At 36.3% G+C, this 139,855-nt stretch overlaps 3 protein-coding genes across 4 annotated transcripts; 1 reads left to right on the plus strand and 2 right to left on the minus strand.

Moving 5' to 3' along the window:
* Positions 1-4,981: 4,981 nt before the first annotated feature.
* On the minus strand, positions 4,982-10,491 carry LOC129276344 (octopamine receptor beta-3R-like). Its single transcript, XM_064109418.1, has one exon. It carries the CDS (start codon positions 10,142-10,144, stop codon positions 9,005-9,007), a length of 1,140 nt encoding a protein of 379 aa, XP_063965488.1. The 5' UTR covers positions 10,145-10,491; the 3' UTR covers positions 4,982-9,004.
* A 15,138-nt stretch (positions 10,492-25,629) lies between these two features.
* LOC129276768 (uncharacterized) lies at positions 25,630-60,902 on the minus strand. The gene is made up of 14 exons (XM_064109819.1): positions 60,498-60,902; positions 59,265-59,351; positions 52,783-52,984; positions 52,307-52,389; positions 51,188-51,457; positions 48,865-48,924; positions 41,070-41,226; positions 39,884-39,984; positions 38,984-39,154; positions 38,327-38,385; positions 36,892-37,089; positions 35,552-35,664; positions 30,264-30,442; positions 25,630-29,411 (listed from the first exon to the last, which is right to left on the minus strand). Exons 1-14 carry the CDS (start codon positions 60,762-60,764, stop codon positions 29,199-29,201), a joined length of 2,160 nt encoding a protein of 719 aa, XP_063965889.1. The 5' UTR covers positions 60,765-60,902; the 3' UTR covers positions 25,630-29,198.
* Positions 60,903-66,614: 5,712 nt separating this feature from the next.
* LOC129276767 (ankyrin-2-like) lies at positions 66,615-102,995 on the plus strand. Of its 2 annotated transcripts, XM_064109618.1 has the most exons (29): positions 66,615-66,755; positions 71,119-71,364; positions 72,498-72,675; positions 74,190-74,293; positions 76,387-76,575; positions 76,854-76,966; positions 77,553-77,663; positions 78,947-79,054; positions 79,628-79,799; positions 81,884-81,996; positions 82,489-82,637; positions 85,485-85,641; positions 85,966-86,120; positions 87,252-87,381; positions 87,781-87,993; positions 88,579-88,757; positions 88,943-89,133; positions 91,035-91,156; positions 91,504-91,652; positions 92,003-92,159; positions 92,463-92,617; positions 93,809-93,938; positions 94,883-95,098; positions 95,701-95,879; positions 96,552-96,733; positions 97,574-97,751; positions 98,069-98,201; positions 99,482-99,595; positions 100,481-102,995. In XM_064109618.1, the coding sequence occupies exons 2-29, from the start codon at positions 71,139-71,141 to the stop codon at positions 100,883-100,885; spliced, it is 4,608 nt and encodes a 1,535-aa protein (XP_063965688.1). In that variant the 5' UTR covers positions 66,615-66,755; positions 71,119-71,138; the 3' UTR covers positions 100,886-102,995. The 2 variants fall into 2 exon arrangements, with proteins under 2 accessions (XP_063965688.1, XP_063965689.1); XM_064109619.1 differs by lacking the exon at positions 76,854-76,966 and having other exon boundaries at positions 66,677-66,755.
* Positions 102,996-139,855: the final 36,860 nt, after the last annotated feature.

A 139,855-nucleotide genomic window follows, 5' to 3' on the forward strand; every position in this document is an offset into this window, starting at 1 on the left:
TCTCTTTTTTCTCTTCTTTCCCCTTTTCTTCTCCCATTTTCTTTGTCTTTCCTTTCCCCTTTTTCTTCTCTTTTTTTCTTCTTTTCCTTTCTCCTTCTTACTCTCTTTCCTATTCTCTTATTTTCCCATCTTCCTCTTTCTTTTTTATTCTCTCCCTTTTCCCCTCTTCCCCCCTCTTTTTTTTGAGCTGGGGGTTGGGGGGTGAGGCAGTTCTTCCTCGCCCCCCCCCCCCCCATGGATCTGCACCTGATATAACCCCATGGCCTTGTATCATTTGACCTTTGGACCTCTCGATGACATTTGATATATCTGATCATAATTTTACACACACTGCGGACTATCGGACCCGCGGTCTATCGGACCCGCGGACTATCGGACCCGCGGTCTATCGGACCCGCGGTCTATCGGACCCGCGGACTATCGGACCCGCGGTCTATCGGACCCGCGGTCTATCGGGATGTCCCCTTAAAAAGAAGAGCGTTCCCAATATCTAACCGAGAAAGTACAAATGAGGCTCGTGTATAAAAAAATCAACAGACTAATGGTCAAGGACTTTTTTAATACATGTACTGTTGACATTATAAATATACATTATAGTATTAATACTGATTAACATGTTTTCTTTACATGTGCATCCATGGACATGATTTCGTCAAATACAACACCGAGTTTTCGAACAGATGACAAAGCCTTAATCAATGTGTCCCCAACCTGACTTTGTGATTGAGAACTAAACATTAACAACTCTGTTTAACATCCATGACTGCATATCATCCAGGGGCCGCGGAAGCGAGGGGGGGGGGGGGCTTCAGCCCCCCACTTTAAAAAAAAACCATGTAAAAAAACGTAAAAATTACCATACGATTGTGATTTTTTGCATGGTCAGCCCCCCCCCCCCACTTTGAAAACCGTTCCGCGGCCCCTGTCAACTACTGTATTTTGTAAACGAAGCCTGGCAGACATCTTACTAGCAGGGATACTCGGCTCAAACGAAACTCCAGAGCTTGAAAATCAATTTGTATCATTTTATATTATTAATTTTACAAGTTGTCATACTTATTGGCGCCAAATCGATATCCTTACACCAATATTTTCATCAGGGTTTAAAAACCACCCCACTCCTGCCCCCTCCTAACCGATGCGTCTGCTGACGGACAGCACAATGAGCTATTACCTCCCCGCCTCCCTTCATTTTATCTCTTCTTTTAGAAAAAAAGGATTCATCTTACACGGACGCCTCCCTTCATTTCATCTCTTCTTTTAGAAAAAAAGGATTCATCTTACACGGATTTCTTGAAATTTGTTTTGAAAATTGTCTCTGCTGCTATATTAAATTAAATTAAATTCAGGACCTTGATGTAAAACAGTGTTCTTATACTGATCTTGTGTTTTTCCTGAATAAATATATTTCAATAAAATAAGGCACGCGAGACTGCAAGACATGCAAGAGATGTTTAACTTGTATAATATATATATTCTCAAACAAACCAATTTAATGAACGGCTAGAAGCGCCATTAGAAATATGCTCTTTACATGTATATTGACGCAAAAAAAGCGACGTTCTAAGCGTGGTTTAATCATCTTGTACAGAATATGTATTTCGGTCATTAAACAGGCAATACCTTTGGGCAATACGAACGCGAAGTGCGAGCGAGCATTTTATTTATTCTAAAATAACATGATTTTTCCTCCGTATCTTCCCCTCGCCTTCATTATTCTTCGTCTTATCTTTCGTTCTCTTTTTCATTTTTCTCCTTCCTCACCCCTTTTTTTTATCAAGCAGGTGACTTGAATCAAGGGGGTGAAATAGCAAGTCAGTTTTCCCCGTAAATCGGTTTTGGTGGCTAGTTTGGCGTGTAATAATATTTAGCGTTTCATATTTAGGATATAGAATTATAGATATTTAGATGCATTATGCGGCATTTAGAACGATTTCTTTTGGGGTCGTTTTACTGATTCATTAATCGACGATGACGGTAGATCGTAGGGCCCTCTGAAACGGATTGCTAAAGGGGGCGGGGACGTGGCTTCAGACCCACCTATAAACATAAGCGTAAACCATTAGTGCCCCGTTACACAAGGCTTAGCGATTAATCTTTGCGATTGATCATACACAGAAATCAATGTAATCATGCAATAAATCAGCCTCACGATCAATCACAAAGTCTTATGTAAGTTTCCTCCATTAAGACAGGGTTGCGTATCTTCAACCCTAGGCCCCGTAGCGTGCAGCTTAGCAATCATAGATATCAACCGCCGGGTCAATCGCTAGTGTTATGATACAGTGCCCTGGGCGCCGTATATAACTCAAATCTTTATGGTTAGCGATTAATCGCTAATTTGAAAGAGCAATTCTGATTGGTTCCTAGTCAGTATACTGAGCAAAATGCGCAACTATGATCTTGATAGGCCATTTCATATTGCGATGTCAATAATCGTCAACCTATGTGTTTACTGGATTGGTTGTGATTTTCTATATGTAATGGTCAGTACTCATTATTAATTTTAAAAACCGTTTTACGACCCCTGGGATGAATGAATGGTGGTTCATCTTATATTTAAGGCTTGCCCCAGATTTTTTTTATTTGTTTGTCTTGTTTAGCCTCCGAAGAAAAAGACAAACAAATAAAAATAAATAAATAAATATATATATATATGTATATGAAAAAAAAGTACATATACACAATTTGCTGGTTTTCATTAGGGCTTTTGGGACACAAAATAAAACAAAAAATGATAATAGGCAGATCATAAAGAAAATAAGGAAGACATGCAACAGAAACATAAACAAAAGAACACAGCTCTGTTACATATAATAAAAAACGTAAATTAAAAAGAAACGGTCATTTCAGCTAAAAGATGTATAACGGAAAGTGAAAAAAATATTTGAAAGTTACCTGGAATACGCAGGAGGAGGGGGGTGATTTTGGTGTGTGGAGGAAGTGGTATATATTATGTGCAGTGTAGCAAATGTTGAAAGGTTTGGGAGGTGGTGAAGGCAGTAAACTAAATTGTACCTATATTTTGGCATTGGGGCGTGGAGATGCTTTTGAAGAAAGGGGGGGGGGGGTGTTGTTTTAGGTGTGGTTCGTGAGATACTGGGAAGAGTAAGTGGACATTTAAGGTCTTCAGTGTATAGTATAGACCCTAAGTGACTAAAGATGAACGTAAATGTATACGTACTTAAATAATAGCATTGGGGAACCTTGATTTAAGCTACGCCTACCATTGTTCTCTTCATTCATTTGTTTCATAACATGTTTAAATACATGAGTTGCAAAAGCTGTTGTACATGTATAATTTCTCACATTCATATAGCATATATATATATAGTTATATATATATATATATATATATATATATATGTGTGTGTGTGTGTGTGTGTGAGTGTGTGTTTGGGTATATGGGTGTGCGTGTTTGTGTATAGTCCATATAGTGCAAAACATCATGTTAAGAGTGCTTATGTTGAGGGTGCTTTACTTTGTACCTAAAGAACCTGAAGAGTGGGAGCAGCGTTTTTGAATTCCTATACGAAACAGATCTGTAGTGCATGAAGCTACACTTATTTCCATATATATATATATACGTGATATATATGATGACCTCATCAGTGATGATCCTATTAATCAAGAAGTTTAAAATATTTTTTCAGGAAGATCTCGTCTCCGTATCCCTTTGTCAAGTAGTCTTAAGGAAGCTAATTTCACTGTGCTGCATCAAATTACAAGTGGTTGATTGATACTGTTCTTCTATTCATAGTTTTGTATCTCATATAGAAACCACTTATCATTGATCACTGGTCTCTATATATACATGCACTGACTTACAGAGTGGGCCTAGAGAAGGAAGAGAAGATAAACAATGCCACAAAATGCGTCTGACATCATGTAAAATATTTCAAAGAAATCATTCACTTTCTAAATCTTACCGTTATTTTTAACCCAGAGCAGATCCATGAAAATTTGGTAAAACGGGATAACACATATATCTAAAAACTTAAGAAAGCAAAGAAAAAAGGGTAAACGAAGTTCAGGGGGTTTTAATGGGTCAGATGCATAAAAAGTAGCAATGGCTGACAAGCAGTTGCTTCAACACAAGCAACAGCTAACCAAGCAAAAGATCACGCTTCAGCAATTGCATTATTTCATATGCATAACCCTTTGCTAGTGCTTGAACGGGACTTGAACCCTTTCAGAACCCCTTCAGATAGCGGTTTGAACAATAGCGACATCACGCTGGTGCGAACACGACTCACAGAAAAGGCAGGATTCGAAAGCAAAGGTGTGGCAGTGCAAATTACCGCTGCTTTCATATAACATCTTTTCCTCAGACGTGGTATCAAACTAACTTGTTTTCTTTTCTTATAAATATATGTATTTGGCATTAGGTTTGTACTTACTAGGATGAAAACATGTACACGAAGGCTACTGTACACATTGGGTGGGTTCTCTCTCAGGTGCATTAAACAAAACCGCGAACGTCCTCATCAAGCAAACGCTCAAGCTGCTCTGACGGAGCTTGAAAAAAAAAACACAAGCAAGTGCTTAAACGCACAAGCAAAATGTTCGCTTTATGCATACGCTTTTTTGCAATAGCTTAATCATCAAGAAAATGCCAGAAGTCAAACTAAGAAGCAAAAGCATTTGCTCGCTCATTTTTATGCGTACGGAATAAAGCAGCAGCCAAGCAAAAGCAATTGCTACTTTTTATATGCATCTGACCCATTGTGTGTATATTATGCACTGCAACTATTGGCTGTGGCTTGGTTCAACTGGTTTTCACTCAACTTGTTATCAATATTCTCAGAACCATTTTCTGTCTCGCTTAATAATAAATTAATGACACATACACATCATGGTCTGTCCCAACTCATTCAAACACATAAATAAAACAAACACCAATGCGTATTTCCTATTACCAATTATCTCTACTTTTAATAAACCAAATGAACTTCATTTCTTTTTTTTTATAGCTAGATAAATTATCCTCACAACTATCATAACCCGATATGAAAAAATTATCAAACACAATTAAAATGAATAGACAAACATTACATCCCCGACAAACTTGAACGTCACATTTAAAGCACACTGCCGGTATCCTTTCTTACTTCTTGTAAATCAATGAATACTACTTTCTTGAAAAAAGGCTTAATCTGAACCGATTCAAATTATAGCAAGCACAAAGCTAGACTGAATGCTTAAGACGTTGTTTTGTTGGTTATTCTACTAGAATACGTCTGACTTCATTACACCTCCTTCCATACATGTGAACGAGGAAGTAAATTAAGAGTAAAAGAGAAGGTGTTTTTTTTTAAGAAAAACCTCCTTTAACCAGACATATTTAGCCATCTACATCAACAAGAATGATTTAAGTACCTTGGGACAAAAGTCTGTATGCCTTTAAATGGACTATTAATGAGTGTGCTCGCCGAGACAAATGTAAACGATGCATGAAATTTGCATTAATTACTCCATGGCATTACAAGAGGCAGAGGCATCGATCCTAGTTATCCATTCAAATAAACCAATTATCATTATCTTTGTATGTATTCAGTAATGATGTGGTGCAATTGTAAACTTTGGCCAACAGTTTCAGTGCAACAAAATGTTGAGCAGCACAAACTGTTTCCATGTTGTACGATTTCTATAATTATGAAACAAAAACCTGTACTTCAAAATTCAATCGAAAGTGCGATATATGTTAGGTGTGTGGCGTGGGAGGGGGAATCCCCACCTGTCACATGGCATCATCTATATACATCAACTTTCACTTCTGATGTTTAGGTAGAGCATAGAAATGATAAGTGTGTCACATGTTACCAGTGTATACCTTACTTCATATCTGATTACTATACTGTTAGACCAGACTAAAATAAGGTGGGTGTCGGCTAGAAAAGTATCATTAGGATTCACCAAGGCACTTAATCTTCGCAGACCCAACACACTCACTTTATTTAAAACTGACCTTGATAAATGGACAGAAACCTTTGATCTTTAAACTTTTGGTTGACCGGGGGGGGGGGGTTAAGGTTTAAGGTATCATTAGGAATAAGAAAGGTTTAGGACTGTTATTGCGTAATTGTGTCTAATTATTATTATTTTCAGTTGTTTACCACTTGCTTTTGTGTAGTATTTATTATTATTTATTTTTTCAATTAATAATATTTTAAATACGTGTTATCATCAATGTGTCATTATATATATATATATGTCATATTATTTCTCATGTTACTTTGACTGGGCCTCTAGGAAGAACAGAGCCATTATATTAATGGCTCTGAATAGAGTGATCCATCCGTATATTTTTATGTGCATGTTTATATATTTATATTTAATACAATATCTTGTGAAATGTATTTTATTGTGATTTTTATACGGTAAATAAAACCAAACCAAACCAAAGTTATAATGCTGAACAAGTATATCTCAGATAAAAATCACATTTGTTTTCCTGAAGATTGGGCCTTATGGGGTGGAAGGGTCCAGATATATAGCCATAACACGTGCCTCTTAAAAACCAATGACAGATCTTGCAGCATCGCAAGTAAAAGCTCAACAAAAATAGTCATTTCCCCCTGATTTAAAAATAAAATGTTTGCTCTCATTCAGCCAACGCCTTTTACATTGAGATCTAAATTAAAATATTTGATTGGTTTTTTGCATTGTTGCAAAGGGGCCAACATCACTTTTCGACAAAAAACTACTTACTTCAGACCTCCAATTTAAAAAGCATTAGTTGCAAATAATTACGTAACTGCCATTCATAAGAAATTATGAAAGTAAAACCCCAAAATTCTTTCACAATATCTATTTCAGTTTGGTTAATCATCATGATATGCAAGGATGCATTGATTTGATTTTAATATCAAATTATAAATCCTTGCATTCTTTTTGTGGAGCATAATTTGTCAGTTTCTGGGAACCATCCATATGGTATTTTACCAAAGAGAAGCATTTTATTTTTAGGGTCCGATGTACTGTACCTAATTGAATTCAATATTTTGATACCAGGATAATAAATATCCAAAGCAAATAGCGAAACATTGTATAGACTGAAATCTTTTATACCATTAACATTCAAAATTCAAGTTCAATATCAGGATTTCCTTCCTTCTAAATTTTTAATTGACTTCAGACATTTAGTCTTGGGACACTTCATGAATACAGTGGAAACTTGATTCCTGGATATTTGTTTATACATATTTCGATGCACAAACTATTGAAATATTTAAATTGATTTATAAGAAGTTTTATTTCAATAATCAGCATTAGATGCTTTTAGTTCCATTTTACTCTATTTTTCTTTTCTTGATTGTGTTCATGATTTGGGATATCCAATATGTTATAATAAAATTCATACTCTTAGCAAATGAGCTTCCAATACTTTGCTTGGCGATATTTTTTTGTAAATTTTCTACTTAAGTCTAGTATATAATATGCTCAATAATATATTCCTAATTTCCTTTATACATTTTGTTGAATTATTTATTATGTCAATGATATTATACACCTTAGTTTATATTTTACTGTTATTGTGTTGTCTACAGGATAACTATTCTCATTTCATCGATTTTCTCAAAATTAAATTTGTCATCTTTGAACAATTTTTGTATTAGCATGGAGGTTCTACCTCCATGGTATTAGTGATAATTCTGATTCCAATGTTATTGAATGAATTCATTCATTACTTGTATAGAACCTAAGTTACACTTTTATCTTTTATGTATATATTGTTACTTTATGTTAACAGGACCATGCTGAAAAACAGTCAATCTGAGCTTGTTATCTTGTATAAAGATATTTTAATTGATAAGTTAAAATAAAAAAAATTATATGTTGCAATCCACTACGTCATTATGGAAAGTGGTACTCAAAAGTAGTGAACCCCACCGGAAAATCAACATATTTAAACGTTCTGCCATTTAAAAAGTTCTACCATGTTTTAGATACTTAATTGTGAATTCAGTAGATAATATATTACACACAATCAAGTTTGTTTTTCTGGTCTCACCGAACATATTGTAGTCTACATTCACCACTTAGCCTGAAGGAGTGCATCTTGTGTTGGGGTTCATTAACAACAGTTTTAAGCACGAATGTTAGTTTGAAAGCCTACTATACAACAATCCTCCTTGTGACCCTTTATTTTCACAAAAATCACTGAAAGAGACATTATTTCAGAGGCAAATGTTTGGTTAGTGAAGAGAATCAATCACATAATTTGTGCATATGTTTTGGGGTTTATTGTGCATTAAAATAATACAAATAAATGTCAAGCATTCTGGATCAGTGATTAATAGTGAAGAATACATGGTGTTAGGTACTTCACCAAAAGACACATATTTTAGCATGAATCGTCTTATCAAAGGAGAACGCAAGTTCCGAACCATGGGGGAGTAATATGCCTATTCACTTATACATAATCTATCCATTTTGCGAGTATTGTCAGACTAATGGGATGAAAAAGCCTGAAAAAGCATGAATTTGACCGATTCGGGATCGTCACTTAATTTGGGTTGCCAAAGTCATCAACAATTCTGCGTCCTAGAATCTTAACAGGTTTTATAATAGTTTATCCAAATACACATCCTGTATCACGCTTTTAAGTTCAAAGTGAAAATTTAGTTTGCTTCTTTCTTCCATGCAGGCCCTTCCGATTACATAGCACCTCTTAGGCTTGTATGGGAGTCGCTAAAAAGATAATACTGCCATGTGCGTAAAAATGTTCAAAGGCCGGAAGGTAAAAATACAAACACCACAAGACAAAGAATTATACATGTAGAAAAGTTTATCGTGTCACTTAGAATAACATATCAAATCAAATGTGTAACTTTAGATCCTACAAATACATTTGGCACATATTAAAAAGGGATTCAATCGGAAAAGCTTGTGGCTTGGTGGGGATGACACAGTTCAAAGTTAATTTATTGAGCCAGCCATTACCGCCTACTCCGTTTGCAAGGTGACAAATGTAAGGATAATTTCCTTGGTTTTAAACCTTTCAGCATTCTGTATTATCTATCAAGTCCAATGAAGTCAGAACAAGAGAATTGTAATTCACATCGACATCTACTCCTGAAGAATGTGGGCTATGTCTCACACTCAGCTTAAGGTTGGCTGATTGTCTGGATCCAGGCATAGCAGAACTGCCTGATCTTTGAAGCCGTTTGCACAAAAATGCTTGTCTGAATTCCCTATCCCTGTAGCAATAGATGCAGGGATTTACGGCTGAACTGAGGACTACTGACAGGAGACTCACCACAGCAAGGACATCCCGGAAGATGATACCACCAACATCAGCCAGCTGGACCAAGAAGTAAGCATAGACTGGTATCCAACTAACGAGAAAAGCGCCGACGATCATTATCGTTGTCTTAACCGCTTTAAGTCGACCACTGCGTAAACTCGGTTGTCCAAGATGTTCAAAGGTATCTCTTTGGCCACGAATGGCACTAGACTGCTTCATGGCAATGTACATGATTCTGATGTTAAACACAATCAGCAAGGGAGTTAAGACGGATATGAAAGCAAGGATGGACCATGCTTGGATTCGAGCTATTGGAGTTTTGAATTCATCCGCTTCACAGATGATCGATCCGCCTTCGCTGATGTTCTTTACGACAGAAAAGGTGGTACGAACTGCGAAGCCGGCAACACAGAGAACCCATGTAAGCACTATCCCAAGACCGACGCGCTTATGCGTCACTAATGTAGCATAACGCAGCGGTCTCGTTATGGCGATGTGACGGTCGATCGTCACACCTACAATATGGATAAAAGCTATTCCGCTGAACACAACATATGGAAGAGTCAAAATAACTGATGTCGTTGCCTGAGGGGTGAAAATTTTGTAGAGAGCAAAACTCTGCAAAGGACAGGCTACCAGGCCAGTTAGAAGATCAGCTACAGCTAGGCTGGTGAGGATTAGGTTGGTTGGAGTTCGTAGAGCACGTTTCCTGTAGACGGCAGCAATAACTAGTGAATTACCAATAACCACAAAAACTGCAAGAGGTATCATCGGTATCGTATATGCTTGGAATATCGCCAGGTTCATTATGCCATTATCCTCAGTTTGGTTGAATTCATGTGGACATCTTTGGTAAGTGACTTTATGAAGGCTCTCTTCTCGTGTAGCTTCCATCCTGAAATGATTCCTCTTTGCTAATGAAGATCTTAATTCTTTCTTCTATTTTATAACTTTGTAAACTTTTGGTTATTTCGTCACAAAAGAGATCAATTATGTCGATGGTCATAAACTATCCCGCGATAGTTTTAGAAGGTTTCATCACAAGTGAAATAATGACCTCATAGATGATGATGATCCTATTAATCACGAAGTTGACGATCTTTTTCTGAATGATCTCGTCACCGTAGCTCATTCGCACGTGGCTTTGATTTACATCCTTGTAGTCTCCAGGGAGCTCATTTTACTGTGCTGCATCAAATTACAAGTGGGTGATTGATTATATCCTTCTTCTCTTGGTTGTGTATCTCAAATAGAAACGACTTGTCAATGATAAGTGGTTTCTATATATACACAGGTAATGCAGGCCAAGAGTTACAGAAGGGGGTGAGGAGGATGGTGCCCCTATTTAAAATGCCTCCACTTCATGAGGCACTGATTAGTAGACTTGTTAACTGCAAAAAACGCTGCATTTTTTAGTACAAATGTGCCTCTTGGCATGTTTATTCCTTGAACCCATTGGAAAATTTCATCCAAAGAGACACCCTGCATCTATGCAAATTAACCCTAATTAGCATAAATTATGTAAATTAGCCTCTAAAATGAGTAATTTACTAAAAACACTGGTAAAAATGTAAAGCTACTTCATAGAAATGTCAAATTTGATGCAAAGCGTTTGTGGAAGTAGCAAAAGAAAACTAAGGAAAAAAATGCAGTAACCATACATTTCATTACCTAATTTGCATAAATTATACACACTTTCAATCAAAAGTGCCCCTTTTTCAAATGATTCTGGATAATCTGAATTGAATAAAAGTATCAATAAATGTGGTATATATGTAAATAATGAATGGTAGAAATGTGTCTTAGGGTCTGGGAAAGACATTGGACAAACTAACCTTTTTAAAATATGCAAATAATCCCTAATTACCATAATTTATGCATAAAACTGCAAAATGCTCTGAACATTAAAAAAACCGCTTTAATAGTAAAACATGTCTTACTCGTGATAATCTAATGATGATGAAAGGAAAAGAAACTATACATGAGAAAACTATATCTTTGTTATTTTCAATATTTGCGTTAAATTCATTTGTTTGTGATATTCAGTGCATAATTTGCATAAATTATGCAAATTAGTACTATATTAAGCTTTTGTGTGATTTTGAATGATCTAAACTTAATAAATAATTATATATGTGTTAAATAGGGTTATTATAAAGTATTCGGGCACAAAGAATTCACTACATCTATGCAAATGACCACTTATTACCATAGATACATATAAATGAGTTTACCTATACTAATTCCATGAGTAGTGTAAAAAATGAGGCATTTTAATCAGTACTAACGTTCTATGGATGGAGGAAAAGAAAACATTTACCAACGAGCCGTTTCTCCATCCATATCATCGTCTAATTTGCATAAATTATGTATAAATTATGCATAAATTATCATACATTATGCAAATTATGCAAACATAAAATGGCTAATTTTCGCAGTTTATACCCGATTCCCAATCAAAATTCTGGCACAATTAAAACTAAAGTTCAATATGACATGAAGAGACAAGTAAATACAGATAGAAATAGTTTGTTGTGTGTAGAACTACACAACTTTTCATATCATGCTAATTACAATTGGTATAATTATATAGTTCCAGACAGTGTTATTTAATTGTTTGTATCAACTATATTGATTCTCTTCTAACATATACATGGCATTATATTTACAAAAATTGGTCCCACAGTTAAAGAAAATTGTAGAGTTTTAGAGTTCATAGTCTGAAACTTTTATATATTCCTAAATGCTGCGATGCCACAATTAGCAAAACAACTTTTATATATATGAAACCTCCTCTGCTCTTGGTAAAATTAGAAAAAAAGACGGAAAAGGGTATTATTGTAGTTTTAGTATTTAATTAATTTTTGTTCTGGTTTCTGTGAATGCGTATTTTGAGCCATGTTTAGTCAAATGAATTACTTACATACGATGTTATTTAAGGAACTCTGCACTTCAAACATTTTCTTGTTTATGCTTTAATAGTTCCTACTTTGTTTTATATGTAACATTATATTCAGTTCATAGTCAGAAACTTTTATTTTTTCCTAAATGCTGCGATGCCACAATTAGCAAAACAACTTTTATATTTATGAAACCTCCTCTGCTCTTGGTAAAATTAGAAAAAGACGGAAAAGGGTATTATTGTAGTTTTAGTATTGAATTAAATTTTTTTCTGGTTTCTGTGAATGCGTATTTTGAGCCATTGTTAGTCAAATGAATTACTTACATACGATGTTATTTAATAGTAGAGCGGATTAGCTCCAAAAATCACAACAATTGTGCAAATTTTGACTAAAGCATAAAACTTTCACAAGTATTAGTATATGCCATAAGATTTATTTTAAAGATGGGAGGTAAATTTATAAATGCCGAAAATGGCATTTATAAATTTACCTCCCATCTTTAAAATAAATCTTACGGCATATACTAATACTTGTGAAAGTTTCATGCTTTAGTCATAATTTGCACAATTAATCGGCTAATCCGCTCTACTATAATGAACTCTGCACTTCAAACATTTTCTTGTTTATGCTTTAATAGTTCCTACTCTGTATTATATGTAACATTATATTCAGTCAATTTATTTCTTGTTATGCATGGAGAAAAATAAAAAATTGCAATGCATTTTAAATGCAATAACATTCTGGTAACGAAAGCCTAACCCCATTGGGAGCCTGTCGAAGGTACTCCACACCCCTTTCTCAATATCAAGAGTTATATAATTTTTTATTTGAAATTATAGCTATAATTTCCACCGATCTTTTGAAAAAGACAGAGGATACATTGTTCTAAAGGTTGCATTAAAAGACGTCCTGGTACGTTGAAGCCTATACCCTTTACTATTTTACGTTGCTTGTCAAAGTAGCCCCATCACTTTCCTTAGACTATATTATTCTATTTAAAATATCCTTTTGATAACGCCCCTTCTGTAAAAGGGGCGCTTTTGCTGAAAATTAAACCAGCTTCTATTTTCATTAACGTTCTAAGATAAAGGAGGCATAAGGATTAAGTGAAGAAAAATCCTGACAAATTAAATCCTCTCCCCATCGAAACCTATAAGAAGTTGCACGACTAATTATCTTATTAATTACACTTCTGCAAATTCTGCTACACTGTAAAACCACTTCAATACTTAATGTTCTCTTGGATAAGAAATAGAAGACCCTACTCTACTGGTTAGTAACCAGTAGAGCATGTAACCAGTGGTTACATTAGCATTTGGAACATCAAAGCCTTTCCCAATGGGAGCCCCCATGGCATTTCTAGTATACGAGCGCGCATCAAAATATATTATTGTTCGTAACATGTATTATTTCATTTAGATGGGTATTAATACATTTTCCACTATCTTCTTGTAATGTAATACAAAATATGAAGATTTTCCATTGGAAAAGGTGCCTTTACTATAATTAGCTAGCCGTGGAAAATATTAAAAAGTAAGAGGAATGTTTTTTGATTGGTTTTTTGCCCCAAAGGGGGTTAAAAAGTGCAGTATGGAAAGGAGTGGGGAACCATGAAGGTACGCTCTGTACCATGAATTTTCTACATGCAACCTGTGAAATGATGCTTCCTATATTTACCTAAAATAATATGTAGAATTGTGGGGAGGGGGTACTTCGACAGGCACACAATGTTGGATATGCTTCAATGTGCCGGATTTTCTCTACCTGTAACTTGGCAGACAGGCAGAGGGTCCCCTCTATGTTAAAAAAAAATCAATAAAAAAAATGGAAGTGGCTTTTCCATGTAGAAAAAAATGACGTTTTGTCCCGATTGAGAGTTCCAAAAGGACGCTAGTTCAAACATAGAGTCAATGCGGAATGAGATGTGATACTATCGACAGGCAGGCTCCTTTGTGGAATAGGATATAATGAACTTAATAACATGAAATCGACAGAGCAACGTCTCCTCTATCTAATAAACAGAGGTTCCATAAAACTAAACTTTGCTTTATTAGGTGTTAAAGACGCCTTTTTGCCACCGTGGGGGCTACAAACACATGAAATATTTCAATATTGTCAAAATATGGAAAGGGATGGGGAAATAGCCCCCTTAGAAGTAGGCTTTAATTTGCCTGAATTTCTTATTCATATAGCTTGTGCACTAGAACAATGCCTCCTCCTGGGCACTGTGAACGATTTTTACAGGGGGTGCTGATGTAAATTTGAAAAGCAAAAAAGGTTCAATATAATATGAAGGTCATTTTGGTCCCAAGAAATTTAACAAGCATAGAAACAAAAAGGATTGCACTACAAAATGAAGGTTATTTTGGTAACTTTTTGTTTTCGTTTTGTCACATCTGCCGGAATTCCAGGGGGTGCTGTCTATGAAGAATAATACACGCAGCACCCCCCCCCCCCGAAAATCTTGTGGGCGCTTCAGCCCACGCTTCCCAGTGCCAGGGCCTCCTCTATATAATGTAGATGCTGCTGTTAATAAGTGCCCTTTTCCAGATGAGGGCTTCATTTAGACGATATTTTCAATATATATTGTCAAAACAAAATAAAGGGTGGGGCAACTTCGACAGGCCCCGTCATGTATATACAGGGACTTATTTCCATGCGATATAAAACAACGCCTTCTCTGTTGTTGTTTTTTTTCCAAGAGGAGAATGTAAAGCGGCTTTACTTTGTAGTAGAAATGCATCTTTCTTCCGATGGGACACTAAAAATATTTTATTTCAACATAGAGTGGAATCAATAAAGAGGTTTGGGTAGTTTAGAGCTTACGTGTGGATGTTCTTCAATGTACCACAGTTCCTCTACATGTTACTTGTAGAGTATTTTCTCCTCAATCTATTCCAAGATATCAATACAAACAAAAGTAATCTTTTTGGAGTTCTAAAGACAATAAATTATTTTAAATACATAAAACCAAATAGTCCAGGAAAAATAAGGTTTGACCTCAAACAAATTGCAACAGAATTTTTTTCACCGCAATGCATTTCCATGAAGTCCCCAAAATGACATACTAAAAGTCCAGAAAAATCCAAGTGGTGGAAAGACGTCTAATTTGCATAAATCCAAAATGGCGGCCATCGTGAGAACTTTTCATAATTATTATTAGTAGTACAAACACTCATCTGATCATAGCACTTTTAAAAATTATAATTAAAGCATTAAAAGTTCTCCAGTGTTATATCTTACCATAGGCTTCATTTTAAAATTATGATGGAAGTCAGATTTGACCTCTGCTGACCTCTAGAGGTCAATGACCTTTAGGTCAATGACCTCAAAATATCAGAAAATTGATGTTTTGCATCATTAGTTCATGATAAATATGGTTATAATGCTAAAAAATATTCAATATTGATTTCAGGGTATCCTGATATTCTAGAATGAAGTTTGTGTATTATAAGTTTTGACCTCTGACCCCGGAGCACTGGCAAAGGTCAATGACCTTAACATATTGACACTTAGCATCAGTGGTTTATGAGAAATAGGCCTCTTGTGTAAAATTGCAATACAATTTATTTCAGCATGAAAATATTGTAATGCATTTCCATGAAGTCTAAAAAATGACATACTAAAAGTCCATGTCGTGGAAAGACGTCTAATTTGCATAAATCCAAAATGGAGGCCATCATGAGTATATTTCATATCTATTAATAGTAGTACGTATAGTGATCTGATCATAGTTCTTTCAAAAATTATTATTAAAGCATTAAACTTTCACCAACTGGTATTATATCTCACCATGTATGCTTAATTCCAAAATTGGGATGCAAGTCAGATTTGACCTATGCTGACCTCTAGAGGTCACTGACCTTCAGTTCAATAACCTCAAAATATCAGAAAATTGATGCTTTGCATCATTAGCTCATGATAAAAATGGTTTTAATGCAAACAAAATCATTCAATATTGACTTTCAAAGTAACCTGATATTCTATAAAGAATTTGATGGTTTATAAGATTTGAACTTTGACCCTGCAGAGCTAGAAAAGGTCAATGTCCTTAATATATTGGAGTATTGACGCTTAGTGCTCATTGTTTTATGATAGGCTTAAATAGGCCTCTCTGTACAAAAAATTGCAATACTATTTATTTCAACACAATGCATATCCATGAAGTCGCTAAAATGACATACACGTACCAAAAGTCCAGAAAAACCCAAGTGGTGGAAAGGCGTCTAATTTGCATATATCCAAACAGATACAAAATGATTAATCGTAGTAGTACAAACACTGGTCTAATTATAACACTAAAATTATGATTAAGGCAATGAACTTTCACCAGTGGTATATTTTATCATAGGTTTCATTTAAAAATTCATTTCATATGAAAGTCAGATTTGACGTCTGCTGGACTCTGGAGGCAATGACCTAAATGATCATTGACGTCGAAATATCATAAAAATTGATGTTTTGCATCATAAGTTCGTTATAAACATTGTTAGTTTGTGAGAATAGTTAGTCTTAACTTGTAAGGTCCTTTGATTTTCATGAGAAAATAGGTGAGTATTAAAAGTTGTGACCTTTAACCTTGAGGGCTTCAAAGGTCACTGGATTTAAAATATGAAACTTAAATAGTTTACTAACCAGCTTCTGCTGAATAGAGCAACTCGGTACAAGCCACAGCAAAGTGAATATCTTCCATGTTACCAATCGCTTTGCAGCATGCTTTGCTATACAGTCCCATCTTCCAGAAATTTGGTGGAATTAAGGGTAGAGTAATTGCTATCCTCAAACCTGGGCAAGATCCAAATGTGCCTAAAAGCTACAGGCCGATCCCCCTACTCTGATATCTCTACAAGCTACTTGAGCATCTCACCCTGAACAAAAGATCGTCCCATTATAGAACAGCATCCTTTTCCTAACCAGGCTGGTTTTTAACTTGGGAAATAATATACAGGCTAGGTTCTCAACCAGACTCAGTTAACTAACTAACGGGTGTAGAACATTTTGTTGAATTAACAACTGCATCTGACACTGGTCTACTCATATAATGGTACAACACATTGAAGACATTCATCTGACCCAACTCATCAAACTTCTACTAGAAAACAAACATCTCTTTATGGTGCTCAACAGGAAGACCAGCTGTGAAGAATTGAAAAGAAATGACTCTTTCAAGGTAGTGTTCTCGCTCGAGTCCCATGTTCTTCAAACCCAACCAAACCAATGTTAGCTTGTTTCATCCCCGCAATCCTCATGCTTGGAGGAAACTCAAAACAACCTATGGTTGGAATTGTAGGGCCTTCATGTAAATGATGGGCAAAAAAATAACTTTTAAATAATCAGAATAATTAAGAGAGTGTTACTGAGTATGGCAGGTTTTTACCCTTGACATCGGAGGGCCTTCAGAGATCATTTTCAGAGGTCAATGACCTCAAATTGTGATAATGTTGGTACTTAGCATCATTGGTTCATAAAAAATTATACAAATGATATACAAATGATACAGTTTTTTTTTTTTCAACAGATCATTTGGGTAAAGATCGCAGACCTCAGCATTTGACTGCTGAGAAAAGTGAAAGGTCAAATATCTCAAAATATCATATCAACCAGTGATGCCGAGTACCAATATTTTTACATTATTTTTAAGGACAATTATCTTTAGAGGTCCTCAAATTTTAAAACTAAAAGCCTGTAGCAATTATCTCTGGAATTTTCAGGCACATAAGCGTTGATATGACAAATATTTTAACATGCTAATCAAGAACTATCGATGCAAAACATCAATATTCTGATATTTTAAAGTCGTTGACCTTGAGGCCATTGACCCGTAGAGGTTAGCAAAGGTCAAATTTGACTTATACGCTAATTCTAAAAGGAAGTTTATGACAGGATATAACCACAGAGCTACTGAGGCTTTTATTTTTAAAAGGGTTATGATAAGACCAGTGTTTATACTATACCTGGAATGGGATAATCATGTAAAATTGTAATGATGACAGCCATTTTTGGATTTAGGCAAATTGGCATCTTTCCACCTCTTGGATTTTACTGGACTTCAAGTATATCATCTTGGAAACTTGTATCGCAATATTCTTAAATGAAAGTCTTGTATATCACTAATCAGTCAGTGTCAATATTCTAAAACTTATAGCTCATTGACCTTTGTCATCTCTCCAGACAGTGTCAGAGGTCAGAACTTCCAATTCACAAAATTCTCTCTAGAATATCAGGATCGATAAATTGAAAGTCAATAAAACATATTTATTTTTCATTTTATCATTGTTTTATGAAATATTGATGCCTTATGAAAAACATCAATTGTCTGATATTTCAAAGTCATTGAATTATGATCAGACCAGTGTTGCAATGGAACTGCTAATATAGTAATCATGAACAATTCTAACGACGGCCTCCATTTTTTTATTTATGTAAATTAGATGTCTTTCCACTACATTGATTTTTCTGGACTTTTAGTATGTCATTTTGCAGACTTCATGAAAATGCATTGTGCTGAAATAAATCGTATTGTAATTTTTACACGAGAGGCCCGTTTATCATATACTACTGAAGCTAAGTATCAATATTCTAACATGTTAAGGTTATTGACCTTTGCCAGTGCTCCGGGGTCAAAGGTCAGAAGTTATAGTACACAAAATTCTTTCTAGTATACCTTGAAAATCAATATCGAATAATTCTGTTTGCTTTATAACTATTATAATATTCATCATGAACTAAAAATGTGAAACATCAATTATCTGATATTTTGAGGTCGTTGACCTTAAGGTCATTGACCTCTAGAGGTCAGCAGAGGTTAAATCTGATTTTAATATGAAGCCTATGGTAAGATATAACACTGATGACCGTTAAATGCTTAAATCGTAATTTTTTTAAAGTGCTATGATCATACCAGTGTTTGTACTAATCATGAAAAATTTTCATAATGGCCGCCATTTTGAATGTATGCAAATTAGACGTCTTTCCACTACGTGGATTTTTCTGGACTTGTAGTGTGTCATCTTGGGGACTTAAGGGAAATGCATTGCGGTGAAAATTTTTTGTTGCAATTTGTTTGCAGTTCACCCCCCAAATCAGTTATTTTTCCTGGACTATAAAGCTAACACAATTTTTACAAATTTGAAATGAAATGGGGTTGCGTTTATTTTGATACACACTGTACAACATGATATAGCCAGGGGCGTGACTTCGACAGCCCCCCCCCCCCCGCACGAGAGGGCTAGGCCTTGATGTGCCAGGACTTTTTATGTAGCTAACAGAGAAACAGCTAATCTTATCTCTCCAAGTGGTTAAAAAGGAGTATATAAATACATACAAGTTGTAACTATACACTATACATTATACATATAGTCTTCGAAAATGCATACAAAAGCGACATTTGTGAAATTTGAGTAGTCAACTTTGATACCTTGTAAATTTATTAAAAAGAAAGAGACCAAGTGAGAATTTCATACACATGCTAATAGTATATCAATAAAGTTTTCTGGAACATTTCAAGGTAATTGCTTTATTTTTCTTAGATTTATGTAAAATCATGTATTTCCAAAATTTTCAATTTTTGGTAAGAATGACAAAAAATTTTGTTTTCCACTGAAAATATCATCCAAATGACCTATTAATCCCCTATAAATAGTACCAAATTGTAGGAAATTTAATTTTCTTTCATATGACACCAATTTTGTGGCAATTAGATGTTCATGTCAAAATCTATGTACAAAATATCAATTTTTTTGAAAATTTGGCGGCCATTTTGGATTTATGCAAATTATGCGACTTTCCACCGCTGGGATTTTTCTGGACTTTTAGTATGTCATTTTGGGGACTTCAGGGAAATGCATTGTGGTGAAAAAAATTATGTTGCAATTTGTTTGAGGTTGACCCCACAAATCGGCTATTTTTCCTGGACTAAAAAGGGGAAAGGGTACCCTAGGCATGCTCCTGTTGGGTTATAGCATCTTGTGCTAGAGCATTATTACAAACTGCAGAACAATATTCCCTCTAAATAAAAGAGGTTCCCTAAATATAAAAGTTGCTTTACCAAAAACACAATTTGCCTTGCCTTTGGCTTTAAAACACGATATCTTTATATAGTGTCGAAATACGGAGAGGGGTGGGAGTAGATTCGGTGGGCTGCCGTGGGCGCGCGTAGGCTTAAATAAACCAAAAACTTTCTTCAGGAAACATGTTGACTGATGTCTCATACATCTGTCTTGTCCAAGTCGATAATACATCTCAAACTGACTTTGTAAAGTAGTGGGAATGCAGATTTGCCACTTCGGGGTCTCCAAAAGATAGATATTTTAATAAAGCTAAAATATGGATTGAGGTGGGGTACATTCGTCATGACTCATGTGTTTATATTTTTGATGTGCCAGAGCTTCATTAAAGTAACCTACAAAGCAAGGTCTCCTCTAAATTTTCCAAGAGAAACAAACTAGAAACAAATAAAAAAAATTGTGTTTTACCGATACCGGAATGCATTTTGCCCGTATATACTATTTATATTACGTTGTGGCAGACACACCAACAAAAGCGATACGAGAAGCCGAAGGAAGCTGTTGTATTCGGATTGTGTTATCTCGAATGACATACCATTGATCGCTTTATAGCTGATTCGTTGAGTGTGACTGTAGAATGTTGACATTGTGCATTAATTGCTGTTATTTAAAAAACATTTCAGGATTCATGAAACAAATACTCTGTTTTTAATTATAATTCATGTAAATTAGGCAATAGTAAACAAGGATATCCCAATCATTTTATGACGATTTTCTTCCCTTTCTTACCCTAAGTCTTTGTTTCCAATTTTGGAGCAGTTCTGGTTAAATATATACTCTTAAATACTTGTTTTCACTATATCGACATAATATGCAAATTACTTGCTTATTTGCATAGAGACAGCGTGTCTCTTTGGATGAATCTTTTTTTTTTACTCAAGGAACATTTGTGCCAAGTGGGACACTTGTACTAAAAAATGCAGCGTTCAACCTCTTAACAAGTCTACTAGATCTATGCCCATCAAAAGCAAGGTCATGCCATTCATATTTTTGTTTCTCTTTCTGTCCAATTCACCTCTAACAAAATACATTTGTTTTTAAATGTTATCATACGGTGCATTAGCTGCAAAAGAGAAAGTGCATAAGTTATTTTTAACCCGGAGCAGATCCATGATCGTTTTAAACGAACGGGTTTACACAAATCTCTGAAAATAGAAAAAGAAGAGTGAAAGAAGTTCAAAGGCATCTTCATAGTGTGTATTTTATGAATTGCAAATATTGGTTGTGGCTTGGTTCAACCATGGACCTCCATGGTTCAACTGGTTCTCACTCAACTTGTTATCAATATTCTCAGGACCGTTTCCTGTCTCGCTTATCTCTGATAATAAGTTAATGTCCCAACTAATTCAAACACATAAATAAAACAAACACCAATGCTTATTTCCTATGGCCGAGTATCTCTACGTATTTATTATCCAATTGAACTTCATTTCCTTTTTTAAAATCATAAGATGAATTATGCCCACAAACTATAACGTGACATGAATGGATTATCAAAACAACTTAAATAGGCAAACATTTCAGGGTTCCAAGAGAAATTTGAAAACAGAATTCCATGACTATTACATGAGTAAATTGCTACTTTCCATGACTTCCCGTGACGTTCCGGGAGTAAGGTAGAATTTGGTATGTCAAAAAACTTGAAAAAATGGAAATCATGAACACCAATTATAATAGTAGAGTATGATCACAGAGTATGAGAGTTGCGAGACACGACAAACTGGAAAACTGCCATTTTGCCAAGAGGTATGCAATTCAATGACTTTTCACACATTTTCCGAATTCCCGGACTTTCCATGACCACAATTTTTTTCCAGGAGTTTCCATGACTGTGGGAAACCCTGCATTTCATCCAATTTACTCACCCTTTTTTGACAAACTTTGAATATCACATTTAAAGCACACTGTTGTTATCCCTGTTCATTTCTTGAAAAATTAATGAATACCACTTTCTTGGAATATCTTAATTCAAAGTGATTTAAATAAAGCTTCAAACTTTTTTTGTTGGATGTTTCACTGGACTATGCCTTCCTTCACTACACCTCTTCCATCCATAGGCAGAATGAAAAAAAAAGGTTAAAAAAAGAAAGAGGAAAGGTGTATTTAAAAATGCCCCAAGACAGACAGATTTAGCCACCTAGCATCAAACATGAATTAATTGCCCTGGGACAAAAGTCTGCATGACTTTTGGCCTGTTTCTCACTGCTCACCCGAGACAAGCATAAATGATGTATGAAGTTTGCATAAATCACTCCATGGCTTTAAAGCCACCTTTGTAAATTTTTACCAAAGAGTTTCTATTACAAAAATGTTGTGTAGCACAAACTGTTTCCATACTGTATGTGATCTATAATTATGGAACAGGAATATTTATTTCAAAATTCAATTCCAAGTGCCATGATGTAGGAGTGGAAAGGAAAATCCCCACCTGTCACATGCCATCATACATCATCAACGTCAACCTTCACTTCTGATGATCAGATAGGGCATATAGGTAAGTTTGTCACATGCTAAAATGCATTAGTCACAAATATACAGATATAACTGCCATTCGTAAGAATTGAAAGTAAAACCCTTAAAATTATTTCACAATTTCTGTTTCAGTTTGGTACATTATCATGGTATGCAAGGATCCTTGCATTCTTTTTATGAAGCATAATTTTTAGTTTTCAAGACCCATCCACAGAGTATTTAAGCAAAGAGAATCATTCCTTTTTAGGGTTCAATGTACTGTTCTTATTTGAATTCAATATTTTCATACCATGATAATAAAATATCCAAGGAAATTAGCACAACCTTTAAAGACATAAATCTTTGATATCATTGATATTCAAAGTCCAAGTTCAATACCAGGATTTTTTTTCCTTTAAACATTTATATTGATTTCAGACTTTTGGGCTTGGGATACTTCTGAAAACACTGGCAAAATTGTTCTAGGACATTAACTTGTACCAGTCCACTTTAAATGTAAATCTGAAAGCCAAATACACAAAAATCTTCATTGCAGTCCTTTAATTTCAGAAAAAAATTACCGCAGGAGAAATTGTTTCAGAGGCAAATGTTTGACTGGTGAAGTGGAGCAATTACAATTTTTTTTGCATGTGTTTGGAATTCATCATACATAAAAAAGAAATAAAAATAAATTGAAAGGGGAACTCAAGTTCCGAACCATGGGGGAGTTACATTGTGCGCAATTTGCAATATATTGCACTACACATAATAATCAGTCCATTTTGCGGATTCGTTGGACTAAAGATTTAAAGAAAAATAGGAAAGCACAAATTCGACCGAACCGGGGATCATCGCTTATTTTGGGTTGCCAAAGTCCTCAACAATCCCAAGACCTAGACTCTTACTTCAGAGGCCTAAAAGTTAACATTTACTTTGCATCCTTATTCCAGACAATTCTAGACATACCAGCACTGATTATGTAACACTCCTTTAGGCTTGACTAGAAATCCTCTTGTAATTGCTTTATCCTATCAAACTATTTGATTGACTTTTTGTAGCGCAAAATTTGAAATGCAGGGCAATTAATCATTTCACTTTAGCATACACGGAGATTATTCTTGAATCAAACACAATTAGGTCTTATCCGAATGAGACTTGGTTCCCCCATGGTTTGGGACACGTGTTCCCAAGCATCTTTCATAGTAGTTATCCTGCATTCACCAACATATTTTTCTATGAGACCATGATGAAACACAAACTTCTACCCAAGTTCCTTAAGCCCAGCACACACAATGCAACGCAGTTGCACCGAGATCTGATTGCAACAAGTTTCCAATTACATCTCAGTGAAATTGCATCACAGGCCAATGCACACATTGCAACAGCTCTGCAACGCACTGTATCTCATGGCTCCTCTTCTTTTCCATGTATGCAGTCTGCGTGGCAGAAGCCCAGCAAATCAGCCATGACATCATCATCAAGGACAAATCTCATTGGCTGAAATTAGCAAAATTGCAGAAAAATCGCAGAAAGATTTGACGAGTCAAATCTCTGAGATTTGGGCTGTGCTCCTACTGCAACAAAGCGGGACACATTTGCAGCTGTTGTAGACTGGCGCACACTCTGTGATTTTGTTGCAATTGGATCTTTGTGCAATCGCATCCAAAGTGTGCACTGGGATTTACATAGATCTATCAACTTACATGTAAATAGTTTTTTATTACATAAAAAGTAATTGTATAAAGCTGCTGGGGCAACAGACACTTGCATCATAAAATAAATCAGTGTTCAGTAGAGCGATAGCGGGGGTATTTTTCAGAGAAAGCATCAATTGTCGTAGCCATCTGTAGGCCTGTTGTCTCACCACTTAGCATGTTTTCTGTCACATTTTCCTAGCACAATAACAGGAACGGATGGCCAATGCAATGCACCTGTACTGGGTGGTTAGTTATGCTTAGATCTTGAATATGCACATGACATTAAGATCAGCATCCAAAAAATTAACATTCACAGTGCAATCACTTCTAATCCATGTCTTTTTTAAAATAATTAACTCAGATCCGGGATCTGCCGGCAGAGCAGTACAAATTCAGTGTGCAGTATTTATGTGTATTGCTGTCTTAATAGGTGTGGTGGGGCTGTTGGCCAAAGATGGGAGACTTTCAGAATGGTAATGGCCCTCTTCCCTTTGATGTAGCAATGATGCTTTATAATTAGAAGATACAGGGGATTGATTTGAACAAGTTATCACTTAGTTCTAGGCATCCAGAGTGATGTTATTTTACATTTAAAATGCAAGATATTTTTGCCCAAATCCAATACATGTCTACAGTTAAAAATATAACACAATACGTACAACTAGTCACATCAATACATTACATCATGAAGAATACATCTTAATCAAATGAAATCTTATGAAAATGAAATTGATCAAATTAATCACATGGTAAATAATACAGAGATCAAATGGAAATACATGACAATGAAATAGATCAAATCAAATCACATGGCAAAACACAGAGATCAAATGAGAAGACATCACAAATTACAAAGTGATCAAATGGGGAAATCAGAGTTCTATACAATATCAAACGATAAAATGAATTGAGCAGAATAAATGTGATGAAAACTTCTAGCAGGAGTACATTTGAAGAATGAAATCATACTGACAGAAAAATTGGTTTAACTTAAGATTTTCCTTTTCCTTTCAGAATAAGGGCCAAAACCAAAATTACTGGGCAATTCAAGAAAATAGGTTCATCCAACCCCTTATAAGTGGAACCTTCCTGAAATTATATGTCTGTTTTTTTTTTTTTTTTTTTAATGAAAATTTGTAATGTGCCCAAATGATTGCCTAGACTTTTCATGGAGTGTAGTTAAAATGGGGAAACCAGTGTCGCATCTATGAAAATGATGATTACATAACGCAGGGGTGGATCCAGCCTTCGCCAATAAAGGGGGGGGGGGGGGGGCTCAGAATATTTTTCAGCCACATTTCCCCTGATCGGCCGCTCGAAGTTGATTTTTGTTCGTTTCTTTGAAGGGGTAGTCCTAAAAGTCACTTTTCAGCTTTATTCTTATAAATCAACATAAATATATAATAATCTCATAAGCCATAAGTTCGAGCACGAAGCGCGAGCTATTTCATGTATTTTGTCCTAAAATTTAAACATTCTAAACAAGATGTGTATCCAACTAAATAATTACTGTGAGGGCGAGCAGACATTTTCAATATACGTTTTGATCTGATAAAAAAGGGATCAGTTAACGGCTGCTTGAAGTTAGCTGTGTTTTTAAGATTTTACATATTTCAACCATCAAATGATGCGAGCGCAAAGCGCAAGCTGAAATTTTTGACATTTCTACCTGCAGAATGGAAATTCTAAACACTGTTTGTGATCGTGTATATAAAAAAAAAAATTACAGAGCACATTTTAAAAATCAATTTGTAAATCAAACAAAATAATGGAAGTTCGAATTCCGAGCTGAAATGTTTTGTATATTGACCTCAAAACTTGATATTTTAGGCTCCATATTTACTTTGTAGCAAGATATGTAAATCACTTGAAAGGCAATGAGAGCAAAAATTGTATACTAGTATAGTGACACGAAAGATTTTTTTATTATTTTCCAAGTCTTCCCCTAATCTATTTTATTCACTCGTCTTCCTCCTCTCATGTTTCCCTTCATTTCTTTTTCTTTCTTTCCCCCTTTGTTTCTTTCTTTTTTGCTCCTCCAATAGGGGAGGCCCAGACCCCATCGTCCCCCCCTGGATCCGCCTATGTAATGGAATGGCCCTAATAAAAAATGGAAGATCAAAGTCAAATCAAACAAAATAACAAAACATAATTATGAGAAATCAATGCAGGTCGTGTGAAAACAATACATACATGTACAACCATAACATAAATAATAAATTTGTAAGGATCACACAAAAAAGTATGACTAATTTCAAAAAATCTCCTAAAAGGCACCTTACCAAAAGTAATAGCATGAATCCCAATTAAAAAGACAAAAAGACTATTAAGGGCATTTTCACACAAGAATCTTGAATCATCATTGTAATGATCATTGCAATGTGTCTTTAGAATCATCGTACCATTCACACGTTCACTCGAAAACTGTGATTTGACTTGGAATTCCTGAGCGAAGGCGGTATTGTGTCCTTGGTGACTTGTCAATCAAAGCACTGCATCGCAAATACAAACTACAATGAGTGTATGACAATTGTATCATCAATGGAAGTGCTTGAAAGGTCACGTGAGCTCCGCCCCCCAAAAGATGATTTGGAGGTCAACCCCTTCAGATGTAAAAATCGTACCATCATTTGAGTGAAACTTAACTAGAATTCAACTTCGGAGTAGAATTTGAATTTGTGATTGTGATAAGCGTTCGTGATTCTAGTTTTGTTTCACACATGCTAAAGATTCGTCATTAGAATTATTTTTTCACTGGAATCATCATTCAAATTATGATTTTGGTACCGTGTGAAAGGGCGGCAAGTAACTCTAACAGTCATTCCTAATGTTTTGTCTCTGGTAAAAATGAGAGGATTCACATAATGAACAGGTGCTTCAGGATTCCAGCAGGAAAGACTTAGCTCTCACTTTTGATAAAGTGCCCATCCAAGAGCAAATATTCCATATCAATGTACCACATTACAACAAATTCAAACAAAATTCCTTTGAAGACAAATTATATAATGACAACGAATTACAATTAATCATTTACAAACACAGTAGGTGATTCATGAAACTGATACAGTTACGCTTGGTTTGATGAGTAACTGAATAATGAAGTGGCAAAGAGGGCTCAAAATACTTGATATTTAAACATACAAAGTGTGCCAGCATTCACCAATTGATAAACCCAGTAGAAAGAATACTCTGCACTTAACATTCAATAATCAAAATAAAATAAATGTTTGCTCATTGTAAATGTAAACTAACAAGATTAAAATGATTGAGATGCTTCATTGGCCTGCAACATTCAACATATCTGTTAGTACTTTACAGATAATGGCACTGATAATATTCAACAATGTGAGCAATGATTTGTCTACCAGTTTTCAAGACATGGCTCTGGCCTTGATTAAGATGACCAATCAGATACCATATCTATGAAAATTCATTGGGTAAATTTTCATCTGGAAGGGATAAAAAACAAATACATGGGGCATTTCTTTCAAAAGTGTAGTGGAAATATTTTATCTTCGGTTGGCCCGGCAATGTTACTATTTTCCCAGATGAGTTACCAGAGTAATCTCATGTACATTCTATTTGGTTTGGATGAAGATTCAACAAGACCTTCTAAAGACCATCTCCAAACCTGAATGTGAAGATCGCTTGAGTTTTGTCTGCTATGGACAAAGTTTGGTTTCATAAACACTCCTGCATTGCCAGAGTGATCTCATGTCGATTCATTTTGGTTTGGATGAGAAGTTTCGGAGTTTTGTCTGCTATAGACAAAGTTTGGTTTCAAAAACACTCCTTCGTTGCCAGAGTGATCTCATGTCCATTCATTTTGGTTTGGATGAAAATTCAAGCACACCTTCGAAGTTCCTTTGAGTTTTGTCTGCTATGGACAAAGTTTGGTTTCATAGACACTTCTGCTTGCCAGAGTAATGTTGCCAAGCTTCCGCTTGGTTGGATGAAAATTGAACCAGACCTTTGAAGTTTCTGGAAATTTGTCTGGTATGGACAGTTTGGTTTCATAAATATTTCAGTGTTACCAGAGTAATCCTATGTTGATAAGTTTAGTTTGGATGAAAATTCAAGCAAGCCTTCTGGGGATCATTTCCTACTGTCAGTTGCAGTACCTCAGAGTTCTCTTTGCTTTGGACAAAGTTCAGCATTACCAGAGTGATCTCATGTACATCACTAGTGTTCGGATTAAAAAGCTGACCTTGTATGATGATCTCCAAACTTTGAATAAAGTACCTTAGGGTTTTGTCTGCTGTGGACAAAACTTGAGTTTTAAAAAGTTACCAGAGTCATCTTGTGTAGATCAGTTTGGTGAAGATGAAATTTCAACCTGACCCTCTAAAGGCCATCTCAATAATCTTCGGTTGCAGTACATTGGAGTTCTCCCTGCTTTGGATAAAGCTTTTGTTTATGAAGAATTCAGTGTTTCAGCAGAATGATATCATGCAGATCAATTTGGTTTGGATGGAAATTCAACCCGATCTGAAGAACACCATTTCAACTGTAGTGAAGTGCAGTGGTTTTGTTTGCTATGAAAGTTCAAAATGGCGACTTAGTTCTGCCAACTTTGGACAAAGTTTTTTTTTATTTTTTTAACACAGATTCTAGTGTTATCAGACAGTTGACATTTCCTCTGAATGGTTGTTCTCTTCAAGACCGCTATAACATTATAGTTCCGCCTACTTTGGCTCAATGATAGCTCCTTGCAATTTTCAGATTTGTGCACCTTGTCTTGGATGATCACCTGCCTTCTAATAGTTCCATACTTGAAGTTTCCCATCTTCGAAGCAGTTCCTTACACAAAACACTACACGTGGGCCTACAACTAATCACTCTCGGAGCTTTCAATCCTAGTTTTCACAAACTCTTGGCAATTAACCTTGTGAAATTTATCCCATGCTTTAAGTTGACAGTCCCTGGAGCAATAGAGTCCTGTGCACCTGGCACAACGCTTTAGCTTCTTGCCTATCCCCAAACCACACATGTCACAAGATGGGATTGGTTCCAAACCATGCATATCACGGTATTGAAGCAATACCTGAAACAGAAAGCAACATTATATTACCTCATGAAGAAAGAAATTATGAATCATAGCAATATACACATGTATGAAAGTATAAAATTCAAGTATATATTGTTGAAGCAAATACTAAAACAAAGTAACACAAGTCATCATGGTAACATAGTGATGTCTAAAACAGAGCATCATGCTTTGCATAGAAATATAAAACACATATTATGGTACTGAAGCAATAATTGAAACAAAAACCTATAAAGTCATTATCATAGTAATAAAGCAATGCTTAAAACAAAGAAACATGTACAGTGCATGAATACACAAATATATGCATAACATGGTAATAAAGCAGTGCCTAAGATGAAGTAGACAATTAAATTTACCATGCTTTCATATGTTCATCATCTATTGGTACAGTAATCATTTTTCTTTGCAAAGACCCAATCTTACATATTTCCGTGCTGATACAAAGTACTTAAGAAGATTAATCTTCAAACTTACTTCCACACTTATGTAGTCCTTGCAAATTGATTTTACACAAATGGGGGGGGGGGGGGGGGAATGCAGCAAATGATCACAACTTGGGTCCTGTGTGAGCTGATTATTTGTTACCTAAGTCTCCTAATGGCCAAATAGGGAGTTACCTCCTCCTACCTCTCAACCCTCAGACAGACCAGTCAAAAAATTATCTTTTTATTTTGGGGGGGGCTACTTTTCACAACCTACTACCTACTGCTTAAATCTGCAACATTGAATGAGCTTCAACATTGCAGTGAATGGGGATTTCCCAGGGTTCTGAGAGTTTCAGGGGCAAAATCCCCCCACATCCCCCGCCAAGTCCGAGTGTATTTTTTTTCACTGGCTCATACTTACCTTATCTTTGTGTGATATGAAATATTCTGCTTTTTCATCCCCAATAAGACAAAGTGTGATGTCACACAGAGCTCGATGATAATCTTTTATGAAGAATAGTCCCCTGGAACGACGGTAAAGGGCTTTCCGCATTAATGTGTTGTTCCTAACGTTGCCAATTCGGTTGGTAGGGTCTGCCGCTATGTGTTGAAAAGAGGAGAAAAGCATAAAGATAGAAAAGGGGGGAGGGAGAAAAAAGAATACAGAAACGGAGGGGGGGAGAGGGAGAAATAGAATACAGAAACAGAGAGGTAGATAAATGTAAGAACAGGAAATGGATAAACATACAAATATGCAGCTCAAATGATAATATGATATAATTATATTACAATGGATGGTCCAGCATAGTGTTATGTCGTATGTATTTAACTTCCTGTTATCCTTTCAGTCATTCACCTTCACTTGTTTACAAACTCCCCCAATGTCATCTAAGAATCCCCAACCCCCAAGACCATTTAACTCCTAAACCTTGACCATAAAAAGACCAACCCTCAGTGACGTCAGGTTACTTCATGGAAGAAGTATGACTCACTCTCCCAGCCCCAGTCACTTGCACAGAGCATCACCACACCCCTTATACCAGAGAAAGTTTGATAGACAGTTACCTGTAGACCAATCAGATCAAGTTTAGATCACTCCCACCTTAAATTGTTACACCCCCAAAACTAATGATATAAATAAGACTTCTTGATTATTAGAAGATACAAGAGAGAATATCAACGATAGAATACTAGACCCACACTGATCCTGCCTGACTGACTTCAAGACTTAGATGTCCATCCAGTATTAATTTATCTTCACGTCGAATCTCAATCTGATACTTCTAAATTATTTTATATTCATCACCTGATATACTCTGGATCTTCATGTACTCCGAACTGTAGCTGAATATTGATGAATAAATACTTTGTGATATTGAACTGCTTAAGTTTCTTCAAGTTTCCTCATTACGCTTCCCATCAATAATCACCGAACCGATCCCAACACGACATGGCGGAGAACCCGGGTCTCTAATTGAGAAACACTTAATTTTTATCATGGATATGTGCTTCGAGAAAAGACTGAGAATTGCTCTCATGAAAAGAAAGTTAAGTTAAGATATTATCTATCCTACGAGTGTCAGCACTGGCCCTGTTAGAACCTGAGCTACATTGGATGACAAAAATCAACGACTACAATTACCGCACTACAGAAACATGAGAAACACACAGACGGATGAACAGACGGAAGAGCAGACGGACGATATAGACGGAGGGACAATAGGACAAGGACATCGATGACAACACAGATGACAATGACACTAACTGGAAACATGACAAGACGCTATCGTCAACGTCAACGACGCAGACCACCACTGAGACAACAAATTCCCAACTATATGTAATGAATGACTTAGACTCTTCCCTGAATATACATGTATAATAACACTGGAGATTACTTTAATTGTGCTATTCATTATACTCTATCTTAATCATTTTTAATATCTTCTTCATCTCTGATCGGTAAGTGAAACCATTTTCTTTATTGTTCCACTGGCATGAGAGAGTGCGAGAGGCTACATTTAATTTAGTGTCCGTAACATGTACATGTGTATATGTATTTTCAGTGTACACAGTTTCATTAATTTGTTATAATACCACCATCTTTAACCTTTTGATTTGACCTTTGTATTAACAACATTCCAAAATTTTACAAACACTGTCTCTAGCCAGATTATTAAAATTTACCATGATGAAAATTAAACCACCTTTTTGACTTGAGACGAAGTCATTGACATTGACAATTCCAAAGAATACCGAGCTAGATAAGGATTAACCAAGTTAATGTAATATGTGATATTTCATTATTTCTCAAACAACATTTGGATGTGATGTAATCAAGGGAGATGATATTACGAAGCGAGAATGTTTTATGTTTCCATCAAAATCATGATGGTGTTGTAGTTGGTTAACATTAACATGTAAAGCAAAGAATTTTCCAGTGATGAATGATACTGGACTACACATAGGCCAGATGTGTCAAGAAATACGATTTTATTTTGGTTTTTATTATTTTCTTTTAGTATTTCGCCGCTTTGTGTATAGCATGAGTTCAAATCAAGTTTGAATGTACTTGAAATTAACCATTAAAATATTATCGGAGCAAATTAGGAGTGAAACTCATATAGAAGATTTGGTGCGTAATTCTATGACATAAATATACTTCGGAAATAGAAGTGAAAATAGAAGCACATTTCCCTATGATGAGGACGCCCACCGCTCACAAATTGATTGATTTATATAATATTGTTGTGGAATGTATAGAAACTACTTTGGTAACATCACTATTGTCTGAAATCTTACAAGTGTGAACAGACCCTTAGAAAAACCAATCCTCAACACGAGGCAAGTTGTGCCCCATCCACCTGTTTTATTACAATATCGAGACTATTTGACAAGTACAATGACATTAATGACATAAATGACCATTACAAAGAATTGCCCTGTGACCTCTAAACCCCATCGAGACCACTAAAGTTTACTGCGGCCTACTGACCAAATGATCTGACTCAGATTTTTCAGACGATTTTATTTGATGTAAATAAGTGATTGTTTAATGTTTTGCTTAATGTTTAATGTATGTGATTGAATTAGAACTTGATTGTCATTGTTGACAATGCTTAATTAAGTTTAGCATAGTATACATTTACTGAACAAATATTTATCATCGCAAGGTTGATTACCAAGATAAGTTTAAATTTATACTTGTCATAATGATGATATCTATCAAGTTTGAAAGTACTTGTTTATTTTGTTCTTTTATAACATGAATAAGGAAATATATTCTCCAACAGGATAGGAGTGATAGTAATAATTGAGTTCTATGTTGATTGCTTCATTTGAAGTACATATTGGCTGGCCTTCCTAACATAGAGAAACTGTCATTTCTAGAGCGCACCTGTTAACTTTCCACTAATTATCATGTTGATCAGATGCTAACATTTATATAGCATACACATTTTTTCTTGTTATTGCTGTTATTGCTTGAACTAATTTAGTGCTATAGTTAGAGAGAAATTAATCTGTATTCTTCGTTTAATTAGAAGGAGTTTGTATTATGTAATTAATGAACATTGATTTAATAATATTTGTTTCAAAGTGCATAAGTCTGCACGAGTTAATGTATATAGTATCATTATTGGTTGATCAGTTGATTAATTTACTTGTGTGTTACTTTATTTCAATATATTTTGTTTTTTTAAGTTCTGTGAATGTACCAGTATTCGATGTGTTAGTTATATCTTTAGTTTAAGTTGAAATTAGTTAAGATGTAGAATAAGTTTAATCCTCTTAGTATAGATAGTACGCGAGAGAGAGAGTGAAAGTACAGTGGACAATTGAGATACACTATTCTGGTTTCACTCACTTTTCAAAATAACTTTGGTAACCTATTTGTATACATTTTTCCCAAATGAGGAGAGAGCCTCATTTTCTAAAGAAAGGGGATGTTATGTCGTATGTATTTAACTTCCTGTTATCCTTTCAGTCATTCACCTTCACTTGTTTACAAACTCCCCCAATGTCATCTAAGAATCCCCAACCCCCAAGACCATTTAACTCCTAAACCTTGACCATAAAAAGACCAACCCTCAGTGACGTCAGGTTACTTCATGGAAGAAGTATGACTCACTCTCCCAGCCCCAGTCACTTGCACAGAGCATCACCACACCCCTTATACCAGAGAAAGTTTGATAGACAGTTACCTGTAGACCAATCAGATCAAGTTTAGATCACTCCCACCTTAAATTGTTACACCCCCAAAACTAATGATATAAATAAGACTTCTTGATTATTAGAAGATACAAGAGAGAATATCAACGATAGAATACTAGACCCACACTGATCCTGCCTGACTGACTTCAAGACTTAGATGTCCATCCAGTATTAATTTATCTTCACGTCGAATCTCAATCTGATACTTCTAAATTATTTTATATTCATCACCTGATATACTCTGGATCTTCATGTACTCCGAACTGTAGCTGAATATTGATGAATAAATACTTTGTGATATTGAACTGCTTAAGTTTCTTCAAGTTTCCTCATTACGCTTCCCATCAATAATCACCGAACCGATCCCAACACGACAATAGAACACCAGAAATATTCACGAGTAAGGGCCAGAAATACAAGATGAGTTCAATATCAGCCCTAAAGAATGGAATATTTCTGGTTTCCCATGAAGAAAGAGCAATTCAATATAAAATAAAACATTGAGTGCCCTGGGAGGGATACATGTACATACAAGCTTAAAAAATGTTGGATAAGTCATCATGGTAGATATTTCATTTCAATGCTAGTCAGTTATCGCCGGCAAAATATCGCAGAGTCTGAATTTTCATTATATACGTCCATTACGAGCTGCAATTTCAAGAGAGCGGGAAGGGGGAAATGAAAATTAAAGGTTATCAGTGCTATTCCATGAAAAGTGGGCATTTGGGTAGCAACTTACAAAGTTATGAGTTGCTTATAAAACAATACAGAGCAGCTTTTCTGGTCAATAAATAGTCATTATCTTTTCATAATACCGGGTTTGAGAAATATTTTTATCCGAGGTTGGTTCGGCAATTTATATTTTTCCCTGAGGGGCGCGAGCCTTGAGGGAAAAAAAGTAACATAGCCGGGCCAACCAAGGATAAAATATTTCCACTACACTTTCGAAAGAAACGCCCGGTATATTTGTTTTATATCCCTTCCATATGAAAATTTGAACAAAAAATATTGGTAATCTAGAGATCGGCTTAGCTCTAATTTAAGCAAAATTGGCTTATCATTCTAAGCTAGCTGGTTCTTTAATAGACTGTCGGCTCCCAGGCATCGCTCAGGGTGGTTTGGTGTCGCGCGGCAGGGTGGCTGTACAAGTGACATTGATCTTCTAATAATTTCACTTACTGATTGGTCACCTGAAGGGCTCTAGACCAATCAAATACCAACAGATTTTCAGTAAGGGATATAAATGACAATATTATTGGCATGTCGTGTTACCGCGATTTAAAAAACAAAATCTCAAAACCATTTTGAATAATCAATATTTCTTCAATATCACACAATTTCGATAATATCGAAATTTCGCCCAGTACTAGTCACCACAATGGATAGATATTTTTCACTGAAAATGTATTTCTCAACTACAGCACATCCATGTACACATCTCACATTAACACTGAGTGCCCTTCCGTGCCCCTCCCCTTACCCTCGGATAATACTTACCTCCAATGCACCTCGCTATGGCTTTATCACAGTCTCTGATAGCTTGGTTGTATTGCTTGACACTAAGATGACATTGAGCTCGGTTACAGTACAGGGTGATGGGTAAGTCATACCTGATGCAAAGACCATAGTGAAAGCATCACAACAATTCAACATGGGAAATGTAATTTTGTGAACCAACATTATTTGCCTATTCAACACCCAATTTCACTTCAAATTTTCATTTTTTTTTTTCCAGATGTCATCTTTGTAATCTCATTTAAAGGTTTCCACAAAGAAAAATTGTGACAGCCAAATTTTTCCTTATGTATTTCTTTGATTTACATTTCTTATGTACTTCTATGTTTTTCATTCTTTTGTTTTTCATTGTTTTTTTTCTTCAATGTAAATCATTACATACCATCTAACAACTAAATCAAACCCAAAATGAATTAAAGCAGACCTAGAATAAGAAGCAATCACTTATAAATATCATCTCCCATAGACTTTGTACACAAAGTGTAAAAATAAGCCAATTTCAGCATTACATTGTCTTATAAAAAGTCCTGTAGCGTTTCTATACTATACCCATACGTCACAAATATGGTCTCAAATGTTGCGCAATTTCATCAAGTCACCGTGCGAAATTTTTGGACTGTGCCACTTGGTGAATTTTTACTTTCGTCTTGCACATCTCTTGAGACAAAATATGCGGTGCCTGGGTACGCAGTTCCAAAATTTTGTAAGTGCATTTCAGACCCAAAAATTGCTCAAAAACGTGATTCCATGTACAAAGACTATGCAAACTGTGTTTTAAACCAAACGATCATAAATAAATGATAATTTCTACTTTTGTGGGTTTAAATGGATTTATTTTATGCTATTTATTATCCCAAAAGGGTCCCCAACAGGTTCATCGGAAAAAACCATAGAAAACAAAGGTTCGAAAAAGAACAAGAAATACACAAGAGTAAACAAAAACAGATAATATACACAGGAAATAAATTATGCTTTAGCAATTTTTATTGTAGATATTTGTTAGAAATGTAATAATTCATATTTTCAGCAAAAAATTAGTATTATGCTAGCTATATAAAGTGAGTTAAAGGCAAAATACCATATTTACTGCAAATTTCATGTGCTTATTTGCATAAGCCTTAATACATTGATTAAAAAATATGAACAATTTTTTGGAAATTTTACTGTACTTTCTTATAGTTTACATCCAACTATACGCGGCAATCGCTCAATCAGCAGCCAAGATCTGAAGGGGGGGGGGATCGTTAATTTGATCCCCCCCTCCCCCAGTATATCGTGGTCTGACTGAACTAGCTCAGTCAAATTAGGGTTAAGTGGCTTACCATGATTTTAGTTGTTTCTCTTTCCTGAGGGGTGGACAAATAACAAGGGCATCAGTGTATTTAGATATGGCTAATCTGTAATCATTGTCTACAAATGCCTTGTTCCCCTCTAGTTTGAACCTTTCAGCTTTTTCTTGGTCTAGTCCGATGTGTGTTTTCTTCCATTCCCTAAACTGACTTTCCGCATGGAGGTATGCACTGGAAAGGTGGTTGGAGATACAAATAAAAAAAAGAAATAATGATAGTAATAATAATTGATCCAATTATATATGTATAGTGCAGCTACTAAATGTACAGGACTCTTCAGCCATTTATGCTAATATCATTCCAGCTGTAGCATTTGCTGCTATATATATATGTAGGTGCGGAAGCATAAATGAAGAAATCCCACAAGGTATTCACTTACCTTGCCTGGCTCAGGTGCAGCATAATGTGGATAATATAAAATCACATCTCCTTGGACCACTGAAATCTCTTAAGAAATTCATGGTGAGGTGATGAATATAATGTGAGATGATGAATATTATGTGGTTTGAATATGCAAGGTCAGCTGAAAAAATTGCTCCATATTTATTCCACTTATGGCAAGCTGCATTGAGTAGACTGTACTGCCAATTATTCCAGTGATGTTTGGTGAAAAACCATCAAATAACGATACAAACCTACAATAGATATATATGTAGGGGCATCATGGTCTAGTGGTTATGACTCTTTTCTTTCACTCAGAGGGACGTGGGTTCGAATATCAGCCATGGCGTGATTTCCTTCAGCAGGAAATTTACCCACATTGTGCTGCACTTGACCCAGGTGAGGTGAATGGGTACCCGGTAGGATTTATTCCTTGAATGCTTTTGCACCTACATTGTAAATGACGGCTCAGCTACAGCCGGGTTACGAATTCGACACCTCGTATCAAGCGCATAAGAGAATAGTAACTGCACTATACAAAAGGACCATACTGTTATCATTATATGTTCAGATTTTAAAATATTTTCAGTACTTTAAGTATATGTTGCTAGATTTTAAGCACTGCTTTATTTTCATAATATGCATGGCCGTTCGTTGTTTAGATTTACATATTGCTTTATGATTGTGATAGTGTTTTTAAAACATTTCAGGTGTAATGTTTGGAACTGATCCAATCCTGAGACGTGTGGTTTGGGAGGAGGAAAAAAAGAGTTGTGCAAGCTGAACAGGAATCTATTGCCCCAGGGACTGTCAAGATTCATAAGATTTACAAACTTTTCCATAACTATGTAAACAACAGGCAAAACATGCAAAAATATCATCATATTACAATACAAACATGAAGAATATGAAATATGCAAAGAGCCAAGGAAAAGTTCAAATGCATGTGAGAAGAACCCCCCAAAAAAGGGGGCTAGATTGTGCATTAGGATCAATGATTGAAAATAGTGATAATATATCAACTCACCTTTCGGCATAGTATTTGTAACCCTTCAAAAGGTCTGTAACATTCATGTCTATTTGTCTCTGGAGGAAAAAAGAAGGAAACCAAACACAGTTGAAGGCAATCTTTCTTGAGAGAGGTTTCAATTGTTTTGTATTTTACAAAATATGGAATGTGTACTTATGTAATGTAATGCAATGTAAAACTATAAAACAGGCATAATTCAGCATTTCTCAAACAAAATTCAACATTTTGCACTGAAACCAACATTTAAAAAAATGAATCTAACAAAACACAACTTCCAAAGATTACTCTTACAGATCAAACTATGACATGATGAATTTTCAGATCTAAAGGTACAAAAAAAAAGTGAAATTCAAGCCACTTTTTTCACACTTTTATAACTATTTTTTACAGGAGCATATTTATGTACAAAAGACATGTCAGCCTGGGGGTTTTGAGGAGCATATTTTTGCACATTTTGCACTATTTTTGCTTCTGAAATGCTGTGAAAATGTTTGGTACATCTTCTGATCGCGAATTCAACAACTCAGGAAAATGTCGGGACCCCCGCAATTTGCGAAAATTCTGTACGCGAAAATAACATCTTATACAGTATTCTATTAAACAGTAAAGAAATGGCACAAAGGAAGACTTTGAATAAAAAGAGGATGTACTTACTGCTTCATTGAAGTAGTATGATGGGTAGTGGTGAATGTGATGAGGACCAAAGTATTTGATCATGTGATGAACGCCTTCGGTCTCTACGATGTATGTAAGATAGGTTAGCACATAGAGACGTAGCTCATGAACGTGACTGTACATATGTACTGTCGCTGAACGGGCAATGCTCTGCGTGAAGAAGAGGAATGATAAGAGTACTCATCGATACATACAATGCATACAAGAAACCTCTGGAGGCGGCTGTTTTCAACAGACTTTTGTGAACACTGTATGACCAGTGGGGACAAAAAATTGCATGGGGGCTCTGGGTGATTTTGACCAAGGAATGCCCTAAAAAGCCCTGGAAAATATTTTAAAAATGGCCCGGAAATCCAGATTCACTGCAATGTTAAAGCTCAATCAATGCTGCAGATTTAGTTAGTACATGTACACGTAGGATGTGATAAGTAGCCCCCGAAAGTGAAAAACTGATTTATGGCCGAATGACGAGGTGGCTGTTGCATAAAGCAAGATACATATATTCAACAGTATCATTATCTCACACTTAACTTAACAAAATCCTCACTGTAAGACAAAACTGTCATCCCAAATGTATCCATATGCAGGAAATATAAAATATATATATAAGCATTATTTTCTGCAGTTGTGCGGTAAATGGGTTATTATCAACGCTGAATAATAACAAGCTATATCAATTCAATGTCGGGTTACACTATTTTGTTGAATGTCTTTACCATCATTTCTACTTCATCTTAAACCTGCCTGATCAGTCTCAAATAAAGACTGTCAGTTTCAGGTCAATGACCAACATGACTATAAGCAGTAAAGTCTGATATATCAGAATAGTCACAAATTTTTACAGGGAAAGTCAAGGATGATTTATGGTGTAAACCTTACCTCGACTGCGCCAATTTTGGATCGGAGCATGCCTTCGTGGGATGCGATTTTTGTTGTGAGATGAAAAATATTGCTGACATGTTCAAAGGTTCCATAATACACTGTAAAGAAAACAAAAGGAATTTGCATATAAATGCCATGAAGTACCTCACTGAGTGTGGTATTTTTTGTACAATCTTCTCCAGCGAAAACCCCCCAAACACAACATTACACATGCGTGATGACGTAAATCTATTTATCATTCATAAAGACTAGCTGCTGAAAATCAGTTCACAGAGATTACATTTTTTTTGTATAGTTGTATACAAGATTAGTGCTGGGTGATATTTCAATATCATACAAATTATGCAATATTAAAAAAAAAAATTAAATATACAATGAACTGTTTATGATTGTGTTGATATTCCGCGGTAACACAATATTTTTAAAATATTGTCGATTATAAAAAGTTAATAACTACATGTTGTATTTATTGACCACAAATACTGCTCTGGATTTTACACCTAATCAAAAATTTGTAAGTTGGAACCCAAAATTTCCTCTTTTCATGGACAAGCACTGATTATATCCTTACTTTTATTTCCCCCTTTCCCTGCTCTCACAGAATTGCAGCTCATAATGAACGTATCCAATGAATTTTTCAGACTGTGCGATATATGTGACCTACCACCCAAAACCACCAATAAGTTGCCAGGTAAGGTTCTCTGTAAATAACCAAAATAGTAATTTAGTCTCCAAAAGCCCAAAATTTAAAAAACTGCTCATCTGAAAGACCAATTCTTCTTCTTCATACTGTGAAAATTTGAAGTCATGAAGTTGAATGAATAAAAAGATACAAGAGTTTATTGGACACTTTTTTTTCGGACTGCTTGGAAGTCTCACTGAGATTACACAGCATGCACATCTCATGCTTGAGTGAACCCCAACTTCCAACCTTGATTTCTCCTTATTTTTTAAGCACTTGCTGAATTTCCTCTGCATTCAATCAAGTACTTGTAATGGTCATTGTTGGTCGATTTTAACATATCATATATCATTTCAAAGCTTTAGTTAATTTTCAAGCTCAATGAAAATCTCAATATTCAGTTTGGTCGACTTATTGTTGGTTTTGGGGTGGCAGGTCACATATTGTTATTTGCATCGACTAACATTGAAATCAAATATTAACAAGAACTAATGAACTCACCTGCTCTTTCCATGAGTTGAATAAGGTTGTGCGTAGAGATAAGTTTGTGACAGATAGCCTCACTGTTACATAACCCAGTGAGCATGAGCAGGGTCTCGTTGAGTGCAGCCGATGAAAACTTGCTTGTGACAGGTGATTCTAACCAACGGATACAAGGCTGGCAAACAAAATCAGATTTGATTTAATGTTTCTATTATGCAATCATTTAGTTAACAATGACATTAATTAATAATAATATTCTGCATTTATATAGCTCTTAATACATCAGAACGATGTCTCTACATTATAAGCGCTTTACAAACATATTATTACCCTTCATCGGATCCTTGCATGCCCGCATACAATGCACCTTCTCCACTCCAAGGGGAGCATTCCAACAAGAGTTCCAAGACTCAATTGCTAGGCATACTACATACCGGTAGGCTTTCACATCCTACCGGGTACCCATTTAACACCTGGGTGGAGAGTGGCAAAGTGTGCCATTACATAATTATGTACACAACAACCCAAAATACAGCTAGAACATTTCTGACAACATATATGTGTACCGGTAACAGTTCTCATTCCCGACAAAAGAAAAAAAAAAAAAAAATTACAATAAAACTGGGAAATAATGTTCTGAAGACTGGGCAAGTCCAAGAATTCGCACGCGTTACGTATGGGACATTTCAGAGGCTTTAATGACCTGAAAAATAGTGTTAAATGACTTTGATAAGATTGAATACCCTCATAATGGCAGACATTTAGGAGAAGAATAATCATGCAAAAAATTGTGTCATATGGCCTTGACCTTGACCTTTTAGAGAGAAAAGATGTGCCGTTACGTATGGGACGCAGAAAAAAGACAATTTCTAAAACCTTTTTTTCAAGTTGAGAATTCTCTGAAAGTATTTCATTTGACAACTTGTAACTTCGTGTGATAGAAGTCACAACACTCTAGTATATCTATGGCAAGTTTCATGTCATAAGCCCAAACCCTCTAATTACAGACTCTAATTAAACAAATTAATGACATGTTACGTATGGGACATTTTGTCCCCATAGAGAACGTACATAATTTTCCCCATAATTTCAAAAATCCAAATAATTTAAAATATGGAAATAACAAAAGAGTTTTTTTCTTTTAAAATGTTCTATTGAGACATATTTGATATGACTGAAAAGAAAATTAGCCATTTCAACAATTTTTTTTCTTGTTTTTCATGGTTTCATGAATTTCTAATGTATTTCTATTGTTTTTTATTTTTTTTCATATTGTTCCATTTTCACAGTTTTTTCACTTTGATTGTTTTCATCAATCAGTATTCATAACAAATCAGTCTTTAAACACTAAAGAAAAGGTAAATAATCACTTTTTAGAGCACTCTTGATATTGGTTTTTCTCCATTCACTTTGTACATAAATCTCCCCATTGACATTGTGTGTAAATGTCCCATACGTAACATGTTGTCCCATGCGTAACAATTTTTTAACTAAGTTTTAATTCAATTTAATCCCTCTTGGCTTGAGGTCTTTTACTGGCCTTACTTACACTAACCTTCCTTTGTGTCTGCCTACTCCTTTTCTTTCATCCCCTTCACTAACCTGATTGGTCTTCTCTACTCACTAATGCCCCTTTTGTCTCCTTGTTTCTAGTGTTGCTGTAGCTTGTTTGTGGTTTATATTATGGTTGTTCCACTTTATATGTTTGTCATTTTGCCTCTGATGAAGATTCTGCTAGGATCGAAAGCTTAGGCCCCTTTTTGACTTTCTAATTTACTCCATTGGCTCTCTTTTATTAGATAAGCAGTTTTCAGCAGCTTCTTTTTGCCATTGATCTCCTATTCTGCTGTTGTATCACTCCCATGTGATCCTCCTTATCTAATTTGTCTTGTTTTATCCATATATGTTTGATTTTCTGTATTTGTATTTTAGTGTTTTCTTGTTTACTTTCCTTCCATAGTTAAACTTGCATAACTTTTTTTTTTTTTTTTCTGGTATCTTTGTCTGGTCGATTTTACTTTTCAGCTTGATTTAATTAACTTTGTGTATTCTTATCATCATTCTGTTTTAGGTCCAGTTCAAATCTACTCGACTTTTCTCATTCTTTATATTTGATTTGTTTTGAATTTCCATTTTCTTTGTTTTACACCTTTTTTATTTTTTTATTCTAGGTCTCTTTCAGCTTGATTTAATTAACTTTGTGTATTCTTATTATCATTCTGTTTTAGGTCCAGTTCAAATCTACTCGACTTTTCTCCTTCTTTATATTTTGATTTGTTATGAATATCCATTTTCTTTGTTTTACACTTTTTTTTATTCTAGGTCTCTTTTCTACCATGACTAACCATCTATCTTTATTTCACCAGCTCAGGAAGATCAAGCTGAAGGCCCTCAAGACCTCTGTTCACCAGGACAATTACAGATTTTATTCCCTCAATCGCATTATACCCACAGGCCTCCAACTTCATTGCACTCCCGGTCTCGGTACGCTCACACCTGAACTTCGCAAACGATGGAACCAGACCTTACATGGAGCTTCAGTTCGATTAATTAACATCCTCTCTGAACAGTGTATTGCTTCTCTTGATTCTTTTTCAGCTGACATCAGTAGCCTGGAAGACGAACTACGTTCTTGCTGTACCCAAACCTAATGGCTTCAGTATAATGATGAAATTGAATCTGATCTCTCTAAACACAGGTCTCTCCTCACTGAACGCAGGAACAAGAAAATAGGCAACCTCACAAAGAAGCGACAACGGTCAAACAGATTTAGACGACATACCAACAACAATGATGTATCCCCCCACTTGGTTGTTAATCTCTCATCCTCCCCTCTCTCCCAAGCAGAAACCTCTCTTCTCTCTAAAGGTCTCAAGTTTTGCCCCACGCCACCAGAAGTTGAACAGATAGCTCTCAGCCAAGACCTCTCTACATTCTATCGCAGGATACGTCTCAAAGAGTTCTTTTTAGATGCACCCCCTTCTGATCCCGAGCCCTTCTACAAGAAAAGCACATGGATTCCACCTAAGAATAGAGTTCCTTCCCTTGAAACTTACATCCAAGCTGTCTCATCCCAAGTTCGCTCCACAGATACCCTCGACACCAGAGCACATGACAACCTTCCTCGAGAAGAACGCCAGGCTCTCTCATCACTCAAAAACAGGTCCGACATCATCATCAAGCCTGCAGACAAAGGATCAGCCGTCGTTGATATGGACCGCCAGCAGTACATCGATGAAGCCATGAAACATCTCAATAATCGATCTCACTATGCACTCCTCGATTCTGACCCTACTTGTAATTTCTCCCTACAGATCCAATCGACACTGAATGACATGAAAGAACACGAGCATCTCTCTGAGAAGGCCCACAAATTTCTCTCCCCTACTAATGCTAAACCTGCCCGCTTCTATCTCCTCCCGAAGATCCACAAACCTGGCAACCCCGGTCGACCCATCCTCTCAGGAAATGGTTCCTCAACAGAGAACATCTCCCTTTTTGTTGATTACCACATTAAGCCCCTTGTCTCACGTGCACCCTCTTACATCTACGACACTCCAGACTTTCTCAGGAAACTAAATGACATCAAGGACCAGATACCCGAGACTGCGATCATCGGCACTTTTGATGTTTCTTCACTGTACACCAGCATTCCCCACGACGAAGGTATCCAAGCATCATGTGAAGCCTTGGCCGCCAGTGGCCATTCCAGTCCCCCCATATCCGATATCAAATCTCTGATGTCTCATGTACTAACAAAAAACAACTTCACATTCATGGGCAAGCACTACCTACAGATATTCGGTACAGCAATGGGCACCCGGATGGCTCCTTCATTCGCCTGTCTCTTCATGACGAAGCTGGAACAGCAGATGTTAGATTCAGCCCCCTGTCGCCCATGGATTTGGTGGCGTTACATAGACAACATTTTCTTCATCTGGACCAGGGATGAAGACAGCCTCCATACATTCATTGACCACATAAATTCCTTCCACAGGACCATCCAATTCACTTCTGATTTCTCCCAACAGGAAACCCACTTCCTTGATGTTACAGTCCAGAAAAAGTCTAATGGTATCACCACTACCCTATACTCTAAATCCACAGATACCCACCAGTACCTCCACTCATCCAGCTGCCACCCCCGTCACTGCAAAACCGGCATCGCTTACAGTCAAGCCCTCAGGCTTCGCCGTATCTGCTCCGAGGACCCTGATTTTTCCTTCCATGCCAGGAATTTGCAGAAACATCTCTGTGCCAGGGGCCACGGGGCCAGGGCAGTCCAACTGGCAATTAACAAAGTTTGTTCTCTCCCCAGATCTGAAGTTCTCAAACCAAAAAGTGACAAGGAGACCACCGACAGAATACCGCTTATGACCACCTTCCATCCCAATCTACCCCCTCTCCGCAAAATCCTGTTTGATAACCACCACATTTTACACACTTCTGATCGTCTCCAACAGGCCGTTCCCGATACTCCCCTTCTAGCATACCGACGCCCACCGAATCTCAGGGACCTCATTGTTCGTGCTGAAGTGCCCTCCCTCACTAACCATTCTTCTCCCATACAGCATGGCACCTTCAAATGCACCAGCAACAGGTGCATCATATGTGAAATACACCTTCACGAGGGCGATACTTTCACCAGCAACTCTACCAGCCTGTCTCACCAAATCAAGGGCAACATCACATGCACTACCACTAATGTTGTATATCTCATCACTTGCAGAGTTTGTAGGGTACAATACATAGGGGAAACCAAGACCACACTCAAGAAACGATTCTACGGGCACAGATCCACCGTCAACACAGCAAAGCTGGACACTCCAGTTGGCCGCCATTTTAACCTTCCCAACCACTCCATCACTGACATGATGCTACAGGGCATCGAATCTTTAGGTACCCGTCCTGACTCAGTCCGTAGTAGCAGGGAGAAGCTCTGGATGAGACGACTTCGCACCACCCAACCTCATGGCCTGAACATCCAAGAGGGGAACGACTGATTTTTCTTTCCTATCCACTTTCAATTTATATATACATATAATTTTTCCCCTCAGCTCTTTTGAATAGTTACATTATAGTTTCTTACTCTACTTTCCTCCCATATCTCATACAAGCTCAGCTCCAATTTTTCCTTCCTTATTCAGGCGATATATTAATTATTATATATATATATATATATTTGTTTTTTCTCCACTCACCTCTTTTAGATTTACCACATTTGCTTATTTACATGTATACTATGGTTTCTTCATAATTAATACACCCCCTCTCTTCTATATTTGCTTTTACCTTTTTAGGCAATTTGCTTCCTCTTTTTCACATATTTTTTTTTTTTTCCTACTATATAGTCTTATGTTTTTTTCCCGTCACACCTAGCGGATTACAATATCAGTTACACCATATGTGTAGTTATATATTTTTTCATATACATTTCTTTTTTGGATATATTTATATACATATCACTTATAGATACATATTTACACTTACCTTCTTCTCTTAGTTTGTTTAATGCTTTATCATATATACTTATATGTCTTTTGCACATTATCAGTTGTTCCCCATTCTTTTTCTTTTTTTCCCCCACTCTTATGCACCAGTTTATTAAGCCTTTCTTTGTAACCTGTTTGACCCACCTCTCACTAATTCTCTTGTTTTTCATCCCATTATCACTGTTTTGTTCCAGATACTGTTTGATGTTGCCTGCCTCATTATTTTAATCCCTCTTGGCTTGAGGTCTTTTACTGGCCTTACTTACACTAACTTCCCTTTGTGTCTGCCTACTCCTTTTCTTTCATCCCCATCACTAACCTGATTGGTCTTCTCTACTCACTAATGCCCCTTTTGTCTCCTTGTTTCTAGCGTTGCTGTAGCTTGTTTGTGGTCTATATTATGGTTATTCCACTTTATATGTTTGTCATTTTGCCTCCGACGAAGATTCTGCTAGGATTGAAAGCTTAGGCCCCTTTTTGACTTTCTAAGTTTTAATTAAGAAGTAAAGTATATTTTTGAAACTTTTTGTGGTATAACAACTTCATACTTAATGAATTAGAACTTCCCAGAGAAACAACAATACAAGTATTGTATTATGAGAAATAACTTAAAAAACATCCTCAAAATGTTCCGTATGGGACATTCCATCCTTGGACAAGACCTAATTTGCATATTTAATTAGATGACACCACTTTTTCCCCCCAAAAGTAATAAGATGTTGTGGGGTCCATGTCCCACCTATGACTAAATCTCACAAGTTTTGTTTTGATTTTCTATGAGTTTTTATAATTGTCCCATACGTAACGCCCATTTTACCAATTATGCAAATTAGGTGCCCCAAATTAGCATAAATATGCATATTATCAAATTTTTCTTTATGAAATTTTAAAATTCAACATTTGGGCTTTCTTACCCCACCAAAGATAACTTCTTAAATTAAAGATGAAATTTTGCCTTCTAGGGTGACCTTTTCTTGGACTTGCCCGACTGTCAATACACAGAATACTTACAAAACATGTAGAAGTATTATATGATATCCCTTAACTAAAAATCCCATAAGTTAGATCCACAGATTCATAAAGCAGAATAGGTCGATAAAATAACAAAATTTTGATGACTACCACCATACCAGGGGATATGGTATCTTCAATAAATACAGCAGATTTGTGAGCAATCCCACACTTGGCTGCTTTATGTGTACTAAGCATGTGATTCTCATATTTCAATGAATGTACCATGATTTTGGTAATTTCAATGCATTAAAATGGCAAACATTAAAATCTCTTAATATTTCTTATTTGTATTATTTCTCTATTGCTCTACTTGGTTTTCTTTATTTTCACAATACATTATCTCTTAACGTCCATGAAATGTTTACTCTCAATCGCCAAATTTACCATCACAATACCCATTTTAAAGATTTGATTCACTTATGGCCTGATAAAACTAATGATGTAATGAAATCCGTTCGACACAATTTCCCTGTAATTTGGAACTCGACCCCTAAATATATAATTGAATGTAAGTCAGTTAATTCCTTCAAAAAACTATTGAAGAAGTCTCTTTATCTGAAGTATGCGTAGTCATTTATTTACTGTAAATTGTCATTTTTTGTTGTTTTGTATCAGTTTACTTTTTTCATATCATGTACATTTATCTTGTCTTTTCTTTACAATCTACATTTTGGGAACTGCGCATGTACAAGGCCTCTTGGCTTTTTTTTTGCAGTTCACTGTTTCATTTATACTTTTGCTTGTTAATAATTTTGCATATTTTATATTATGTATATTTTTTTACCGAAAATGAAATAAATGTGAATTGAATTGAACATCAAATCTCATGTGTACCTTCTAACAATCACTTTCAGACAATGTACAATACAAGGGTCACCCTACATAGAGATAAGCGACTGAATCTGAATGTATGATTGATTTCAACAATCGATGCATTATTGCATTATTTGTAGTCAATTGATTCTTGAAAAAAAAAATTCTACCTCCAATCATCATGCTTTGTGTTGAGGAACCCAGAACTAAACTTTATCCTCAAAAGATTTGGGATCTGCCTAATTTGTTGGGTATAAAACAATGGTCCAAATGTTTTGAAGAATACATGACAAGCCAGGATCAAATTACATGGGGGATAGGGCGATTACACCCCGAAGTGCTCAAAAGAGTACCAGAAATTAAAAGAGAGCCTCAGAAAAAACCCCAGTCACTGCAATGTTCAAGCTTATCCTATGCAGCAGATTTAAGCAATAGGTTGTCGAAAAGTAGCGCCCCCGCCCTGAAAAAAAAAAAAAAAAAAATGGAACACTCACCTTGAGTAAAGAAGGATCTTTAACTACAGTTTCCCTTGAAGTGTCATCTGCAATACTCAACTACAGAGAAAAATAAAAAGTGTGTCAAATAATGAAAACACATCAAATCATTCTGAGAATTATTGACTAATATTTACTCAAGACCAAACTTCTCAAAATTACCTTACATTTAAAGCCGTATAGAAATTACAAGTTGTCTGTAAGTTCCCTTTAGGTAATGGAGGCAGTGATCTAAATAATGGCTATGCAATTGTAATGCACATTGTTACTACGCATTTGAACCTAAAGCACATAGTGAAACTAATGCCACCCTCACTTTTTATTACATATCATCACATGATCGCAGTATGCATTATTTTGCTGTTGTCTGTTTTGGGGGATTTGAGATTTTTGCAGAAATAGAATGAATGCAGAAAGATTTAAGGAATGTATCCACTTGTGTATATTTCTCAAAATCAAGGGAAGAGTTAGTTCTCTAAATAGGCCCTAACAATCTTTGTGTAATATGTTTGATTCAAGAATGCCTGCTGCAAAATAATACGTTGATACCCTATCTAGGCGCCATCACGTACAGCTAGTGATGCGATGAATCGATGAATTTGAACCTAAAGCACATAGTGAAACTAATGCCACCCTCACTTTTTATTACATATCATCACATGATCGCAGTATGCATTATTTTGCTGTTGTCTGTTTTTGGGGATTTGAGATTTTTGCAGAAATAGAATGAATGCAGAAAGATTTAAGGAATGTATCCACTTGTGTATATTTCTCAAAATCAAGGGAAGAGTTAGTTCTCTAAATAGGCCCTAACAATCTTTGTGTAATATGTTTGATTCAAGAATGCCTGCTGCAAAATAATACGTTGATACCCTATCTAGGCGCCATCACGTACAGCTAGTGATGCGATGAATCGCAAAAAGGGAAAGCCTGGATGCAGGCAAGAAAGACACAAGTTGCCAACTCCTATTTCGTATTAGGGGTCATGTGTGCATCTGGCTCTCATTGGCAAATTAAATGCTAATGATAATAAAGCAATATTGACTGGCCTCGGGGTGATACAATATATATCGCCCAAACTAGATTTATATCAATTTAGTGGAGGAGATATATGTCCTTTCACCCCCAGGCCAGTCAATATTGCTATTATTAACCAAATCAGACATCTAGAGCAAAAATCGTTCAAATTTAGATATTTTAGAGTTTAAGAATGTGAATCTATTTTGTCATGTTGAGCAGACTGGGCCTGGGGACGCAGTATCCAGCGTTGTCTCAACTTGATTAACATTGTGACGTATAGCACTGGGCGGTTCAAGGACGCATAGAATACCCGGCTGTTAGCTCTGCCTTATTGCTCGCTACATTTCCATGCATTTTCTCATTGACTTTCCAGAGGCAATAGATTGGGTCCATGAATAAACAATTGAAAACTTATTGACCGACCATTTTGATCAGTCATAAGCAAGCAATAATGTAATCAAGTAATTTCCTTCAGCAAGAAATTTATCCACACTGTGCTGCACTCAACCCAGGTGAGGTGAATGGGTACCCGGTAGGAAGAAATTCCTTGAATGGTTTGAGCGCCTAGGCAGCCCAGCTAAAGCCGAGGTAATAATAATAGCAGGGCCCGCTGGGAGAACAGTTTTCAGAACTGAAGCGGCTTCCCTGGGTAAATATACCTATATTATTATTATAAGTTGCCCTGCTCAGATGTCTGATACGGTTAGTAATATGAAATAGTTTGATTTATTACGCATATCAAAAATCTGAACAGGTAATTTACAAAACCGTATTGCCCTAGATATCATATTGGGAAGGGATAGGTTTATTACCTGCATTTTCCTCTGTCTTTCTGCGCGTATCGACTTTGCATGCAGAGACGACGGAAAACGTACCTTTGTATTTTTCCTGGTCTGACATCCGGGCATCTGAGATTCGCTTCATATCGATCCGCGCAGCAACAATACACATAATAATGTCAATCAAAATGAGACAACGCTGCTTACTGTGTCCTCAGGCCAGGGACGCAACATTTCAATTACGTCACAATGGTAAAGCTCAACTGTAGCCCTGCTAAAACATGAAAAAAAAATTAAATTCATAACAGGTAAAATATCTAAATTTTCACGATTTTGCTCTAGATGTCTGATTTGGGTTATAATAAAAACATAGACTGGCTCTTCTTTCAGGAACATTTGATTTATTGCCCTTAAAAGAACCAAATTGCCCTTGTCTAAAGACTTGTGTCAATTGGATTCTATTGTGGGCAACATATTTGATGTTCCCCTAAAGGCCAGTCGATATGATATACAGGGTCACTTACTATGGCCATAAGCTTGAGACTATAGAGATGCATACTGTAAGCAAACGTCATGACGCTCTGTCTCTGTTCGTCCTTAGTCATCTCCTCCACGGAATGCTCCTTGAAGGCTTCCTGGAAGTATACAGGTATAAGAACCTGAGGCCTGTCCCCCATCATATCAAACTCATACTGCTCTACCCCTCCCTTGAACCAGTCCGATATCAACTTCGTAGCAAAGTTCTTATGGACGTACTCGCAGAGTCTCGGAAACAATTCTTTCTTCCTGCCGACCTACAAGATGAATACAATCACGGAAAGAAAATAAGAAATGTCTTATCTTCATGTACTATACCCATGAGAAATTTCACTGCAGCTATCCAGATTGCCATGATTGTCTTATGACTTTCGTCTATAACGAGAAACTGGAGGATTGGGAGGATATGCTGTACATGTATTAAAAGATGGATTCCTGCCAAAAGCTAAAGCTTATGAAGGCATATGCTTTTTGTTAGGTATCTTTATACCATTGGTCCATGGGCATCAGCACAGAGGATTATCCTTTGTTCATGGGAGGGGGGGATCTATTGTTGCGTTCCCTAAAACACGAAAGATAATCTCTGCTCTGACGTTAGCACATTGGTCCTCACCTTTCTTTTATATTTTTTTTTCTTAAAATTTTGATGCTTTTCTGTTCTTTAAATCAAGGATGCTGATAGCAGCTGCTTTGACTCTTGGGACTCTGTATAATTTCAACAGCCAAAATATCTATGTATCCTGACCTTAGTTTCAAAGGAATGGAGGATCATTAGCAAAGGTTTGTCCTTAATTAAACATGCAAATGATTTCACACAGTTGAGAGTTTGAGAAACACATCTCTAATTTCCAAAGTATAGTGAAATAGAAGTATTGACAAAAAATAATCACTTTTAAAAGGACCGACATCAAAATTTTCTAATTACAAAGGAAATTTAAGTAAACACTTTCATATAATATAGCAATAAAAATGCTGACATTTTCCAATTTGATCTATTGATGAGCCAAGTCTGAAGATCTTGAAGTGAAACTTTTTGTTGTTTTAATGTTGTTAGGTCACAAATTTTTCATCTTTAACAGACCTACTAGCTGTTGTTCTTTACTCACTTTCTTAGCGGTTGGGATATATTTGTTGCAACAGAATGCAAGAATTTGTAGGGCGTGGCAGGTCATTATTGGCCGAGATGTATCTGAAAGAGAAATAAAACATTAATCATTAAACAATGTTAATCTCCATAACTACAGGTAAGTCTTGTAGACTTATCAATCATGTTTCAATTCCGCTTATTCTAAGATATGTGAATGTATAAATAGCATTCTCCTTATAAATCATTCTTTAACAGATGGATTAATTTTGGCCATAATCTAATTCAAGATCATAAAAAATGTAACATTGTTCTACTTTGCTGAAACACTGAACATCGTAAATTTTGATGTCAGGCTATTACATGTAGGTAATTCATAAATAATACACTGTACATAAACTCTACAAAAGCTTCACCAACATGTGCCTACAGTTCTGTACAAAGCCTATGGAATCAGAAGTCAACGGGTGAAATATTTTCACGAACTCTCAACCTTACCCATGGCAAATGTGATGATGACATCCAAGAATGACCTGTGCTTGACAACTTCATCTAAGAATGGTTTGGTGATGCTTTCTGTATGGCAGATGTAACCACTGGATATGATGTTACTGGTGATCTCCAGGCTGTGGAAGTATACAGACTCCCAGGAGTCTCCGAAGCTGCTGCCAGCATCGTCCTCGGTCACAGACTGTGGAATCTTTGATTTAAAGAAAAGAAATATAGTGTTAAGCTTTGAAGAAAAACATATAAAAAAGAAAAGAAAATGGCATCGTAAAGGAACTTTAACACAATTCGAAACCATGTTTAGACATAGCAGGAGATAATTTTGCTTTACAAATTTGAATAGCATTTTTGGTCATAAGAGAAAAGCTCTGAACTAAGTAATGTACAGTCCTATGTAAAAATATGCTACACAAAAGACTTTATGCATAGCAGTCTCAAATTGCGATGCGATACCAGGAAAATTATTCCCTGCATAGTTGTCGTGGGAATCATCTTTCTACCTGTTTCCTCCAGATCCTCAAATTTCTACAGATGAAAAAAAAAGAGAGATCAGGAAAACTGTGCTGTCGCATAGTGGATGAAGTTACTTTTGTTATCGAAGGTACATGTACTTAAGTTCTGCCTATGCCCATTCCATCCAAAGGTGGTCACTGGATATGAGAGTACTAGGGATCTCCGAGCTCCGGAAGCACATGGATTCTTAGCCCGAGTCACCCAACCACTTCAAGCATCATGATTGGTCAAAGATTGTGGAATCTACAATTTTATAAACAACTGGTCACTATATTTTCAGCACATTTCACAATGTGTTATCTCCAACAGGCACTACAGAAATCTGTCTGAGACCAGGTGGGTGTTTATAAAGCAGTTAAGAGCAACTTTATGAATGACTGGTGATGGTCAGTATCATTTACCACAAGAAAGGATCACCAGGCGTTCTTTAAGTCGCTCTTAACTTACGATCAGCTTTAAGAAACAGCCCCCAGTGCTTCTCAGCCAATCAAATCAGGGATTTCACTGAAATTGTCTCAATTTTCTGTAATTTTGGGGTTTCACATTTAAATCAATAATCAATTCTGATTGGTAAAGCAATGCTTAATGATTGCAACCCACCCCCCCCCCAACAAATAAAGGAGACATGTAATAACTTTGGTCCTAGAATGACAGATATAATATATATTGTCAATTTTTGAGATATTTAAAGCACTGTGTTTCTCTTCTATTGTCTTCTAACTATGCCATATAAATCAAGGTACTAATGGCTAATTTGTTTTTCCGTTCCAATCACGAAGAAGCGAAAACGGAAATCAGCCACGTGGTTCGGTTTTTGAAAACACAAAAACAAAATCATGAGAACAACGTGTTGTGATTTCGTTATTTTAGATCAAAAACAGAAAATTGAAATCAGAAATACTTTTGGGCTTTTTGCCTTTTTCTGATTTCTCATTCTAAGTTTGTGTTTTTATACATCAAAAACAAAATCAGAACAGGCTTTCCGCTCCATGATTCTGTTTTCTGACAATCGCACAGCGAACATCAAAATTGCCGTCGGCTCTCTGATTTCTGATAGCTTTCCGTTCATCAATATTAAAGAGCGCCATCTACGTCAACAAATTGTTAAAAGCACAATATTTCATAATTATCTTGATAGAATTCAAAGTAACCCACCGTTCTAGCATATATACCGGCAAGCTATGGGTGTCGATCTGTATTTATGGTTGGGGGCTGTTTTGTTATCTTGTGAAGGATCTTTTATTTTTTCTTAATTTTTTATAGCTTTTATTTGATTATTTTTTTTAGTTTGGGCGGAGGTCATTGGCGTAATGAGACTAGAGTTTTGGGGGCAAGACATGACATAGAGGGCTAAATTAATTTCAAAATACTGTAAGCGAGGGAAGCAACCAAGCCAAAAATAGCCTTTTAAATAGATAAATCAAATTTTTGCAACTGATTTTGATATGACAAATGTTTTAAACATCATAACATTTTTGGCTGGCTCGCTCGCTTCCCTCACTCAATTAATTCAAAATTGATTTTGCCCTCTTGTCGTACGTGTCTTGCCCCAAAAACTTTAGACCCATTACGCCACTGACTTCCGCCCAAACTATAAGAATAATAAAATAAAAGCGATAAAAAAAAAAAAAAAAAAGTTCCCTCACAAGAGAACAAAACAGCCCCCAACCATGAATACAGATCGACACCCATAGCTTGCTAATATATGCTAGAACGGTGGTTTACTTTGAATTCTATCAAGATAATTATGAAATATGGCGCTTTAAACATTTTGATGACGCTCTTTAATATCAACGAAAAGCAAATCAGAAATCAGAGAGCCGACGGCAATTTTGATGTTCGCTGTGTGATTGTCAGAAAACAGAATCATGGAGCGTAAAGGGTGTTCTGATTTTGTTTTTGAAATGTAAAAACACAAACCTAGAAAGAGAAATCAGAAAAAGCCCAAAAGTATTTCTGATTTCAATTTTCTGTTTTTGATCTACAAAAATGAAATCACAACACGTTTTTCTCGTTGTGATTTTGTTTGTGTGTTTTCAAGAACCAAACCACGAGGCTGATTTCCGTTTTCGCTTCTTAATGATCGGAACGGAAAAACGAATTATCCATTAGTACCTTGATTCATATAGCTAGCCATTGTACATGTACAGTAGATGTGAGATTATAGCACACATTCTTGTTACAATATATAATGCACTGCAGCCAAGGTCTCTTCTTATTAAATAATTACACCTTATGCTCTCTTTGACCTCTCTCTTTACTCTGATATTTACATTGCAAGTGAGTGTTTACATAAGGCAGGACACAGTGGTGCTCAAAAATTAGTGAACCCCCACAGTAAATGAACCCACAAGCTCTCCAAGAGTTCAAGTTCTGCAATGTTTTAGATATTCAATTGTGAAATCAGGTGATAAAGTATACATTCAAGCAGGGGCTCTCTTTTATTTGAAGGGGAGTGAGAGTGATCACTCCCTACTGCTCGCCTTAAACCATTTCAGGCAGAGTGATTTATCGCTCGCCTCAGCGAATTGTATTTTATTTTTTGTGATCTGACATGATAAATGCAGAAAAATTAGAAAACAGGCAACATCATACGTGTATACATGTACATACATTAAATTGTTCGTACATTTTATTTCCATGTACATGTTCTGACAACACTTAACCTGAATGTAGAACAAGAGTGTCAGTCAATGACTGAACTGTTAGAGCCAACCAGAAAAACCTCATTCTCAGTCAAATAAGAAGACCAAAAAAAAAGCAACAACACACATTGCAAGAATGTAAATAAAAAGTTCATCAAGATAAACGTTGCATATACTGTACATCTGATTGTTTGTCCCCAATAGTTGAATCATTAAGTAAGTCCCTAAAAAAAATTTTTTCGTTCTAGGCAACTGCCTTCATTTTATGTATGTCATTCTGTATTTGTTTTTGTATGAAAATAGGTAAACTGAAATTGTATTAAGCACTTTGGGCCATTTGGGGAAAAGCATGTTTTAAATATTGGGTATTGTCATTATTATTATCATTATTATCATTATTATCATCATTATTATTATCATTATCATTGCTGTTGTTTACGTGGTAGTAGACTATTTGATAAGGAGACCACCTGAATATAAACGATAGTTAACAGGTTTAGAGTTCAAGTGAGGCTATAGTCTGCAGACTGAGACCCCAATTAACAAGTCAACCTGGAAAGAAATATGGTCATGTTGCTTATTAAAGTTCCTACTTCCCACTTGCATGCAACACAAACTCCGATTTAGAGAAGCTACAGTTAACAATTCTGATTAATATATTTGGCGGTCTGAAAAATCATACTACTTTTGCATGCTCTAAGAGTACAAGATCGGGAGTAACATAATGTATTACTGAAAACTGGGGAGTCTCTCGCCAAATGCTAGATGGTGTTTCATTCCTATTTCGTTATCGTATTATTAAAAGGTAAAACAGAAACTTCTGAAAATCATTCTGATTCTGTCAGGCACAGTAGCAGCTAACAATGAAAATACTTTTGAGGAAAAAGATTTGTGACAAGCATCCAGAAAGTTTTTCAACAAAGGACTTGACCAGTGTTTTATCCACAAATACCATTGTAAAATTTACCCCATGCTTTCACCCCACAATTTACATGTACAGTACATGATGTATTCATTCAATCTCTGACTCACTACATTGTTGTAGGGACATGGAGCAGCAGATTCGGTTCACTGAATCTGTTGTTCCTTGCCTCTGTAGGCGTCACGCACGTAAAACATTCCCCATAGACTTGTGTGTTAAAATGGCACTTTGGAAAATTTCATAAAAAATTAACCTGAAATTAGAGGGTCGAATGTTTACTACCATTGGATAGGATAAGTAACGGTGTATTTACCGCACCTTTTTCTTGGCGGGATATAAGCAAAAGTGGGGGGTGCGGTTTATCCACGGTGACGGGTCTGAGCCCGCCCGCGTAACCCCTCCCGAACATGTAAGAAGTCTGCCAGTTCACAACACATCGAGTGGCCGGGCGTAGCCGCCCAGGGCAATGTCGTTTAGAGGGGTATGAGCCGCGGGTAATGGGAAGCGATTATTACGTAACAAATGCACCCACCTTCATGACACTACATGTAATTTCGACTTTATTCTCGATTCAAAGCAGCGAAGTTCCCTGGCTAAGTTCAAAGAGACGCCAAGCATTTTCGGTAATAATTTGTCACAGCTGAGCAAGAGCGCGGCCGAGAGCTAGCTTGCGTTGTATTGTGGTTTTAGTGCGACTTAAGCTGGCGCTATTCATTTTAACCCCTCAAAGTCCCATTTCGCGCCAGCTTATTTTTTTCTTTCCTGTTTGCTTTTCATAAGATACCATGTACACCGTGCACCACGTATGAGAGAGACGGCACGAAGCCGTAAAACAACTGGAAAAAATGCAAATTTCTTTGTTTCTTGAACATTCCTGTAATCCCGTATCCAAAATTCATGCTAAGCCATCGAATGCTATACAAATTCTGAAAGTGATTGTGAGGTTGTGATGCAAGAAATGTGAAAGACACAGTTCACAATTTGATAAGATGTACTGGTAGTGGTACCGTATCGAAGTTTGCAATGTACATGTACAAGAACGGCAGTGCTGTGTGTGTGTACACTGTGACTGTGAGGTGAGTGAGTGTGTAAGTGGCCAATATTGTCGGGACCTTTCTTTCTTGCTAACATTTGTAGATGAATTGATCAAGAACAGCAGATTTCCGCATACCGGTAATCTCTTTGAATACTTTGAAATCTTTAACTTAGTTTTGTTTCTTCGTACCTCAAATATGCATGTAAATGTGAAAAGGATTTTTTTTTTTTTTTTAGTCCAAAGTTGGGGGTGCGGTTAATACACGGGTGCGGTTAATACACCGTTACTTACAGTATATATCTGACATTCCATATCTGTCCAAAGAAGGGTATCATAGCCAGCTCATTTTAAAAATCAATCGCCATTTATGAAGATAACTATGATGGGATCAAATTTATCAACTGAAACAGTAAGATAGCCCTAATTCTTCCGCCAGTCAAAAAATAGTTCCAAAGTCATTTTATATCTTCCCAATGTGGGCAAAGGAAGTTCAGTAGTTACCATTTCTAGAATCAGTGTTAGATTTTAAATTATATTCATACACTTTTGTCAATCAGCAATATTGAATTTTAAAAAATTCGGAAGGGTTGGGTCGAACGAATATCTTTAGCCATCCTGTTGTAATTAGGCTCATGGAACCTGTAGTGGTGTAGTATGCTAGAGACTGCTGAATATGGAAAATGGATGATCAGTATATATGCTGATTTTTTTATGTTGGTCATTTTTATGTTTTATCTGATATGTTGAATATATTTGTTTTGTTTTTCCTTCTACGATTGTGTAACGTTAACTTAGTGGTAGTGGAGGCCAAATTAATGAGTTTTGGAAGAAAAATATTTTGAATCTGATAGTGAATGGTGCTCCTCAGCCAATCAAAATCAAGTAAAGTTGCCAGATCTCAAAAATTTTCATACAACAAATGTGATAAAACGATCTCCAGCATTGATGATCATCATTTGTCAAAATTTGATTAGGGTTGTAAGAAATTAAAACCCACTCTCTTGGCAACCCTGGAAAAATTTGGGGTATCTCATTCAGCTCAACAGTTGTGCATAATGTCACATACAGTTTACAAAAATACTTTATGAAGCACCCCTAAGTCTAGGTCTAGTACCATAAAGCCTAGAGACTGATCTAAGGGGCTGATTTTCGTGATTGATCATAGATAATAATCAATGCAATCAACCATAAAAATCATCTCCACTATCAATTACAAAGCAATATGAAAGACTCCTCTGATTTAGATGTTGGTCTCACCCAAGGCAAAATTTTTTATTTTTTTTCTGGGGCTACTTTTTAGGGCATTTTGGCGGCAAATTTGCCCGAGCCTCCATGTAAATTTTTTCCCTGGTCTCACCTTGATGCGCAAAAGAAGGTTGACAACATCAAAAAGACGACAGCTGATAAGAAGCTCAACCAACTCGGTCCATTCCATCTCACTGAACTGTGGAAGAAACAAAGAACAATTTTCAATGATTCTGAAAATTCTGTTTTCACACTAAATTTATGAAAATATAATATTGTAAAATCACCACAGAGCTCTTAGGAAAGGACAGGACAGGAGGGGACATGGCTGTTTGCAGAACTTTTTTTGGGGGGAGGAGGGGGGGGGGGGGGGAAGGGGGCAACATGTATGTTTCAAAGAAACTCAAAAGCGAGTGAGTGAAGTGACCAAGCATGTCACAGGAGCGTTGTTGATTTTTCTAGTCTGAAGGATTTTGTGCACACTGTCTTTAATGGTTAATTTTGTAAAAATTACCATATTAACCAAAATAACAAAATTTTTCAAAATTAAAGGAGAAAGGGGGTTGGGGAATTGCGTTTTTATAACGATACTCATTTTCATTGTTTCCAAAATGCATGGATCAATAAAGGTAAATACAGATCTGATAATGTACCATACAATTCATGTACACAAACCTAGACTCAAATCCGATGTTTTGACATTATTAACAAAATTTTCTCAGGGGGGCGGGCGCTTTCATAAAAATTAAAGGGGAAAGCAATTGGGAGATACTGTAGAATGCGCACCACTCATCGCGCATGCAGTTTTTATGGCAAATGCACACTCTGTGTGTGGAACTGTGACTGCAGAGTCGAGTGACGAACGATTCCTATTCAATTTTCTACAGGGGCTGCACTGCACTATTAAAATGCAGAGAAAATCAACAACGGTTTGGAATTTTGGAGTTATATTCACTTTAATTTCATTTTATCAATAATTTGAATATATTTTAGAAATGGAGGCACAGGAAATAGTCAAATACTATTTTTTGCATGTTAAATTGATTGAGTGCGCGTGCGTGGCTTGCCTTTAGGACCCGTCGTCGGGCGGCGAAATCAAGAGGTGTTCGGAAAACACGGCGGGATTTTTGTATTAACAGTTAGTGAGTTTTGCGATATTTTCTTCTTGATTAATGATCTTTAACGTTAGAATGTTTGGCACAAATCTAATAGTGAAACTGAAAGTGAAAGATAATTTGTTGAAATATTAAAATTGGGATAGGCCTAGTTTTTATTGTTTGAAAACAAAGTGCGTAGCTTTATTAGGTCTCCCCATCATATATCATTATATGATGTGTATTCTTACCGTCGTCCCCTCTGTTATCATCATGAGGCGGATAATTTTTGACACAGCCTTCATAACTTTAACCTGATGTATCCTCCATTCGTGATCTCTCCCCAAAAGCAACTGCACAGCTTCGGCATCTTCGGGGTCCGAGTTCCGTGTCACGCCACGAAATAATTTCCTGACACATTTTGCTCGCGATTTATCTTGATTTGCCAGCGAATCAATCAAGATTTTCATCTGATCCCCGAACTTTGTAGTTCCTCGCTTTTTGTCCTTTCCATTCATGTTTACGTCGTAATTCCTGTCTATCACAACAAGCAATTTCCAATTCCATGAGACATGATACCTCGCTCTACCAGAATTTTGGTTAACAGGAAGATATATCTAAACGTGGATCTCGCCCATACTTGGCGACTCCCAAGAGATCGTGAATGGCATGCGGTAATAATTTAGTTGGCAGGAAATTCTTTTCGGGAAGCAGGAGAAAAGTAAAGGTAAATATCAATTAATTAATCATGTCTTGATTTTAGTTAAATATCTTATTTACAAAAACCGAGAATTAAAAAAACCTCCTTAATTGAATGAAATAAAAAATAGTATTAGGGGGGATCAAAGAGAAGAAAAGAATTTAGCAACAAAGAGGGGGACTCTTACAATCCATGGGCCGATTGCACGAAAGGGTCTTTGCAAGAACCGTCTTTCGTGTCGCCCATTTATTATGATGCGCCATGTGAAACGCATTTTAAATAAATTACCTGCAAAAATATTTTATTCATCCGTTAAAGTAAACAAAATCTTTGTTTATGAAATGATGTGATATATCATGAAATTGTATACAAATTGGTTTTAATGCTAGCTAACAAATTTTATTTGTTTATCATACATTTCAGAAATATCCCGCATACAGCGCATCATAAAAGATGGGCGACACGAAAGACGGTCCTTGGAAAGACCCTTTCGTGCAATCGGCCCCATTTCTCTAAATGGGAAAACTAAACTATTAGACCATTTATTGGAGCCCAGAGCCAGTTCTCCACCGGATAGGGGATGGGGGTGTTTTTGGGAGGGTCGGGGGGGGGGGGGGTGGGGTCCAGGGCTGAGTTTGTTGTTGAGATTGATTTTATTTGAGTGAAGAGGCCGAGGCGATGGGTTAAAAAAAAAAATATGCTGATGGCTTCAATTCGGTTTTATTAATGATTTATTTTTGTGTATTTGGAAAATCTCTTAATTTTTTATGTTTTTATTTGACACCGAAAAAAAAATTCAATACGTTTAATTTATTGTAGAAGTTTATTCTTAATGCATATTATTATTATCAATGTTATTTATAATTATGTATAGAAGATGTCTGACATTGTGTTTTATTGTAACATTTAAGAAAAAAATGATGTTAAATTTATAAGTTGTCAAGGTATTTATCAATTTGTAAAGACATCAAACTTCTATTTGTTATATATATTTTATTTTGCATATGAATTGAAGTTGTCAATAAAAACTACTTAATACAAAAAAATAATCGAGGCGGAGGCTGATCATGCTGAACGCAAGCGATACGTCTGATGTGGCAAGAGCAAGACTACGAATTTGTGCTTCTCAAAAGGGAGGGGGGACACGGGCCGGCTTTGCCCCACCTGCATCAGTGCCTGTACAGCTCTCGTCCCGCGGGCTCTCGTCATTCGATTTTGCTATTAATTGCACCTAGGAAAGGAGTAGCAGTATAAACAAATTTAATATTTTATTTAACCATCGGTTGTTAGATCTAATAGTTATACCTGTGCTTGTCTTTTCCCTTAAGGACCTGTGTGTTAGTTAACTGATTTGTATGCATGTTGTAGTGTTGTTGTTTTTTTTTTGAAAAAAGTAAAAGTTTGATAAGGATGTGGAAGTCTGCTGCTATAAAGCTCTAGCTTATATTGGTAAAAAAATATTATAAGTGATTTTTTTTTCTTGGCAGTAGATAATATGTGCCCAAACCATATCAAACCCATCTCAAAACTTTTGCCGGCAAACTTGACCACGACCATGCAGGAGCGGCGGCGGAATGAAGTTGAAAGTGTGGGGGTGGGGGCACATGAAAAAAGGGCACCTTATCTTTCGAAAAGGGCACTATCTTAAAATAAAAATATACTTATATGCAGTGGTGTTAACTGAGCGAAAATTTTGAAGGGGCTAGATTTGTTGTGTCACGTGTAATTCATAAGAAGCTGCGACCAAAAAATTTGACATTTTTATAATGAAAATCCAATTTTGTGATAGATGTTGACATAATATTAGAAATATAACATACCCTTCTCTCTTTCCTTTTTTTTTCTTGTTTGTATTTGTTTCCTTCTTGGTTGGGGGAGGGGGCAGGTGAGGGGAAGAGCCCCCATCTGTACGCCACTCACGCTTATCTACCTCACTCACATGACTCATGATCGAAACTTAGAAGTTTTTTCCGTCATAAGTAGTGACATATAATAATAATAATAATAATAATAATAATAATAATACATAGGATTTATATAGCGTCTTTTCCATTTTGATTAAATGCTCAAGGCGCTTTAGGAGAGCGAAACATAAAAGTAAAGAGAACTAAGAGTACAAAAAAAAATAATAATAATGAGAATATTGTTGAAAGGGGGCACAAAATGTTCGTGAGGGGCACTATTCTCGGGTAAAAAGGGGCACTGATACGAGAAAGGGCACCTACAAGAAGACAAAACGGCATAGCCGTTCTATTCCGTTGGCAAGTGCCCATTTGCCTTCTTATAGGTACACTGTACACTCTTAATACTTTAGAACTATAAATCATTGAAAAAATCATCTAAGAACAAGGACAAGGCAAATCAATCAATTTTTGCAGATGCCTTTTCCCTATTCCGAATAGTTTGGGACTTTCAGTATCTTTTACTAGCGACCTCACGGATATGCATTGTGGTGAAAAAACATCTGTTAAAATTTGTTCCAATTAAGTTTGGCCAAATGTTAGGCTAAAATGACTGCATGGGCCATTTCATTTCCAGTCATCTTTGTACTGTGAAGGGGGTCGATCTTTAGTGTATAAGCAGGCACAAAATATGCATTCGTTGCACAGAGTGATATTTCTAATAAGCAGACACATAAATTGAAAGGAGGTACAGAAAAATGAATTGAGTGAGTAATCATGGGCAAGTGACACGGAAATATAGATTATGAACAGGGAGCACTGATGCAAGTTGGTCGGACCCGGTGGTCTCCCATGGCCGCTTTGAAACAGAGGGTCGTGGGCTCGAATCCAAGCCATGGCGTAATTTCCATATCAAATAATTTATCCACATTGTGCTGCACTCGATCCAGGCCATGTAGGGGTGAATTGGGACCCGGCCGGTCGCCTGGTTTTATTCCTTGAACGTTTTAGCATGTTTAGGGCAAGCTACAACCGACGGTAATGATACCAAGTGCGGCCTAAACGGACATATTATTTTTGCCATTCTCCTTTCACTCTATCTTTTCTTTTTTCAGAGGGTATGTGCAGCCATTATAAGACCCTTTCAAGACATGAGCAAAATTATATACGACCCCTTTTCACAACATGTGCCAATGGAGAAACAAAGAGTGGATATAGTAGACCTATATCTGTGGCACCAAGAAATAACGTATTTATTGTTTCAATGGCAGTTCGAAGACACCATAACAAATGTTTTTAATAATACTGTACAGGCTTCCTCCTTATTGGTCGCTAGTTAAAATCGCTAGAGGCGTTCCTGAACCGGAGTCGAGGAGATTGGGTGAATGCGTGGTGGTGAGTGAGGATAGGAGTGGGTATATGTGAGGGGGTCGTCTTACCAAAACCAGCAGTATAACTCCTGAAAGGACAGCTCCTGATGACCATTTTCTGCCCCATAATACCATCTCAGATTTTGGTTCATATTTTATAGTCGGGTAGATATCAATATCACTCGGCATGACCGTCAACTTGGGAATGTACACTCTAACAAAATATTGGGTAAAAATGCTCTAGAGGGTAATTATGCGTCCAACCAACATTTGGAATTTCTTTTGGGCATTTTTATTTATCCAGTGTGATGAAATTTTTGCCCATTCTAAAGTAATTGCTGCTTATTTTGTAATCTTACTGGACAATTAATATGCTTCCCACATTGGGTAAAATACTGCCCCAAAGTTGGTTGGACACATTACCCTCGTGCTGGTTTTAATTTTATTCATTATTTTTAAAGTGTATGCATTTTTTTGTTGTTGAAAGTCATATGATGTATAATTCAAGTATCCGATGGGTACCTCCTTGGCACCCTTGGGCATTTTTTTTATTGACGTCATAGGCCATTCCCAATTTTCACATAGGACTTTACCTCTTAATGATTTTCATATTTCACGGAATAAACATGTTTGGTATCACATTAAAGCAATCAAATGCAAATATACTATAGGTGACCTTGTCATGTATTTTATGTCATTTGAATGTTATAATTTGTATGTCATAAGCTTAAAGTCGATACCAAAACATAATCTGTCATAATCACGGATAGGCCTATGTGGAAAGTGGAAAATTGTCAAGGGGTGCCAAGGTAGCTCCCTTCAATTATATACATTATTAACTTAACCTTTCACCAAAATAGCAATGCAACTTGTTTGTATTCAAAATATGACATAATTATGTGCATTTGCCTTCTTTTGCCTCACTTTGATACCAAACATATTATGTTTATTCCATTAAATGAAAGTCATGATTAAGATAAAATGTAAGAAAATGTGCATGGTTTATGACGACAGAAAAATAAAATTCCTAATGATGACGAGGTAGCACCCATCTGATTCTTGTACCCCCTCACTACTTTTACCAAGAAATGCATAATAATACCTAACTTGTTTATATTTAAAACATGGGATGTTCCGCATTATATGTATTACATCTTTAACACATTTTGACTTCTTATCACCTTAGAAAATGTTTAATGACCTGTACACAGTAAAAAAAAATTATACAACGCTGTTTACTATATGAACCTTACAGTAATTGTTTAAACAGTTTAAACAACTGTTTAAATCTTAAGCAACAAAGTTTAACTTTCAATATCTAATTTTCAATAAATTAAACATGATTGTTTAAACGGTTAAACAAATACTGTAAGGTTCATATAGTAAACAACGTTGTATAAAATCTTAAACAGCGTTTTTACTGTGTACATAATATAAATGCCTACACTCTAAAAATCAAGGATTGAAAATAAATCCAGATCGGCTGTGAATAGTGACCATCCGAATATCAGATTTAGTTAATAAATCCAACATTCGGCTGGTCACTATCCACAGCCGATCTGGATTTATTCTAAATCTTTGATTTTTAGAGTGTAGAGATCGACATACTAGATGCATTTGATTTTTCATTAACTTTATTTTTAAACTATACATGACATGTTTATTCCATAAAATATAATTGAGCGTGGCCTATGACGTCAATCAGTAGCGGACCGTGACCCCGAGGAGACAAAGCATTGGGGGGGGGGGGGGGCACAGCATTGTTCACAAACAATACAGTGCTCCCCCCCCCCAATGCTTTGTCTCCTCAATGCTGTGCCCCCCCCCCCCCCCAATGCTTTGTCTCCTCCGGGTCACGGTCCGCCACTGACGTCAATGAAAAATGCCCAAAGATGCAGGTGGCACCCATCGGATTCTTGAATTCGACACCCTACACTACAACTTCCAGCAAACAAATGCATACGTACCTAATAACCTGATGGACACACAGTAAAAAACGCTGTTTAAGATTTTATACAACGCTGTTTACTATATGGACCTTACAGTAGTTGTTTAACCGTTTAAACAATCATGTTTAATTTATTGAAGATTAGATATTGAAAATTAAACTTGGTTGCTTAAGATTTAAACACTTGTTTAAACTGTTTAAACAATTACTGTAAGGTTCATATAGTAAACAGTGTTGTATAATTTTTTTTTTACCGTGCATATTGTGGTTCAACTTGACTATCAAATTCAAATTCAAATTTCCGCAATAATACACACACACCCAGACACATGACCGAAGGGGAGAGAGAGAGAGAGGCATATCCCGGGAGGCATACCAGCACCCCCTGTGAAAAAACCCATAACAATCGTTCCCAGGTTATCATTGCAACGTCTTTGACTATTGGGGTTATGCACACGCGCATTTAAAGCTTCTATGGGATTCATTACGGGGATTCCCCAACAAATTTCCCATCTACAGTTTGTTTATATGATCAGGACGCCATTAAAACTGAAACCACGGAAGGAGATTAGAAAACAGCAACCCAGGAGGTAATTTTAATTTAAATTTCTTTCATTGAATACAAATTAAGTTCTCGCTTTTAATTTCAAAAGTCGGTGTGGAAGAGATTGGCCAAGTGAAACACCTGAATTCCACGTCAGAAGTGTGAATCGACGGAGCATTTCCGGAAAAGCGGTAATAACTAACATTATACTTCATAGATGAAATGTAATGGAAAAGTAACGTTAAAAGGTTACAACTGTGTAGAATTACTGAGCTAACGTTAGACGCATTCTTGTCGGAAATTATTACCGATCAACCAAGTTCAGAAATACAGTTTCTGGAAGGTTGAGGGAGATAGAAAGATGATAATTGAGAGATTGGTTCGCCCGATAATTTTATTTATAATAATATGGAATGCAAGATAAAATTATGTATGGGTAGATCCTTTTGCTTGGGACAACAAATTACAAGATGTCCGTATAACAGGGGCCGGAATCGGGGGGGGGGGGGGGGGGGCTCGCCCACTTTATTTTCCAAAACCGTGTTCAAAAACGTAAAAATTACCATATGATTGCGATTTTTTTGCATGGTCAGCCCCCCCCCCCTTCCGCTCAGCCGCCCCACTTTTAAAACCGTTCCGCGACTCTGTGTAACGTAGGGATTTCATTTCACAATGAAGTTCAACAGTCATGATCGGTTCAGATGTGGCTAAAATTGTGATGCGTCAATGTTAGGATGGTATTCTACGATACTGTTTGAATGAACAGATATATCTCATAACGGGGGGGGGGGGGGGGGGGTTAAAGGAAAAGGGTGATAAGCACTTGTGAAGAGAGAGGAGGGGTGAGAAAAGGGGAGAAGAAGTAAAAATTGCATGTGAACAAAGTATATATAACAATTATTAGAAAAACCCTAAAATGGAGAAAGAAGGAATACGGGCTGATATGCTGACAATGAGTTCGGCTGTATAAATGAATAAGGCAATCTTTCAGTATTGCATTTAATTGTGGGGAAACCAGTCATGTAATTGCGTTGTTTGCTCCTTAAGTAAACTTAATTCAATAATTTGATAGCTGCAGCTTAATGCATTGTATAAATCAATTTCGTGTAGAATCTCGCCAAATTATTGAATTTCATGATCTTTACCTATTAGCCACAGGTTATATCATATCATTTTTGTTATTTTGTATGGTTTACTCTACATGTTCTGTTTCTTTTTGTTGTCACTTTTTATTGTATATGGACCCAATGGAAGAACAGTATTATCATGTTCACAAAACTAAATATGGGCTATCATTCCATTGTGTATTTTTTTTATACTATACTAGAAACTGAATTTGGTGTTTATGGTATGGTCACGGTGTTCAGAGTTCCTCAATTTCTGTCCGAAACTTAGCAAAAGTGAATCCATTCTTAAATATAGTGAAGTGAGTTTGCTGATTACTAATTAAAGTCGTGTCCTACAGTTGTTATATACTCTATTTATTAGAACACGTCACCCAAAGAGCAAACTCAACTTATCGGTTAATTTACATACACCATGTACACGTCAAGATAATTATGTAGTCCTATATACAGGATTAAACTCCAGTTGCCATCTGGTGTTCCATTAAAGACTTCATATACATAAATCCAGCTAAAATCAAAGTTTTGGGGCTGCATAGATTTTGTGTATAATGTCATGGATGTGGTGTAAATTAATCTGTTTAGAATTCCTCAAGGGCAGAAGACAACATTTGCAGTACACATATAATTCGAAAGGTACATCATGCAGGTCATTTATTATTTGATCAAAATATAAATTGGGAGAATATTTGTTGCTGTGTTGGGCAATCATTTCCAGCATTTGAAAATTTGAGTGCCCATACAATGATATGCATGTTTTAAATTCAATTTCATATAATTTCATATATGACATGTTTTAGAATAAATTGTATATAAATAAATTGTGAATAAATATTGTTGTCAGGCAGCTGTTCGGAATCCATGTCTTGCATAACTTGTGAGTAAACTACCTTTTTTCTTCAATTTTCGTATTTAGCCATGCAAAGTAACCGCTCTTTCCCCCTCGGCAATAAAATTATTAATATAATTATTAATAAAATAATAAATTTTAATTCAATTTATTTGTATCATGCTTATATGAACTGGAATCGTTACATTATAATCCCATCGTCTCCACCCCAGACCCCTGTAATTATTTGCATTAAGGCCTACATCAACATGATCAAGGCGAAGGGAGAACAAACTACAAACTTTCATTGGTATTAGTGTGCGGTATATTGATAGTGTCAATATAATATTAAGGGTTATTGTGACAGATTTCTGAGATGAAGGCTCATATTTATGCATACCTAAAACACACATTTACCGACATTCACCGACACATCAAATTGTCCCGACGGGGCATTTACTTTTTCTTTTGTCATATCTGTCACCTTTGAACTGACACGTACGATTACAGAAGTTTCTATTCTACTCGGTATGAAAAGGGGAAAAAGTTAGTGATATCATTACAGTCTACTGTGTGAATCAATACATACTACGTACTACTGTTAGCCCTTTTTACAAAATTAAATTAATTTCTCTTCCAAAGAACAAACCAAAAAATAATTTCCACATTGTTTTGTTTTTTCCCCTAAAATAATAGACAAGTATGAGTGGAATTAAAGCTTGTCAGCAAAACATTAAGTAAGCCTCGAATTAATATTCATTTGTTTAGGCCACAGCATATTATTTCACAAGTTGCCTCGTTTACGCATAATTTTATCCCTATGAAGCATAGGGATAATTACACTTACAATATTTGGACAAATGATGTATACATGTAAACTAGTTGCTTTATATTAGAGATCAACTCATTTTATTTCATTAGATTTGTTCATAATTTATTATTTCTTGGTTAACAGCAGTAAAAGTTATAACAATCATCTAGATTACTAGAAGGGCAATTACATCATCCATCATTATGTCAAATAACTTAGGCCTAGGTTGTTCTTTGTTTAAGTGCCTTTTTTCAAAAGAGGAAGTGGCATTTTTTCCCTGTGCCCCCCCCCCCCACTTTCAAATTGACACGTACCTAATGGGATGGGAGTGGGTGGAGGAAAAAAATATTGAATGTTTTAATAATGTGACTTGTTCAATTCTGTGTGATACTCACATGTCACAAGTTTATTTTTCATTGTTTTACAAATAATTATTTCAAGGGGGAAAAATGTCAGTCTGATTTGTAGATTTGTGTCGACTTGACAAAAGATTACAGCATGTTGTAATTTTATACTAACAGATGAATAAAACTTATATCTTAAAGGGTTGTGTACAGAATGTTAATACGATCCAGGCACGTCTCATAGCAAATTTACACTAAAGGTTTAATAGTCATGGAAAACAATGGTTTTATGAGAGAATTGGAATGTAATAGCATTGTAGAAGTGCAATTTTCAAATGAAAAAAGAGAGGGGAAAAATAAAGAAATGGTTTTATTTCGAAATAAATCAGTGCGGTATATATACTAATGTGTAATTCAGCTCATACAAAAATCTTTTCAAATTGGTTGACTTTTCATAGTAGTAATTTAAAAATATCTAAGTATTATAAATTGAGTTGTCATAAGAAAACGTTAAGAAAAAATTTAGATGATATCTTTAATTTGAAGACCGGAATTATGTGTAGGCCTATACCTGTTACTAGTAAAAAGAAACTTTCAGGAAGAAAAAGGCGAGAATGGTGTATGCACTATATAGAGGGGAAACTCCAAAAAGTTATGTGATTATATATTTTTTCCTCAACCAAATGAATATTAATAGAGCTTGTAAAGGGCCTTCTGTTCACAAATTCATCTCTTTTTGCCTTATATCTTCATTATTAAAAACTTGTCTGTTGTTTATCATCAATCTTATTAGTGAGGATTTACTGATTCTTTTGAGATCGTCCCATTTTACCCCATATGTACAATTTTACCCTTCTTGATGTCCCATTGCACACCGGGGTGTCCTATGTTACCCCAAAATTAAGGGTTTCAAATAATCAATTACACAAAATAGAATATTGTAGGGGTGGCAATACATACTTCATTATATAATTCAGTATCTATAGTATATACATTATGATCATGGCCTAGCTTGACCAAAAAAAAAATACAAGGAATCTCTCCTGATTATGCGAAAATGTTCCATTTCTCCCCGGTCTCCCCTGTATTAAGTTTTTTTTCTTTGTCTAGCTCGATTGACTATATCATATCACCCATTACTAAGTTTTTAAAAATTCAATTTTTTTGTTAATCTTTAAATGACATAACAGGCAAATTTCAAAATAACACACTAATAATCATACTTACCTCTGTTCCGGTTTCGGACAATTACGAAATAGAATAGCTTAATCCATGAGGATGTACGTATTCTCTTTCATCAGAGACATCTTCCAACTTGAAGATGACCTCTCCAGAGATTGGTCAGCGAGTTGTCCGAAGCTCCGAGTGGTCTTGGAGATATCAGGATGGCGGTGAAGGCCATCTAGGGACTGTGGTCAAGATGACCGACCAGGAAACCCCTCTTCATGGATGGACTAGGGTCCGGTGGGATAACGGTCTATGTAACAAATATCGGGTTGGGACAGGTCGAACTTACGACCTTCTGCTCTTTGACAGCGCACCAGCAGGTTCATATTTAATTTGTTTTACCTCGTTCTCTCATTATGTTCATACAGGACTTTTGTTTCAAATATATATATGTCGAAATGCCTGAGAATGACGTGAAAATAATATTACTGGCAGAATGGACAAGTTGGGCAATGACATAACAGTTAAACCAATATATATATATATATATATATATATATATATATATATATATATATATATACAGTTGAGGCAAAAAACTTACATACACCCATGGAATGCAGTGAAATTTGTTCGCTTGCCAAACATTGTAAAATTTACTCTTATCTTCAGAAATATATATACTGCCATGACGAATTTGGTATAAAATGAAAGAGTATTATAGGCTCTTTCACATGGCGGGGATGCTGTTGGGATCAAATATATATCAGGTGGAATTTTCTTTAAAAAAAGTAATATTCATTCCAAATGTATTCTATTTTTAGTTATTTTATTTTCAAACATCATTCATAGAAATATACATATGTCAAATCTATGATTTATATTACATTTTCTATCATGATATATCACCACTGAACAAAACCGTGTAATCTGAAATGTTTGTGTTGAGAAGTAACCAGCACAAATATGAAATGTTTTTGTGAAGTTATTATTTTTAATTTGTCTAAAATATTAAGATTCTTGGGGGAAAAATTACACCTAAATATTTTCCAGTTCCTGGTGACAAAGCAAAGTGATGAAGGGGCATAACATACTCATTTGTTTGAAATCAAATTCCTCATGATAGCACAAATATTTTATAAGCTACAGTGAATTTTATGATGTTTTGCAAGTGTAAGCTTTTCTTTGAATTTCCTGGGTGTATGTAATTTTCTGCCTCAACTGTATAATCATTTGACAAAGATGATTAAAAGGCGGAGAACAGAATGAATACTCTACTCTAAATGTGAGGACTGATTGTTTCAGAATGCATTTTCTTTCAAACACTTATTTACGCTTATATTTGATAATTATGTTGTCATGTATTTTTTCCTAATGTTTGTATCCGATTTATCATTTCTATGTTCCTACCCAAATTTAGACAATTTATTATCGAATATCTACTCACATATTTTTACTCTGTTTTAATGCATATCTCACATGGAATACATGTAAACAATCCTATTTTTATTAGGCGCTGTCCATTCGAAGATTACATGTAGCAGCTGTAATGTGGATTCTATACACGGTATTAGATGGAAGTGTTGTGATCATAGCTGTACAGATGTCAACCTTTGCACCCCTTGTTATATGGCTGACAAACATGATTTGACGCATAGATTCATACGCTTCAACAGTCAGGATGAAACAGGGTTAGTCATTAAAGAAATATTGTAGTTTTGACGTATTTTTCCCTAAAAAATAAAACGTAGTTCTGTCTCATCGGAGATAACATAATGTAGGCCTAGTATATTTTTTGTATTTATTATGGTTGATATAATATATATGTATGTATGTATGTATGTATGTATATATATATTATACAGTGCGTCCCACAAAAAACGGAACCGAGATATATCGATGATTTATCATAACTTAATCATAAAAGCAATAGACAAATGACCTACCATTTTAAAGCTCAGAATCTCCTCTTTCATTTGAAATTACTTAGATTATTTCTCATTAACGCATGAGTGAGCAAAAACAATTTGAAGAGGGGATACCAAAAAGTCATTTGGCGGGCTGTATCTGGGTATCAAAAAGAAAACCACATTTATACAAAGTTCAATATCTGCTCTTTAATTTGATATCTCAATTACAGAAAATGGTCAAAAAATAAGAAAGTTCTGGTTATTTTGAAATAAGGCTTGAATTTCAATAATTTCATAATATGAAGAGGTTTTACAGGCTAACGTTCAAACTCACTCGACGCTCCGTTTTGTTGACGATCAGCCATGCATTAAGTCTTTTGTTATTATAACCATGCGATAGCTTCTGTGGGAAACCGGTGAAAACACGTTATTTAATGAAATTATGGAAATACAAGCATTGTTTCGAGGGACCATAACTTTTTACTTCTAGACCATTTTTTGTGATTAAGGTATCAAATAAAAGAGCAGATATTGAACTTTTTAGGCATGTGATTCTCTTTTTGAAATTCAGATACCCCCCGCCAAATGAGTTTTTGGTATCCTTTCTTCAAATTGTTTTTGCTCAATCATGCGTGAATGAGGAATAATCTAAGTGATATCAGCTGAAAGAAGAGATTCTGAGCTTTAAAATGGTAGGTCATTTGTCTATTGTATTTGTGAATAAGTTATGATAAATCATCGTTTAATCTCGGTTTCGTTTTTTCTGGGACGCACTGTATATATATATACATACATAATAGTTTAATGTGAGTCTATTTCATTCAAAGTTCTACTTTGACATAATGAGTCTCACTGGAACGGTATAGAAAGTGGATCAAGAAAGAAATACATTTTCAACACAAAGGGTATCCACAAGTGAAATATGCAGTAGCGTACGTGGGGGGTACAAGTGTTCAACCCTGACAGAAATAAAGACTTTTTTCTCTCTTTTTTTTGCTTGTCAATATTTTTTAGGTACGAAACGACGTAAAATTGGTGGTGAAGATCTTTTTTTTTTTGCTTGCCATTATTGATTTTTTCATTAAACTTGAACCCACCCTTTCTAAAATCCTGCGTACGCTTCTGGAAATATGTGTAGACCTACTTGTACATCAATACAGTAAAAGCGATGATTTGTTTTTATAAAACAAAGATAAACATACATCTTTACAAATATAACCTTGTTGCCTCTGAACGTCATTAAAAAAAATAAATTGTCATGTATTTTTCATGCACGCTTATTTGAATTAATCTAGAATCGTTGTTACATCTCGGTCCGAAGAAGAAAAAATAGTTTCAATGGGACTGTGCCCTGAAGCCCAGGTTAGCCGAGGGGAAGATTGGCAAGGAGAAGAAAATGGCAAGTTCAACTGTAATTTCTCCTTTCATATACACTTACATGTTTCTCGCATTTCTGTTCTATCTCTGCTCTCCTTCCCCCTTTTTCTTCTGCTAAACCTACTCTTACGACTTTTAGTTTTGCTTGTTAATTTGATGTGTGTTTGTTATAAATATTTTCATTGTATATATGATAACGCCAACTGTTTATATTAATTCTGATAATGCTTGGAAAAAACCCTTTATCCACCTATTTAGGAAAGTTTGCGTTAAATGCTTTAATTTCTTAACCATTGTGTCACTATACGCAGTTGATTATCATATATTCTTGTACTTGTTTTTTTTTTATATTCTGCAATTCAACCTTTGGCTGCGAATGAATTTTCAATAAACCATTACCATTACCATATTCAATTCAATTCAAATTCAATTTATTTTTAATAATCAGTAAAATATCATCAAATTGCACAATCATAATAAAGACGTATCATTGCAAGAAAAAGGAGGGCAACAAAAAGATAACTCTTGAAAATAACAAGCCTCCAAAATATGCAGTAATTAATACATGTACACATCTGTGTGAAGAAAAGGGGGAGAAAAAGCCAAATATACACACTCACACACAAACACAACTACCCTGACACATCATCGTTGTTAGTATCACACATAAAAGCACACCCGGCATTCCCGAACATCCATCGTCTTAGTTTACAATTCTTAACAAAAATAATTTGAGTTAAAAGGCATAAGTACTAATAATGATTTTTTTTTCAATTTGCATTTAAACGAAGAATCAGTTGAACATGAAAAAGGGCATGAATCATAGTTATTTTGAAAAAGATAGATAATATCAATATGAGCATATCTATACCTAACCGCGTGCATAAGTGAAGCAATCTTAAATTTATGAAAATAATAGACTGTCATTGTTTTTAATCTAAAAAAGATAATGGCCCTGATGGTGTCAGATATAATGGAGAATTAGTGCAAATGCGTAGTTTATGGAGACAATCAAGTTTAGTTATTCCAACATTGGCCCATGTTAAGTTGCAATATTGAATAGGTAGAATCAAAGAGCTATATAGCATTATAATTTTTTTTTTTTTTTTGGGGGGGGGGGTAATATGGATTTCAATTTACACAGTATTCCTACATTTTCAGATATTTTGTTACAAATATGTAAACGATGATTAGTAACAGTTGCTCTATCATCTAAAATCATACCTATAAATTTGACTATTTTAGGTACATCCAGAATTGTTGAACCCAGTCTTAATTTAATAGCAGATATATCATACGAAACGTTTGGTTTACACTAATACGTAAATTTGGTTTTGTCATAATTTATTATCAACTTATTGGCCCCAAACCAGTCTGTCGCTCCTTGTTTGTTTTGTTTAAAAGTTCATTAAAATTACTATGTGAAGAAATTATATTAGATGTTTGATTATTTCAAATCCATAGGTACACAGAAATAATAATCATCTGATAGGCCTATTTGCTCTCAACAATACTTTATATACAGTATATCATTTTATAAAGTAATTGAAATTAGGTTTGGAAGTTTAGCAACATCTTAATATTGTTCTTCGATCTTTGTCGGAAAATGAGAATGTTGGGAGGCAAACTTTGTACATCTTTCTTCCTTATATTCGTGATATGAATATTATCACCAGAATTATTGGTTAAAACTGTTAACTTTTTAGAACAGGTTAGAACTAAAAATAATGCTTTACCACGTGACTGTTGTATATTCTAACGGGGTAGCGATGGGCCGCAGAACGGTTTCGAAAGGGAGAGGGGACTGACCGTGCAAAATCTGATGGTTATTTCTTACGGTTTTGGAAAAAAAGTGGGGAGGCTGAAGCCCTCTCACCCCCCTCCCCCTGTTCCACTGGTCTCCTATGTATGTTCCAATCTGGACGCTGTTCTTTCCAGCGGGAAGGGTCAAAGGAGACATATTTTCGATAACTTACTGCATATAATATTACCCATGGAATAGTAAAATCCTAATAATTTCTTGATTCCGGTAAACTGATAATAACACAATTATGCAACATTAATATCACGCTGTTTTTTAAGCGGTAAAAACTTTTATTATTCACGAAATCCTAGATGGCCAAGGAGGAAATGTAATCGAAAGTTGCGCTATATCTGGCAGACCACGATCAGGTGTTTCTGTTAAGTGGATAGACACTGGGCAGACAACAACACATAGGGTAGGACACGACGGAAATGTTGATCTGAAATGCACCAAACCAGGACGTGGAATCGGTTTCTATTCATCACATCTACCAATTCTAGGTAGGTTCGAAGTGCTTTTGTTTCGGAAACAGCTTCAACAAGTATTTCTTCAAAATAATACTACATGATTGTACATCAAATTTTTTTCATACATCCTGTGAACATGTGACCCATTTCAAATCACACAGAATTTCAGTGCAGTATGGTAGAGGAGGTGTTCTGGACGAATTACTTGGAAAATACCCCCTAATTTTCTTACACCACCTCTTTGTTATTGTCTCAGTCTTCAAGGTGCAAATTTTCATTTTTAAATGGTTAATGGTATTAATCTGATCCAGGCAAAGAGCAGGGTGTGAAGGTTGGCGACCGTGTAGCAATGACCTTGGCAGCCGAGAGACTACAGGTCATTCAAGAGACAAACGGATGCAAGTGGTCGCCTAGGATGCAAAACGTGAGCTTTATCTACATTGATGTTGCATAGTGTATATACATTGACAAGAGTAGGTTTATCTAAACGATTGATCTATATTCACAATACACGATCTAAAATAAGACGATGACAGTTCTAGACTTGTATATTTCAGTATTAAACAATTTTCAAAAGATTGGAATTCTTGCGCTTAAGGGGGCACCCCAAGCAGAAAATAATCATATTTTAATAAATTCTAGAAAAATTCCCTTAGCAAAAAGCTAAAAATTTAATCAAAATCTGATAAAGAATAATCAAGCTATTGAAATCAAAGTTTAGCGAGATTTTTTTAAAAGTTATATGGATGTTGTCATTGATAGGCAATAGGTGCGATGGGGGTAAATATTGATGCTTTTTTTTTCTTATGCTATTACATGAAATCATTATGTTATATGTTATATGGGTTATACTATGAATCCTTCATAACTAAATAAGTTGCAGTGATTACATTACACGTTACACCAGTAGAAAAATATATTTTTACTTAAAAAAATATTTCTTGTCCCTTCTCATTCTTTTCCCTCTTACTCTTTCTCACGTGCTCTCTATATTTATTTAACTCGTACAGCTAATTACAAAGGTTGCCATGGTTACAAGCATCAATTCAGATGGAAATGTAGAGATCTCCTATCCAGGGAGAGATGACCACTTCATCTTGCATCCAGATGCGTTAAACAAGGTAGGCTCTATGACTTGGCATTTAAAAAGATGGCTTATACGGGTTTAGAGGGCACAATAAGATAGCACAAAATTGGCGGTGGAATTTGGAGTGCCAAGCCCACAAGGGTCGGTTTAAGGACCTTGCATATTTCTATTAAGCCAATTACTCTAAAAGCATTTAATGTTTGCATATTTGCTAATCAATGATGCAATATCCTACATGGTCAGCAACATCAAACACTGCAACATCCAACACCATGCTCAAAATCGTCAACAAGCTCTCAACCTTATTCTGAAGCTGGGTGGATAAATTACTAACTGGTTGTGAATGCCGGTATATGTCAGGTACTAACGATCCCCTGGAAAAGAAGCAAGGCTCTATGTGTGTGTCACCTTAACAGTCCCCCTGAAACTGCTGGCTATGCGATGTACCTGAGTGCAACCATTACGTCATATGATGTTTGGCAATGAGGCAAACACTTGCTTTTCTAAGACAAAACCTCCGCATACACTGAGCTTCAAGTCATTTCGTAAACCTTTCCGATTCAACCGACTGGAGAAGAACCTCATCCACAAATTAGACTGTTAGATGAAATGGTACAGAGGCGAGCTGTGATATGCAACCCTGAATCTTTACAATTTGACGTAAACAACGTGATGGAAGATCTAAATTGGTCCATCCTTCAAGAAGAGACAGGACATCCTACTGGGAATTAGAAGCACATCATCCATTTACTCAATCAGGCCCAAACAGTTGCATTCCTATCTACTACCATACTCAAGAACTGAAACAGAAAAAAAATGTGCCCCTTGAAGTTGTCGAAGTTACGTACAGGTCTTCCTAAATCGGTTAACGGTTGTTCGTCTTCCTGCATGTACAAACGTCATTATTGGGGTATAAATAGTCTTTAAATAAACTGTACATAGTTCATGAAAGAATGTAGACTGCAGTCGACACGGGAGTCGACAAGCCTTAAAGAGTTTGCCAACAAATCTTTAATAAGACAATCAATAAGCAAAACACAGACAAAAAAAAAGAAGAAGAAGAAAAAAACACTATAACTACATACACACACACTACATACACACACATCTCAAAGCATAATGCAATATCATAATTTTCCTGACACTAATTGAGATCAGTGGTGTAATTAGCCAGAAATTTTGAGGGGGCTAAATATGGTATATTGGGCAAGATCTTTATAAAGTTGTGAGCGAGCAACAATTTCGACATTTTGATTTGGATTTATACCCACCCCATCCCCTCTACCCCTTACACACATACCTTTTTCTTTTTTTCAGGTTCCAATGTTTGAAAAAGGAGACCGTGTAGGCGTCAAGACAGACAAAGAATACGTGAAAGGACTCCAGAAAAACAGCAACAATGGATGGGCAGATGGTATGGAAAACGTAAGTAATATATTATATTTTTGTTTTTTATACCATGAATCATAATGCATGCCTCGATCTTACCCCCCCCCCCTATCTCTCTCTTTCTTTCTCCTTCAAAACTTAGGCATCTACATGCCTGGTGGGTGTTTCATAAAGTTGTTCGTAAGTTACGAGCGACTTTAAGAACGCCTAGTGATCCTTTCTTGTGTTAAATGGTGTACACCAAAATGTTCATTGGCGATGGTTTAGCGCGTAAGAAATGATCACCAGTCGTTCTTAAAGTCGCTCTTAACTTACGAAAAGCTTTATGAAACGGCCCCTGGTCTCAATGTGGGATGATGAATATAAACTTGTAATAAACATTAGAGGTTGACTTTGTCAGTTTTATTACAAGATGTTCTTGAGCATGTTGATATCTTCATTCTCAGAATAGTCATTCAACATTGCGTTTTATCATTTATGCTCGTCTCCCAATGTTATACGCAGTAGCTGGTGTACTGGTGTTGGGTCACTTACCACGTCTTTCTAAAACATTAAAATGAAGAAGAAAAAAATGAACCATTTAATGTATCCCTTTGACATGTTTGACAGTGCCTGGACAAGGAAGGTACAGTTCTACTTGTTAATGAAAATTTTAACACGTGGATCCGCTTCGAGTCAGTGACGCCATCGGATAGCTGGTGGCATCCCTGTGCGCTAACCCTCGTGGAGAAGAAACCCCATCATGTGGGCTATGGAGCCAAGTCCACCCATATCAAATCGGGTAAGCTGAGTTTTTACCTTAATTGGGACCTTTCGCAAACCTCACGGACGCTAATATTAGGGTCCCCTAACGCAAAAGTTAACGCTTAATCATACACTTGATTTTTAAGATTGATTGTACATTATAGTCAATAGAATCAAACGTAGAAAACTGCTCTACAATCATTGCTAAGCTTTGTATTACAAAGGGGGGTTACAGGCCCTGCAGATCATGACATGGATAAGAAAGTGGTTTTTCAAAAAAATCGAGTACATATTGAGTGAGGAAAAAGTTACTGAATTAAGGCTTAGATATAGATATAGATCATTACAGTCCATCGAATCGATATTGCATTTAATGTGGATTATTGGTGGATCTCTGGCAATTGATTCCATGGGTCAAATCACCTCTCCAGCAGAAACCATTTCGCATGTGTTGATTATGTACACAGCATGTATACGTCTGAACAAGGAGTTACCTTGGTCTGAACACGTACCAGCCGAAATTTCTTTTGTTTACCCCCTACACAAACGATATGCCTCTAGCACACAATGTAATGGGCATTATGTTTTACTTTCCCCAGAAATGGGGATTAGATTCGAATTCTCGGGGGGACCACTTCCATTGATGAGTGGATACCAGGCACGACCATGCGGTTTCGAAAAGCACCCTAAACAAGGGAAGCAAGGCTTTTCCAGATTATGAAAATGCATCTCTTAACAAGTATTTAGCTTGTGAAACCCTACAAGTATTGAAAACATATCCTCCTTTTCAGTATTTTAAACATCGTTTTTGACACCCTTATAACGCTACATAGGCCTATACGTGACGTACTTGCCCACTCTATCCTTTTTTACGCGTGGTCGCGCCTGGTATCCACTCTTCAATGGAAGTGGGCCCCCCGGGCGGCGTCTCGAGCTCTGGGAGGAACCAAATGTGGCTTTGGAAAGTCGTCCTAAATCGGATATATCGCTGTTACCATAGTAGCAACCAGAATTTTGCACACGAAACGCAGATTGAATGTTTCCGTTCCAGATGCGAAACGAAAAAATAATCTCATGTCACACAATTTGCATTGCAGGACAGAGTTTTACGACCATGACGACGGGCCCAAATGTCTCTTCCAAAATCAACTACCGTCGCAAATAAGCGTTCGCGTTCGCGTTCTTATTATCATTTGATTCATTATTAAGCTTTTCGAGGGTATGACACAATGCGGCCTTAACTGATAGCTACTTGTTGGTGCCCGGTGCCTCAGTAGGCCTACAGCTTTCTGAGCACTAGACCGAATGAATGCAAATCAAGCTGCATAAGTAAAAGTTAAATAGCAAGATTTTCAATGTACGATGAAATTATTGGCCCCCTAAAAACAGTAATGTGTTCTGTAATTTGAGCAATGGAAACGCTGTTTATGTATACTGTATATGCAGCTGGATGTCTGAAATATACAGCAGCATTGCTGCTGTTGTTACCAAAGAATGTCGAATTTAAATAATTTGCCAAAGAGGTGGCCTATTCACTTGGTCTATAATCAGTCTGCGGTCGACTTCTCAGGTTGTCTTGGGTTCAACCAATTTCGTCGACTATCGATTTTAATTTCTGTTTGGTCTACATCACATTTTTTTTATTAATAGCCACTTATTCTTATTGTCATTTAGCATAATGCCTAGATGTTCTAATTTCATTTTAAATAAATTAGCACTTTGTAAAACAAAATTGTGAAACATACAGGGGCTGCTTATTTTAAAAGGTCTTAATCAGTAATAGTCAGGAAATCGAATTTGAAAATATGTGGTAAGCATCATACTATCATAATGGAATCATTATACTCAGAAAGAGGACACTTGCCCACCCCCCCCCCGAATAGAGACATTCCATATAAGAGAACCACTTTTAAAAAATGAATTTTCCCTTCGAGAAATATCACCTTTTTAATCTACGCATTTTCGTCCCTAAAGGTAATTTCTTTTTTTTTTGTTATCTTATTGTGAAATATTTCCTTTCTTTTTCTTAATTTGAACTTTTTAGCCAGCTATGATACATTTTCTTTTTATCGATGTTCATTGAATATTCACAGTGAATCATTTAATATTTCATCAATGCAGAAATTACTGGCCTATCCAAAGACGACAATTCTATAGAATCTCAGCTTTATAATGCGGCTAAAACTGGTGACCTTGATCGTGTATCGGAGATTCTGTCTTCTTCACCAGAAAAAGTAATATTTGCTATATTTTTTCATGAATATTCTTTATAAATAAATATATACTTTTCCATATTCGTGAGCAGATTCGATATATGATTCGAGTGGAATCACCGTGTTGTACAGGACCCCTCAGAAGAACAGCCTGTGGCTGACGAGGGTCATCCAGCCCACGAGTGGAAAATAAATAAATAAAATAAAGTATGCAAAAATGGTTCTTACAGTAGGCACTATCTAACTAAAAATAAGTGGTGTAATGTACTGTGTGTGTGTGAGTGGATGGGTGAGTGAGTGAGTATAGATGTGTAGAGTAGAGAGGCGGTTGTGCGCGCCTGTCTGCATTGTGAGCGCTGCAAATCCAGGGACGATAGAATACTTTCTTCCTTACGTGTGCATGGTGTGTGGGTGTATGTTTTGAGATAATACTTTTTTTTTATTATCATCTCTCTATCGTAATAAATAAAGTGTCTTTAAAGTGCCTAATGTGCATTTAATGTTTTATATTAGGTGAATGGGAAAGTAAATGGCAAGAGTGCACTCCATAAAGCTTCTATTCGTGGTCATCTAAAGGTTGTTAGGGCGTTAGTGGAGGCTGGAGCTGACATAGAAATAACTACAGATGATGGACATACTCCACTACATTACGCAGTTGAAGGGTATGTATCGAGCCACATTAAAACAAAGGATAGGGGAAATATACACAACAAAAAAAGTAAGTCCCCCCTAAATCAAATTGCTGTAGCTTTTGAACGGAATTATTTTGAGATATGATATTCCGTAGGTGGTTTTCTACACTCATTGAGCAACTTCTGGGGAAAAATAAGATTGATCGGTTGAGTCATGCATGAGTAATTAAAGATTGAATTAAAAATGACCATTTTTGAAAGTCACAAGAGTCGTTTTTCAGATTGTGCAAATACAAAGTTGGGCAAATGTTGTCTTTAGGTGAATTTTATGGTGTTATGCTGTTTTACTATCCATCATTTAGCCACTCCACACACAATTTTGATATCATACGTTCATGGTTGAGTGAGCACAGTGTATTGCAGGGGCCGCGGAAGTGGGGGTGGGGCTGGGCGGGGAGCTTCAGTCCCCCCCCCTTTTTTTCCAAAAGCATGTACAAAAATGTAAAAATTACCATACGATTGTGATTTTTTGCATGGTCAGCCCCCCCCCCCCAACTTTGAAAACCCTTCCCCGGCCCCTGTATTGTGACGTATCATCATATAGGGGTCACTGGTATTATCCTCTACAACTTGTTAGATCATGTTAAGATTTGGAAATGTTGGTGGCTCCCCCGATTATAGGCCCCTCCCCCATTTTAAAATTCTGGACCAACCACTGATTTGTCCATAAATTAAACTGATCATGAGAAATTGTTAGGAAAAGAATACATTTATGCAGTATAAAGAGTATTCATTCCTAAGTTTTCGAATGTGCTCGCTCAACCATGAAAATGTTTAAAGTTCGGAAAGTGTGTGGTGATAGAAATGATTGATGATAAAAACAATAGCCATTAAAGTCTTATTTGAAACCGAATTTGCCCCCAATATTCACTTTATTACCCTTTAAAATGAGTCTGTGACATTGAAAATACCAATTTTCCCACTTTGATGCGTGCTCACTCATCCATAGATAAACAAATCGATTTCATTTTTGCACAGAATTCTGCCCATATGTTGATAAACATTACTGCCAAATGACATTGCTAACGACAGCCGTGAAAAAAAGTTCCACCATATTGAATAAGGGGTTACTTAATCTTAAACATGTGCACCCAAAATGTATACAAGTCTATGAGAGACGAAGTCAAAATTTTAACAAATATGAAATGAGGGTTTGTTTCATGGACGGTTTTTGTTACTTCTGCCAACAGTTATTTCATGAAACTTCGTACATGGCTTCAGAGTAACACTATCCAAAAGGCGCGCACACCAAAATAACCATTCGATACGACACAGAGTGGGGCCAAGGCCTTGAACTTTTTTCTCATTTGCATAATTTTCGAATTTTGTGTGCTCACTGATGCATTAAACATCGGGATTTTCATAAAAATCTAATCAAATGAACTATGCAAGGAGGTTTGTGACAGATATCCATAGTAACAAATTGCATTTTTTCCAATAACGTAAAAAAGAGCTAATCGCATTCCACATGTTCATTCAAGCGTGGATATTTAATTAAACGCCTTTGAATCATTGAAACATGTTAATTGGTCATGAACATAACGAAAAAGTTGAGAAAAGATAATTTTCAGTTCCCAAAATGAACCAATACTTGCCTATGATATTTGAAAATCGTATTTTTTGTTTTCAATAAATGTTCATTGAACCGTGAAACGATGAATATTGTTGAAGAAACTCTTCCAAAAATAACTGTCATCATACTCTATCATTTTTATTGATATAAATGTGTAAAAAAATCCAATTATAGCAAATTTGGACTTGTGTTTATTCAACCGTGAAATTTAGCCAAAAAAGTTGTATCGTCTTTTAGAGAGTACCTTTTACAAGCCTTCTGACTATTTTTTATGATGAGAATGTGGAATTAGTTCCAATAAAAGGGAATCAAAGTCATGATATTTGGCTTGTGACTTTTGAAAAGTGACATTTTTGCTTTCTGACGGTGCTCACTGAAGCATGAAGTAAAATACGTCCATAACGTTTACTCAGAGGGTAGCTTATAAAATTACCTACACGCTCATGTAAAAATATATTAAAAACTCGCATTGGTTCGGAAATTATTGATGTTTGTTTAAGGGGGGACTTACTTTTTTTGTTGTGTATAGATTTTATTGAAAACGATGATGACACACAGTCAAGGGAGTTTCATTGGTGTCTGCGTGTGCGAGAGATGATAAGGACGGATTCTTGATCTTCAATCGGCCTGCTTTTAGTCAAAGTTGCATCGTCTCTAGTTGTTAATTATGATTTATTATTTCATTAACGTGGCATACTATCAATGGCGTCTTTAAAAAAATAATCCAACATGTGCCGAACTCAAATATAATTTTAGAAAGTAATGTAATTTTTTTAATTCTCACAATATATGCAACTCCATCTCCTCAGGGTTTTCTATCTGATAATAGCATAACGTTGTTTATTTAAATACATGAACACTTCATATTGACTGGATTTTATAATTGCACATGGAAACAGACACTCTTTATTATTAAGTTCTTTGTTTTAATAAGTAATGCATCTAAACATGTATCGCCATTTTATACCGATTTTATTTTTGTATATTTGTAAACCCCGACTAGTGAGGAGAGCTTCATAACAGAAACTAGTTTTTTTAACTATCCTCAGGCACTAGTCAGTGGTAATTTATTCCTCTTGCACATATTCTTATTGTCTTTTGCGTGGAAATGAAATGAATAAAAATAAAATAAATAAAATAATTGTCTTTATAGAGACATGGACAACCTTTAGAGTTTTCCATTTTCATTCTTAGTGTACCACAATTTGTGAATATTGTAAAGCTGGGTATTGTAATAATTTCAGAGACGAGCCAGCAGTTGTAAATTATCTAATTGAGAAAGGAGCTGACATTGATAGAGGTAGCAAAAGACATAGAAGAGCGATCCATCGAGCAGCCTATGAAAATTTTGTTGATTGCGCCAGAATCCTGATCAGGCGTGGATGTGATGTCAACGTGCAAGTATGAATCCGTTTCTTTTGACATGATTCTATAACGATGATGATAAGAACAACAACAACAACAACAATAATAATAATAATGATAGTGATGATGATAATAGTAATGATAATAATAATAATGATAACAATAACAATAATAATAATATGAAGTAATAACAATAACATCGATATGAATATGCAACAAAAGAGCTTGATATAATGGCTTCTAAGCGCTGCATACTTTTACACTGGAGTTTACAAAATCCATCTTTCTTCTTTTTCCCATTCATTGTGATGGAACTTCCTGAAAGTAATGTTAACACCCCCGTTTCTTTACGAAATACAGGACAGCGAGAAAGATACCCCTCTTCATGATGCTATTATCAAGAACAGCATAGATGTTGCTGAGATGCTGTTGGTAGTTCCAAAGCTTGATACAACTCTAACGAACAAACGAAATATGCCACCAATCCTGTTCGCCGCACTTAAAGACCGTCCGGAGTAAGACTGACTTCATCCATAGTAATGATTTGGTCTGGGTATTATTTCCCTAATTCGAAGTTATATGCTTTTTACCAATTGAATGATGTTCTTCGGTCAGCGTGAGAAATGTTCGATTTCATTTGAGGTCTAAGCAGCGGTGTCCAGGGGGGGGGGGGGGGGTTATGGGGAGTTTTCTACAATTGTTCACAACAGAGAAGAAAATGAAAAAAATAGTAAAGGAAAGAAAAGAAAAGTGAGCAGGGTGAAATATATTATTTTTTTAATCATTATATCAAAAATTTGATTTTTGTAATGAAAACTACTTAATTTTTGCTCATTCCTTTCGCTCTCGCTCGCAACTTTTATTACTTTTTTAATCATGAATTTCACCCGATACGTCATATCCGGCCCCCTCAAAATTTATTGCTCATTACGCCACTTGGCTTAAAACAATAATGGATAGTGTCTGGTTTACCCAACATGCCCAAAGTATCAGTCATAATTCGTTCAATCCCCTGTTCCCTTCAACTGCTCCGCCCCTCCACCTCTAATTTATAAAACGTAATTTCCCCATTCCTAAATTCATGTTTTATTAAACAAAGACTGGAATCGATTGATAGAGGTTCCGATCCGGAACTGTAAAGTAATTCCCGTTCAACATGCCCATTTTGCGAGTAAGCATCACTAGCGTACCTAAGGGGTGGGGGGCAGGGGCAGACTGCCCCCCCCCTGACGAGTCACAACTCGTGCAGGGGACGTATCGCTGCCCCCCTGACGAGTCACAACTGATCCAGGGGACGTGCCCCCCCCCTTTTGAGAAGCCATTTTAATAATTTGTAATGTAAAAATGCAATGAAAACAGACGTGTGCCCCCTCTTTTGAACCTGAAGAACTTTTTTCTTTTTTTTTTGGCTTGTCAAATTTTTTTCTGGTAAGAAATCCTTGATTTTGGGTTGAAGACCTTTTTTTGCTTGTCAATTTTTTTCGCGGACGGAATATCCTCCAAAAATTTGCCCCCCTTTTGGAAAATCCTAGGTACGCCAGTGGTAAGCATCTTAAAATCTTTCCAAGCATGCCGAGTGCGACCGATCTTTCAATATTGTGGAAGTAAAAAAAAATCATATCCTTGTATGATTCTGTCGAACACAGGCTTGTTGAGATGCTTGGACGTCACTCCCCTCAATCGATTCCGGTTACTACACGACATGGATTCAACATTCTGCACATTGCAGCATGTAACAACCATGTCCAAGTCATGAGGATGGTTTTAGCTATAAAGGTATCAATCATGGATTACGCAATCACTAATTTACTGACCGTGAAAGATGGAAATCTGTGCTCTCTCAACAAGCTTTCATCAATAACTTTTTTTTCTGTCTCTTTTATTTAATGTTATTAGTAGGATAAGATTTCATTTTATTTTTGGATATCATCGACGCGCTTATTTAGGATTAGGCTATGGCCACCCTCCAATTTTTTTCTCCAGGATCATTATCAAAAGATGGCATGTTATACTTGTACAACAATCATCACTTATATTTGTGTATCCGGGTTTGTTGACTTATCCGGAAAAAACAAAGTCTGTGTACATTAGTGACATTGTAAATTACATGGTAAAGTCGAAACCTTTATTTGCAGAATACATGAATATGTTGTTTTTTCTTCCTTTGGCATTTAGGATCATGGACTGTACCTAGACACGAAAGCAGACCATGGAACAACAGCCTTACATCTCGCTGCAGAGGACGGATACTCAGAAAGTGTTGAGTATTTATTGTCTCAGGGAGCAGATGTGAATTTGCAATGTAGAAAAGGCCATAGTGCGCTTCATCGATTAGCCAGCGCTGCAAGGCAAGATCTGAAAGTCGAAGAAACGCAAGAGCTTAAAGCTGTAAGTGGCATGAATCTTCCCAATTTTTGTTTTGTTCCTGATAGATCCATATCTGTAACATTAATAATGCTTCCGTCTATTAGACGTTTCCAATGGAATGGTTCCTTCATGTCATGCAGGCCAGAAGCTGGAGTAAACAAATTTTCTTGGATAAACCTGGTAACTTAATACGAATGTTTTTTTTTTCTCTCTCTCTCTATCTTTTTCTTTTACCTTAAAAAAACTAAAATCACAAAAAAGTCTGTTTCAGCTTGGTCTCTTGCTGGCTGATCCGATTCATTCTCCCAATATGTCTTTACGGAAACCTCCACACCCACACACAAACTCGCCGACGCACATCCCACCCATGCTCCCTACAGACCCCACGTTTTCACCCCCTCACATTAGGCCTACCCCAAGCATGCACCCCCAACCTCACGTACACGCGAGCGAATGAATGCGAATACCCCACATTGGTGAAATAAAAATATGTTAGGAATCTAAGACAATTTTCATCTCTCATTTCTTTCATTTGTGTCCAAGTAGGGTCTATTGTATATTACACGTGTATATGTAATTACAACGGCATTACATTCTTTCTTTCAGATTCGGATGAAATACAAAGACGGCGGTGTAGATACCAATACTGAAGCATTACTCTGTTTTATGGTTCTTCATGGCGCCTCCATTGATATTGAAAATGAATCGTGTCGTACCCCTCTATACTACATCGACGATCCAAAACTAAAAAGGACTTTAAAGCAAATTGCCAATGGAGTTAATAGGTAAGGCAATAGAAATGCTAGTTAATGAATTTCCGATTTATATGAGAAATGGAATATCCAGAGGGCAAGGGGATACTTGCCCATTTATTTACTCATTCATCACAGCAAAATTTCCCATTAAAAAAGAAATTTCTATCACTACTAAAAATAGCGCTTTAATTTTTTTTTTTTTTTGGATATTATAGGAACCCTGACCAAAAGCCAATGCAAAACCTCGGAGAAGGTGGGGATTTTGGAATTGGGAGGCTGAATATGAAATCCATTTCCGATGACAATCTCCTCATCCCAGACTCTGGCGTAGGATTTGCTCAAGAATTAGCTACCGACAAACATGACGAAGATCACCCAACAAGAAGCCAGTCAAAGGATTTAAAAGGTGGGAAAATGTTAGAGGCACGCATCTTTACTGATACGCTTACACTGACATGTGTTATCAAATATTTATAGCATCATTGAATAACGATAAAAGCTTAGTGTTTGCGTCTAGAAGATATTTGTTTTATAAAAAAAAATATATCTTTTCAATATTTCTCCAAAGATGCATGTAATACATTAACATAGAACATTATAGAACTTAACATTTCAATTAAGCTCGATGTGATTCATCAAGATATACAGTCATGACCATAAACTTACTTTAATGCATGTTCGTTATGCTTTACATCTCATGCTGATATTTTAAAGGTCAAGTCCATCCCACGAAAATGTTATTTGAATAAACAGAGAAAAATCTATCAAACACAACACTGAAAAGTTTATAAAAATCGGATGCAAAAATGAGAAAGTTCTGACATTTTAAAACTTCGTTCACTTACAAAAAAACCCAGTTATATGCACAACTCAGTGATATGCAATTGAAAGTGTCAATGATGTCCCTCACTCACTGTTTCTTATGTCTTTTACTGTTTGAATTTTACAATATTTCAAGTTTTACCGATGTGACAATAAGGGCCAACTTGACTGAACCATGAAATGATAAAACAGTGGTAATACTACATGTTCAGGGAGGAACAAACTTTGTTTCACAGGAAAATAAGGAAAAATTAGATTATTTCATGTTTCATACAATAAAATTCAAGAGAAATAGTGAGTGGGTGATGTTATCAGTCATTCATTTGCATGCTGACCAGGATGTGCATATAACTATTTTTTCTTTAATTAAGCGAAACTGCAAAATATCATAGCTTGCTTATTTTACATCCGATTTTGATGAAATTTTCAGTGTTCCGCTATTTGGATTTTTCTCTTTTTATTCAAATTAACTTTTCGTTGAGGTGGACTTGTCCTTTAATTCATCTTGAAATGATGGAAATGATAAAATAATCTTTTGCGCATCTAAATATTTATCAAATTAAACGAAGAATAATTTCCAACAGGGATGCCAATTACAAAATCATTAAAACCTTAATTTCAATATTTAGAATGTATTTTTCAGTCATCTATAAGGGGCATTCCCAAAATAAATGAGCAATGGTTACAGTGTGTTCTGAACAAAGAGAAAAGGGATATTATAAATTTGCATTGAAATATCTCAGCTTTGTTGATGAAGAACACTTAAAAGGAATCATATAAATTTTGTCCCATATAGTAATTGGTTCTGAAGCAATATCAAAACTGACTCTCAGATTAGTTTTTTTGATAACTGACAGTAACGCATGCTTTACTATTAAAAGAAGTGAATTCTTAATTGTTATTTCACTTGAGACTCGATCGTGCCAAAAATAATCTATTCTAGATCATCGTCTAAAAAATAGTAAAATATAATATAAATATAAGATAAATATATATTTTAATATCAGACAAGCTGTCTCAGTTTTTTGGCATTTTTGCCAGTGATCCAGTCGGAGTTTGAGGAAAAAGAAATCACATATTTGTCCTAATGGAGTCTAAATATAGGGATAGAGATACGAACACAAATATACAATTAAGAGCGTGAAGCATTGTGGTAGCCGGAGCTATAATCCGGTTTTGTTGAGGCCAAAACAATTGGTTCTATTTTATAGCTCAGAATGCGTCTTACTTGACCACAGACTCACAGAGGTGGGCAGTAATTGGCTAAGGGAATCGAATCTAAACGATCGACATATCTTCAACCTCAAAAATTCTATCATTTGTCGGGCATTAGTGAGTTTTGAACAATAGAGGTCGCCAGTTATCCCAACATATTTTCAAAAAAAAATAGTTGTCAGAGTTGTTATACGCTATACCAGTGATACGTACCTGCGTTCTGCTTCTCCTGCCCAACGATGTTTTTATAATTATCCACTGTATGTGCAGAACTTGGCAATTTCTGTGTAGACGATAAGACTGATCTTGGTATCGACTTTGACTTATTAAAGGCAGCTGAAATTGGTGACCTAAGACGTGTTTCAGAGATACTGTCATCTTCACCTGAAAAGGTATTCAATATTTATTTGTCATTGATATTCTCCATGAAAGTGATATTCTTCCATAATGGATGTCATTCCTTTACTTAGAGGTAATGTTTATCAGTTTTATATAAGTACTACTTCATCTCACTTTATCGAGAATTTTTTCATCTCTACGGCGGCAACACAGATGCACACACATTGAGTAATCTGAATGCAAGCTTCCACAACATTTATGTGCATCCCCCCTCTTATAGGACCATACTAACGCTTTTATTTTCACCCCCCAAAAATGCTATGAACCAGATGAATGTTTTTGCTAAACAATGTGTTTCAGTGAATCTTCATTAACCTGCCTTCGGAATTATTGGTATTAGGTAAATGTCAAACTTGGAGGCAAGAATGCTCTCCATAAAGCATCCCTTCATGGCCACCGTGACGTCGTAAAAGCATTGTTAGAAGCTGGAGCTGATATAGAGATCACTACAGACGATGGACATACTCCACTACATTTGGCAGTTGAAGGGTAAGTCCAGGTCTCGAGATTATAACGAATTGACCAGGAATGATCTTGATAATACAAAAATAAATCTTACTATTTACCAAGATGCTTAAAATGATTGAATTTAAGATTTGATTAAAAAAAGAACACACACACACACAAAAATTATCAGATCGTGATTCCCGACCTTTCTTCACCCACACCGCGAAAATAAAATAACGCCAACTATCGCATGAGCCATGTGTTGAACCGATGGCTTTAAAAATGCTGAGGACATTTAGCATGTAGTAAGACGGTAATTTCTTCTGAATATATCTCATTGTCGCAATGATGGTTGCAAACTAGTTATACAACTAAAATTGTACACATTTCAGAGATGAACCAGCAGTAACAAAGTACCTGCTTGAAGAAGGGGCTGATATGAACAAAGTAAATGTACGCAACATGAGTCCACTCCATCGAGCAGCTAGTAGAAATCATGTTGATTGTGCTAGAATCTTAATCAACCATGGATGCAATGTCAACATGCAAGTACGTATTGATTTTTTTTTCTTTAGTGCTTTATAGGGGAAAAGCATATGAAATAATAAAAATCATGATATTAATAAATCTTTTACATGATCAGTCATTATTTTAGCTAAAAGGAACCAGTGAGGATATTTTTCTTGACCAATAATAATAAAGATAATAATTCATTTGGTTTTTTTTCAGTAAAATCAGAATTTGATAAAGAACTCTTTCCATGTAAGTTTTGAGGGTTATACGAGTATAAAAATGTGCCCCCCTTATATAGATTTAACTGTTTATTTCTAACTATTCTACTAAAATGCAAAGGACTACCAAAAAGATACACCTCTTCATGACGCCATTACCAAAAACAGCGTAGATGTTGCAGAGCTGCTGTTGAAAGTTCCGAGCATCGATACCAGCATCGAGAATGGGAACAAATTCACCCCCCTACAATTTGCGGTAATTAAGGGCCGACTAGAGTAAGTACCCGATGGATGTTTCGTAAAGCTCTTCCACTGACCACTGCAGCAAAAAAAAATCGCCGGTGGTAATACAACACCAGCCTGGTATCGGTCAACATCAGAGAGGTGTTGAAACAACATCGGTTTGGCGTTAGCCTAACACCAATTTGGCATTTAAGCAACACCAATTAGTGATAAACCAATATCAGTTTGATTCTTAACTGGTGATGTTTCAACGCTTCTCAGGTGCTTTCCAATAAAGATACCGGGCTGGTGTTAAATCAACACCGGTGTTTTTGCAGTGTTGTAGCTCCATGGCAATAGTTACAAATTACTTAACTCACGACTGGTTACCCTTTATTGGCTTAATGAAATATCCCTTTGTCGCTGACTTAGCAATAACATGTTCCAGTTGTGCGCAAAGTTAATTAATACACCCACCCGTACAGATAGTAATACCATGAAATAATGTGTTAACATACAATGGTCAAGTTGCGAAGATTTCTTTTCAGGACAGGTTACTGACGTCATTTCCGGAATTGTGTTTTGCAGCTCCCGAGCTAGAGCTAGTCCCGGGGGGACACTCAGTATATAATGCATAGTGGGTATGTGCAGCGGAGGGGACCCCCATTTTTACACTCAAATTTCCGTTCCAGGGCATAGTATTTTCATCTTATTGAGAAAAAGAACTATGAAAGCCGCTCCGACATGTCCGAAGCATAGCATTTTCTTCTTATCGAGAGAAAAGAAGAAAAAAAAATCGATCCGTCACAATGAGCTGCAATTTTGGTGAAAAGCGGTCGCAGAACGCTGTCCGATCATCGCCTCTGCGCGAGCGCACCCGGCGCCCGTCCCGCTGGGCTAGCTGCATACACGTATGCCCGTTCCATAGGGATGCACACGCAGGCGACCCGTTTTCACAAACATTTGCAGTTCCGAAGCCCGTTCCGAGGACCCTCCTTTTTACAATAAGTCCGCTCCAAGGCCCCCGGTTTTGTCTCGCCCACGGCACAACCCTACCACTTTTTTGGTCCCCCCCCGGGAGCTAGTGAACGTAGCGATAAAGCAAAAAACAAACAAACACACACACAAACAAAAACACAGAAAATAATGCAATAGGCCAGTTCTTGATTGTGCACAATACCTGCTAATCTATGGTTTTTACGCAATTCTATTTTCGTTTGCATTTGCTCTCCTTCCCTTGTACAGAATTGTTAAAATGGTTGCACGGCACTGCCCTTCTTCAATAGCTGTTCCTAAACAACATGGGTACAATGTATTGCATATCGCAGCAGTGAACAACCACGTTGAAGTCATGAAGTTTCTCTTAGCTATTGAGGTAATAGGCAATATCACCCACATCATAAACTGGCTTTTCCTTATAAAGCAATAATGAAAAGACAATCAAATTCGTATCCGTGCTGGTGAAAGCGGCTGGTATTATTGTCTTAGAAATTATTGAATATATGCTTTATGAAAAAATTGATTAAATCAATTCTATATGAAATATGTAATCATCTTAAAGATAATCACTCTAAATGTAAACTCATCTACCCAAAATACCCTCTGTAACCTCTAAGGGACGGAGTACCCTCCTTCCCCCTCTGATCCCATGCTATTTTTTTCTTGTCTGACAATTTCTAACGAGAAAGCTGAAATGATACGGTGACAGTTGACCTTCGATGCCCTTTTTCATGAGATTTTAAGGGAAGGTGCTTTCGAAAATAGTTGTGACCTTTGACCACTTGTTTTTGATAGTCAGGGTTTTTTTTTAATCTATTTTTGGTCAGATTCCTGTTTTAAAGAAAGAGTGTTTCCTGAAATAATGGTAACTGTTGACCTTTTTTCTCTTTTGGGGGTGTCAGAATTGTTTTGTCCTTTAAATTATAGGTTTGTGAGGATCGGGTTCCTTAGTCAATGCCGTCCAAGATCGGATTCTTTGCTGTCTCTGTCTCTCCTAATATTAATATTTTCGTGCTTTGTAAGTATGTTAAACAATAGTAGGTGCATTTATATAGCACTTTTTGTCTGAGGATATTTTGATCTCATTACAAGATCTATGCTGTGGCCGCTGCTAGTATTATTTTGAATCGGAGCTTATGCACGGTTTCAACACCGACCTGAAAGCGTTCATTGTTTTAAGAAGAGAGAACCGTTTCATGAAATGACGTTTTATCCGACAGTTATCATAGGAAATGTATTTGTCAGCAACTCAAAATCAAGACAAATGGTTACATTGAAAATGTTGATCAAATTCTTCCCTGTATGTTTTGTTTTATTGAGGATCACGGACTGTGTATTGAAACGAAAAACAGTGAAGGTCAGACGGCTCTGCACCTTGCCTCACACAAGGCATACTCAGAAAGTATCGAGTACTTGATTTCTCTTAGAGCAGACATCAATAGTCAATGCAGTCATGGCCATAGTCCGCTTCATTTAGTAGCCAGCAGAGCAGCAAGGAAACCAACAGAAATCAAAGAAACATCATTCCTTAAAAGGGTAAGCAAAACTTTTCATCGCGGTATCCCTATAAAAAGAAAGTGATAATAATGATAAGGATAATATTAATTATATATTTATATAGCGCCATCTATCTTGAAATAGGCCTAATCTATTCCGAGGCCGTATAATAGGTGGAGGGTGACTAAGCTATATAAATATTTCATTTAATTGTCACCAAATGGTTTGACATCGCATTGCTTTTTTTGTGCCGACGACGTCCTACTTACGAAAGCGACTGTACCTGATTTGGTAATTTCATTTTCAAAATTTTACCTCTGGAATTGGAAAACTCTTGGTACTTGTAGTACGGATTGAAAAAAAAAGCTTTCACATTGTTCAATAGAAGGAATCCAAATTACCGCAATAGGATTTATATTTAGGAGTAGACCATGGGCACAAATCGAAGGGAGAGAGAGAGGGGGGGGGGGCGAAATTTATACAGATGCCTATTTGACAGGATCGCCTCTCGCCACCCCACACCCCCCCCCTTTTTCTTTAGAGGGACAAAAAAATCTTACGAATTTTCAGGGCAAGATTAAGATCCAAATCTGTAAAGCATTCTCTTATATTTTCAATCTCTATATTCATATTTCTTTCAGATTCGAAAGAAATATAGAGATAGAGGTGTGGGCAGTAATACTGGTGCAGCATTGCTGTGTTTCATGGTCCTACACGGGGCGTCCATCGATACTGAAAACGAATCGTGTCGTACCCCTCTATATTACATCAAAGATCCCAAACTAAAAAGGACTTTGAAGGAGATTGCCCGCGGAGACAGGTAATATAACTCTCACTAAAATGCTTTAACAAACACTCACCCACATGCACCCATACATATGTATTCCCTTTACCATAGAAAGTTATTCTTGTCATGTGATTGGCCCGAGGTGTTAGTAATCATAGGAACCTTTACCGCCAATGGGTACCGCTGATAAAAGTGGTGGGACAAATAAACATTTCGGAGGTAAAAGGGACATACTCTCTGGTGATAGGAAGCAATGCAATGCTAAAATATTATTTACATTCATATCGCCTTGGAAGTGGGAGTTTTTTCTCATCCACTGAATCAGAGATGATTATTGCTTTACACCCTATCTCTCAAAATCGTTCCTACGCCCCTGTCATTTGGATGGAGATTTAGTGGTCAGATGCGCCACTTGTTATACTGTATGCCTATGATGACAATTGTGCAACGTTTCCTACGTTGCGGAAAGTGTTTCAGTCGAACGATACTTGATTTTAAACGCTGCAAAAACACTAATTTTGGAACTCGCGTCCAAACGAAAACTCTGAACTATCAGAAAGGGGCCAAAAATATCAAAGGTCAGTATTAATAATGCATTTGAGGCCATAGCTTTGGATTGTCCTTGGTTGATGTTCAGCCCTGATTTAGTGCAAACACTAATGATAAATAAACCATAAAACTGGCATTTATGATTCTTTTCATTAGGGCGGTTGACTTGAAATCGCTAGAAGACATGGTAGGAGATGAAGCTTCAGAAGACCTGACAACCAACGCCATCCATGATGACGATTATGATATCTCTGTCCCACACACTCCCGTAGACGATCCAGCTTCCAGTGATCAAGGATCAGAAAACCTAGCCAGAACCAACAAGCCAAAGATCGGATGTACGTACATTGGTGTACTGTATGTAATATATATTCGCTTATTAATAATAATCAATTCCTAATGTGCTAGTTAAACAACCACTGTTTTGTCGATCACAGCATGTTACTTCATGTATATATTTCTTTTTCCCACATGAATGAATTGATCTAAAGGCAAACACAATGCGTGCAACATGTCCAATGAACCCATCAATATTACCGTTATTCATTTTCTCGCAAAATAATATCTTAGCTGTATACGGTTGTCAGTTTCACTTTTATTCAGTACAATTTTATTTCGAAACAATAGTTATTGAACCAAACGTTCTACTAAACATTCTAACTAATTGCATTTTGTTCTTAATTGTCCCGCGAGTCAAGCATACAAACTGTATATCTGATCGAATTTTCAAAACGCAATGGTATATTCGACCTTATGTTTAACGAGTAGGTTTAATTTTTATCGTATAAACATAGTATTTTACATTCCCTTTGAAATGATAAACGTTTTTTTTTTTACTTATTAAGCACACAGTAGATTCAAATCGTATAAGCCCAGCCAACATGGCCGACAAGATTCGCCGGCAATCCGTCAGAAGATGTCGTTAACGAAGCTATTCAAATCAGTTGAAAGAAGGACCAAAAAACTTATTGATGTGAATAATCATTGTGCAATTCATTTCATACTATATCATATCAGAGACATTTCCTTAGTGTCCAGTTCAGATCAGTTTGTATGCCTTTCGGAGTGGTCGCCCTTAATGTTTTCGACACGAACCCATATTTAATGTTACAAACTCTCATTACAACAGTATTGGCAGATTGATTAAAGATGTTTTTTGTTCTTTTAAATTTTTTCAGTGTTTGAGCTTGTTCACGAAATTAAAGTCTCTGATCTTAAAATGGGATCTGTGGTTGGAACTGGACAATATGGAGTCGTCCATCGAGCAACATGGCGAGGAACCACGGTGGCAGTCAAAAAGATATCTATCATCGGGAGTAAAAAGGATGAAGTCGAAAAGGAAGTTTCTATCCACAGGTAGGCAGGAGAGAAAGTTGAACTAGTATGAAAGTAGGAATGCAAGCATACTTGAATGTTACATTGTGGTCTTTGAGAGCTGTGATCTTTCTGCGTGTATTTCACCGATGACTAAATTGGGTACATGCCTACTAGAACATGGAGAAAACCGTTTCCTACTATCAGTCAGGATAATCGACCATATACGTCAAAGTTGCGTGTACTTTGCCTAAATACAAGTGTTACTTAAGTTATATTTTAAGAGGTGTCATCAGAGAAAGTCAGTACGATGAATTTTACTATTCTTATACAATGCAATTGTCTCTTCACTCTTCCAGGCAAGCCACCCATCCAAATATCGTGAAAATGATGGCGCTAGGCTATGAGTGTACAGACGCCTACCTTGTTATGGAGTTTATTGAAGGGCCAAGTTTAGATAAGATCATCTTCCCAGATCGCGATGATCCAAAGGTATTCTAGGCCAATATAGATGGATGGATTTCGATATCAGGATCACATTTTTTTGTACATGTTTTTCATATTCAGACGTGTCTACATCAAGCTCCAATTCCACAGAAACAAGGCCTTTCAAAAAACACTGAAAGAACGAGAAATGGCGAGGTCTTCCAGTAGTCTTTAAGGTCATTGAAATTTGTGGCCTTTGTGGAATGGGTCTGAAAATCTGCGAAAATCATTCGAAAGAGAAAAAATCCCCGATTTTTCTCAAGGACTGCTGAAAGATCGCCTTGAACCATTTCAAAATGTTTTGGAGCCCATGTAGACCACAAAGACCACTAAAAGAACATGATTAGTCAGAAATTGTCAGACCTCGGAGATCGTTTAGAGTTCATGCCAGTGAACGATCAAGCAAGTTACAGAGGGATTTCAGTGGTCTTGATTTGTATGGAATAGGGTTTTAGTACCTGTCAGTTTTTCGAAAGTTTAATGTCAAGGACGGTTTTATGCCAGAGATGCAGCAGAACAGGAAAGGGTGCAGTTTCGATGCTGCTATTCCTGTTTGTAATAATAAGGGTCGTTTTCTATATGCATGTCACACAGACTGGAGCTCATCCCTCTTACATGAAGGCAATATAATGTTAGAAATTACAGGATAAATTAGAGTTTTAATAGCTTAATATTTGTATTCGAATAATTTGGTAGCTAGGGCCTTTCGTGTTTTTTATAGTAATTTTCATATACAAAAGTCCTAAAGAATTGGAGGATTCCGGTGTATCACTATAGGCCTACTGACTGCCGAAGTGGAGTTACTCCGGAGTCCAGAGGAGTTGCAGTAGCAGAAGGGTAGTATGAAAATTCTAGGATTATTTCGATCCTGATTCAAAGCGGAGTACTCAACCCACTTCGAGAAGGGGGTTACAAACGGAGTGCGACTGCGATACACCTCGGCGGAGCTTGCAAGTTTGAAAGGGGGTGCAATGTCGGACAACAACTCAATCTGGAGTAACTCCACTACGCCTTCAGTATGAAAACGGTATAAAAAGTCAGTATATGGGAGGAATATAGAGAATGGAACAGAATTATCATATTATGATTTGAGTTCATTTTGTTTTTAAGGGGTAGAGGGCATGATGAGGGCTAGATGATCTCGCACTTTATCTTTATAATTATCAACTGACTATTAAGGAATCTAATCTGACACTATACGTCCAGTCACTTATGTCATAAATTTCTTTTATCAAGTACTAACAATGGGATGGGGTCTTAAAATATATTCTTTAACGTTTATGCAGATTCATCTAGATTGGTCCGCCAAGCTTGGGATATCCCGCGAGGTTCTCCAAGCAGTCACCTTCATGCATGCCAGCAATATCTTACATCTTGATATCAAGCCGGCCAATATTTTGGTAATTTAAATTGATTTGAAAGTGACAACTAACGAAATCAATATAGGTGTTTTCCATAATGCAGTAGAAGCAAGGCTACATGAAACGTTGCGGTGGATTGAAATAAAGGATATTTAGGCTATTAAAGTCTTGCCCTTTTAAATATGTAGGCCTATTACCGAACTGATTGCGTGTATTTCTTTTGTATCCTTATTTATTCATTCTCCATGTACTTGCATTTCACTCTAAAAAAGGTTTACCCAATATTGGGTAAAATTGGAACATGCATGTTGGCTGGGTAAAAAGATACCCAATATTTGGTCAATTTTACGCACTGTTACGTTGAAATAGCCCAATATACAATGTAGGGTAAAATAAAATACCAAGCAAACATGTATGATCCCTTTCTAGAGTGTAAAGAGAACTTAATTGGTGCGATTTCAATTACCTTATGCAATGTAGGCCGATATTAAATATCAACATAAAAATAAAGACATGGCATTAGAACTAAACAGTTAATATCGGCTAACTCCTCCTTGGTGTTTCAAGCAGAAGTCGCTATTCCCAATATAAAATATCGTTATATAGGTTCTAAATAGCCTTTTCAGCTTATTTACAGGTCTTCCTGGTTCATGATGCATAATTTCATGACATCATGTTATCACATTCAGAAGGTTCGGTTATATTTACTGGTCCTCCAGTGGTCCATGCATGATCATATTCTTTTTCACCCTGGTTAGATGGTTATGCCTGGTAAGATGGCGTAAAGTACGGTATTTAAGACCTGTGTATAAATCAAACAGTTGGGGATTGAACCCACAACCTTTCGTTCATGAGGCTGGCATTTTACCACTGAGCCACCGTACCCAGTACTGATCAAGATCTTTTGGGTTTTCTCCCATTCAGGTGGAGAGAGCCACCAACCGTCCCTTCATCTGTGACATGGGTCTTGCCCACATCAAGAACCGGAACGCCATGACTCAATCCACCATGCACATCAGGGGCACCCCTCAATTCATGCCGCCGGAGGTAATTACTGCAGTGACTGGGTACAAACATTCTAGCAAACATGACATCTGGTCAGTTGCAGGAACACTGGTGGAGTTCTACTCCATGAAACGTCTTTGGGGAGTTTTGCCCAGTCCGATGGCCCTTATACTTCGCGTTATGGCGGGAAAAATGGGCAAACCGGAGGCTCTGGAATTCGTGGATCCAAAAATCCAAGAGATTCTTGAACCCTGCTTCAATGAGAATCCTGAAGATAGACCATCGGCGGAAGAGCTACAAAATAAATTCAATGATCTATCTTAAAAGGAAATTCTATGAACCTTCGTATTCTTATCATTTTAATGAGAACAGTATATATTAGCAATATTTGTATACATTGTACATATAAATTATTTCTCCAATACTAGTTTTATTGTAATGATATTGGTTACTGGGTTTCGCCGATTGATGCAAAGCTAGCGACGTAGCATAGTTTGTAAGATTTGTTTTATATTATAGAATATTGTAACATTATTACAACAATATTCATAACTAATGAAAATGCATTGACAAATCTCATGCTTGATTATTACGAATGTGAAATTGAATTTCAAGTTCCATAATTGTTTAAAGGTGTAACAAACATCTGGGGCCATTTCATAGAATTATGTTGTGTAAAAAGTATTGCTCAAGCGCTAATGCAAAAAATCAGGCCTGTTGAGTTTTCTGAAGAGCCATCTAAGGAGTGCTTCATAAAGAAAAAAGAAGAAGTAAGTAATTATTTACTGACAAATTTGCTCTGAGTAATTCAGATCAAAAGATTGGGAAATTTTAAAACAATAGTCAGTGAAAAATTACTATTTTGACCCATTAATTGCTGAAATCAACTCATTGATCATGATGAATACGCGGAAGCACACATAATCCAGAGAGATGTTCATCTTTTTTTTTTTCGTCTGTAAAGTTGTAAGATTTCGAAACGTTCACCTGACCCAATGCAGTGAGCAGTTTGCCACCCTTACCGGAGAATTATAGGTCACACTCACTGGCGGATCCAGCCCGCCCCCCCCCCCCTTTGAGAGGCACACTTAAAAATTGCAATGTCAACATGCCGTTGAAACAGAAGTGTGCCCCCCCCCCCCCCCTTGAAAGTGAAGATCTTTGATTGACTCGAAGGTAGAGAGATAGCTTGTTAAGTACTTGTACCGTCAGACCGTTTGTCTAAAAAAAAAAAACCGATACTTTCAACATAGATGCCAAGAACATGTATAATCCTTGGGGGACTGGTTTATACGTGTGAGAAACTCCTAGAATAAACTTTGATGTTCATATGACACCAAATACTCCGAAAATAATTGATGTTTATAAGAGTGTGTGAGAACAAAAAAAAATCGTTATATTTGGAGCTTATGGATAACATGAGCTATTATGAAACAAATATTTACTTTTATTACTAAGAGAAAGTTGTTTGTACACTATCTAATTCATCTATAAACATAAAACATATTCAAAGTCTCCGAATTTTTCTTGATTTAATTTAAATATGACGGTGATATCCACGTCACTACATTGTTTTTAGATTACAATTTATAATTCAAAATAAATGTCACGAACTCTTTTATTAGGCTCCCATCGATTTCATGTTTAACCATCCTCGGTGGTGGTCTACTGCGACCATTGATGACAAATTATGTTAAAGAAAATTTAAACTTCGTATCGTTTTGTATTCTTTATGATAGTTTAATACGAATACATTTATTTTGTATATCATGATTTATGTATTGTATAGATATATGTTAACATATTTTACACATGTATCGTATAATTTGAAAGCATAAATTTTATGAAAGCAAACAATTTTTCGCTTGGTTATTTTCATGTTACCCCCGTTGTTATAAATGTTATATCTTCATGCAAAATGATGTTTGTTAAACTGCAGAGCGCCTTTGACATGTTTGTAAAGCAGTTTATAAACCTGAACCAGCGCGAACCCCGAAGTTTAAAAAACGAATTTAACAAAATATTCTCTGTTCACAACATGCAGGATAATCAAAATTAGAACTTTATCTTTAACTGAGTCTTTTTGTTGTATTTCATACTCAACTGGTTCTTTCTAGTTATATGATTTTTGCTATGACACTTTGAAATGCTTACAGATCCATTCTCAAAACCATCGCTTTTTAACATTACAATGATTAACATTTGAGTGATACAAAAAATATTAATTAGGGATATATGTACAAGTACTTTCTAGAGAGACTCGATTCATGTCCATTCAAAATCCGGTTGTATTTTCAGCATTAATGTATATTTACATTCCTGATTCTGTTTATAAACGTGTTATGTTAGATCTGTATAGCCCAAAATATCATAAATACGGGGATATGGTGCATCCTTGAATTATCACATGATTACAATGTTTGGCTGAAAATCATTCATATAGCGTTTTGGTTTGGATGATGGTTGTCATGGTGATGTCTGTATGGGAGCTTCAACGGTGCATAGATGTGGGAGAGGGGCTTGGAGGCGCTTGTCCCCCCCCCCCCCCACCCGGAAAAAAAAGAAAAAGAGGAAAAATATATCTCTAAAGGGTGATCCATTCTATCTATCCAAATATAAATTAGATTGTTTTAGTGCCTATTACATGATGTATCATCAACTAATACGCCTATATAGACACTCCATTTAAATGATTCTCATATGTTGTGTATATTGCAGACTAGTGTAATATAGTATTTTGGGGGTTTAATTCAATATTCTTTTCGAGATATAACAAATGCAATTTTCACAATTAGAGAATTTCATTGTTTTGGTAATTTTAACCCTGTTCTATCGGTCTTTGATTATTTTAAAATCCGTTATGACTGACTGCTATAATAATAGCAGGGCCCACTGGGAGAACAGTTTTCGGAACAGAAGTGGCTAACCCGGGTAAATATACTGTTATTATTATTATTATTATCCTTATCTCTTTTTTGTAAATGCGACATGTATTGATTTGTCTTTCGATTATGGGGAAAATTCATACAAGCAATTGTGCTTCTTTTTTTTTATAACCTCCACATGTAAAATACATTTTTATGTCATGTATACATATACATATATAAAGGGCGTCCCACAAAAAACGAGACCGAGAATTAGTGATGATTTATCATAACTTTATCATAAATAATATAGACAAATAAACTATCATTGTAAAGCTTAGAATCTCCTTTTTCATCTGAAATTATTTAGATTATTTCCGATTCACGCATGAGTGAGCAAAATACATTTGAAGAGGGGATACCAAAAAGTCACTTGGCGGGCTGTATTTGGGTTTCAAAAAGAAAACCACATTTTAAAAAAGTCAAATATCTGCTCTTTAACATGATACCTCAATTACAGAAAGTAATAACAAGTAATAAAAAAGTTCTGGTTATTTGAAATAAGGCTTGAATTTCAATAATTTCATAACATGACGAGGTTTTACAGGCTAGCGTTCAGCCTCACTCGACACTCCGTTTTGTTGACGATCAGCCATGCATTAAGTCTTTTGTTAACCGTGCGATAGTTTCTGTGCATGGGAAACCGGTGAAAACACGTTTATTTAATGAAAGTATGGAAATACAACCTTTGTTTCGAGGGAACAGAACTTTGTTACTTCTTGACCATTTTCTGTGATTAAGGTATCAAATTAAAGAACAGATATTTGAAATTCAGATACCCCCGTCAAATTAGTTTTTGGTATCCTTTCTTCAAATTGTTTTTGCTCACTCATGCGTGAATAATCTTAGTAATTTCAGATGAAAGAGTAGATTCTAAGCTTTGCATTGGTAGGTCATTTGTCTATTTTATTTATGATTAAGTTATGATAAATCATCGCTAAATCTCGGTTTCGTTTTTTGTGGGATGCACTGTATATATATATAATCATAAATATATATACGAGTGTGTGTGTGTATGCGGAATAATGGGCAGGTGTCTTTCTGTGAGCACACAATTACTTTTCACACTTTGTTTCATTCTTCACTCAGCAACTGACATTTTACGACCTTCTAGAGAATGGTTCAGATGCATACAAAGTAACAATTGCTTTTGCTAGGCTTTGCCTTTTTTTCAATTCAATTCTTTATTCCATTTCCATTCAAAACATAATACAAAGTAATAAAAAGTAATGCAAATCAAGTACAATTTTACATACGAGCATTCTTACTTCGTAACAAAAAAAAAAATTATAATACTGAGCATAAATGGATATGATGGGGGTTCACTAAAAAGCAAAGCTTGTAAAGTGTGGATCCCCTTATTCGTATGCGTATATATACAGAAAAGAAAAAGGGAAAGAACAAAAAGGTCGAAATCATATCGATGTAAACATAATTACAGAACAAATGCAAAGCAATTCACACAAAGAGGTCTTCGCTGTGAAGGATATGTTGCGCAATAGACAGAAGAAAAAAGCAGAAAGAGAGAGGGAATGACAAGACATAGAAGACAAGACAGTACAAGACAAGATAACATAATAAGTTTTTAAAAAAATTAAAGGAGGAAAAGTCAGAATGGGGAAGGGCTGACCACAAACCAGCTTGATCTGGTGAAGTAACACAAGACGATATAACTGGACAATATAAGATGAAAAACGATAAAACAATAAAAATGAAAAATGTAAGGATGATAATCAAGATAATGAAGTTTTAGTTCCGTTGCGAAGAATTATAGGAATGAAGCAGGATAAGTTTGTGTTTACGTTTGAATGAATTTAAAGAGACACTGTCTTTAACATTATTAGATAGGGAGTTCCAGAATTTAGGACCGTTGAATGGGAATGTATTTTTGGCCAGTAAAGTTTTGTAAAGTGCATTCTGTAAGTGCATTATTATTATAACTATACATGAAGTGCCCTAACTGTAGTAAATACAGGTCCTTGACTTTCAACAGTTTACTTTCTAGAAAAAGTGGATCCGTATGAGAACGGAAAGCTGTACTATAAATAATACGAAGTGCTTTCTTTTGCAAAAGGAACAATTTATCTAATAAATATTGATGGGTAGTACCCCAAATAACAATCCCGTAGTTTAAATAAGGCAAAATTAAGGATGAGTAAAGCATGATTAATGATGTGGAGGGAATGCAAAATTTTAGCCTATTAAAAATACCTATATTTCGTGAAATTATTTTGGATATATTTTCAATATGATTTTTCCAAGAAAGTTTACTGTAAACTGTTATTCCCAGAAATTTGGTGTTCGTTACCATTTCTAATGGGGGTATTATCAAACATAATGTTTATCGGTAACTTGTCTATGGAATTACTAAATAACATGTATTTTGTTTTTTTAAGGTTCAAAGATAATCGATTGGCTCTTATCCATTCAGTAACATTAATACGTTCCGAATTGATAACATCAACTAAAGTTTGTGGATTCTGATGAGAAAAAAATAAGGTCGAATCATCTGCAACTAGATAAGGGACAAGGTTTTGGATGATCTACAGAAATCATTTATATAAATTGTGAAAAGAAGCGGGCCAAATAACCTACCCTGAGGAACACCACAGTTAATATATTTCAAATTGGAGTTGTGATCTTTAACAAACACGTATTGTTGTTTGTTGAATAAGTAGCTCCTGAACCACTCCAAGGCCTTCCCTCGCACACCATAGTGAGATATTTTTAAGTAGGATTTCATGATTGATGGTATCGAAGGCCTTGGAGTAGTCCAGGAAAATACCCACAATGTGACTAGATTTGTCGAGAGCATTGACTACTTTGTTGAAATTCATCAGGGCATGAGTGGTGTTGTGCTTTTCGCGAAACCCAAACTGAACATCAAATAAAATATTATGCATAGACACAAAAATTTCGGTTCTAACGTAAACTATTCTTTCAAGGATCTTAGAAAATGTGGACAGAAGAGAAATAGGTCGGTAATCACCGACATCCAACTTATCACCTTTTTTAAATAAAAGAATTACCTTGGCTATCTTCATTTGATTTGGAACTGTACCGTTTTCTAAGGAAAGATTGAATATATGCACCAACGGGGAAACAATATAATTTATTACGGATTTTAAAATGAAATTATTAATTTAATCGAAGCCAGGGCTTTTTTATTTTTTCAAACCAGATACAATATCAATAACTTCTTAATTATATGTTGGAGCAAAAAATATTGAATTTAGGCGGGCCGAGATAGTCCGAAAAACTTTTCGTCGCGGGAGGAATATCTTTAGCCAGATTTGCGCCAATAGAAGAGAAATGGTTATTAAAAATATTTGAAAGGTTGTCACCATCATCAACAATAGCATTATTAAATCTAATTTTTGAAATATTTGATTTATTATTGGATAAGTGCATGGTTTGTTTTAGAACCTTCCATGTGTTTTGCATGTCGTGTTTATATAGAGACAACTGCCTAGCAAAGTAATTTTGTTTCGATGCGTAATATTTTAGTCAGTGTATTCTTATAAGATGTGTATTTTATTTTTGATTGTTCTGTACCTTTTATTTTGAATTTATAAAATAAGTTTTTTTTTTCTATTAATCGAACGTAAGATATCCATGGTGACTTAGATGTCGTTTTGTATGTACTACGCCTATCCTTTTAACGGTATATGCAGGTCTAATTTATCATTAATTATATTCATAAAAAGGTTAAAGGACGCATTAACATCTACATAATTGTATACAACTGACCAGTCGACATTATCCAAAGAAGCACCTAAGCTGGCTGTATTTTTGTGCGTAGGTCTGCGTCTTCGTTGTTGGGAGTGTATCGGTCTAGTTGGGCGTCTTAATGAAAAATTAGTAAGAATCGGGAAATTGTCCGTTTTGTCAGAAAGTATTATAGAAGAATCGGGAGGAGGGAGAATGTTAAAGAAAATATTGTCAATAAGTGTAGCAGTTTCATTAACAACACAAGTAGGTTTAGGAATCAGTGGCAAGAAGGAGGCCGAAAAAAAAGTTTCAAGAAAATCTTGAGATATATTGTTGTGTTTCAATAAATCAATGTTAAAATCACCTATAAATACTACATCCTTACAAACGAGAGCTGGATTATTTGTTGTTTCGGAAAGGTAAGTTAGAAAGTCATTCGTATTTGAGTTTGGGGATCTATAAACTACACCAATAATCGTATTTTGCTACCAGGAATATTAATTTCAATAAATAGAGATTTTACTGTGGGGTTTATGGAGTTGAGATAATCACAAACCGTATATTCATAGTCATGTGAAATATAAAACGCTACCCCACCCCAGGTCTGTCTTCTCTGTTATCTATTACGAAATCATATCCAGTCAGACCGCAGGTCCCTATGCTAATGAGCAAAAAGGCCAGATTCATCTAAATCATCTCGTGGCTGAATCATCCTCCTTGCAAAATCTCGTGATTCGTGAGATTTTCTTTCTCTAAGAATTTACCTGTTTTAACCTCAAGTTAAATGAAATATTATTGCACTATCAGATAGAGTAAATGTTATTCTTTCATATTGGTCATTTATTTTGTATACAATATTTTGTTAAATAAGTAAATTTCTGGCCTAAAATGTGCCTCAAAACTGAATTTTCTTCCTCTGTTTTCTTTTGCAAATTGTGCAAAACTTATTATTTTGATATTATATGATATCTATATCACCTTAAAGCTGAACTTTTGTACTTTCTCACAATGCCACTCTTGATATGCGGCACCTTTTAATCGGGTCAAGATCACACTTTTCCCACCAAGGTACAAGACGAGATTTCTGAAATTTTGTACTTGCATGAAATCCAGAGTTCTGATTGGCTGGATAAGGTTCACAGAACAACAGGCGCGGGGTATTTGAGGAGATTACCACATGGGATGTGTGACCTTCCCATGAACCCAGGCACTGGAACCGTTGGAATTTGCCAGCGTGTGGTCTCTTTGACCAATCAGAGTGCAGTATTCTTGTTTTCAAGCTGCTTTATGTACTTGGCAAATGAAAAGTGTGATCTTGACCCGATTAACCCAATTCTTATTTTGAAACCTATATCATTTTAAAGCATACATATTCAGCTTTATCATGATCTAAAAATCATTTGGGCTCCAAAAAAAAAGTGTGAAAATAGCAGCTTTTGTCAGGTGAAAATAATTATTTTTTAGCATATTTTAGATCAAAATTTTAACCTATATTACAAAATATTTGAATAAATTTAACCACATGACCTGAAAGAATGATTCTTCTTCTTTACAATGATACCAAATTCATGAAATTCGATGCACAATTAGAGCAGCAATGACCGAATGAAAAGAGGTGTTTTGGTCCGCATCAAGCTCATTAAATATGAAAAACATCTCAAGTCATGAATATCACTTGGATGAAAGAAGCCACTTTCTTGGGACCTGCCGTCTGACTGTATCCGATTAGTGAAAAAGGATGGTTGGAATCACACGATAGCCATGTCTCGGTGAGGCCAATCAAAGAAAAGGGGCATTTTTTAAGAATTTGAAGTGTTATTCAAAATTAACTGAAGTTCATCAAAATGTTTATTTAAACTTTTATATTGGCATTCATTATGCAGAATGTATCGTCATTAAATTTTTTTGTAAGATTATTTATCTGATGTTGCGTTATATACTCAGAAGAGGGATTTTGCACTATATTATATTCTTGTTCAAAATCGAGATCTAATTCTTCCGAAGCTAAATTTATATTGTTAGTGACAAAATTATCATAAAAGGAAGGATTCATTGGGCTGCTAAGTACAGTATCCTGAGGTCTCAATTCGCTAAAGAGGTCATCATTATCCAATGATGTAAATGGAAACTGGGATGTATCGTCTATCATTGTCTATGCTATTAAAGAAGTCAGTACATTTCCGGAAGTGTTGTGTTATGTCCAATAAAGTGTTGGTCAAGGTTATATAAAAGGCAGTCAAGCAAAGTATAAACAGAGCGAGGGGAGAAGGCAAAGAACACAAAACACATACAGAAGGACGAAAAGGCGCAACACAAAGGATTCTTACACAAAACCGAGAACGTTGGGCAAAGACCTTAAGTGTGAACGATGCAAAGTCAATGAGAACAGAACGAGTATAAGCGAATCAGACATTGGCGGAGGACATAAAGTGAGAAGCTCCAAAATAAAAGAATATGTAGTGAGATACACCTAAATAGCAAATTCAAATATCAAGATATTATTTCAAGTACGTACAGAGAAGTCCTTTGTGCATGCATAAAACAATGAGATCGACGTTACAAGGGAATATTACCATTCGGTAAAGTCAACCAATAGAAGTTAGGCACAAAGGAAAGACATGACTAGATCAAGCGAGTTGTCTATTAAAACACAAAGTCGATTATTCAAATAGAAGTTAATAATAAAATAGACGATAATTAAGGCCTAATGCAAGCATGCAAGGCTTGATCAAGAGCTCACAATGAAAACGTTTCGTTACTTTTTTTTCTAATAGAAGAATGTTGGCGTTGCAAAGGTGAACAATAAAAAAGACAAAAGTAGTAAAAGAGTAATACGAAAGAGTAACGAGTATGGCTTGCATGACATCAATCAAACAGCATAGTTAACTATGCACATCTTTACTGATCTTTACTCATAAATTTGGTTAATGTTAATGTTACAAGAATAAAGGAGTAAGTCAAGCATGGCATTAATCGAAACTGAATACATTTGTAGTTAATTATTTGCATATCTTTGGCGCTCTTTTATAATCTTGATTCCGTATGCATAAAAATGATCGAGCAAATGCTTTTGCTAGTAAGTTCAAGCAATCGCTGACTGCTAGCATTTTCTTCATCATCACTATGAAAGTACAGTCGACCAGGTTGGTGTATCATCGTACTTGTAGAATTGCGCAGGAGAGATCTATTCTACTTGTGGTTATAAACAATCAGTCTTAGCGAAATTCGATTTGATGAACCCCAGCCTTGTAACTGGCTACTGAAGTGCAGTTTATTGCAATGGCAGGGAGAATATTCCACAGTCTAATGGTATCAGGAATACAAGTTTTCTGATAAGTAATAGTGCGAGCATGTGGGACGTAAACCTCATCTGATGACCACGATGAGAGGTGGAAGTAGCGGCCTGGTTGAAGTACTGTACCGTTGGTACATCAACAATTGCGTTAACCAAGCTATAAACCATCACCACTTTGAACTGGGCTCTTCTCTCTTCAAGGGTGGGCCACTGTAGCTGTCGTAGCATATCGGTGACACTACTAGTGCGATGATGGTCTCCCATGGTGAATCTAGCATATCGTCGCTGCACCATCTCCAGCTTCCGGGTGTTGTCCTTGGTGAAGGGGTCCCACACTTCACATCCATATTCCAGGACAGGTCTGAGGAGAGATTTGTAACATAGTACCTTGACACTTCTTGGGCATGAGTGCAGGTTACGTTGCAAGAAGGCACGTGAAGATTTTTCCTAATATGGTGGTTCCACTTCATGTTCTGATGAACATGAACACCAAGGTACTTAGCAGAGCTGAGCTTTTGTAAACTTAAGGCTGATTATGAATTGAGCATGTCTCGTTTAGTGGTTTCCGCTTGTTACTGACTAGATAGTTTGACACTTCTGAGGATTGAATTTCATAAGCCAGTCTGACTCCCACTTCTGCAAAGAGTCAAAATCCTCTTGGAGATTGTTGGCATCATCCTGAGATTGGATCTTGCGGAAGAGTAAGGAAGTCATCGGCAAACAGTTTGTTGTCTGGTATGAAATGCAATCAGGCAGATCATTGATGTAGAGTATAAACAAAAGAGGGCCGAGGACACTGCCTTGCGGCACGCTTGACGAGACTGTGATAGTATTTGAGGTACATCCATTGACGACTACCCTTTGAGTTATTTGGTGGAGGAAGTATTGACTCCAGCGCAGGGTAGTAAGACGAATGCCGTAGAAATTCAGCTATAGGAGTCGCTGATGAGGGACTTTATCAAAAGCCTCCGAAAAATCCAAACGGATCATGTAGTGCTGTTCGCCTTTGTCAAGTCATTTGGCAAGGTCGTCACAGGTGAAAATGAGTTACTTATAGGTGATACAAGAACGTCGCTTACGAAATCCATATTGAGCATCTGTTATAATGTTATTACTATCCAAGTGATCAATAATAAAGCTGCAGAGAACATGTTCTAGGACTTTGCATGAGATAGATGTCAGAGATATGGGTCTGTAGTTCTCTCCTTTTTTGAACACGGGAGCAACATTTGCCATTCTCCAGTCATCTGGGATAATGCCTTGATAGATGCTTTGAAGAGTATTGTAAGCGCTGGGGGTGATCTCATCAGCAAGTGTTTCAGTAATCTGGCAGAAATTTCATATGGGCCTGTTGCTTTATGAGGATCAAGTCCGGATAACAGCTTATTGACAACAGTTGGAGAAATGTCAATTTCACCCATGGATGGATGAGGACTATCGCCTTTATCATGGATGTTGGTGAGACACTCATCCTTCGTAAAGCCTGATGCAAACTGTTGATTCAGAGTGTTTGACTTCGAGGTGCAGTCAGTTTGGATGATTCCATCTGATGACTTCAATTTTGTATCAGTTGTACCAGTACCAGTTGTATCACACTTCTTACTCTTGATAAATGACCAGAATCGTTTTGGATTGCTCTTCGAGTCAGAAGATATGATATTCCTGATGTAGTCACTATATGCCTGTTTACATGCAGATCTTGACTCTTTCTTTAGGTCTCTGTATTTCTCGAAATCTTCATCGGTACCTGTTTGGCTCCTTGCCCTTGCATACTGGCGCTTCTTTCTCCTTGACAAGCACTTCACTTTAGTGTTTATCAAAGGCTGGTTGTAGCGCACAGATGACATGTTTGTTGGCACATTCTGATCTTGGATATCAAGAAGATTATATTTTATGGACGACCACATATCAGAGACAGAGGTGTCAGAGGATTGGATTGGCTGAAGGATATATGCATTTCTTTTTCACATCTGACGGACTTCTGCTCGTTTCCAGAGGTATAAATCTTTCGCTTAACTGGTTTAGTCCGTTGAGGTTTGATGCGGGAATTCAGTATTGCAATATCATGGTCACCTAGACCAGGGAGTGGTTTGCATTCAAATACCAAGGAAGGCCAATTAGTCATAAAGAGATCGATTTTGTTCTCAATCCTTGTTGTAAAATCAACCATCTGTTAGAGGTTACAACTATGAATCATTTCGATGAAGCGTCCACTCAGCTGTGCAGGGGTCCGTTGACTGTCTCAAGTTAGGGTTTCCCAGTCAATTCTGGTAAATTAAGATCTCCTCTGATCCATATGATAAAGTTTTTAGTTTGCTCACTATTCAGAGAGCGAACTGCTTCTATAAGTACGAGGTATCACTGGAAGGAGGTCGATGCAGGGCACCGATCACCAGAGCTTTGCGTCCACTCAGTGATACTTAAATGAAAACATTCTCACAATGAACATCACTACAACGTTGTCGCGCTAGTTCGCTGGATTAATCTCAAGATTTTAAGAATTATCCCGCTAATTCGCAGGTGCAGACGCACTCGGGATTATTTATTCACAGCGTCACACCATAATGCATCGATGCCTCGCTCAATCAGGAATCGCTCTTCTTGCGAAGGTGGAGACAGGGTTTCTTGAATCTCGATATTAATCGCGAAGAGGGCAGATCGGGCTCAAACCTCGAGATTGAGCAAACTTGGGCTGGGCCAGGCCTATGTCTATTACGAACAGCTTATTTTTATTATGAAACACCCACGATGACAAAAATTTACAAGATTTAAATTTTTTCAGGTTTGTGTTCATGGCGTGATTGTATATAATGTCTATTCTTACCGTCCTCCCCTCTGTTATCATCATGAGGCGGATAATTTTTGACACAGCCTTCATAACTTTAACCTGATGTCTCCTCCATTCGTGATCTCTTCCCAAAAGCAACTGCACAGCTTCGGCATCTTCTGGGTCCGAGTTGCGTGTCACGCCACAAAATTATTTCCTGACACATTTTGCTCGCGATCTATCTTGATTTGCCAGCGAATCATCTGATCCCCGAACTTTGTTGTTCCTCGCTGTTTGTCCTTTCCATTAATGTTTACGTCGTAATTCTTTTCAGAGTTAATTGAGGTAAACACAACAAGAAGATGTCATGTCGATGTAATTTAAAATTACCGTAACATGGACAACGCACCCTGGCGAGTCCCAAGAGAACATGAAGTCGCAGACTATGATTTTAGTACCCAGTACTACTACTGTGTCTTCATAGGGACAAACATTGTAATAATTTCGAACGTCTTTTAAGGACCCCTTTCGAGCGTCAGTTGGCCAACAAATTTTATAGCACAATACAAATTTAGCGGGGTGGAAAATAGAGATTTGGTTGTATTGGTACAAAGTTCGTTTGCCTCACGAATATAGTTATTATTCATGATTCTGGGGCAATGGGTTCAAATGTTAACATTTCAAGATGGCGTCATCGGGCGGCCATCTTGGATTTGACCTGAAGATGACAATATATTGCAAAATAGATAGCAGAAATGGATTAAACACACTCCAAAATCCCGAAACAAAGGTATTACTCATCATTCTGGGGCAAAGGGTTCAACTTTAATTTTTCAAGATGGCATCTGGCGGCCATCTTGGATTTGACCTGAAGATGACCTTATATTGCAAAAATAATAACATAAATAGATTCTACACAACCCTAAACCACTAAAAAGAGTCATAACTCATCATTTTGGGGAAAGGGGTTCAAAAGTTAGGTTTTCAAGATGGCATCTGGCGGCCATTTTGGATTTATGCAAATAAGAAAAATTGCCCAAACGGCAACTTTAGGCAACCAAGCTGAATGTGTTCTAGGACCCCATAGGAACACGAATCAAGAAAAAAACTTCATCGGAAAGATCATTTCTAGGTTCGGAAAATGTCAAATCGACTATAGAATTTATGGACAGTCCAGCTGAACTTTAATATTTTTCTATTCTGCTTCTGATTTCCTGTGCTCCGGCCAGCTTGCATTCTTCATCGACTAGAGAGAGAGAAAAAGGGGGAGGGAGAGAGGGGAGATAAAGTGAACAGGAGGGAGAGATAATTGAGCTGTAAGACACAAAGAGTCGTAGAACGAGAGAAGATGAGAGAGCTGTAAGTTGGAGTGGTTAAAGTGTGAAAGTCGCAGAAGGGGAAAGTTGATCGAGAAAGCAGTCGGGGGAGTGGTGAAGAGAGAGTACGTAAGAGGGAAGAATAATGGAAAGCCGGAAAACTTGAATTTGGAATAAGAATACGCACTGAATTAGTTCCATTTTATACACTAATATTTCAGGCGGATTAATTTGGCACATTGCATCAAAAGTAATGACCGATTTGGGGAAGGGTTTTCTCGCCACGTGGCGTTTGAACAAGGAGGATAAAAAGGGCGAGTGCTAAGTCGGGCGGGGTAGTTCTTTTCGTTCACGATTTGATTTGCTGCCGTATGCCATATCGGATTAGTTACACCCCATTGTCGGTTGTCTAGCCCAGAGATACAATGTTATTATACTATACCAGCTTATTGATTTGACTGATTTGAAATAAACACATTATGTACAACTTTACTTCATCTCTTCGTTCGAACTTGTCATTTCTTGACTCCGTCTTTCTTTGTACGTGGGCAGCGCAAGGCGGTGGGCGGCCACCGGCCGTCTTGCAAAGCTGTGCCGCTACAAAATGTCATGTTATAATTTTGTAATTTATAATCTAATGATGAATTAATTATATTTATGAGGACGGAGGGGGTCACGATATATCCAATGTGCTCATCAAACAACTCTAACAGTATAGTGTTGGTTGATGGGGTTATGGTCTCAGTCAGAAATAAATGCATTTCCTCGCTTCATGCAAACTGAGAAAAATAAGTATGTAAAAGTCTGGTACTTGAAGGTACTTCGGATACTTGGTACTTGAAGTTCTGGTACTTGAAGTCTGGGCCCGTATTCCATAAACGAGATAAGCTTTTTGCTTAAGTCTTAGCAATTTGTCTTAGCATTTTGCTTGTCTAAGAAATCTTCCCTAACGATATTCTATAAACTTTAAGACATTTGTCTCAAGTCAGACGATATGGCTAAGCCAAAGTCTCAAAGTCAAATTCTATGACCTTCTAAACTGCTGCAGGGGTGACTGCAACAAAATAGCAAAAATGTCATTGAAGTTGTTTTTTCTTAACAAGTTTGATTTTATTGAAACTAATTACAACTATTGTAGTAAAAGAAGAGCATTCATCACCCATATATGGTAAGAATTCTTTATTCAGATTATTCTATATTTTGTTAATTACCAAAACATTTCAATCCCAAACCGAGTGACTTGCACAGTTTTGTATGTATCAGTCCCATTCATTACTTTTCATGTATTGTTTGTCAAAATCTAAATGGGATAGGGTAGATTCCTCTCGACATCTTTATTCTACTTCAGTTGAAGTAGACCTAGGGTCTAAGGGAAAACATTTGTAACTTTTGAGACTAGTCTTGGGTCTAACATTAGGCCTAGATCTAGCCTAGGCCCAAGATCTACAACTAATATCCGTCTGTTTGGAGGAGAATTGAACATTGTTTTTACTTTTTACTTTCCTGAAGGCTGAAGCAAAACGTAACTTTGTTAGTCTAGTGCCGTAGTGGAGCAACTGAGACTGAAGCTACATACTAGGCCTAGATCTAACGATAGACCTATATTAGTATTGGTCTAGGCCTAGAACATGCAGGACTTAGACTGGCTTAGCCTTAAGACAGGGATAGATCTATCTAGATTTACATGTAGGTCTAGAATAGATCTGACTTAGGCCTAGACCAAAAGCTTCAGTCTCCGACTGTATTTTGGTTGTTCCGCTATTTTAGTATTACGAGTACGACACTAAACAGTCTAACGTTACGTTGGCCTAGTCTCACCAATGTGATATGACAGTAAATGTCAGAAACTTTTAAATAAATACCCAGAAACGACGGTTATTCCTGTCTACAGTGCTAGATATATCGCTATGCATTGCTTGCCAACTTTGCCTAAAGTTAGATCTAGTCCTAGTAGTAGTCTAGACATCTATCTAGATCTACTCCTGCTTTAGGTCCATCTGTTTGTTTGGAGTTTTTATTTTATACATTTTGAGGACTTGTTTAGATCTAGGTTTCCAGAACTAGAAAACAGACCTAAACCTAGACCAACACTGGCAACAGCTCAGTCTAGACTAGGGCCTAGATTTATATAAGAATTTAGATCTAGGGCCTAGGCGGCCTAGCCTGTGCTTTCTTCTATTCATTCTAGATTTTATTTCTAGCCTATCCGGTAGCCCTAACGTTAGGACTGGCTGATCTAGTCTACTGTTTGATCTAGAAATCTCTAACCTAGGCCTAGATCTAGACTAAATGACTTACTCACTTAGACTAAAAGTTAGACCCTATCTAGATCTAGAACTATACCAATCTAGGTGTACATAGGGTCATAGTAATAGGTGTAGATCTAGAGACTTGTAGACTCTATCTCAATGTAGATTCTAGATCTAAAAATAGTAAATGTAGGCTAGATCTAGTCTAGTTCTACTCATCTAACGTTAGGCCTGAGAAAGGAAGTAGGCTAGGGATCTAGCATTGGGTTATTTCTAGGACTAAAGAATCTTGATCTAGGCTTAGATCTAAACTAGGGGCTGTAGTTCGAAATCTTGTGGTCTAGCCCCCCCCCCAAAAAAAAAGAAAAGAAAAAAAAAAAAGACTAGAACTAAGCCCTCAGCTACATGTAGTTCTCTATGTAGCCAAACAAAAGTTAGCATTGACCATTGTCTTAATCTTTTTGGCGTATACATGTAGTTATCATACAAACACATATTTTGATGAATGAGAAAATGTGTCTTGCAGATTATTTTAGCTCAAAACCTACATTTCATGGACATATAGGCCAATGTCATAAAATGAAGAAGTAGTTCAATACACATCATGCTGTTTACACATTTATTGATCTGATATGCTGTTACCATGGCAACAAATTTTCAAATATATGTCTTGCTGATCTACACCTCAAAATCAATGTGTGAGCCAACTTTTATAAGAATTGGTAAAACTAATAAAGGGATTCAAACCACAAGATTTTCACCTAATTTCTTTATATAATATGTTGTTACCATAGCAACACGAATTCTGATACAGGCAAAAGTATATCTTAGACATCTTCAACTCAAGACTATTGTTTGCGCCAACATTTTAGGAGAATTGACCAGTTGAAAACTGATAAAGTAATTCAAATTACAAGATTTTCATCTAGTTTTTATTTTATTTTATTTTATTTGTTGCCATGGCAACGCAATTTTTTATAAAGGCATAAAATATACTTTGCACATCTTCACATCAAGACTAACGTTTGTGCCACATTTCATGAGAATTGATTAAAAACTGAAGAAGTCGTTGGAACTGCAAGATTTTTACATAATTTTTGCCCTAATATACCGTTACCTTGGCAACACAATTTCCGACACATGCGAAAATGTGTCTTGCACATCTTTACCTCAAGACTTATGTCTGTGGCAAACATCATGAGAAGTGGTTGAAATATTGTAAACTTGTTAAAACCACAAATTTTTCACCTAATTTTCGTTATTTAATATGTTGTTACCATGGCAACGCAATTTTTGTACATAGGCATAAAATATGTTTTGCACATCTTCACATCAAGACTAATGTTTGTGCCACATTTCATGAGAATTGGTTAAAAACTGAGGAAGTAGTTGGAATAGCAAGATTTATACATAATTTTTGCCATAATATACTGTTACCATGGCAACACAATTTCCGACACATGCAAAATTGTGTCTTGCACATCTTTTCCTCAAAATCCAATGTGTGAGCCAACTTTCATGAGAATTGGTAGAAAACCGATGAAGTAATTTAAATTTTAAATTTTGGCCATAATATACCGTTACCATGGCAACACAATTTCTGAAAAAGCAAAAAAAAAAATTCTTACACCTCCTTACCTTAAGACCAATGTGTGTTCCAAATTTCATGAAAATTGGTTAAAAACTGAGGAAGTAGCTCGAAATGCAATATAGGTATGAATTCTAAAAAAAAATTGGCCATGATTTGTTGGATTTAAACGTTGTCTTAAAGCAATTAAGACAACTCACCACTGTCTTAAAGTTAGGGCAAAATTTATGGAATACGGGCCCAGGGCCCGTATTCCATAAACGAGATAAGCATGCTTAAGTCAAAAATCTAAGCATTTTGTCTTAGTTTTCTGTCTAAGACAAAATTCTTAGCCAAAACGCGTATTCCATAAAGAATTGGCTAAGAATTTTGTCTAAGAATTTGGCTAAGAATTTTTGCGCGACTAAGACAGATTTAGGATGAATGGCTAAGTAACTTTTCTTAAATATGCAGTCTGTATTTCATAAATTCTACATGGCTAAGAATTTTGCCCTAACTTTAAGACAGTTGTGAGTTGTCTTAATTGCTTTAAGACAACGTTTCAATGCAACAAATCATGGCCAATTTTTTTTTAGAATTTATACCTATATTGCATTTCGAGCTACTTCCTCAGTTTTTAACCAATTTTCATGAAATTTGGAACACACATTGGTCTTAATGTAAGGAGGTGTAAGAATTTTTTCAGTTTTTGCTTTTTCAGAAATTGTGTTGCCATGGTAACAGTATATTATGGCCAAAATTGAAAATTTAAATTACTTCATCGGTTTTCTACCAATTCTCATGAAAGTTGGCTCACACATTGGATTTGAGGAAAAGATGTGCAAGACACAATTTTGCATGTGTCGGAAATTGTGTTGCCATGGTAACAACATATTAAATAACGAAAATTAGGTGAAAAATTTGTGGTTTTAACAAGTTTACAATATTTCAACCACTTCTCATGATGTTTGCCACAGACATAAGTCTTGAGGTAAAGATGTGCAAGACACATTTTCGCATTTGTCGGAAATTGTGTTGCCATGGTAACGGTATATTAGGGCAAAAATTATGTAAAAATCTTGCAGTTCCAACGACTTCTTCAGTTTTTAATCAATTCTCATGAAATGTGGCACAAACGTTAGTCTTGATGTGAAGATGTGCAAAGTATATTTTATGCCTTTATAAAAAATTGCGTTGCCATGGCAACAAATAAAATAAAATAAAATAAAAACTAGATGAAAATCTTGTAATTTGAATTACTTTATCAGTTTTCAACTGGTCAATTCTCCTAAAATGTTGGCGCAAACAATATTCTTGAGTTGAAGATGTCTAAGATATACTTTTGCCTGTATCAGAATTCGTGTTGCTATGGTAACAACATATTATATAAAGAAATTAGGTGAAAATCTTGTGGTTTGAATCCCTTTATTAGTTTTACCAATTCTTATAAAAGTTGGCTCACACATTGATTTTGAGGTGTAGATCAGCAAGACATATATTTGAAAATTTGTTGCCATGGTAACAGCATATCAGATCAATAAATGTGTAAACAGCATGATGTGTATTGAACTACTTCTTCATTTTATGACATTGGCCTATATGTCCATGAAATGTAGGTTTTGAGCTAAAATAATCTGCAAGACACATTTTCTCATTCATCAAAATATGTGTTTGTATGATAACTACATGTATACGCCAAAAAGATTAAGACAATGGTCAATGCTAACTTTTGTTTGGCTACATAGAGAACTACATGTAGCTGAGGGCTTAGTTCTAGTCTTTTTTTTTTTCTTTTTTTTTTTGGGGGGGGGCTAGACCACAAGATTTCGAACTACAGCCCCTAGTTTAGATCTAAGCCTAGATCAAGATTCTTTAGTCCTAGAAATAACCCAATGCTAGATCCCTAGCCTACTTCCTTTCTCAGGCCTAACGTTAGATGAGTAGAACTAGACTAGATCTAGCCTACATTTACTATTTTTAGATCTAGAATCTACATTGAGATAGAGTCTACAAGTCTCTAGATCTACACCTATTACTATGACCCTATGTACACCTAGATTGGTATAGTTCTAGATCTAGATAGGGTCTAACTTTTAGTCTAAGTGAGTAAGTCATTTAGTCTAGATCTAGGCCTAGGTTAGAGATTTCTAGATCAAACAGTAGACTAGATCAGCCAGTCCTAACGTTAGGGCTACCGGATAGGCTAGAAATAAAATCTAGAATGAATAGAAGAAAGCACAGGCTAGGCCGCCTAGGGCTAGGCCCTAGATCTAAATTCTTATATAAATCTAGGCCCTAGTCTAGACTGAGCTGTTGCCAGTGTTGGTCTAGGTTTAGGCCTGTTTTCTAGTCCTGGAAACCTAGATCTAAACAAGTCCTCAAAATGTATAAAATAAAAACTCCAAACAAACAGATGGACCTAAATCAGGAGTAGATCTAGATAGATGTCTAGACTACTACTAGGACTAGATCTAACTTTAGCCTTTAGGCATAGTTGGCAAGCAATGCATAGCGATAAAAATCTAGCACTGTTGACAGGAATAACCGTCGTTTCTGGGGATTTATTTAAAAGTTTCTGACATTTACTGTCATATCACATTGGTGAGACTTGGCCAACGTAACGTTAGACTGTTTAGTGTCGTACTCGTAATACTAAAATAGCGGAACAACCAAAATACAGTCGGAGACTGAAGCTTTTGGTCTAAGTCAGATCTATTCTAGACCTACATGTATATCTAGATAGATCTATCCCTGTCTTAAGGCTAAGCCAGGCTAAGTCCTGCATGTTCTAGGCCTAGACCAATACTAATAAAGGTCTATCGTTAGATCTAGGCCTAGTATGTAGCTTCAGTCTCAGTTGCTCCACTACGGCACTAGACTAACAAAGTTACGTTTTGCTTCAGCCTTCAGGAAAGTAAAAAGTAAAAACAATGTTCAATTCTCCTCCAAACAGACGGATATTAGTTGTAGATCTTGGGCCTAGGCTAGATCTAGGCCTAATGTTAGACCCAAGACTAGTCTCAAAAGTTACAAATGTTTTCCCTTAGACCCTAGGTCTACTTCAACTGAAGTAGAATAAAGATGTCGAGAGGAATCTACCCTATCCCATTTAGATTTTGACAAACAATACATGAAAAGTAATGAATGGGACTGATACATACAAAACTGTGCAAGTCACTCGGTTTGGGATTGAAATGTTTTGGTAATTAACAAAATATAGAATAATTTGAATAAAGAATTCTTACCATATATGGGTGATGAATGCTCTTCTTTTACTACAATAGTTTTAATTAGTTTCAATAAAATCAAACTTGTTAAGAAAAAACAACTTCAATGACATTTTTGCTATTTTGTTGCAGTCACCCCTGCAGCAGTTTAGAAGGTCATAGAATTTGACTTTGAGACTTTGGCTTAGCCATATCGTCTGACTTGAGACAAATGTCTTAAAGTTTATAGAATATCGTTAGGGAAGATTTCTTAGACAAGCAAAATGCTAAGACAAATTGCTAAGACTTAAGCAAAAAGCTTATCTCGTTTATGGAATACGGGCCCAGGTGCTTAAAAGGTGTGGTACTTGAAGTCTGGTAATTGAAGTCCACCTCAACAAAAAGTTGGTTTAAATAAAAAGAGAAAAATCAAACAAGCATAACACTGATCGGTTGGAAAATAAGAGAGTTTTGACACATCAAAGTTTCGCTTAATATCCCAAAACAGTTATATTCACATCCGTGGTCAGTATGCAAATGAAGAGATCATAGTCATCCATTCACTATTCATTTTGTATTTCATTACATGAAATATGAATTATTCAAAATTTCTCCTCATTTTTATGTGATGCAACATTTATTCCTCCCTAAACATGTGGAATTACCTTTATCATTCTGTACAGATGTTCAAACAAGAGGGTCCTTATCAAGATTGTAAAATCAGTAAAAATCGAATCATTGTATAATTCAAACAACAAAATAATTAGTGAGTGAGGGACATCATCGATTCTTTCATTTGCATATCACTGAGTTGTGCATATTACTGTTGTGAAAAACAAGCTTTAAGATATCATAACTTTTTTATTTTCAACCGATCATATGGATTTTGTCAGTGTTATGCTCGTTTGAATTTTCCATATTATTTTAAACCAACTTGCGTCTGGGGTAAACTTGACCTTTAATATAGCCCTTATATTGGTAAAAAGTAACATTTTTTTTCAGTAAATAATATGTGCCCTTTCTATGCCGACACCATCTCAGAAAACTTATGCCCGCAGCTTACGTGACGACGCTATGAATGTATAGGCCTAACATTTACAGGAGAAGTTCACCCTGAAAAAAAAGTTTGTTTTAAAATAGCAGAATAATAAAAAATATATATTGCCGAAGGTTTGAGAAAAATCCATCAAAGAAAAAAAAAGTTTTAATTATTTGATTGTGACGTCATATGGTAAATAATTAATGAAATGTCATTTTCTCAGAAAATTGAAAATGTGTTTTATCGTGTACATTTAGTACATCAATAAACAAATCATATTACACCCGTTCCTTGAAAGAAAATGAAAATAAGTCATCAAGAACCATTAGAACATTGAACGTTATGCATTTTATATTTCATATTATACAACTCATACAAAGATTCTTGTAATTTGATTGATTGAAAGCCATTCAATATTTGATCCATTTTGTGCTGCATGCATAGTTTATTTTCTATTGCACGGCGACCGTGCATTTTTTATTTTTCCATTGCACGGTTGAGTTCTCTCCTTCAGTGTGTAACACTAAGCATATGAGTGTACGTCCATTTTGTATGTGTGTGTGTTTGCGCGCATCGAAATAAGCGCAACAACAAGGCTGACTGTGCGCACTCAGATTCATGAATCAAAGTGTGTCACAAAAGAACAAAAACAATAAACTGTTTTCATACACGGGGAAAATAATATTTACAGAGAAAATAAATTGTCGGACAAAGGCAAAATATGTCTTAATTCCATCTCATTTTTTTTCCTTCTCTATTGTCAAATAATATACAAATAGCGAATAGGCATGAGTGCGATGGTGCGAGATTTCGCATGAGGTGAAAGAAAGATGCTCTATTCAACGAGGCGTTAGCCGAGTTGAATAGAGTGTTTCTTTCTTTCACCGAATGCGAAATCTCGCACCATAGCACGAATAAGAATATTCGCTATTTGTGTTGTACAACGCCTCGGTATTTAGCGAAAATATGAAAAAACAAAGAGTTTATCCCTATAGTAATCTATGAAAAGGTAGCAAAAATACCGAAAGGAGAAAGCAAAATCCAACAAGCGCACATAACCTTGGGCAGCCTTGCGCATTTAGCCAGCTGGCTTATACGCGTATTGTTCATTTTTTTATCGAGCGCAATGAATTAAATCGTATTGTGACGTCACCTCCTAAAGCCGTGCAACGGTACATTTTGGATGGTACGTCTTTTGTGCAACGGTACGAATGTTTGACATTCAGCCTCCCATTTGCTCGCGTACAACAAGCTAAGTAGGCGTTGTACAACAAAATCTAGAAAACTCGTTGTATAAACCAAATGATGCATGTCTTCATTCGTCCATTATACGACCTATCCACTCTCCTTGAGGCTGTGTTCACCCCATCGCACTCAGCCTAACGGCCTTGTGCAATGGATTGAACAGAGCCTCAACTCGCGTGAGGACCGCTTAATGAACCCATGTGCATGCATCATTTGTATTACATATCCTGCAGCTGCTCGTTTATGACATCACAAATCCAAAACTTGAAATGTTTACCTTTAATGTACACACAACAAACAAAGTAAGTCCCCCCTAAATCAATTTGCTGTAACTTACGGAATTATTTTGAAATATGATTTTTCGTAGGTGGTTTTCTACACTTATTAAGCAACTCCTGGGGAAAAATTAAATTGATCAGTTGAGTCATGCATGAGTAATTAAAGATTGAATTAAAAATGACAATTTTTTAAAGTCACAAGAGTCGTTTTTCAGATTGTGCAAATACATAGTTGGGCAAAAGTTGTTTTTAGGTGAATTTTATGGTGTTAATGCCGTTTTAATATCCATCATTTAGCCACTCCACAAGTTTAATATCGTATTTTATGGTTGAGTGAGCACAATGTATTGCAGGGGCCGCGGAAGCGGGGGGGGGGGGGGGGCTGAAGCCCAGGGACCTGGGAACGATTTTTTCAGTGGGGATGCTGAAATCTCTCAAAGGTGGGGGGAGGAGGGGACACAATTGAGTTTTAAAAAAAATGAGATTTCAGACCTTAAAACAGGACAGTCACTTCTTAGCTTTCTTCTTATAAAAGAACATAGATATATGATTAGATAACTCGAGCGCGAAGCGCGAGCTATTTTTTTTTTTTTTGGGGGGGGGAAATTTGATGTATTTTGTCCTGAAAAATCGAACATTTTGAGCAATGTTTGTGGTCACATGTTTGAGGTTTCTAACGCTTGATTTTAAAAACAAGCGCGTGCTATTTTTCATTATTTTTTTTTTGGGGGGGGGGGAGAATTTCATGTATTTTGTCCTGAAAAATCGAACATTTTGAGCAATGTTTGTGGTCCTGAACAAGATACGTATGTAACAAATAATAACTGCGAACGTGATCAGTGCGAGCAGATATTTTTTATTTACGCTCTGGTCTGATCGAAAGGGATGTGCTATAAGGACTGTTTGCAGTTACCCATTAAGACGATACATATATCAACAATCAAATAATGCGAGCGCGAGCTGAAAAATTTGATATTCCGACCTAAATACTGGACATTCTAAGCACTTTTTGCAGTCATGAACAGGATAGGTATATAACTGTACAATTGATGCGAGCGCCAAGCGCGAGCGGAAACAAAATTGAGATATCAGACAAAAAAAACGAGAAATTCTAAGCACTTTTCTAATAATGAAGAGGACAGGTATATAACTATACAATTGATGCGAGCGCGAAGCGCGAGCGGAAATATAAATGAGATTTCAGACCTAAAAACGTGACATCTTAAGCACTTTTCTAATCATGAACAGGATAGGTATATAACTAACAATTGATGCGAGCGCGAAGCGCGAGCGGAAATAAAAATGAGATTTCAGACCTAAAATCAGGACATCTTAAGCACTTTTCTAATCATGAACATGTTAGGTATATAACTATACAATTGATGCGAGCGCAAAGCGCGAGTGGAAACAAAATTGAGATTTCAGACCTATAATTGGGACATTCTATTCATGTTTTTTTAATCAAGAAAATGATGGGTAATTGGATATATTCTTACGTTAATAATGTGAGCGCGAAGCGCGAGCAGAAAATTTTTGATATTCTGATCTGAAACTCCACACTGAATGTAATATGGTTTGAACAGATAAAGAGAAATCAGACGAACATAATAATAAAGATTTGATCAAAATCCGACAAGGAATATCAAAGTTATTGCATTTTAAAGATTAGCATTATACCTGTGAAACAGTTTTAAGCATGTCTTCATTAATATTCAATGAGCAAACTGATGATGTCATATCCCCACTTGTTCTTTTGTATCTTATTATATAAAATTAGGTTTATTTCATTATTTTCCCTTCAAGAACCAAAAACAGTTGAATTGACAACTGATTTAGTCCATTAGATATTCTTTGCTGCAACTTATTTCATTATAAGGGAGACATATCACTCACACTGGTATGGAAAATGAAACAATCTTGATTCCATGTTATAACACAAGAAATAGGATAGTGGGGATGTGACATCTTCAACCCACATGGGTGGAAATCCCAGAGGGGACAGGGGGACGCGTCCCCCTACCAAAAATAGTAGGGGGACACAATATCAAATGTCCCCCCTATTATAGTTGGTCTTTCATGGAGAAAAATACATCACTTCACAATCGAAATAATACCTTTTGGACTAAATGAGCTAACATTTTGGGTGAAATTTTGCTTGTCAAATTTTCCAGGCCCAGGTCCCCCTACCTTTGGGGACAGATTTCTGCACATGTAAACCCACCTATTAAATATTCCTGACGACGTGCATATCTCCCTTTTCATAAAATATTGCTAAACTTTAGAATTAAATAACTTAACTATTATCAGATTTTCATAAAATTGTATTTGATATAAATATTTTCAGCCCGGAGTAGCCCCAAAACAAGCCGCGTATCTGAATAAACATGCGTGTACGTGTTTAGAGTTAGACCTTGTATCTGGGCATTGTTAATACATTTTTTTATTATAAAAATCAATAATGCGAGCGCGAAGCGCGAGCAGAAAATATTTGATATTCCGATATGAAAAAGGGTGGATTTAAACACTATTTTAAGTACTGCGTCGGAAAATTTTGAAGTGGGGGGGGGGGGGTATCTACAAAACGTCGTTCATTTTCATAACATTTCTGTCATTTATCAACTTACCACTAGATTTCCAGGAGATGCTGCCTATGGAAAATAACACATGCAGCACCCCCAAATTTTGGGTGTGCTTCACCCCCAGCACTCCCGCTTTCCAGGGCCATGGGGCCATGGCGAAAAAGACTGTGAAATTTGATTTCTATTGTGATTTTTGCATGGTCGGCCCCCTACTTTTGGCTCAGCACCCCCACTTTGAAAACCGTTCTGCGGTCCCTGTATTGTGATGTATCATCATAAGGGTTTATGGTATAGTATCCTCTACAACTTGTTAGATTATGTTAAAATTTGAAAATGTTGGTGGCTCCCCCGATTATAGGCCCCTCCCCCATTTTGAAATTTTGGATCCACCACTGATAAATTAAACTGATCCTGATAAATTGTTAGGAAAATAATACATTTATGCAGTATAAAGAGTATTCATTTCTAAGTTTTCGAATGTGCTCGCTCAACCATGAAAATGTTAAAAGTTCGGAAAGTGTGTGGTGATAGAAATGATGGATGATAAAAACAACAGCAATTAAAGTCACATTTGAAACCGAATTTGCCCCCAATATTCACTTTATTACCCTTTAAAGTGAGTCTGTGGCATTGAAAATACCCCTTTTCCCACTTTGATGCATGCTCACTCATCCATAAATAAACAAATCGATTTCTTTTTGCACAGAATTATGCCCATAGGTTGATAAATATTACTGCCAAATGACACTGCTAAAGACAGCCTTGAAAAAACTATCCAAAAGGCGCGCACACCAAAATAACCATTCGATACGGCACAGAGTGGGGCCAAGGCCTTGAACTTTCTTCTCAATTGCATAATTTTCGAATATTGTGTGCTCACTGACGCATGAAACATAGGCATTTTCATAAAAAATCAAATCAAATGGACTATGCAAGGAGGTTTGTGGCAGATATCCATAGCTACAAATTGCATTTTTTCCAATAACGTAAAAAAGAGCTAATCACATTCCACATGTTCATTCAAGCGTGAATATTTAATTAAACGCTTTTGAATCATTGAAACATGTTAATTGGTCATGAAAATAACGAAAAAGTTGAGAAAAGATCATTTTCAGTTACCAAAATGAAACAATACTTGCCTATGATATTTGTAAATCGTATTTTTTGTTTTCAATAAATGTTCATTGAACCGTGAAACGTTGAATATTGTTGAAGATACTCTTCCCAAAAATAACTGTCATCATATTCGATCACTTTAATTAATAGAAATGTGTAAAAAATCGAATTATAGCAAATTTGGACTTGTGTTTATTCAACCGTAAAAATTTAGCCAAAAAAGTTGTATCGTCTTTTAAAAAGTACCTTCTGACATTTTTCATGATGAGAATGTGGAATTAGTTCCAATAAAATGGAATCAAAGTCATGATATTTGGCTTTTTACTTTTGAAAAGTGAAATTTTTGCCTTCTGACGGTGCTCACATTTACCCAGAGGGTAGCTTATAAAATTACCTACACGCTCGTGTAAAAATATATAAAAACTCGCATTGGTTCGGAAATTATTGATGTTTGTTTAAGGGGGGACTTACTTTTTTTGTTGTGTATATTTTGCTTAAACCTTCACCAATAATTGTTATTACCTTTCTGCTATTTTTACAACAATCGTTTTTAAGGGTTAACTTTCCCCTTAATAGACACCACAATTATACAAAATGAAATAAAAACAAAAGAGGGATATTAAAGAGAAGAGAAAAGAAAGAATATAATCCCTCAAAGAAGACCCCCTTTTAAAACTTCTAACTTTCTATTTTTCCTTCCTTTTCACTTTGGCATTTCCTTTTCCCGTCTTTTTGCCTTCTTTCCAATGCACTCCCTTAGTCGTCTTCATTATTTTGCTTCTCGATCCTTATCGAGGCGGTTGCAATTTGCCAACAAGTATACGTGCTCGGTTTATTCGCAAGTTTAACTCGTATAGCATAATAAGTAATTATTGCGTGTTACCTCTAGCATAATCTTCAATCCTCATAAACACATACTCCTCAAGCGCTACAGATCAATTAAGTAACGCGCGAGTGGAGATGAAAATTGATTTTTCTTATCAAACTGATTCTTATCTTCGTATCTCATTAGAAGCTTCTCTAATTTAGCTCTGACTGTTTATCTTTCAGAGTCATGACAATGTAGAATGCAAAAATATGGTCCTTTGTCAACAATTCTGCGTGAACTCCTACTGGAACACGATCCGTCAGAAAATATTATTAGGACGCTGTGGGAAAGTTGTCAGATCTGACAAACTGTCAAAAGTTGATGAAATTTGTCTAAGTCTCCAGGTTTTGCGTTTTCTGTTTGAGGGGCTATTGGCAAATTATAATGCACGTCACTCTGAATATAGATCTAATTTTCAGCGCCACAGAAATATAATTTTTTACGTTTATTTATTTATTCTCGAATATTTATACAGAGTGACCTGATAAGCATAACAAACATACAATATACGAAAAAAATAGTAAAACAGGACATTATGAGATACAGAAAAAAGCAACAAATACAAAGTAAAAATACGAGAATATGTTACGAGATGGCAAGATACATGATATAAATACGCAAAATATTAACATTAAAAGCTGGTCTTCCTCAGGGCTCTGCGATTATATTAAAAAAATAAATAAAAAAAAAGATGAAAGATCGTTAAAAACACAAGGCAATGTATTCACAGTACTAATGAATTTAATTTTAGAATAAAAAATAAGCAGAAGACATATCGCATCATTTGGTAATTTTATCACTAATATACATCGAGATAAAGAGAAAAACAAACAAACAAAACATGACACGTTTCAATGTCTAAATAATAAGTGGGAATAGCAGAAAGACAAGAAAAGAGTAGCAATCGAGATTAAGTGTACTTTATGAACGGCAAGGACAATGGAATAGTGAATGATAAGTGTATAGTATACTGATTAAAATGAAAGATGTGATAAAATTATGTCTATATATGTGTTTAAGTTGGTATTTGATAGAGTGAAGAGATTTTGAAAACCTTATATGGTCAGGCAGTTGGTTCCAATTGAAAGAGCCTAGAAACAGGAAAGATTTTTGGTAAAAGGTCGTACGACATTTTGGCAATCTCAAGAGAAATTTGTCAGAACTACGTGTGGTTCTCGTAGAGACATCATCGACAAATGAATGTCTATCGTATGAAATGGCGGGCGATAATTTGTTGACACTCTTATACATAAGAACACATGAGGCTCTAAGGAGAACTTTGTTTAGAGAGGGCCAATTTAGTTCTTTAAACACGATTTCAGAACGTGTCATCCATGTGCGATTTGATATCAGGTACGCTGCTCTTTTATGTAACCTGTTAAGCGTGTCATAATTTCCTTCTGGGGCCCTTTTCATAAAGGTACAGCGTCAGTGTCAAGTCCCAAAACAGCGTCAAATTATCACTTGCAGCGTCAAATCTAATATTTGACGGTGCAGCGCATTTCATAAGAAGTTAACGCTCCAGTAGGAGCGTCAACTTTTTACTGGAGCGTCAAGTACGGTTACTGGAGCGTCAAAAAGGGTTAATTATACAACACATTGATAGATCCTTGACAGCTGATATGGGATGAAAGCGTGTCACATGACATTCAGAGGAATCAGCTATAGCACGCTAAGATATGCTAGCCGTGCTATAGTGGACTATAGCACGCTGAATTAAATGAGCCAGCACTGCAAGATCCCTTGGCACGCTGAACCCATGGACATGCCCCGTACACGTTAAGTGAATAAGCGTTATACGCGCGTAATCACGTTTTCGTATCTCTGACCCAAAGCTCTGACCCTTTGCTCTGACCGATGTACGTAGCACTGCGCATACACGTTGCTAAGCTGAACACAATGCGCGTACGTACGTTGCTAAGCAAATTATTCCCAGGGTACGGCTGCGTACCTTCTGGATTTCCTTCTGGGTTTTATGGAATTCGTTCACAAATTGGACTTCATGGATCGATGACTTTATGGATCTATGTTGACAGTACTTGACTCTCCTGGCATTACTGGAGTAAATCTACTGACGCTCAAAAGACAACATTCCCGACCTTTCGTTTGAGGACGCGCACGCTTATTTACGACGGTAGTTGATTTTGGAAGAGACTTTTTGGGCCCGTCATCATGGTCGTAAAATTCTGTCCTGCAATGCAAATTGTGTGACATGAAATTTTTTTTTCGTTTCGCATCTGTGACGGAAACATTCAATATGCGTTTCGTGTGCAAAATTCTGGTTGCTACTATGGTAACAGCGATTAATCCGATTTAGGACGACTTTCCAAATCCACTTTTGGTTCCTCCCAGAGTTCGAGACGCCGCCCGGGGGGCCCACTCCCATTGAATAGTGGATACCAGGCGCGACCATACGTAAAAAGGGAAAGAGTGGGTAAGTACGTTACGTATAGGCATATGTAGCGTTATATGGGTGTCAAAAACGATGATTAAAATACTGAAAAACGGGATATATTTCCAATACTTGTAGGGTGTCACAACCCAAATACTTAAGAGATGCATTTTCATAATCTGGAAAAGACTTACTTCCATTGTTTAGGGTGCTTTTCAAAACCCCATGGCCGCGCCTGGCCACTCATCAACGGAAGTGTACCCCCCGGGAAATCCCCCATTTCTGCGGAAAGTAAAACATACTGCCCATTACATTGTGTGCTAGAGGCATATCGTTTGTGTATAAGGAGCAGACAAATGAAGAAAACCCCACAAATTTAGATGTTTTTTCAGACGGTTTATGGCCTAATGCATGCTGTGTATATGTCAACGCATGCGAAAATGGTTCCGGCTGGAGAGGTGATCTGACTCATGGAATCAATTGCCAGTGATCCACCAATAATGTACATTAAATGCAATATCGATTCGATGGACTGTAATGATCTATATCTAAGCCTTAATTCGGTAAGTTTTTCCTTACTCAATATGTACTCGATTTGTCTGAAAAACCACTTTCTTATCCATGTCATAATCTACATTTCGCATGTCTCCAGCCAGCCGAAGTCATAGCCATGATACAGGTACAGTCCCGCCGCGAGCTCAGGCAGGCAAATGGCATGGCATGTTGGTATCATAGAGCTATTATAGCTCCATGCTGGTATCGTATGAAAGAGCTTTGCACACGAAAAACAAGATCTATAGGGCCTGCAACACAAATCTTAGCAATGATTGTAGAACAGTTTTCTACGTTTGATTGTATTGACTGTAACGTACAATCAATCTGAAAATTGAGTCTATGATTAATCGTTAACTTTTGAGTTACCCGACTCTAATCTCGCGTTGTAGAGGATTGCGAAAGGTGCCTATTGTAAGCAAAATAAGACCTAACGCGCGTTAGTCATAGACTAGACCTATAGATCTAGCCTATCTAGATCTAGTCTAAAGTGTAAGCTATCGGTGTTGTATAAAACAAATATTCAATGTTTTATTCGTGCGACGTTCCGAATATTACATTCGTTGCAAGTTGAAACAGTCTATTCAACTCCGCTTCGCGTCGTTGAATAGACTGTTTCAACTTGCACACTCATGCAATATTCGGAACGATCGCACTCATCAACATTGAATATTTGTATAATATTTGACGCTGGTCACGGGGGAGCGTCAAGTTGACACTAAAGGGTTTTTTAATGTCAAGTTCATTGTTAATAATGGCGCATGTTGTGCTCATGCATGTCCAAAGGGCTCTTACAAGAGAACAGATATTTAGAGCAATGTCTGTGATAATAATGCTAATAAAGAATATATTAAGGTAATGCTTTCTAGTAGAAATGCCGGTTTTTTTTTTTTTGTCCTACCTACCAAAAAAAAAAAATGTTAAAAAATTCCTCCGAAACAGCGAATTTTTCAGTTTATCCCAGTGCAGGCCAAGGTCAAGGGATCAAAAAGGGAGGTTATAGCCAGACTTTAAACAAAATCAAATGGAGAGGATTTTTTTTTCTTGTGGGAAAAAAATAAAGAAAGGTAGATCTATTATATGGAAGTCTTTAATTTAAGGCCTAAATAAAAAAGGCCTAAATTAAAAAAAGCCCTAGGCCCTGAAAAAAATGATAAATTACTTTTTTTTTCTTCTGTTTCTGACTTTCTAAAAAAAAAAGTCGTGGCCATTGTTGAATCCATTTACTGGATGTTACCGTAGAAACCGATAACTTAAAAATCATTTCAAATATGAACAAAAATAATCTTTTAAGGTCATTTCCGATGTTTCATACATAATTAGAGCCTACAAATTTACTTGCTTAAGGGTGATTTTTAACAGCACTGCACCAGCAGTGGCCTGCGCCTGCCGTGTTGTTGATACCACCTTGCATTACCGACACAAATAGCCAAGTGTGGGACTGTGATTAAAATTGTGCAGTAGACAATTTGTTGAAGGTGAAATTTCGACCGGTGATAATGATGCATTTACACTTTTTTCAAAAGATTTTTTTCCCTGGCATAGGGCTAAAATACATAAGTTCTCTAAAAACATGCACAATGGAGAAATGCTCTGAATGCTCTGAAAATGAAAATTTTCTACTCACTCATCGCAAGCCATCACTCGACTTCAACGGCTAGTCTTATGCTGCAGACCCTGTTTGCAGCTGCAAAATCATAATTTCGCCCCCGAAAAAATTAACACGCAAAAAAAAATATATTCACTTTCATTTTTTTCTTCTAATTTTGCTTCTCAAAGGTGGGGGGGGGGGGGGGGGGGGCACGGGCCGACTGTGCCCCCCCCCCCCCCCGATCCGCCAGTGCTTTCTACCTAAACTTGTGAATTGAAAAAAAAGGTGAAGAGGGAGGGGATTACCCCCTAATCAGCCTCGTACATGACTATTCAAATAATTCGCTGAAAAGTCAAGCTGACTTTCCAGCGAATGTGCTTTTATGAAATGCAAAATTGCTAGCATATCAAGTAAAATTTGGTATTCTACCAGAGTTGCTATCATAGCAAATTGCTATGATAGCAACTCTTTATGAAATGGGCCCCTGATCTGCCAAACCAAACATTAGAACAATAAAGGATATGGGGAATTACATATCCCCAGTAAAGTTTGGAAAGTTGAGATTGATTAAAGTAATGTTTATTCCTGCGAATAATTCCAAGATTACGTTTGATAAGGTTTGACATTGAATTGGTATGTTGCTTAAAGTCAAGGCAATTATCGATTGTTACGCCCGAACACTTCACTTCATTTACACATTCTAGAGTACAGCCATGTATATTTATTGATATTTGTTAATTATGAGTAGTACTTAGTTTTTGTTTTGATCCTAATAGCATTACTTTTGTTTTATTATAGTTTAAGATCAGTTTGTTATTTCTTATCCATGAATAGGTCTCGTATAGTGCCTGGGTTAGATTGGTTTCGACCTCTGCTTTAGTTTTACCAGATAGGCCCTACTGAAATAGTAGTGTCATCTGCGTACATATACATTGAGGCACTAGTAACATGATTCGATAAGTCGTTGATAAATAGTGAAAACAGAACCGGAGCAAGAATTGAGCCCTGAGGGACACCTACATTAATTTCTTCTGTAGAAGACTTTTCATTACCAACAGAAACGAATCGTCTGCAGTTTTCTAAGTACGATTCAAACCATTTTAAACACGATCGAGAGCAACCACATGATTTAAGTTTATTGAGGAGAAGCGAATGGTCTACTGTGTCGAAAGCACGACGTAAATCAATGAATGCACCATCTACCTGATTCGACCAATCATCAACCATACAAAGTAGTGCTGTCTCGCATGAATGATTAGGCCTAAAGCCAAACTGATTAGGAGACAATATTTCTTGTTGAAGAAGATGTTTAAGAAGGCTTGAACTTACAGCTCTTTCAATGATCTTGGAGAGCACAGGTAAAATAGCTATCGGTCTATAATTCTGAACGAATGCTTTATCACCTGATTTGGGAATTGGTTGAATTCTAGCAGTTTTCCATTCAGTTGGAAACAGTCCTTCATTTAATGATATGTTCAATATATAAACAAGCGTGGACAGAACGATAGGGACGGTAATTAAAAGTTTGAACAGTTTTACAGACAAGTTATCATGTCCAGTAGCTTTCTTGCACGAGAAATTATTTATAGTTTTTACCACGAAGTCGTGGGTAATCAATGGTGCATTATATTCTACGTTTTCGTCTACAGAGTTACAAAACATCAGTGCGAACATTATATTGAGATGTCGAAGAAAATGGAGAGATTTCATTTTTACTGTTAATTTCACCCACAAGTTCTTTGATCGAGTTGGTAAAATAATCATTAAAGCAATCCGCCACCTCCTTAGGCTCGGAGATATCATTTCCGTTCTCTGCCACCTAAGCAATGTGTTTTTCATTTGGTCCCTTAGTGATGGTTTTCATAACATTCCAGAGAGCATTCGGGGCCGAGTGATTATCATTTAGGAGATAATCCATGTAGTTGGTTTTTGCTCATTTGAGTTCATATCTAACTTGGTTTTTCAAAGATTTATACTCATCCCAGTGAACCGGTGAGGAAGTTTTCCTAGCATGTCTAAGACAGTGATCGCGCTTGTTCATTAACACTATGATGTCCCCGGTTACTCAGGGGTATGGGTTTTTTCTTAAACGCTTTCTTCTGTAAGGTATATGTTTATTCACACATGACATTACTTTTGTATACCAACATTTCCATGCTTCATTGGTGTTATTGAAGTTAAATATTTGATCAAGATTTTGTTCCGTTAGGTCACTATGAAATTATTCTGTATTCAGGTGCTTGAAATCTCTCCATTCGATAATATTTTCAACAGATTTTGAACACTTATTACCATAAACAGTAAATACAATATATTGATCACTGAAAGATGTCGTGTATACACCTGTTATACTGTGTTTTTCAGGATCAGTACAAAATATCAAACATATTATTGTTTCAGAATACGATGTTACTCGAGTAGGTATGTCAATAAGTTGATGAAATAATAACCCTGACATAATTGATTGTAAGGTACTCGAGCATGGATCATTCTTTGTAGGGCTCATGTCACAGTTAAAATCGCCAAGTACAATTACATCATTATTCACAAGAGTTACTATGTTGCCAACCATATTATTAATTGAATCTAATACGCCTTGCAGGGGAATTTGGTGGTCTATAAACGGCACATATAGTTATGGGTTCGGTACTTTTACTTGTAACGTTTATACAAATTGCTTCAATATCACATTCACAATGAGTAATAAGTCGTTTGAACGATACATTGGAACTTATATAGAGCTACACCGTCCCCATGCTTATTTCGATCATTCCGAACAATGCTATAATCATCTATGTAGAGTTCAGGATCTGTGATTGTGTCATCACATTTCGACTCCGTAATTGCTAGAATATCAACAGTTTTATTTCTTAAACTGAGTCTTAATTTCTCTATCTTCGATAGAAGTGAATTAATATTAACGTGACCGATTTTCAGTCCATGTCCGGGAAGTTGGGGGAAAAGAACCATCTTCAAGTTCATAGTATTTGCAGTTGTTCACTAAGTCTGTGTAGCTATTTTCTAATTCCTGTCGTTGAGAAGTTTCCGAGCTGTTTGAAGACAATCTAACCAATCTCTTGGAAAGACTCGGCGAGATGGTCTCTTGCGAAATTTCGCTTTCTTGGCTTGCCAAAAAGGCTGAGGTTGGTTCATGGGTTGAGACAACTTGTCGTTTGTCCTTTCCTGATTGCTGACGACAGTGGGAGAAGCTTCGTATGGGCGAAACACTGATCGTGAAGCTAAACCGCGAAGATAAGCGATGATGTTTTGTGCCAATACACGCACACCGGTGCTATTTAGGTGAACGCCATCAGCGGCAAGATGCATGTCATGCGTGACGTTTCATTGTCTACGACAGCCCAGCTTCGTTGATTGGCTAGAAGTTTCAAAGCCGCGTTTACACAATTCACTTTCTCGTAGCAGCTCGATGATTCTCCGCGACGGTGGATTATTGTTGGGAAACAAATTTTCTTCGGTGGGGTTAAATCAGTAATCTGTTCCGCTAATGATTCAAGCTTTGCGACTATTTCAGCTGTGTCATGAGAGGAGATATCATTGGAGCCGAGGTGAAGAAGAACTTCCTTGGCATTAAGCTGAATAGCTTCCTTGCAGACAATGTCGCAGACGTCTCCTATGCGAGCGCCTCGAAGTGTTTTGCATTTAACGGGTCTCTTTGATAGCTTAGAAGGTATGATGCCCTTTATCATGGAATCACCAACTATTAGGATATCGACTGAATGAGCATCCTGTACGGATGTCGAAGAATGATTAATTGAAGCTCTCATGAGTTGATGTCTTGCTCGGTAGTCTTGCTCGGTAGTGATGTAGCTGTTCATCCACTGAAGGTTGGTTTTGTTCATGACATTGCAGATCATTTTTTCTTGTCACGACAGGATCGATTTCAGCTTCATTGGTTGTCATATGTGTAACAGAGTTAGATCCTTTTGTTGAGAGGACAATGCGATTAGCAGTACCGTTCAGCATCTTACTACCTTTCCCATTGCTTGTAGACTGTGTGATCTTCTCTTGTACATACAGCAACTGCATGGGCTCGGAGGTCTTTTACAACGGATTCCAAATCCCTGACTCTATTTTCAAGTTGATGAGGTACACCATTGTTTAGGACTTCATTGTCCTTAGGATTATCCGATACTTGTTGAAGTTCAGTTCTCATGGAACTGGCCGAGTTTTCATTGATATTCAAATCAGCAGTATCGAGAGGAAAGCCAACTTGACCATCAGCCATGTCAGCGCCATCTTGAATCAAAATCAAACTTTCTTGATCTTCATCATTTAAGTCAGATATATAATTCTCTGAGCATAAATCTGTTCGGACATTCTCATTATTTTTAACTGACGAAATACAGTAATGACGGCTAATATTCCTGTTCAGGTTTGGGTAGATAGATCTATATGATCATCTTTCAGGACTGCTTGATCGAGGTGATTTTTCTGAATATGATATAAGGCCGTGTTGATCCCTGATGTAGTGATGTTTTTAGGCAGTTTGCATCTAAAGTTAGTTGAACCTGGGGTTCCATATCCGACGTTAGTTTTTGGTTTGGAGAGTTTAGACTTAGCCATTCTCTACCATGTCTATAGCTGAATGGACACTTGGCAGAGTATCATATCGAGCATAAGCGGCTATAACCACAGTACGCATACGGAGAATATAATACACGGAGGCTCTGATCAATTTGAAAAGCGTAGGTTAAAAAACAAATCACTGTAGTCTTACCAGATATATAATGTCCAGTTAGTCAAAATAAGTAGTTAAAATCACCTTCCAAGATCACAAATATCCAAGTCTGGCAACATAAAAATAGTGTAAAGTATAAAACAGATGAAAGAAACCATAAATTTCCGGAGCGAGAGACTCAAAACCGTCAACTTCATTTGTTGCCATTACCTTTCCTTTTCGATATTGGCATGTTGACCGAAACACACTTTAATGGGCCTATTTTCTTTTTGTTCTCTCATCTTTCTTTCCTAATTTCTTTCCATTTTTTTAATTCCCAAGTTACCCTTCCGGCCCGGGGGGGGGGGGGTTATGGCAGTATGGGCAGGCCTACGTTCGGCCCTTAACCCTAAAATGACTAGGGGCATGATTGATAACCCCCCCCCCCCCCGCCTTAACGTTTCGCGCGACATTTCCAAAACACAAAAAGATATAGCGCCGCAAAATTTCATGACCTTCTTTTGAGGTCTCGCTCAACTTTTGAGACCAAATTGGCGACATACGGGTATAGCATCGCGGCGCTACATGACTTTCTACCAGACAGTGTCATGCCGAAAATGACTCATTTTTATACTTTGTGTACAAAGTCTACGTGATATGAAATTCATAAAATTGTGATTATTTCTCATTCTAATTGGTCTTCTTAACTACCTTACACTCTTAAAAACGTTGGGCAACATACGGTCCACACAACAATTGGTTAAAACTTTATCAAATTCTGAGTAGCTTTAAACCAATAATGTGTGCTTTTGGTGAAAACTACACAGTATTGGTTGAAAACTACCCAGAGTTGGATAATGTTTTAACCAATTGTTGTGTGGACCGTATGTTGCCCAACGTTTTTAAGAGTGTAGTTTGTAATTAAGTTGTTAAATGATGAAAAACAAAATTCATAAGAAGTTCTATAAACAAAGAAATACAAAGAAAAAATGGCTTTCAATTTTTCTTTGAGTGTGGAAAACTTCAAATAAGATTTTTAAAGATGAAATCTGAAAAAAGAAGAAAATTTGGAGTGAATAATAATATTTTGTATAACGCATAAAATAGCATCGCCCCTCCCTTAATTTTGAAGGAAATTATATGAACAAACAAAATAATTTCATAGATACTTTTTTGTCGAATATCATTTCAATGACAGGGGATAATAGGTAGGCCAAATGAACACACTTGGCCTTATCTGTGACAACAGGAGTAAACACATTTATTGTTTCACTGGCAGTTTGAAGACACAATATTAACTCTTTTTCATTACAAGCTTTATACTTATAGGTCGCTAGTTACAAGAGTCAGCGGAGTACCTTAACCTATCAGGAGGCGAGGATAACTATCGTTGGTTAAAGGACAAGTCCACCCCAACAAAAAGCTGATTTGAATATAGAAAGGGAAAAATCAAACAAACCTAACACTGAAAATTTCATCAAAATCGGATGTAAAATAAGAAAGTTATAACATTTTAAAGTTTCGCTTAATTTTTCAAAACAATTATAATTATGCACATCCTGGTTGGCATGTAAATGAGGGGACCGATGACATCATCCACTCACTATTTCTTTCGTATTTTATTATATGAAATATGAAATATTTTTACTTTCTCGTCATTGTCATGTGAAACAAAGTTTCATTCCTCCCTGAACACATGTATTCCATTATTTTAACATTTTGTGGTTCAAGCAAGGGGGTCCTAATTGTCGAATTCGTAAAAATTGAAATATTTTATGATTCAAACAATAAAAAACAAAAGAAATAGTGAGTGATATCATCTACTCTCTCATTTGCATATCACTGAGTTGAGCATAGAACTGTTTTGTGAAAAATAACCGAAACTTTAAAATGTCATAACTTTCTTATTTTACATTCGATT

This window comes from Lytechinus pictus, chromosome 14, assembly GCF_037042905.1.
Source record: "Lytechinus pictus isolate F3 Inbred chromosome 14, Lp3.0, whole genome shotgun sequence".
NCBI lineage: Eukaryota > Metazoa > Echinodermata > Echinoidea > Temnopleuroida > Toxopneustidae > Lytechinus > Lytechinus pictus.

Coding starts and splice junctions, on each gene's coding strand:
- LOC129276344 (XM_064109418.1), bottom strand. CDS start 10,144: ATGGAAGCTACACGAGAAGAGAGCCTTCATAAAGTCACTTACCAAAGA.
- LOC129276767 (XM_064109618.1), top strand. CDS start 71,139: ATGACCTCTCCAGAGATTGGTCAGCGAGTTGTCCGAAGCTCCGAGTGG. Junction 89,134..91,034: donor CCAGTCAAAGGATTTAAAAG/GTGGGAAAATGT, acceptor CTGTATGTGCAG/AACTTGGCAATTTCTGTGTA. Junction 93,939..94,882: donor AGTTTCTCTTAGCTATTGAG/GTAATAGGCAAT, acceptor TGTTTTATTGAG/GATCACGGACTGTGTATTGA.
- LOC129276768 (XM_064109819.1), bottom strand. CDS start 60,764: ATGAATGGAAAGGACAAAAAGCGAGGAACTACAAAGTTCGGGGATCAG. Junction 38,386..38,983: donor CATACTACTTCAATGAAGCA/GTAAGTACATCC, acceptor TTTTTCCTCCAG/AGACAAATAGACATGAATGT. Junction 35,665..36,891: donor GAGAAACAACTAAAATCATG/GTAAGCCACTTA, acceptor TCTTTGCATCAG/GTATGACTTACCCATCACCC.